Here is a 144,179-nt window from a genome sequence, read left to right as displayed (position 1 = left end):
CTTTTTCTTTGCGTGGAAATTTCAGCCTTACTTTCCACAATTTCGTTTCAACAATAAAGTTGTGTATTTGGTAAATTTCAATTTTTTTAATAATTTGCAAAACTTTTTCACTTGAAATCACATGCTTAGAAATTCTTAATATTTGCTTGATACATGTTGTGGAACGTATTAACTTTTCTTTGCTTTTGAGATTAGGTACTAAAAAGTTTTATGAAAAACAGAATGTGGAACTTATTTAATTTTATTGTTTTTGTTTTTGACTGGCCATTTTCACCGTAAAAAATTAAAATTAAAAATAATAATAATAATAATCAATTCAAAAACAATTTTGTGGATCTTAAAACTATTATTTTACAAAATTAAGAATGCAATTTCTAGGTTAAAATAAAGAAAAGCAAACGACAAATCAGAACAAAAAAAAAAAAAAAGAAATCTGATGTGGAAAAAGTGTGGAACGTACGATTTTTGTACCGAAAGTGAAAAATTAAGTGGAATGTATCATAATTTGGATTTATTTAGACATTTAAAAAAATTGTTTAAAGTTTTAATTTCGGGAATTTGTGTTCAAGAAATTTAGTGACGGATTTTTTCCTACCTTAAAAAGTGTTGGAGAATAGGAAAATGCATAGATTCTTCAACATGCTGAGAACTTAAAAAAAATTTTAGTTGTGTCGTATATAAAATTAGGGAAATATGTATTTTTAATTCAAAAAGTTTCCCGGGAAAAATAAAATATTAGTTTTTTATTTTATATTTTTAAATTTTTTAAGCTACGCACATTCTCATGAAACCATATGTGGAATTTATTTAATGATTCATGTTATAAAATTTCTAGTTCCTTTGAGAACTTGGTGTGGAACACATTTGGAACGTATTTAAATTTTATATCCACTTTATTCAGCATCTTGTGGAATGAAAATTAACAAGTTTCACAACATTTTTCAAGTAACATAATTTATTACCATTTTCTGAAAGTTAAAAAAGATATTAAGAACAAAAAATGAAATTTGTGGAATTTAAATCTAAAAATTTCACTCAAATATATCTTTTAAGCATTTGAATTCCATTCAAATTAATTTATCAAATATAAATGTCTGGAAAACGATTGTGGAACGTATATTCCTATGTGTTTATTCCTCATTTTTTTAGATCTCACGCGGAACAAGAATGTGGAACGTATTTTTAATTCCACTTTAGTTGCGCTATTTGTGCTCGAAACTTACATGATCTTAAAATATAGTGTACGTTTAATGTATCTTAAGTTGTAAGGCTTTATGGATTCAAAGTGCCATCTATAAAGAAGGTGTCCTCACCATAATACCAAACATCATCATCATCAGTAGCCTATAGTGGAAAGATGAAATAACAAACCTTGAGAATCTAGTGTAAATATTCATCCCATCATCAATTACCTACCATAACTGTCTCTATTTGAAGATTTTAATTTTACCCATGACCTAAATATTTTCCTAGAGAGTTCAAAGTAATGAAAATTCAAGTTGCAAATAAAAAAAAAAAAAAAACAAAAACAAAAACAACATTTACTTCACTTTGGATAATAAGTTTCAGAGGCTTTGCTTTCTCGTTATTTGTATATGTATGACGATTGATGATAATAAAAAGAGACAAACATATAAATCTCTAAGGGCAAAGACAAACACAAAAGTTATATAGTGTGTTCTTGAGAATGGCAAAATATTTGACAAACATTAAGCAAGAGAGGAACAAAAATTTCCTTCCTTCCTTCCGTTGTGATGTATTAGAAGCAAGAACCCATAATAAAATATATTTTCTACTTTGGTACATTTGCTTTGTGGAATGTATGTTTGTGTGTCAGTATGGTGGTTTGAGTCTTTTTCTTAATGGTGTTAAATAACCTTGAACACATAGGACCTTCTTCTTTTTTTGGCAAAGAAGAAAAAGAAGAAGGAATAGTCCTTATAATATTTTTGTCCTACTTTTTGATTTAAGCTAAACGTACAGAGAAGCAGTAGCAGCAGCAGCTAACATTAATGGAATAAAAACACTTGCTTTGGTAAAATTTTCGTAATAAATCATATTTCCAATTATACACATGAAGGCGCTAGTGTATGCTGAGAATTTTCTCACAGCAAAAGGATGTCATCATCGATCATTTTTTTTTGTCGTTTTTCTTGATTTTATTATTTTATTGATGACAAAAAGAAAAATGGAAAATTATATTTATTTTTTTTTCTTTTGCTTTTTGATGAAACGAAAAAGACAATTTTTTTCCTTGTATTTTATTTTATTGCCTGGAAACGAATCAAAGGTCCTTGTGAAAGAGGGAATAATATTTGTTTGTCTCTTTCTTTTCAATTTGATGTTCAGTTCAAAGAGAGATGAATTTGTAAATTCGATTCTTTTTTTGAGGACATTTTGTTCGAGTGTCAAAGATGCCTATTACTTTGGGGGAAGAATAGTTTTTTTTCTCTCAAAGCCTCTTAATTTTTTTTTTTATAAATGATGCTTACTTTTGAAGCCCTAGGACGATTTTTCATAAGCATGAATAAATAAATTGATTTCATATACTTAGGGCCAATTTTTCAACAGTCAGTTAAACAGTCAGTTAGTACTTATTCTCCTGATAGAGAAAAAATCATTTTTTCAACAGGCAGATATAGCTTATTCCTATGAATAAAACTATCTGCTTCTTTTAGAGACGAATAAAAATTATTCTAAGGAATAATATCAATAAAAATACTGTGTCAATTGTCAAAGCTGCTTTGAAATAATTTTGACAAAGAATACAGAGGAACACAAGAAAACAAAAACAATTATAAATAAAAAAGACGTTTAGTTTTGAATATTATTGAATTTGACAATTTTTTTTTTGTTATTCTGTAGAATAAATTATTTTTGATTGAAAAATTCAATGTTGTTATCCGATTGTTTATGAGCCTAATAAATTTATTCGTCGAACAGTTAACTGACTGTTTATTAGAAGATGGAAAAATCGGCTCTTAATAGAAAATCTTGTTTAATCGAAAATGAATCATTCATAGATATTTTCAAGTTTTTAAAATTTACATTCCACAGCCTAATTTTTTCATATTTGATTAGTATTATTCAATGTTTTATATGGTGTGAAATGAAAAAGGTTGTGTTACCTTGTGAAATCTAGTTTTCATAATTTCACGAAAGGTGCAATAAAGCTTGGCTTATCATTAATAAAAACGATATAATTTAAAATATTCGTTCCACATTGTTTGGTAGGTGAAAAATAAGTTCCAAAAGTTTTTTCATTGGAGGAAACATATATTTTACCAAGAACATTTTTCAAAAATATTTCTATGTCCTTTGTGGAACGTATCTACACATTTGTCAAGAAACGTGTCGTAGTACATTCACAAGCATTGTTTAGGATTTAAAAAAATAATTTTGGCAAGCTTTTCCACAGGCAGATTGTGACGGTTAAGATCAATAACTCACGCTGCTTCATCAAGGTCTGCAAGGACTTGAATGAAACCTTCGATGAAAAATGCCCTTTGGAAGAAATTGCCCAGTCATGGAAGGAAATAATATAATTCTATAAGATTTGACAGAATTCTTTAGTCAACAAAAGTGGCACAATATTTCAGCTAAAACGACAAAACAATTTTTCACTTTTTTCAAAAATAAAAAAAAATGCCATTAATAAAACAATTCAATGAAAGCTTACATTCTCAGCTACCCGAAAGCTGAGAAAATTCCGAGAAAATAGCGTTTGAAAGTTGGGGTAAAATTTTTGTTCAAAAAATCCCCGAATCTTTGAACGCTCCTGGAAGCTAAACCACTTGAGAGCAATTTTTGGGAGCGATGCCAAATAATAGCTTGTGTCATGGGCCTACGCTTTGCACATTGTCAGATTTTTGAAAAATCATCTTCCATGTTAAACCGCCACATCATGCCTATTTTTTCCGAATCGGGCTTAACTTTTTTTTTACCTTTAAGTTTTCCCGGTTTAAGAACGCTTGCACCTACAGGGATGGGAGTTGTACCCAAATGTAGGTAGGAGTCCCCGCTACCTTTTGGCATCAAACATTTTTTCTTTTTTCATTTTTTTTTTTTTTTAATTCTGAGATATAGCCGTTTGAAACATTGGTTTCCTGAAATATTCGAAACTGCATTGGTTGTGCTTGTCGTCCCAGCGATTCAAATCACAGTGGAAAACACATTTTCGTCTTTAGATTTTACTTTAAACGAAAAGAGATATAATTTTGGGTCTAAAGAACTTTGAGAGTCTATTTAGTTCATACATTATTTAATACATAAACTTAGAAAAAACATCCTTTTCATATTTATTTTTGCAATAGACCTTCTTGACATATTCTACATTTTCCTTTGAATTGACCATTTTTGATTTATTTTCAGCGAAAACGGTTAAAGGTTGACCTTTCCCATTTATTTTTTTTGTAAAAATCTCAACCATTGAGAGATATTTAAAGAAATAAAAAATAAATCTCAACCGATAACCTTTATTTTTGATTTTTAAAAATAAATCTCAAACCTTAACCGAAACTATTTAAAGTAATGTGGTAACTCTCAGAGAGAAACCGATTGAAAATAAAGGTTGACTGTTATTTCTGGTCTCTGCTCAATACCCATAATGTTTGATTTTCTGTCCTTAATTGAACGTATTAGTGTTATCAATAAATTAAAAAAATCAAAAAATCTTAATTTGTCGATTCAAAAAATAAAAAAAATATTTTTTTTTCAAGTTTGTGCAGCTATTTCTCAAAAACGAAAACATCTATATGCAAATAGTTTTCAACATGTGTGAGCTTATTTTATGCACTTTAAATTAATATGCATGATGATAAAAAAAAATATTTTTTCTTTTTCAAAATTACGTTAAAACGGTTTTTGAAAAAAAAAAACTTTTCTAGTGTATTCAAGTCAATTTTCGTCCTTAAAATAAAATCTCAATTTCTCCAATCGCTTAACAAAAAGGTTTGAAGTGGTTCAATGTTCAAGTTAGCTGTTTGAGCCGCAAATCGAGATGGAGATGACTTTTGCTAAAAAAACAAGTGTTTTTAGTGATTTTTACCATTTGAATAGGGTTGCCGAGTACTTGTTCTTATTAAGCTAAGGTTTGGTTTATAGTAAAGCCTTTAAGAGTACACAAATTTCTACTCTTTTGTTCAAAGGAGACTTTTTGTAATGTTTTTTTTTTTTTTATTGGAATAGGGTTGCCATATTTTTAGGCCTAAATTATTCATATTATTTTATTTTTTTCACCAATAAAGCTGCTGCTTAATATTTCAAAAATGTTCTAATTTAATCAAATTAGAATGTTATGACGGTATTCGTTGTGTGATAATTTTTCCTTTAAAAAAGGGTTGCCATATAGAAGTTCTCAGAGTGGCAAGAAAGTGGCAACCCTATTTTTTTAAATTTTCAATATCAACTATGATCTATCAACTATCATATGAAACCAATTTTAACCTATAACCTTATGAGTTAAGTAACTCGACGATGATCGCCTCTCCGACTATAAGGTTTAGCAAATTATTAATTCGTCTTCGAAGAATACTTCTCATTTCAAAGCCCCCGATTTTATCCCCAAACAGCCTTAACCATTTAAACAAATTTCACAAAAAAAGATTGACATTTTCATGAACCGTCAACTTTCTTGCGAATGATACCTTTAGCGAGTATTCCATTTCACATAAATCAAAATTCATTTCAAATCATCTACTATGACAATCTTCCTAGAAGACGCCAAACCAATAAATCCAACGAAAAAATCCGTTCACTTTGTTGACATTAACACCAATTCTAATAAATGAAATCCGAGTTGTGGTTTATAAGAACGACGCGAGACGTCAACTACGAACGACAAAGCAACGCACAGAAGAAGTTGAGGTAAGGTATAAAAGTATTATGGTTATACGAACGAAACAGGTAGGTACTTTTGCCAGAGCTGAATGATTTCATTCTCTTCTATAAATTGCTGCAGGGCGTGCTGTTCTCTGATGGCTGAGGGACTTATGGTTGAATTTGTTTTTACTATGGGATAAAAGCTGAGGTTTTATGCGTTACAGCAGCGATGACAAGTCTTGACTCATTATACCTACTCTTGTGTACAGAAACAAGTACTTATGAATATAACAAACAAAAAACAACAACGAAAATACTATGAAAGCAATTTATTCATTCTTCCTTCTGGTTTTTCTCTCCTCTGCCAGCAACGAAACGACGACAAAAACGACTTGGATGATGATGATGATGATGGTTTGCAAAATGTCAAATCACCTCTTTCGCATGCATGACAGAACAGAGTAGGTATGTTGTATGTACATTTCAAGTACCACCTACTCTGTATTCTGGAATTTTCCAGGAGACAGAACTCCCGCCAGCTATACACATGCAATCAATTTATCGGGATAAGCATAATTGAGCAAGTTATTAAGTACACGTAATTAAATGAACGATTTGGAGAAACACACCCTAGAGAATAATGACACAACGATTTGATATGAGAAGCTTACTCTGGGTACCTACTCTGGATCACACACCACACAGCAGCTGATGAATTATTATTGGGAATCAACTAGGGAAAATGTAATTGAAAATTTTCTCATGAATAATTTTTTGAGATGATTGTGTGTGTGCTGTGATGGAGAGCCCTTAGACAACATTTGACATCAGGAGTTGAGATGCTCCATTAGCAGCATCATCTACTTACTTAACTGAGAGATTGGTGTACAAATGAGAATGTTGTTTGTTGTTTTTTTTTGTTTGGATTGCTGCTGAATTTGACCTGGGAACGTGATTTGTTTCATGGAATGTTAGGTTCTAGGAGATCATTATTTACGTGCAGTCTCTGTAGAATGACTTTTTTGCATGAAAAATGATAAAAGTATTTGTCTTATAGGTGAGTTTAGGGGAGTTTTGTATTAAAATTGAAATAAAATGGGAAGAAATCACAAAAGATCTTAGTGAGATGAGTTTAAAAAAAAATATTATATTTTTGTCAAGTTTAAGCAGAGATATCTCAAAAACGACAACATCTAGAAGCAACTTGTTTTCAATTTTAGATAGCTTATTTCATGGCCTTTATTTTGATATCCATGACGATGTATAATGATTGGTTAAAGCGAAACATGTCCCAAATGTTTAAAAAGACGTTCGAATTTCTTCAAATCTGCTTATTATCAAAAATTTTTGATTTTCTTTCCTCAATTGAACGTATTGTACAATTTGTGTTATCAATAATAATTATAAATAAAAAAAAAAATTAATTTGTCGGTTCAAAATAAACAAAAATATTGTTTTTTGCAAGTTTGTGTAGCTATTTCTCAAAAACGAAAACATCTAGAAGCAACTAGTTTTCAACATTAGATGGCTTATTTCATGACCTTTATTTTGATATCCATGGCGATCTATGTATGTATATTGATAAGTTGAGGCAAAACTTGTTCCAAATTTATAAAAGGAGATTTGATTTTTTTCAAAACTGCTCAATATCGAATTAAAACTGCTCAATTGAACGTACTGTACAATTTGAGTTATCAATTATAAACAAAAATCCCAAAATAATCTTAATTTATCGATTCAAAAAACAAAAAATTATTTTTTTTTTTGCAAGTTTGCGCAGCTATTTCTCAACAACGAAAACATCTATGAGCAAATATTTTTCAACATAAGATAACTTATATTATGCACTTTATTTTGATATGCAAGATGATCTCTGTATTTCGATTAGTTAAAGCAAATTTGTTACGTTCCAGTCTTTGAATAAAAATTTCTTAATGTCTAAAATGTTTGATTTTTAGTCCTGAATTTTCGTGAAAGATACTTTCTCAAGCCTTGATACAATCATCTGAAGACCCAAATTAATATAAAATCCAGAATACATTAAGTAAACCATTCGGGATACTCTTTCAAGTTAAGTGCTTTTTCTTTCAATAAACTAACTTTTGTTTTCATCTTCTAAGTCTGCACTATAAAACAGTAAACATCCAGCTTGCTAACAATCACTAAACAAGATTAACTTGACCAAATTATGCAATAAATCATAACTATTCTAACAAATGCTTTTCCTTTCTCTCAAAACAAAAAAAAAAAAAAATAATAAGAAAAAGCCTACACACAAAGTTCAACTTTCAGAGAGAAAGAAACAAAAAAACGAAAAGTCAAGAAACCATCCACAGACTGGTCAGATGGTCGAAATCAAAAAAAAAAAGAAGAAACAGATGGCTTACTTTAAGGACTTTCTTATTTCCTTTCAATAACAGACGACAAACGAAAACCCAACAAATAGAAAATAAAATAAAAAAAAAAAACTTTAAGAAGAGATGATGACAAACGATCTTTTTAATATTCAAAACCACCACAAGCACAATTTAATTTCTCGCACAGTTAACTTAGATGAGAGAATATAAATAAAAAAACAGAAAAAATATAACGATGAAAAAGCCCTAGAAAATCACCAACTTATTTACAACAGCAGCATTTCTGTATTGCTTTTTCTCTAACATCAGAAAAAAAAAATTAAGTCTATGTAAAGAGGTCGTATCCATCTTCTTTTAGACCAAAAATTCGCAGTAAAATGTATTCCTTAGAAAAAAAAACGAAAAGAGTAAAATTTACTCTGCCAATTCGTAGACAAAAATAAATATAAATTTTAAGAAATTGTAGTTGATTATAACATTGATTTTTGATAATTATAAAGTAAAGAAAAATAAAAAAAATTTGGAAGCAAAATTTACTCGAACATCGAAAAAACAATAAGAAGAGTAAAATTTACTCTGGCAGCTCTAAGACAAAACATTGAATATTCTTTTTCAGCATTAGAAAATAAAATTTAAGCCATCTCCTTCTAGATCAAAAACTTCAGAATAAAATATATTCTTTACAAAAAAAAATAATCAGAAGAGTAAAATTTACTCTGTATAATTCTTAGACAAAACTAAGTGATTTTAAAGCAATCGTAGTGCTTGTTACATTGGTTTTTTAATAATTTATCATGCAGAGTAAAATATAAAATTTGAGAGTAAAATTTACTCAAAAATAAAAAAAATAATAAGAAGAGTAAAATTTAGTCTGGCACTTCTAAAACATTGAATGTTACATCGTTTTTTTTAATTACTAATAAAAAGAGTATAATTTACTATGATTTTTCTCAAATTATGCTTAGATTTAAATTTCAGAGTAAAATTTACTCTGGATATATTACAGGACACAGATATTTTCTTTCTCAATATTTTACTTAAAATTGGAGTTAAAAAAAATAAGAAACGGCAAATATTAGACTCAATACATGCCAATTCTTGAATTTAGTACGAAAAATTCTAAAAATTAGAATGTGCCCTAACTTCATTTTCGTTCATTTGATTAAATTTTTCTTTTTTCATGAGTTCCTTACAAGACCTCAAGAATGTCATGTAATTATATCGGATGTAAAAAAAATTGAAAAAAAAGAAGACACCTACCCCTCATTCGTATTTGCTTGCATTGCCTAAAATAATGGGGGAAGTTTCTTATTACTATTTTTGCTTATTTTTTTTCTTTTTCTTTCCTATTTTTGTTGGTATTCTTTTTTTCTTATATTTTAATTTTTTTTTTTCTTAATTCTTGAAACAATTTAAATGAATCCACAAAACCGGATAAAGCTTTTAATGGCCACAAAATTAGTCGACGCCTTTGCCTTGTTTTGCATAGCTTTTTTGTTGTTGTTTTTATTTGGCCTTCTTCTTCTTCTACTTTTATAATTTTTTTTTTTCTATTTCACATCGTCCTTCTATATGTGTGTATACAATTTTGCCTTAGCAAACTGCCTTCTAACCACAGAAAGTGAATAAAAAATTAATTAGGAGTTGTTTGAGTTTTCTTGAATCCTTGGTTTGGTGGGAAGAATATCTATTTTGTGTTTTTTTTTTTTTTTTTGTGTGTGTAGAAGATCCTTGTTGGGTTACAAAATGCAGACGGCAGATTTGGAATACTCATGGTTTTGTCTGTTTTTGTTGTTGTTGTTTTAATATCAGTTTTGTGTTGCCATTAGCATTATTACAGTTTTTTTTCTTTCTTTTTTTTGTTGTTGTTAATATCGTTACTGTGTTACTGTTGGTATTGCTGTTTTTGTTGTTTATATTTATTTTATTCTTATTTAGATTAAACATTACCATAAGTATATCTCTTGAGTATAGAAGAAGACAAAAAAAAAAAAACATTAAACAGTTTAGAAACAATGATGACATTCATTTGGCATCATTTGGTATTACTTTTTCGGGGGGAGGTTTTTACTCTATTTTTACCTTGTGGGGATCATTTTTAGTTGACTTAGGGGTTTTTATTATTTTGTTTTCATATATTTTCATAACTTTTGCCGTTTTCAAAAGAGCACAAAAAAATGAATAAATCCAATTTTATCCGTAAAAGTAAAAAAGTAAGGCCCAAGTACACTCTCATCTGTTTCACCTTTTTTCTTGCAAAAGAAACTCGCAGCACATTGGAACAATATCATATAAAAATTAAGGTCACCATTTTGAAAATTAAATTTAGTCACTTTTATAGCAAATTCACTCGTTTGCAAATCAAATTCACCCTTTACACAATTATTTAAAGATTTGTTTTCGATTCATATACAATGGAAAATTACTCATGATTCACGAAAGGTGAATTTGATTTGCAAAAGGGTGAATTTGATTTGCAAAAAGGTGAATTTTTTGTATAAGCTATACTCCGTTGAAATTAAACAAGTTCTACTTCAAAAAATCATTATATTCTAGACACTCAAAACCTTGCACCTACTTTAATTCGTTACACTTGGTCATTTTCTTCTATTCATCAACTTCTTTTAAAAAATTTATCCAAAATTTCAATTTACCTTGTCAAGAGAAAAAAAAAAACTGAAGAATACTAGCTTTACTCTCGCTCGTCCCCTTAAACTTGAAATCCATTTGACAATATTCAATCATTTTATTGAATTTTCTCAGAAAAACCCTCACACAATTTATTTGATTTTTGTTCTCTTCCCTTTCAAAATGGAAAAACAATCATATAAAATGTCATTTAATTTAGGTACGAGTATTCAACACTTTACTTTTCATTGTTTTATTCTTTTATTTGTCAACTGTTGTAATGGAATGTCTCTATGTCTGTTTTTTTATATCCTTTGATGTCAGATATAGTGCCTTTCAATTGAAATTTAATATATTTGTAGTTTTTTTTTTTTTGTCAAGGTAAGTGATTTGAGGTAGAGGAGGAAGGAGAACGAGGGATTTGAGTTCAATTTAATAAATATTTGATTTTTCTTTGAATAAAAAAAGTTTGAAAATGAAAGCAAAGCTAAAAGGGAGATTAAATAATAGCCTAAATCACTCAGCAAATAATGCAGAACTTCACATAATTTAGCAAAATCAAATCTGTCAATTAGTTTTTGAGATCAGTGAGAACAGATATACAAAGATTAACTTAAGGTGGGTAAAAAATTATGAAACTTATTTAGGTATTATAAAATTAAAATTTTAGTCGAGTTAGGCCAAAAGAATTATCAGAAACTATGAGAACTCGAATAAACAGACTTTATTTCTTTGAACACATGACAAATTCAAAAAGGCTTAGAAATAACCATAATTAAACCTTTATGGAAAAACAAAACAAGTAGTCTACGAGTATAACACCAGGAAAATATTAAATTAGATCAGAAAACTAAGCTACATAAAATTAATCGAGTAAGTTCTTTCGATAGGTAATTTGGAACAAACAGACAAAATTTTTACCCAACCCATAGTAGATAAAAGTTCATAATATCATTTGCAAGATAGGCTCTTGCATTTGTCTAATAACATCTTACACATAAAAAACTTAAACTTGAACTTTGGAAAGAAAATAATAGTTTATAACCCTTTTAGAACCCACAAGTCATAGCTTGCTAAAATCAGTCAAGTACCTAGCTCTTAAGACAAGTTGGATAAAATATACAAAATTTTCTCCAACTTAGAGAAAACCTCAATACAATTCATAATATTACAACTTAAGCTTAAAATGTTGTTAAACAGTGGGAAAGATGATCTAAACTTTGTGTACAATGCAATGTGTAATAAGATATTTTGTCACACGGAGCCTAACAAAATTTGACATAAAAACTTTTCAAAAACATCTATATTTGATCTCGAGTAAAAAAATAAGTAGTCTATATATAGTGATGGGAACTAACGAATAATAACTATCAAACTATCGATAGTTGTTAAATATTCATTCATTCGATAGTTTTAAATCATTCATTCATTCATTCATTTAGTTACTATTTTCATTTGAATAGTTTTTTTATACGATAGTTTTTTTTTCATTCCAATAGTTTTTTCATTCAAATAGTTTTCTAAACGTTGGTTTTTTCATTCAAATAATTTTCTTAAACGGTAGTTTTTTCATTTGAATAGTTATTTTATACGATTGTTTTTTCATTCAAATAGTTTTTTTAAACGATAGTTTTTTCATATACGATAGTTTTTTTTATACGATAGCTTTTATTCGATAGTTTATTCGATAGTTTGGTCCATAGTTTGTTCGATTTTTTTTATTCGAATGAATAAATGAATGAATGAATGAACTATTCAATAGTTCAAATCATTCAGTTACTAACTATCGATAGTTCAAATCATTCGATAGTTTCCATCGCTAGTCTATAACACTGGTCGGTAACGAAAATGGAGCTAGAACAAAACCATACTAAAGGATTTTTGTGTGCTGAGTCCGAATCCGAAGTCAAAATTTCACTGGCACGTCACGTTTTTGAAATACTTGAACATTAACAGGTCAAAAACGTGTTTTTTTGAGTACATATGACGTCGAATTACACCACCTTAAAATATTTTTTTTGCAAACATTCTTATGCAATCTGAAAACGCAATATTTTATCGTTCTAAATATATTTACTTTTTTTCAAAATTAATTTTGTTCTCAAAGTTATTATAAAAAGAAATTTATGGTACTCGAATCTCAAAATCTACTTAAAAAACCCGAGTTTTTTCAGACTGAGAAAAAAAAGCAATTATATTTGGCAACAAACTGTTAAAAATTCCCAAATTTGTTAAAATATCAATTTTGATTAATTTTCAAAACTCAATTTGATTCAAAAATCACCATTTTCAACTCCCTTCTAATTTTCCTTCCAAAAACTTTATTCCCACTTTTATCAAGAAATCACATATTTGTTTTAAAAATTAATTAATTTTCAAGAGTATTGTGCTCCAAAACTCCTCCATTCATTCAAACATAAAGACATCTGCAGAGAGCTAGCAAACATATTTGATATTTCCCATAAAAGTATAGAAATGTGCTGTGGGAAGGGGGTTAAAAAGGGGGGAACATTCATATAATAAATTAATGTCAACGCCACTAATAATAATTATTATGAGACGCGGGTGATGTCAAAAGCTATTGTGTCTTACTTTGACACAAATTGCTAGAAAATACTCCTTCAAAATTTATGATATATGATGGTAACCATCATTTTAGTCATGTTTTTAGTTTCATGTTCCAACGTAGGGGAGGGAGGGTCCTCATACAAAATTGTATATTCCTTCAACTTAACTACAATTTCATGTTAGAATTAATACATTACGTTACGTATATATACACAACACAACGCAGCTATAGTTTGAATTTAGAGAGTAAATTGAACATTCCCTCTGGCAGGTTTCACGAGGGGTGGTGGAAAAATATCAAAGGACATGCCACGCCACGAAATGCCACGCCATGCCGCGTAAGATTTTTGAACCATATCAACCCGGATGTATGCGCCATCATGGCACTTCAAAGATTTATGAGATTAGTGCGGTGAACATGGTGATTTGACCTCCTGTTACTTTATCTTTTTCGCGTAACTAAATATATGGTACCTCTATACAAACACACTCACGCTCCTATATGATACGCATCTCCTCATCGTCATCGTCGTTCAACTTCCAAGGACATCATTGTGGAGGATTATAAATCTCCATGGAGCCGTTTTCATTCATGTATATAAGCTTCGTCTATTTCAACAATACAACATCTCTGTTGTCGAAAATTTCACCAACCAACTGAAGCTCATTAAGTAGTGTCCCTGCAGCAACAGCAGGAGCAAGACCAAGTTTCATATCCTTATAGCGAGCTCTCTGCGCTGGCTGTTGCTTCTCATCTGTCGTTTTCATATGAGCAGAGCATGCATTTGTATATGTATGTCACGTTACATTGAAACTTCACTTAAGCCGAATGCAATGTCCTTGTCGTATGATAACATTTAGTAATTAATTACACCTCGCATTCTAAAGGACCTCAGCTCTGAACACCACCACCATCAACCATCGCCATCACCATTCACCATCGCCGCCGTTTGCCATTGCGCCATCACCATCGTCATGGCCAAAAGCGCCACATGCAACTTTGAACTGTTGGCTGTGTGGCTCTGGCTCGTGTGCATGCAACCCAACCAAATTGCGAGAAGCACATTCATATTCTATGGAGAAAGAGAGATGGGTCAGGATTTTGTTGTACCGAGAATATTTATCAAATTCCTAGTTCCAGGCTTTTCGAGACTGACTGCTGCTGCTGCTGTTGGGGGTTCTGTGTCCTAAGGCAGACAAACGAAGTTGGGTGCAATCTGCATGGCATACATATATAAGATGATGAGCGGGCTATATAAAAGGGAGAGGTAAAGTTGAAATTTATGAACTTTTATCCTGACAGTTGTGCGGTATTCATTTATCCTTTCCTCTATACTACATAGCTGCTGGGTTCTATAATAGAGAATAGGGTTTTGCATAATATTAATAAAGATTTTTGCGTCAGAAGTTTGCTTTTGCAAGAAATATTTTTGAACTCATGGAAACGATTGCGATGACGACGATGCCGACGACGACACGGTGTAAGGAGGACAGAAGAACTCTTGGATACAACAAGAAATGTGCTTAGAATGGTTAATTGGTGGAAAGTTTAATTGGAATGACTAATTACACTCATCGCTGACATAAAAAGAATCCATCAAGCCAAAAGAAGATTTTAATCATTTTCTGTTCGAAATTATATTTAAAAAATTTTTGAAATTTTTTGGAAATTTGATTGGAAATTAAGGAAAAGGAAAGGAATGTATACAAAACCAAACAGTTGAAATGAAAAATCAAAATTACATTCCACACTTTTTTGATACCAATAAACAAAATTATTTTGAAAATGTAATTTTCATAGGAAATCGTGTAAGTTTTGTATTGAAGGCCTTATAATTATTCTTTGATTTTAGTTTTCAAAGGGAAATAGATTGATATTTCGAATTTGAACTTATCCACATTTCCATGTTAACCAATGGATGATTATTTGTCGTGTTCGGTTACTTGTGGAACGTATTCACTTTTTATTAGAAATTGAATAAGCTTTTGTTTCACAAGATAACAAAGACGTGTGGATTTTGACAACTAGAGAGAAGAAAGTAAAGAAGTGAACAAAATTGTGGAACGCATTCTTATTTTTCACATCACGAAATCTCTAAATTTATAACTTGGTCAACAAAAGTTAGGACATTTTAGAAAGGTTTTTAGTGATTTTTTTTAGAAAACTTTCTCAACACACAAGAACACTCAAAATACAAATTTGGTTCTAAAGATGAAATTTTAAAGCTTCTCAATTTTTTAAAATTTGGCTTTAGTGTGAATTTCAAAACTTTATGTAAATTTGTTTAAGTTTCATTGTGAAAGGAATTCATTTTGTAAATCACTTCAGTGAAATTGTATGGAACATATGCAATTTATATTACAAGAAAATATATTTGTGTTTGAGTTTAACAAACACATTGGATTGTTGGTAAGAAATTTTTGGAGTGAATTCTTTTTTCATATCTTCACATTTATATATTTTTCAATTTAAATTATGTATGTATTCTCCAATAGTTCCACACAGTTTAAGGAAGTTTAAAGAAATACTAAGACATTTCAATAATTTAGTTCTGGTGTGAAATTTAATACGTTATTGAATTTTCCTTTTTTTAATATTGCAAAATGAATTAATTTGGAATTTTCCGCTTTCCCAAACTACCTGAGTGAAATTTTGTGGAACGCATTAAATTTATATTTTAATAGAACTATCAGAACACAACAACCATGTTAAATCATTGGCAATAAGTGGAATAAGAAACTGTGGCAGTGAAAAAAGTGGAACGTGAACACAATAATTGCGGAACGCATTTTTTATTTTTTGCATCACAAAATCTTAGAATTTATAACTTTGGCAATAAGACTTTTTTTTATAAATATAATAAGTTGAGAAAATGTTCAACGCTCCAAAAACACTTACGTTCAACTCGTTTTAATTCATAAACAAAAAACCATGTTTCATATTTTTTGATACCAATCAATGAAATTGGTCAAAGCCTAGTAAAGGATTTTTTGAAATGGAATATTTACAAAAAATGCAATAGCATGGATTTGAAGGAAAGTAGGTTTTTTCTTTTTAACTGAAATCGATTGATTTTTCGTTTATATTGCACCACCTTTCCAGTGAACCTTTTTTTGTATGCAATCAATTGTGGAATGTATTCAAATGTGTTTGGTTTAAGATTCAATATATTCCTAGTATTTAGACTTCTGTTGTGGAACGAATTGTAAAAATATATTGCTGGGTGAAAAAATGTGGAACGTTTTCATTTATCAAAATACAAAAATCTTCAACTTAATAATTTTTTTTATTAAAATTTAAATCACTATATATGTATTTTAGTTGAAATTTTAGAAAAACGTTTAAAAAAAACTTACGTTCCACACTTTTATTAAGATGAACTTATTTTCAATCTTAGAAGTTACCGGCCTCAATAACAAATTTGGTAGTTCAATCAATATATTCCTCTTTAACCCTCTGTAGACACACCTCTTTTTTGTGACGTGATAGGCACACGGGTTCGAATTTGGTTTATACTTTTTCATGTCGCTAGAACTTTTTTCTGTCACAATATTTTACAGAGAATCAAGTATGAAATTGATGTAGAATATTCCGAGGAAATCGAATATTGTATTCACAATTCCGAAAAAAAATATTTTCACCCTTATAAAGAGACTTTTTTGTGACCACTTTTTTGAAAAATCGTAATTTTTTTATTTTTGTCCTGCCAAATTCGCACCCGTTTGCCGACAGAGGGTTAAGAAATTAAAACGGCTAGCAAATGTGAGATGAATTTAGTAAAAACTTTAAAACCACCCCAGTTTAAATTGAGCAAGTAGTTCTCGAGATAATTGTGAACAAACAGGTATTATTTTAACCTTATTAAAACTAAACGAACTTAAAAAAAAAAAAAAAAAACAATTTGCAACCCATTCTTTTTTTTTTGTTTGTTTAATTTTCTAATTTTTAATCTTCTTTGAGGATCAAAAAACACTTTGTAAATGTTGAATAAGATGTTCCAAAAAGTTTTAAAGCTCTGGAAACTAATGCTTCACAATTTAACAATAGTCTTGGAAAAGGAGAGAAAGTTTGATGGGACCTGAACGTAAAACCAAGACTCACAGAAAAACTAATAAAACTTCAACAAAATAATTGTCGAAAAACTTGCAACAATGAAACAAAAAATTTTGGTCAATTTTTATAGTTCCATAAAATTTTATTTTTTTTTTGTCAAAAACGAAAAACAACTTAATAACTTAAATTTTTAATTGTATCATTTCATTCGTTACAAGTCACAAAATTTCTTCTTCCCTTAAAATCTCCCAACCATAATAATATATGTGAACTTTTTTATGATGAATAACTCACAAATTTATGAAGCTCAATTTTAACTGCAATTTCAAAGCTTACAAAGTTTTCTCTCTTCCATTTGATGTCAAGTCATGTTATTTGATGTTCCAAAAACCACATTACCGTCAAGTCATAATTTCTTAATAATATTATTTCCAAGACTTAGTGAGAGAGATGTTATTTTATGAACGTCACCTTGGAAATTAAAAACATCATCATGAAGATGCAAGAAGCCTTAATTTTTGCACGAACAAATCGAGACAGTTAAGGGAGACGCTTGTTGATTATATTACTTTCAAAAAACCACTTTCAATATAGATTCAACGAACGACGATGGAGATATATTTTAAAGCCTTTCGACAACTCGTGCATTCACACTCTTTATGCAGACAGGTAAAATGTGCCGCATTCATTCCACACACATCCTCAGCCTTTTAATCTGTCTTACATTTCTGTCGATTTCTCAAGGAGGTCCTTATTTAAAAAAGAAAAACTTCTTTTTTTTCCTGGCAGAATGAATAACTCACCAAGCGGAGCACCACACTGATTTGTTATTCAAAGCTTGAGCATTAAAATTTTATAGAATTCAACTCTATGGTTGAGAGGAGCGAGAGATGTTATAGTAGCTATACCCCGTTTCGTTCACTTTTTTAAGTACCACAACGACATCTCTGGCTTTCATTGGGCAATTTAAATGCAATAAACTTATCAAAACCACTTCAGTGTTCTGAGAGAGAGAGTGTTTCTTTGTACACAAAAGATCCATGAAATTTTATTATTATTATTTTTTTTTTTTTTTTTGTTCACCCATTTCCATATGAATATGAATGAAAATAAGTGAAATGCCAGGACATTTTGTGTGCGCTTTTTTTGTGCTCTTTAAAAAATATTATTAACTTTGTTACCTTGTGTATATGAAAGTTGATGGGCGCGAGCAAAGTATATGGTGTGTGTGGAATGAAATTATAATTTTAACCAAAAGAAAAAACATCAGTAAAAAAGCAATATGGAGGTTTTGTTGTGGGGCTTTAAATTTAACGTCTTAATTTTTTTTTTGGAGGGAAATTCAGTATTGAAGAATTTTAAGAACCAACAAATATAATTGTTAAATAAGACATTAAATTTTGTTGCTACAAAAAATAGGGTTTGTGTGCAAAAATTTGCTAGAAAATTTTGAATGTTTTGAATTTCTGAACAGCATTTTCTCAAATTTGCATAAATACGTTCCACGGTTTTTTCCACATGCTTTTTTTAGTAAAAAATGAATGCGTTCAACAGTAATTTTGTATTTTTTATTTAGATTTTATACGTTCCACAATTGTTTCCACGAATATGGTTATCAAACAAGCTGTGTCAGTGTTGCAAAATGTTTACTAGGCATTTTTGTTTTAATAGTGTGGATTGTAAGTTTTTAATATTGTTTTCTCTGAATGAGATCCACATAATTTTCTTAAATTTTATTTGAAATGATATAAGTCAAGTAAAAAAATATTATTGACGAAAAATACTACGTTCTACAATCGCTGCACACGCCAATTCACATAAAAAGAGAAATTATTAAGACCTGATGACTACTCTACGCATTTGCTAATCAACCAGGCATGGAAAAGTCGATACAATTGTATCGAATTCGATACAAATGAGTTTGCTCGAGTACAAAAATACAATTTGTCGAAATTCAATACAATTTTTTAATCTGTGTCTTAAAAATTTTCTTGCAATCTAAAGGCTTCTATACACCACTAAAGGCAATCTATACACCACTTTTTGGAAAAGTACAAAAGTGAAAATATTTTTTTTTTGGCTAGCGCAATTGTTTTGTGAAAAAGAGTATACAAATTGCTTTTTAGACCAAAAAATAAGCTTTCTGCATCATTTGTTTTAATTTTCCAGCCCGAAAAACTGTACTAAAATGCGTTTGAAAATTTTCACTTTTGTACCTTTTCACTTTTTGAGCCAATGTAGTTAAGCCTTTAAGCTTTCAAAAATCGAGAAAATCGAAAGAATTAAGATTTAAACTAATTTCAGATTTTTTAACCAAAATAAATGTTACAATTTGAGTGAAGTGGCTTGTTTTTTGAAAATATTTATAAAACTGATCAAGCTGTTTTATTTTTTCTTATTTAAGCCCAATTTATTCACTCTCCATTGTATTTAAAGTCTCCATTAAAAATTAGAAATTTGTCAAATAGCATACAAAATTTAAAATTTCCCTGTTTAAATGACGACTTTAAATTTAATGGAGTGTGAATAAATTAGGTCTAAGTATAGAAAGTTCTTAAAACTTATTTTAAGTTCAAAAGTGAGCCATTATCTACAAACCTGTCAAAATTGTACTTTTAGGTATTTTTGGGTCCTACGATTTTTGAATTAAGAAAAAAAAAATTGTTTAATACTTGTGAATATGTACTTCCTCCATTATACTGAAAATAAATAAAAATTACTTTTTTACGCAGAAAATAATGAAAGGTATATGGAAAATTTTAGAGTTTTTTCAAATAAAACATTTTGAATAAATTTTATATTAATTTCTCTCGTGAAAAATAAATTTCAATACAATTGGACCCAATTCAGTACAATCAAAATGAAATTTTCAGTACAATTAAAAAATGTCATTTTCCATCCCTGTAATCAACATTTCTTTTCTCTTTTTTACACTATTGGTTAACTGTAGAACATAAGTTTTCTGAGTCGCAAAACTTTATTGCCCATTCTGGATTGTTTCATTCTTTGACATTATTTTGAATGAAAATTAGGATTTCGAAATTTTAAATTTTCGGATTTTAGGATTTCGGGACTCTGGGTTTTGGGGTTCATGAATTTAGGTCTCAGATTTAGGGATTTTGATTGTTTGGGTTTTAACTTTTCAAAATCCCAAAATCAGGAAAAGCTTTGTGGATTTTGAGTTTTAGAAATTTGAGGTTTCGGGGTTCTGGATTTTCGGTGTTTTAGATTTTAGGGATTTCGAATGTTAGGGATTTCGTTTTTCAGAAAACCCAAAATCCTGGAAAGTCAAAATCCTTGGAACTGATAACCTGGAAATTTTTCAATTTATGCAAAATTTCGGGCTTTTAATTTCAGGATTTTGAATTTAGGTTTTCGTATTTTAGGGTTTTTGGGACTTTGGATTTTTGAGATTCTGGATTTTAGGGTGTTCTGGATTTCGGTTATCGAAAACCAAAAAATTTAGAATAGCCAAAATTCTGAAATAGGAAAATTTCGAAATGTTTCAATTTTAAATAACTTGTTGGATAATGGGTTTTTCTACCAAATTTGAGATTTTCGGGATGCTGGATTTTCTGGATTTCGGATGATAAGAATTTCGGTTTTCCAAAAATCTAAACTGTCGAAAAGCCAAAGTCCTGAAAAAACGAATGTTTCGACATTTTTGATTTTATGTAACTTTTCAAGATTTCGATTTCTGGACTTTGAATTTTGGATTTTCGTAAATTTGGCTTTTTTTTAACTCTGGATTTTTAAGATTTTGAATTTTTGGGATTCTGAATTTTGTGGTGATCGGGATATCGATTTTGGGAAAACCCGAAATCCCTAAAATCCTGATAACCGAAAATCTCAAAAATGTTAAGCTTATAGAACTATTCAGGATGTCGACATCAGGATTTTGGGGTTTCGAATTTCCGTGACGTTGGGTTTTCGGAATTTTGTATATTCGAGATCCCAACCAATCTTGTTCAATTGTGAGTGCGAAGAAGCAATATTGTTATCTTTTTCCTTTTGAACAAGTTTTTTCTTAGAAACAGCCTCGTTCTCGGTTTAAAATCGCCGATGAGTCAAAAAGTTGACGAATTTTATTTGTTGCATTTAAAATACACTGTAACCATCCAAAATTGTCTGCCATTAATTGGCATCCTTACAAACGATATAGTTTATAAAAAATGCACATCTAAAACTATAAAAATCAAAATTGAAGACAATTTTCCAATCCAAATCTAGGATAAAGTACCTAATCTTGACACAAAAAAACTAAAAAAAAAACGAAAAATCTCTCCAACAGTTACCAGTGTCTATCCCAATTAAACTCTAATCCCATGGATTAGTCAAAAGTTTCCTTTTCAAAGTAATTTTGTCTGTGGCTTAATCATCAATCCTTGTGTACAAACTCATCAATCCCTTCCCAGAAGATACAAATTTCATTAAACTCAATTTGAACAGAGTTGTAGATAACCTCCCTTCAATTAGAAGAGTTGTAGGATCTTTTATTTGAATTTCAACACAAAGCTTTACAAACCATCATCAGACAACATCCAACTGAAGTTGTTCCTCCCTCTCTGTCACTTTTATTTTTCTTTTGATTTTTTTTTTTTTTTTTTTTTTGAAAAAGATAGACATTTTGACATTATATGCCTTCATCCATTAACTGCACTTATCCTTTATGTCCTTTTCTCATCGTAGTCATCGCCATCGTCATCATCATCGTCGTCGTCGTTGTCATTGTCGTTGCTTTTAAAATTCATTTAGAACAGCCCTCAATTACAAGAGTGCCTAACATACACTCGACCAGAGTTGCTCCTCTAAGTTCACATTTATACTCTCGCCCGTTCGTGTATAGAAATAGAAAGAGGTTGATTTTCCAGCATCACAAAAACAAAACGAGTGTGTAAAGGCTAGCTGGTATACAACCCCAAAAAGTGCAAACAAAACACAAGGATCAGCTTGAAAAGAGGGTCATTCACTGAGCAAACAAAAGGACGACGACTTTTCTAACTGCTGTTAGTCCCCATTACACACATACACAACATACCTGTCCACATTCACACACACACAAACACATATTATTTGACTTTTTAATTGAAAATCGTTTCCAATTCGTCTAATTGAAGAAATACTTTAATTCAAATTGAAAACATTTCTACGTGCAAGGACATTCTACAGTTGCTCTGTCAATGTGTGTGTGTGGGTGAGTTTTGTAATTTTTTTTTGTTACACAACAGACACAGAGTCCACTTGAATTTTTCGTCCTTTGTCCAACATATTGGTAGAAATGATTGCACTTAATGAAACCAAAACGATTTCGTTGCACAGAGAAAGAGACCTACAAGATCCTTGTTCGAGGGATATTGCTCCAGATTGACCATCTCATCAAGGGGAGACTTGAACTATTTGAATTCGAATGTTTTTTTTTTTTTCTCTGTTTGTTGTCAACTTTAAATGATACACTATGGGAACTTGGTGAAGGGAAATTTTTCAAATTGGTAGAGAGCTATGTGTTCTATCTTGGGCTTAGGATTTTTTTTTGGAAAAAGGATGCTTCTGCATCCTTCCGCTGTTACTGGAAGCTCTGTGGAGAACCTGGTTTTCAAATTTGTTTTCTACTTTTTTTTTTTCTTTGTGTTCAATTTGGATGTTCCGTTCATCGTCATCTCTTGTAGAACAGTCATCATCGTTTTGGGATGGTTTGCTGCTGCCCCAGAAAAGTGAACCTTTTCTTCTTTTCTGTAATCTCTCTTCCAGTATTGGACAGAAGAGAAGGATGATTTGAATAAGTTCAACTCTCGAAAAAATAATTGGAAAAGTTTTTTTTTTTATTCTTCTGTTCTCATCTTCTTTCGTCCTGATTTTTTTTTTTTTTTGAGAGAAACTAAAGGAAGATTTGGAATGGGGTTTATTTAGTGGGTATTTTTTTTTTCCTGGTTTGTGGGGGGTGAATATGGATGAAAAGAAGGTCCTTTGAATTGTATTTAGTTGTTGTCAGAAGAGGAACATCCGATTTCAATTTTATTGTTAACATGTCAAATGTTGAAAGCTTCAGAAGATATGTACCTTCTCTAGACTTTATTTTTTTTTTTTGTGAAAAAAAAAAAATATTTTTTGGCAAAAGCAAGTTTTTGATTAGGTTTTTTGGATTAGGAGAGATTTCATTTCACTTCGAGGCTATACAAGAGGAGAACATCGACCCTTTTTTCTTTCCCTCAAGAGAGGCGAGTTATAGAAGATGTTTCAAATAATTTATAGCAATTAGTGTGGATCTTCTCAAGGTAGTTGGAGGATTTGGTGTGTGTTTGTGTCTGTGTTCTCTCATTCGTAAAGGACGATTTAGTAGTATATTTACTTTGGATTCGGTTAATGGATTCTCATAAAACTTATTTTAGTTAGTAGATCGAAAAGAAATGATAATGATTATGGGAATGTGTGATAGAAGAAGAAAAACAACAATAATGTACAACGGTTATCTTCCATAATATGACCTTATACATAATTAAGGACCTTTGAAATGTTATTTAAGTATTTAGGATTATGTAGAAATAAACAAAAATAAAATAACATTTGTTTTGATTCTGAAAATGGCTCACATGGGAGGTTTTTTTTCTTGAAATTAAAAAAAATGCTTTTCTTTAAATCATTAGTCGCACACCTTACCACTTGAACCAAGCTGTTATGGAATTTAAAATTTAAGTATCGAAACACTATGTTCTTAAATAGGGAGAAATAATCAGCTCAACTTACATCACTTTATTGAAACTTTTCACATTTGGATTTGGAGCATATTTTAAATAATTCAGCACTACTTTTAAATGAAACTCTGTGTGGTGTTATACCTTACAAAATAAAAAGGAAAAACTTCTGAGCATAAGTCAGTGCTATTCAGCAATATTCAGCGCTACTTAGCGTTTTAGACTCAACGAATCTATAAATTTAACATTAAGAAAAAACTTTTCGGTACAAATTCAGCACTGTTTTGAAATGAAATATTTACTATTTTTGTTCATGATGTTACCTTTCTAAATGAAAAGTAAAAACTTCGGAGCCCATTTAGTGCCTTTTACCACTACTTTAATTTACATCAAGAAAAAAGTTTTCGGCGCAATTCAGTACAGCTTTGAAATGAAATACTATATATCGTTTTATAGTTTTACTCTTCAAAATGTAAAATAAAAACTGTTGAACACTAATCAATTTAATATAGTGCTATTCAGCACTTATAAGCGCTATCAAACGATATAAACTGAACGATTATATTCGTTTTACATTAAAAAAAAAACTTTTCGGAGCAATTCAGAGCTGTTTTGAAATGAAATACTGTTTATCTTTTCATCGTATTACCTTTCAAATTGAAAAGTAAAAACTTTTGAGCACTATCAAGTGCTATTCAGCACTTTTCAGCGTCATATACAGAAGGATTTTATACATTTATGTTTGTTAAAAAAAAAACTTTCCGTGCAATTCAGCAGTTATTTGAATTGAAATCCTATCTATCTTTTCATAGTTTCACTCGGGATGCATAACAAAAACTTCTGACCAATATAAGTAGTGCTATTCAGCTCTTTTCAGCACTATTCACCAATATTAGGCGTTATAGACTGAACAATTCTATGAGATTAATATTCTACTTATTTTAGGACACGCAAGGCCCAATAAAAACTTAATCAAATAAAATTATTTCAATAAATGACTTTACCAAAATAGAAACGAAATTGACCTTCTGACATCGAAAAGATTTGGGATTTTTAGTGTTGAATACAAGATTTTATGTGATTTGAATTAAACAAAACAAACTTATAAATTCTTTTCATTCACTTTGTTTGATTCAGATCTTTCAGCGCTATTCAGGACGGCTAATTAAAATAATTCATTTAATTTGAAAACCAAAACCGAGACAATTAGGACAGTTCAAAAGAAAAATTCACTATTCAGCGCTATAAATTCTAAAAATTATATGCATTACGCAATTTGAACACAGAATTCAGAACTAAAAATCAAAAAATAGTTTTTTGTTCACCATTCAGCGGTTTCAAAGATAATAAAAAGTTTAAAAGTATGGTACAAATACAAATCAATTTCTCTTCCATCTGCTTTAAGTCAAACTGAACACCGTTAAGCGATATTACACTGTAATTAATTTTAATTAATTTTTTTAATTTTTTTTACATTCTATACATTTGATATGATTTAACATTATTCAGCACTGTTAATTTAAAATATTCTACGTTTATCCGAAATACTCTTTTCTGTTCAACTGTCTTGAAAACTAGCTGAAACAATTCAGTAATTACAATCAAAACATTTTTCAAAAGCATGATGAACTCGTACCTGAATAAGAAAACAATAGAGGGGCACATTAAAAGCGGGAAAGGGATATGCTGAGGACGACTTCATTAAGAGATATTTTAATAATTAAAAAAAAAAAAAAACTCGAAAACTACCTTTTTGAAAAATATCTTTTAAAATGTATATCTTTAAAGGTTTTCCTTGTAAAAAAATATTACAAACTTTAAATTTATAAAATCACATACAAATTACAGAATAAACTAACCATACATCATGTGGATAATCTCAGCAAACAAACAATAGTACTAAAAAGGATCAAAAATAACAAATCCCTTAGCATCCTTCTCATTCACAAAAGTACACATTGTGTAAGTTTTTTTTTTTTTGTATTTATTAATTCCCTTTTACCGTCTCTTATTTTTTTTTTTTTTTTTTCTATTTGTATTTTTCCTTAAATCCTGAATGAAGGATGCCAATTCGCCCACAATTTCATTCAAGAAGAGATGCCAATTTGCATGACTTTGATACAACCATTTTATGACTTGTGACTCCACTGAACCTAAATCCTTCGTCATCGTATGGACAATCTCGTCTCCATGCTGTTGCTAAAGATGACAATGTAGCTATTTTTCGTTTTGTTTTTGTCTTCTTTTTTTTATGATTTTTTTTTTTTTTTTTTGATGAAAAGGTTTTGAAGGAAGTGCACCTGGAGACAGGATTTGCACACAAAAAATTCAAAAAAAAAAAGAGAAGAAAAGAAGAACGAGTCAGATGCCTCTCTAATTATTATCCGAAGAATGATGGTTGTAAACATAGTCTGATGGGTTTGGATGGAAATGAAAAGAGAAAAAAATATTGAGTTCAAAGTCCTTTTCGTATCCTTCAATTTTGAAATCTCCTTTAAACCTTAGATACCAGTAGTTTCATTCAGATTGTTTATTAAGATTTTCTCTAAATCATCGACCAAACAATCTGATTATAACTCTATAATCTCTGTCCCTCTGTCGTTATATCTATACAATTTGCAGCTACGTGCTTCAAAAGGTAATTTTCTTATCCATAGCAACCTACTACTCAAAAATCATTCAAGTTATCTAGATGGATTGAGATTGAATGTGAAATAATCTAGGATAATCCAAAATTTTGCTTTGTGTTTGATATATAAATAAGCATTACCTCTACCTACTTAATTAAGTTCTGAGAATTAAAATTAGTTTTCATCATACTCAAATGTATTTATAAGTGAATTTTAAGTGATTGAAATATACAAAATTTTCAGAAAATTTAATTAATTTTAAGAAGCTTTTGTGCTACCTTTATGCAGCCGTAGGCATTATTTTGAAAATTGAAATAAACATTTGTGTCTGGATTTGATGATAAACGTCTTGAGGAGGTATTTTTCTTCGAATTCTATATTTATAAACACGAGTTAGTGATGAGTGATGAGTTATGCAATTAAATCATGGATTAAAGATAAAAAAAAAATCCGTCAGCTATGAATCTGCAAGGTAAAAAATAAATTTATGGTTCAACGATCCTCAGTAAAAGTATAACAATGCATTACAAAAAAATAGTTGAAGATTTTGAAGAAAAATTAAAATAAAGCACGCACACACCTCAGTGTCCCACCTATTTTCATACTATACTACCCAAAGCGAGCCATTATTTGAACATAATTATTGAAAAAAAAATTCACATTAGACGAAAAGTGTGGCATATTTAACACCAGAAAATACTTTGAGACAATAACCTAATAAAATAACAAATGTTAATTTTCGCTACTATTTAAGAGAAGCTGGATTTGGAATAATTAAAAAAACGAAACTACAAAAAATCCTTTTTTCATAAATTTTGTAAAATACAATTTAAAAATATTAGTACATAAAATCAACAAATAAAAAAAGTTGTTTTCCTCATGAAACCTGGTAAAAAGTTTGCTCTTGGGATAAGAACCAATTATCAAAAAAAGTTTAGAAAAAAAAAATGTGGTGGAAGGATATTTTTTCGCGGACAAGAGAGAGAGGATGAAGGTCAAAAATATCGATTAAAACAATAGATCTTGTTTTTATATTTCAACAGATAAAATATAAGCGAAAAACATGTGAAAAAACATGATACAATGATGAAATTCGGGATGAAGGTTTTAGACATTAAGTTTTTAAAAATGTTTTGGTAAAATTGTGTTTTTTTGAGGGGTTAAGTAATGTTTAAGAAAGGTATTATAACAGCTGACATAATTTTTTTTAATTTTTAAACTTGTTGAAAGAGTTTTGTTTGTTATAAGAACTAAGAATCTTAAGAGTAGGTATACAAAAAGGATGTTTCTTTTTTTATGAAATGATGAAATTCGAAGTTAGACCACAAAAACTAGGAAAAAAATGCCCCAATGCAAAATGGTACAAATATTTCGATTATAACAAAAAAAAAAACAAGAAAATAATTCATATAGTGGTGGTCCAAACCCTTTAAGAAATTGTTTTAGCAGAATAAAACATGTGTATATTAACTGATTACACTGGTCTGCAAGGAAATCCTCAAAGCACGTCACGTTTTTTAGATATTCCCGTTAGAAAATCTCAAAAACCCATATTTTTTTTGCTGTTTTCGAAGAAATATTTTGGCATAATGTAATCTTTATCAATTAAAATTCTTTCGGTTTATGAAAGAACTTATTTTTTTCTTTCAAATTCAGTTTCAATCTTTTCAATATCTCTTTTCTTCTCCGAGATATCTTAATTTAAGTAAGTTTAGTAAATTTGGCATATCTTAGCATAAAGAAACTGATCTCTAAAAATTAATAAATCTTTCTCCCTAAAACAAAAGTATTTCTAATGGAATTTAGTGTGTTGATTATGAATCCGAACTCAAAAAATTTCGGTCAGCTCAGGTTTTTGAGATATAGTAGTTTTTTTTTTAGATTTTCGAAAAAAAAACTTGATTTTGTGATACTTTAATGCGAATATCTTAAAATCCTGACGTGATAGAATTTTGTTTGACTTCGGATTCTAACTCAGCACATCAAAAACTATAAGAAAAGTATACTTTTGCTTCTAGGAGAAACAAATCTGAAGCTTTACAAGGCAGTTTATCGAATGGTTTATTACAAATAAGATATTTCTAAATAGAAAAATAGTATATAAAATTACAAAACACGTACAAATTTTGTTTAATGTATTTTATTATGGTTTTCTTTACATACTTTTTAAATATAATGGGCATTGATATTTTACATTTTCCTTAATAAAGGTGCTTTTGTTCATGTAGGATTTACTAAAAAGTGAAGGTTTTCGAAATGTCTGCTTTTTTTGTCAATCAGTATTTTAAAAAATGAGTAAAAATTAATGTAAAAGGACATATTTGGTGTCAATCGATAGGATATTATATGAAGAATAAGTCCTCCAAATTTGATCTAATATAATGGGCATTGTTTTAATATTATAGAAGTTCAAATGAATCTAAAAGGGTGATTTTTTAGAAACTACTCACATTTTTCAAAAATCATTTTTACAGAAATTGTACCTGATAGAATTTTTCTGAAACCAGATTTAGATTCAGGAAAGTCTAATCTTTCATAATATCAAAACATTATTTGAAAGAGAAAAAAAGTTAAATTTTGCAAACCAGTGTTATTAAAAAAAAAAAAATTGGACTTTTTTATTTCGAAGAAATTTAGGCATAGATTTACTTTTGTAAGAATTTGTCTTTGCAGCATGTGTCGATTTTAATAATTATAGCGATTATATAAATTTTAATAATAATTCAAACAATCTAAAAACATTGTTGAAAAATCTAATTGAATGAAAAATTGTAGATAGGCTAAGAATATATTTTGTTGCTAAATAAATAAATTAAGGGCATTCTATTAAAAAAACAATATGTGTCCCGTTATAAAGAAAAAAAAAAAAAACAAAAAAAAAAGAACTAAAAACTAATAATTTTTGTATTTTTTGTCCAACAGATAAAACCACTCCCTTTTTTGAGGTTCCATGTTAAGTGGGTTTAAGGTTTACCCTTTGGGTCACTGTGGTGTATGTGTTTTTTTTTTTCTTACAAAAAAATTCTCTTTAAAATCAAAAATCATAAACATATGTACAAATCAGAAAAAAAGAACAAAAAGACATTTTATTCTTAGGGCTTACACACTTATATATGCCATAAAACCACCTAGAATTTGCATTGTGCAATCTTGTGTAAATTCATATTTTATTTTATTTCATCACAAAAGAAAAATACCTCTAGACTATACCTCTACAATGTGGCCTCGACGTGCATTTATTTCTTAGAAAAAAATCATTGAATTTTTTCTTCTGTTTTTTTTTTCTTTGTTACCTGCATCAAGTGGTCACAACACAAAAAATGTTGTTGAAAATATTTTTTGGTAGTATATTGAGGGTTTTGTTGTGGATGTTTATGCATGCGGAATATTTTTGTATGGAAAATGCATTTTGTCATAAAAAAATGTTTGTTATATTTTCCAAGAAAAAACTCAATTAACCAACAAAAATGTTACAATAAAAAGTGATGGTCTTCTTGTGAGTAAGAAAGACATGGGTATATTTTAGTATAGCAAAATGCAATAATTCTAAGTTCTGAAATCGCTCATAAACTAGGTAAGCCTTCCTGGAAAACTGAATTAAAGTTAAAAAAGACAAGGCTTTAAATATTTTTCAAAAAGAAACACTGAGGGACAATATTTTAAATAATTTTCTTTTTAAATACATTAAAACGCACAAAAAGCCATCATATTTAATCCTCCTTGTAACCAAAAGGGATAAAAAAGTGGTTACATCCTTCATCTCTTCTCTGCTCCATAAAGAATGATATGTGCTTTCTTCATGAAGATCGAATAAAGTATTTCGCTTTCAATCATAATTAACGCTATAAATTTATATCCTTCAGGGATTTCATTTTCCTTTTTATTTTTGGTCTTCCTCATGGAAAAAGTTACTCCAGAAGGAAATCAGAAAGCAGCTTCCATTTTGATCATCAAATAAAAATAAAATCTTTTTCAAAAAAAAAGTGAAAAAAAAACGATAATAATGTTTGAGTAATATAACAGATTCGTGTCAGGATAATAAATCAATGTTATATGCGCGCGTTAAGCGATTCATTTTATGGAATTATGCGTGACAAGTAAGTGTACTTCTTATCTCTCTAAACGAATATGAATACGATTTTTATTGTTGAGAGCTTCAAGACACACCTCAAGCTTTGTAGTATTTTTTGTTGGTTTTTTTTTTCGGTTCGGGTATAAAAATGGGAAATAATAAATCATTTAACAATAGGACTTGTGTGCTCTCCTTTTTCTCTCTCTCAGAGGATCCTTCATCAACTCAAAAGTAGCATTAAAATTTTAAAGATGTACCATAAAAAAAACCAGAAGATACATTTTAGCTTTTTTTTCTGAAGGATATAAAATAAAAACAAAAAAAAAATCTGAAAGCGCAAGTGAAATGTTTTTTTTTTTTGAATTATACGAGTATGAAGAAAAATAAAATTTCATTAAATCCTGTCATGTGTTATATTGCTTAAGCAGTTAAGTAAATTGAGATTGATTTAGAAATCCTCCAAGGATCTTTACAAAACATATAAATGAATAAATGGAAGAGTATTTTGGGAACAAAAGCAAGCCCACTGAGCCGAGGAAATAAAAGTCATCTTCTTCAGCTTGATTTTATTCTTTTTCTTGACACATAAAATTTATTCAACTATGTTTATGGGTTTGTTGTTATAATTTTTGTTGTTTTTTTTTTTGTTTTATTCGCCAAGGATTTCCGGACTTTGCTTGGGTAAATATTGACTTTAGTAATTAAAATGAATATAAAAGATGCATTGTCATGTATGAGAATACTCTAATTGATTAATGATATATTTTTTCTCAGAAATGGTATAAACACCGAATGCCACTATACCCTTTTATGAAATTTATTTCAAACTCCTTGCAGAAAGTTTGATGATTTTTTCTACGATATTTGACTTCAATTCATTTTAAGTGCTTTTCACATTGAATTAAAAAAAAAAAACTTGTTCGTAAGACCACCTACTTTTTTTTCAAAAAAAAAAATAAGTAGGTATATATAAGTAGAACAATTTTCACAGAAAAATGTCTACTTTACAAACAATAAAAAGATTTAATTCTATTTATAGAATATTTTCTTAAAATTAAAAACAACCATAATAGGTGTATTTTTAGGTTCAATAGAACCATTTTCAATTATCAACATTCTACGAGTTCTTATTAAAAATAACATTCAAAGAATTGGCTTTAATTCCATAACTGATAAGATATTCAAAATTTAATTGAAATGTGGACTGTAGGCTGTATTGAGGCCAAATTAATACATCCAAATTATTTTCTTCAAATTATTTTTCAACCTTGGAAATAAAAAATATACGATTTTGATCTGTGTTAGCTTTTTTGCAGCTAAAATTTTGATTCCTTACAAAAGATAACATAATATATTTACATAATAGGGTTGTAAAAATTTCAATTCAAAAAATGCATTTGAAATTTATAAAAAAATTTAATTGGGGAAAAAAAATTGCATTACAAAAAAAATTGCAAAAAAAAATATTTGCATTTAAAATAAAAATTTTATTGCAAATAAAAATATTTGCCATTATAAAAATGTCTATTCAAAAAAATATTTATTGCAACTGAAAAATATTTGCATTAAAAAAATATATTTATTGGAAATCAATATATTTTGTATTAAAAAAAATTCTTGCAACAGAAAAATATTTTTCTTTGAAAATAAAATTTTTATTGCAAATACATATATTTGACATTTAAAATATCTACATTAAAAAAAAATATTTGTTCCAACTGAGAAAAAAATATACTTATTGCAAATAAAAATACTTTACTTAAAAAAAAAAAAGATTTTCTGCATTAAAAAAAAAATTGAATCCAAAATGTGTGCACTAAATATTTTTTTAAATATTCGTTGAATTTCTTATAACAATGGCTAATTATTGACCATACATTATCTATTTTAACTTTAATATTAAACCTAATGTGAGGCCATATAGTCAAAATTGTAAAAAAATTAGACGAATATTAAAAAAAAAATATTAAATGCACACATTTTACATTGGTATTTTTTAAATGCAAATATTTTTGTATTTGCAATTAATTTTTTTTGTAATGCAAAATATTTTTATTTGTAGTAAAAATTGTATTTTCATGCAGAAAATTAAAATTTTTAACAAAATTATTTTAATAATAAATTTTTCAAAGAAATCGAATCAAAACCAATAACGTAATTCCATAACGAAAACCTTTTTGATATCAATTAAGATAAATTTCTAAGTTTTATAATGTTTTGTAAAAAGAAATTCTATTTAAATGCTTATTCTGCGTCATTTTGGAGCCACCACATCAATAAATCTTCAGTGTACCGAATTCCATAACTTTTTGTTAAAAAATAACCGTGCAAATAGGTGCGGTGTTACCTCCTTATATGTACAAAAATGAAGATATAACTTATCTACCTATGTAAACTTTATTTAATTTAATTGATTTCATTACAACCAAACATGTTTTATCATAATCTCAATCTTTAATTCTTTTTTTCTCAAAGATTTATAGGTTTTATCACAGCTCAAAAAAAAAAAAAAATAATAATAAAACACACTCACACTTGACTTGACATATCTTTCAAAGTTAAGTTACCGCAAACAATGTCCTTTCGTCAACCGAATAACTAATGTTTCATTCTTTTTTTAAATCTCACATCAGATCAAGAACAAAATGAAAAACCTCAAACAAAAGGAAATATTTTTTTTTTTATAAACGTAATTCCCCTCAAGCCCCAAAAGATGGCGACGTGTGTGAGTGTAGATTTGGTATTTTTTTCTTGCTATACAGGGTGTCCCAAAAGTTAAAGTCGAAACGAAAACGGTAGATAGGGTTGGTGGTAACAGTTATCAGAAAAATAATTAAAAAAATCGCAGCCATATATTTTGGGAGTTATGGGCATTTGAAAAAAATTCGAAAATATGGTCACCCTGTGACGGTTTTTCATGTGCCGTGACTACAAATCTTAATTTTTCTCATTTTTTTCTTTTGTTACGGAACCTGGAATAACCCTGCTATCAAATGCATTCAAAAATTTTAACTCAGCTGCATCAGTTTTAAAGAAAATATTACTTTTTTACCCAACTTAGTACTAAAAAATTTTACATGACTCTAATTCAATGAGCCGTAGTGTAAAAAAATGCACTTCGATGTTTCGGCAAGTTGCCTCAAAAGTTGGTGTGTTCAATTCTCTTTTCAAAATGGTACAACATTGTTGGGAATATTTCATAAATAACCGAGATAAATTTTTTTTTTCTTAAGAAATCCGACTTTTTTATGAGGTAATTTTTCCATATTATTCAAGTTTTGTACCCTTTCAGAACCTTTCAGAATACAAAAACTTAAAAGGATTTCTTAAAAAAAAAAAAATTATATCTTGGTTATTTATGAAATATTCCCAACAATGTTGTACCATTTTGAAAAGAGAATTGAACACACCAACTTTTAAGGCAACTTGCCGAAACATCGTAGTGCATTTTTTTTTACACTACGGCTCATTGAATTAGAGTCATGTAAATTTTTTTAGTACTAATTTGGGTAAAAAAGTAATATTTTCTTTAAAACTCATATAGCTGAGTTAAAATTTTTGAATGCATTTGATAGCAGGGTTATTCAAGGTTCCGTAACAAAAGAAAAAAATGAGAAAAATTAAGATTTGTAGTCACGGTACATGAAAAACCATTTTTTCGAATTTTTTTTAAATGCCCATAACTCGCAAAATATATGGCTGCGATTTTTTTAATTATTTTTCTGATAACTGTAACCACTTACGCTATCTACCGTTTTCGTTTCGACGTTAACTTTTGGGACACCCTGTATAACTGGACATGCTTGGCACAAAAAAAAAACAATGATGATAAAGATGATAGGTTGTTATGTGTGTGTGTGTGTGTGTGGAAATTTAGGAACAAAAAAAAAGGATTTTCCGATATTTTGAACAATAGTACCATGATGAAGGGTTGATTTACTTGGTTTGGTTGTGGTTTATGAAAAAAAAAAAAAATAATAAAAACTTTTGAACCTTTTGTTTTTTTTTCTTGTTCGTGTCTGGCCCTGAAACCTTAACTCTTAGATATGAAAACAATATACTCTTCCGCAGAAATAAAAAAGGATTTCGGATTAAGAAGTAACAATGAACTAATTTTTTTTTTTTTTTTTGTGACGATGATGAAGGTGTGAGTTCATTCATGTTAAATTGAGTTGGGACTTATAGATAACGTCGATATTAGATCGAATAATAAGTAGGCTCATACGAGGATGAAAATCTATACTATAATGGTTTAAACTTTGCGATCGTGAACCTAGGGTTTTAACTTCGCAATAAAGTGTTAACTTTTGTCTCTAGAGGGCGCCACACTCAATATTAACAATATATCTTATAACCATCAGACAAGTAAGACGCTTTCAATAATATCTCTTTTGTCATATTATGGTAAGGAATTCAGAAGTTATGATGGAACAAGTGAAAATAAATAACGATCAAACACACAGCCTCCGTTTGGTTTGCCTATCAGGTTTTAATTGGAAAAATTTCGTGCAGTCCAAGCTAAATAAAAAAAAAAAACAATTAAGCTCTTCCAGAATTTTTTTTCTAATTTTATCTCAATTTTCTATCTTATTCTCCTTCTTCTTCATCTATAAACAATCACTTAACAATTTATTCTCATTTCAATCTCTCAAAAAATGATGCTCCAGTTGGACCATCTTTTCTGTTTGCCGATTTTCTTCAAGTTCGTTTTTTTTTCTCCATTTTTATATAGCTCAGCTCGTAAATTAAGTACACGTGTAGAGCAAAAAAAAAAAAAATAAACTATAAAAAAAAGATACGTTCATCCTATAAGATTCCATTAACAGAAGCAGAAGTAGAGAACAGAAAGGATAGGAAAAAAAAATATATATCTCAAGTGGTGCAATTGATTTCGAACTTGAAGCATCCTTAAGCGTGAACAACTATAATTTTTAATTTTCTCCTTCTTCTTAGATATTTTTTTTTTTTTATTTTTCACTTTCATATCTTTTTTTTTAACAACTTATCCTTAGGGTAGATTGTTGGAAAAACGAATTTATAGCAAACTCTCGTATAAGACACGGTAGCGGTCGGTGAAAACGAATTGGTAAAGTTTTTCACCTCTCTTCTGACTACGACACTTAAAGTGTTTTGGCTATTAAGTGCCGGAAACGTAATAATAATGGCGGTGGACGGTTAAAAGCTATAGAATAACATGGACCATGAAATTCCATAAATTATCCTTTTTTTTTTGTGCTACCTTCTCTTTTTTTTTCTTTTACAAAATGCGTTTGCTGTTGCTGGATGATGATCATCTTACTTAGTTGGAGAGAATTTTGTTTTGAAATGTTTTAGTTTTTTTTTTTAAATTTTTTATGTCTGTAGGTGAAAAAGATACTTGAAGTAAAATGAATTAGGTTAAAAATGTTTTTAATAGGTTACAGCGGTTTCTTGGGTTAAATATAATTGTTTTATGAACTTTGTTTCTTTAATAATAATAAGAATAACGTATTTTAAAACGAGTTTCAACTCTACAAAGTGGGACAAATCATCATAGATAGCTCATCAAAGAAAAAATTCATCACATTCACATGTTACATTCTATCAAGACAAACAATTGACATAAAAGTGTCCTTTCCGAAATAATTCAAATTCAAATAAATTTAACCAAAAAGTAGGAATGTCAGAAATTCCAAATGAAAACAAAGTAAGTCTTGCTACACAATATTTTCAAAAATTGAATAAAATTGAAATAAAACACAAATCTTGATAAGTTTTTGAGATTATTTGATATAAATTGTAGTTGATAATGCAATTTTCCAGGAAGGTTAACTTTGTTATATGAGCAATTTCAGACTTTAGAATTGAGTTTTGCTATTCCAATAAAAATATACTCATGTCTTTTTTACTCACAAGAATACCATCACTTTTTATTGTTACATTTTTTTATAGGTTAATTGAGTTGTTTCTAGGAAAATATAACAAAAGTATTTCAAGACAAAATGCATTTTACATACAAAAAAATTTCCGCATACATAAACATCCAAAAAAAAAAAATATTTTCCATCAAGATTGCTCTGTTGTTGTGACCAGTTGATGCAAGTAACAAACCAAAACAACAAACCCACCTACAATGTGCAATCTTGTGTAATATATTATATTAGTGTATGAACCTAAACTAGAAAATCTTCCTTCTCTCTGATTTTTATTTAATTTTAGATTTTAAAGAGAATTTTTTATAAGAAAAAAAAAAAAAACAGAAAAAAAGTTACGTATACACCACAGTGACCCAAAAGGGTAAACCTTAAAACCACTTAATGAGAAACCGCAAAATGGGAGTATTCCTATCTGTTGGACACAAAGTAAAAATATTGACAATTTTCGTAGATTGCATTTTCGTAAATATATGCTAGTGAGAATTTTTACAGCAATTGCTATATTGCTATAAATACAAACTTATGATTGTTCTTTAGCAAACTAGGAAATAATTACAATTACTCATTTGAAGACAGTTTTTTTTCATACAAACTAATGTTATTTTTTGAGGAATCATGTTACAAAAAATTAAAGAGAAAGGATAAGAAAAATATCACAATCATTTTTATAATACTCTTAGAATGTATTAAAAAAAAAGAATTAAAAAAAGGAAATAAAAGGATATTTGTCTTTTATTTGTATTCCTTATGTCTTTCTATCATTTTGGGTTTGAAAGTGATGTTGGAGCATTTGTTGTGAAAAATTGTCAAAGATTAAAGAGTTTTTTTTTTTATTTGCTTTGTTTTTTTTTTTTCAATGACGTACACATGAAATGAAAAAAAAAATGGAAGAGCACTACAGCTTCTGTTTTTATTTTTGTGTCTCTTCTATTTGTGCACACACAATCAGAAAATGGATATTGTTGCAAAGTTGCAACGTCAAGGATTTCCAAGAATGTGCAAGTGCACTTTGTTTCTATTTTTCGATGTCAAACAGTGGGATGAAAGGTGACTTTGGAACTTAGTTTGAAAAAAAAAATATTTGTATTTAAAAAAAAAAAAAATATATTTTTATTTGAAAAAAAAAAATATTTTTATTTAAAAAAAAAGAAGTATTTTTAGAAAAAAAAAACACTTTTATTTAAAAAAAAAAATCTTTCAAAAATTTTTAATACTTTTTTTTTAACAGAAGTACTGATGTTCTTTCTCTTTATCGAAAATTTGAAAGCTAAATTTTTTTTCATTCCTCACTACTAAAATCATGAACTAGATGAAAAAATCATGAACTAAAAATTGTGTTTTTAGTTGTTTAGCTCTGGAAATATTTTATCAGTTTCTAACCAGAATATTATTTAAATAAAAATTTAAGTAGATAATAAATTAAAATCCGTTTGTCTCTATAGGACGAAACATAATCTTTATCCGGCGGGCAGGCAAGATGCTCCAAACGATACCTTATTTGTCATATTATGATAAATGGTTTAGAAGTTATGAGGGAAAATATTGAGCTATATTCTCAAAAAAACAAATAAATGAGTGTAATATGAAGCGAACAGTCAATAAAATATCCTTCCGTTATACCTACAAAAAAAATCTTAGAGCCATTTTTTACCAGATAAAAAAAGTTATCTATCAATTTTTACATTATTCTGTAATTTTTTTTTTCTTGCTGAAATTGAGTGTTAACTCAATCAATGTAGCCAAGAGTAATTTTCTATGAATATTAATTTCATTATGTTATTTTAAGAGCAATTCAGATGCATTGGGACACCTCGAAAAGTTGTCTTTTCTTATCCTAGATTTTTTAAAATGTTTAAAACAATTTTTGTCTACTTTTCTTACTCTACCCCACTGTACGTTAAGTTTAAAGAAGAATCTTGACATTTGTTTGGAAGTTTTATAAATTTTAGTTCTTTTTTGTCGAAATTTGTTGTTCTCAATCTTGCTTTGACTTTACTTGACTTGACGAATGACGCATTTTGCTTAGTGTTTTTGTATCTTTTCTGTCTATTTTTTTTCTAGTAAAGGTGGAGAACAAGTGACAAATACAAAACAACAAAAAAAAAGTTTTTCTTTCAGTTACTCTCTGTCAATTTGTAAAGGATTTTCGTTTAGTGACTTGTCGCATTTTTTTTGTATTCTATTGCAAAGTTTTCGAAATGCATTTGACTTCAAAAGCATTCTAATGATGAAAAATGATTTTAAATAAAAAACAAAATGAAAAATTGAAAAGATAAAATTTTAACCAAAAAAGTTTGCAAAAAAAAAAACAAGAAGAAGAAGAGATAAATCAATTGCTTTACAACTGTCATAAACAACTTTCTACACATAAAATCTCATTCGCTCGTTCCCGAAGCAATAAACCCAATAAAAGTAATATCCAATATTGTGTTCAAAAAAGTATAACAAAATAATAATTCCGCTGGCTGTTTTCGACTTTCCATTTCACACATCATTTAAAATATTCCTTCTTTTCTTTTTTTTTTTTGCTCTCCTTTTATAATATAACCATACATTAAGCTATATATAGAAGATAGCAAATGTATTGTGATATACAAGAGAATATTATGAATGTCTCTATTTTGTTTCCTATATATTATCCTTCCTTCCTCATATTGAAAAAAAATATAAGGACCCTATTTCTATGGGAATCCATCCTTTTTTGTGCTCATATTATTTTTCTTTCTTGTTGGCCACATATCTGTCTACATGCAAAAAGGAGAAGGAAGTGAGAATAGAACAGAATATCTCACTTCGTTCTTAGAATAAAAACAAAACAAAAAAGAAAAGGGATTCAATATTTTATGCTTCCGTGGAGAATTTTGTTTATTGCAAGTAAAAGAATAAAATCAATACTTTTATATCTTTTTCATTTTTATTGTGTTTACTTCTATCGAATTGGGGAGATTTGTGTTGAAGTTTGAAGTAGAGAATATAGTACATGGTGAGAAAAATGGATTTGGATGTACCTACCTACACCTATAATTTTATAAACCTATTTTAAGTATATTTTTGATTTTACGTTGGGCGCCATTTTAGGAAAATACGAATAAAATCTTAAAGAAGAGATTTTTCAACTATTCGATCTGATCATTTCTTCAAATTATAAAAAGTAACTTACTTTAATGGTTCCGTAATACTTAAAAATTTAGCAAAAAATGTACTATGAACTTTTCATAAGCTTTAACCGAAAAATGTTTTCATTTTGATGGCCTTATCATAAAGAATTATTTTAAAAGAGTTACGTTGGGCGCCATTAAAAAAAAAAAACTATTTATAAAAAAAAATAAGGAAATTGCTCATTAGTTATACACAATAATTTCAAATAAAGACACATTGTTGGCCTAAATCAAAAAAGTTCAATGAAATACAGAAAATGTTCTACATTGGGCGCCAGCTTGTAAGTAAGTTCCTGTCTTATTAAATAAAACAAGTAAGCTATTGAATAATTTCAAAGGTCAAATTCGTTAAAACCAGAAAAAGGTACTAACTTGTATGGTTTATATAATTAAAAAAAAGTAGCTCGCATTGGGCGCCATTTAATAACATAAAATAAGACATAACAATAAGTATGTATTCATAAAAAAAAGTTTACTATTTTTACTCGTTTAAAAATTTTATCTTTTAGAATAAATAAAAAGTCCAAAGTTTGGAGCCAATTTGTAAGAATGTACTTTATGAAAAAAGGGAAAAGTGATTTGATTATTTAACGTTGTCATTCGTTCAAAATAAACGGTGATCACTTTTAAGATAAACCTTATACAATTTTGTTGGGCGCCATTTCAAAAAATTAAATGATTGAGAAATGTAAGAAATAAGCCATTTTTAGAGTTCCTTATTTTAAATTTAATAAAAATCCAAATTAGTTTAGTAATTTGTTCACCTGGAAAAAAAAGTCATCCATTGGGCTTTGAAAAAATAAAAGATGTGAAATGAAAGTGATTCTCTATTAATGTTCTAATAATGTCAAACCAGATTTTGTATTATTTATCTTAAAAATTTGTGAATTTGTTTTTCGTTGGGAGCCATTTAACAAAGCAATAATAAAAGCTTTGAGGTGTAAGAGTGAATCCATATTGAATGGATTTAAACTGTTTACTGGTTCAAATCAGATAAATAAATTGTATTGAAGTTAAATATTCAGAAATTAGGTACATAAAATAAATATATAATAGACGTTGGAGATCATTTATTTATTTAAGCTTAGTACAAGCTATGACTTAAAACTAATTAAAAACTAACTTAAACTACCTTAGACTAATTTTACATTTTTTTTTTTTTTTTTTTTTTTTTTTTTTGGTTCTTCTTTTGTGTTGTTTTTATTGTATTAAGACCGGGCCCTAAGGCCCGCGAGTGGGCGCCATTTACAAAAAAATACTGGCAATTTATTAACTGTAACTTTAGATTATAAATTTAGTTCAAATCAGAAAAAAATCAATTACTTGGAAATTGGGCGCTATTTGGAAAAAATATTTTTATTACAACCAACTTCAACTACATTTTTTATTCATAGACGAATGCTATCAACTTTACCTCGAATTTCTGTGTGTTACTAATTTTTTTCGTTCAGTGTATCAAATCAGAATATAAAGAGTCCTTGAATCCTTCCTAAGGGTATGTCGTATGCCGCCTTTGAAAGTGAGAGAAAACAATACTTGGTTATCAGGATTAAAACTTCTACAATACATAACTTCACTCGTTTTGCGATTTTGTTCTCCTTCTCCGTTTTTTCCTTCCCACCTCTTCTATCCCTAGTTTCCTTATCCTTTTGTATATCGAAATATATCAAGCATTGCATTGGCATTATTTGTCTCAATGTAATAAAAAATTTATGACACAAGCACAAGCACAACTTGGTAGATAGAGATGATTATTATTGGATTTAGGGGGACAATAAGTGTGAGATTTTCTAGTTATTGTGCAGATTGTGTTAGCCAATTTTACTATTTAGAAACGACACAGATGAGTTTTTAATCTGTGAAAATCCATGCATGCATAAGGATTTTTTTTTTGAAGAATTATAACAGTATTAGTTTTGTATTTAATTCTCTTTTTGGATCTCTTGATTTGCATCCTTTAGATTTTTTGTATTGGTTTTTTTCTTTTTTTTTTTTAAGAGGATTAAATAGAATATATCACAAGGAATACACAAATTAGTCGATATAATGGTTTTTGGTAAGAAGTTTGTCATAAGGATTTTTTTTAGATTAGATTTGGATTCAAAAGTTTGAAAACATTGATCAACAACATGTCTCTTCTTTGAATGTCAAATTACTTCATAAAGGGAATATTCAAAAAGGGTATAAAGGATTTTCAAATCCTTTGAGAGATTCGAAGCAGGAGTTTAGGATGAAAGAGATTCTGGTCGATGGGTATCTCAAAAAGATAACCTTTTGAAACTGATGAGAACTGGTTAGAGGCTCAAAAGGTTATGGACAATTTTCAAGTATGGATGCTGCCTAAGTGCCTACACATGTTACTTTCATTCAATGCAATAAAAACATTTAATTTTAATAAAAAACTAAATAAAAAAGAAATGATTAAAAATAAGACTTGTATAAGCCCACGCGTTGGGCGCCATTTAAGGGGTGAAATCCCTCTGGACGGACAGTTTTTTCAATATTTTTTTTATGGAAAAATGAAAGCATGAAACTACATTTGGAAAACTACATCATATTATTGACATTGCGAAGTATTCATACAATTTTTTTGAAGTAAGAAAATAACAAAATGGCGGCTCTATAGCCCTTCAAAGTTAACTCCTTGAGTTTGCGTCGTGCAACGCCTAACTCCAGGAAATTATTTATAATCAAAAGGGAAATTTTTCCCATTAAAAAATGTTAGTGCGCATTGCATGAAAAAAAACATATCATCCACGAAATTAGTAACTTTAAGTTGATTAAGCTTTAAACAAATAGACTCTCTTTTTCAGTTTGATCACATTTCAAAAGTGATGGTTCTTTACTAATTTTAAGCAATCTAAAATTTGTTTAACTTAACTTTTTGCTATTAAAACACATAATTTAAGCCATTTTTTCCATTTCATAAATTAATATAATTCCCATCTTAAATTCAAAAAAATGTTCAAAGTTAATATTTTAGAACGAAAAGTACAAATAAGAGAAATTTAATTAATTTAAATACGAAAAGAAAAATTCAAAGAATTTTCCAAAAAAAATTATGAAACCCAAAGATAACTTTCTTTTTTATTTCAAACCAATTGACACTTAGCTTGTCCTTATTTCAGTTTTCTTTGAATTCTTTTATTTATTTTTTCTCAATTTTTTGTTGTATTTTTTGACCCAAGAAAGGACATCCAATTGCCATTTGTGCCAAACTCTCTCTATCTCTCTCTTTCTATCTCATTCTATCTATATTAAGAAGGACAAATTTCACAGACAGCTTTTTGCTCTATTGAATTATATTTATCTAAAGAGCCCCATCAGGCATATATAGACGAGTGAGAGAGATTTCGGTTTCATTGGAATACAATTCAGGAAGCTAGATGTCAATTGATTTTAATTCAGATGTCAGTTTCTTGGGCGTCATATGGGCGTATAATATTCCCTAGAGTCTTCTTTTTTTTAGAGAGAGAGGGGTTTGGCATAAAGTCAAAAGTAAATTCGTTTTTTTTTTTCTTTTTTTATTATTTTACTTTGTATTTGAATCTTTTGAACTTCTCATATGTTTGGCAAATGAGTATTAATGTAGTTTCAAAAATTTCGTAATTTATTCGGGCTATCGAAAGTCTGGTATTGAAGGGAACACAAAATGGATGAGAATTACTTTGAATGGGTATCGATGTTTGAGAGATCCGGAAAACAGAATCCTTAAGTTTTAATGGTTTCCTTTTGGAATACAGATTGAGTTGCACATGATGGGTGCTATAAAATGAGAAAAAAGTTATTTGATTTTTCAAGTAGGCAGTAGATATATTATAAGCTTCAAAACAATAAGCATAATTTTTAAAAGGGAACTGAAAAGAAAAATTAATTTTGAAAGTGGCGCCCAACGTGTGGCATTGTGTTTGTAGAAAGTTGTCTTTTGATCCAAAAGACCCAAATTACATGGATTTTTTTTCTTAGAACTTCAAAAATTGAGTTTTTATGAAATGGCGCCCAACGTGTGACTATCAAAAATTGAGCTTAAATAAGTGTTTTTTAATTGGAAATCCTTTGTTCTATATGAACTTTTGTGGTCACAGAATTAAATGAATGTTTTCAAATAGAAATTCCATAAAAATCCACCATCAAAAACCGGCTTAAAGTTTAATTCTTTAAAAACTCAATAATAATTACTGGGTTTTCAATACAAATCACCATGAAAATATTCAATTAAACGTATTTTATTTTTTTCATTTTATTTATTTTTATATTTAATCATAAATTCCACCATTGTGTGTATAGTTATTTTTTTTTATTGAATATTTCCATTGAACATACAATATACCATTAATTTTATAGTCCATACAAAAAAAAACACCACTTTTCAACAAATACACAAGCATTCGTATGTACACAAATAATTTATAATGATTAATAAAAATTATCCTCAACGTCAATCTAAGTGCAAAATCACATCCCATGAATTGGAATTTTTTTTTTTTTTATATAATTTTTATTGAAACTCATCAGGGATTTTGTTTTCACTCTCAATTATCTGAAACCCATAAGTGCTTTTGTGCGTATATGTTTTTTTTTTGTACAAGCAAATAATTATAAAAATAAAACTAACAAGGGCTTTTAAGCTGAAAAAAAAAAAAAATTTAAATGAGATTAATTTCATATTAAAATACTCTTGTGTGTTATGATAACCCAACGATTACCGGAATTTTTCTTTTTAACACTTCCGCTGTAAGGCAAACATAACATTGACCACTTTAAAAAATAAAAACCACATACACGTACGAATACTTATATAATATGTAAAGAAATTCAATATTCCATGTGGACAGAATTAAAATTTAATACATAAAATATTTAAAGGTTCCCATGAAATTTGAACATAAAACCAAGAGGCCTGTATCCATTTCAGTATCAAGAGAATGTGTTTACGAAGTCATTGCTTTAATTTTTTTTGAAATCAGTTAAAGGATATACTTAAACTCAGTTAATAACACCTCAATTCTAAATGGTGCCCAACGTTGGGTATTTAATTTTAAACAGTGAAAAAAACAAATATAAAAACAGTATAATTCATTAAAACATTTTTTTTGTTAACTGGCGCCCAACGCGGGGCATTTATTTTTAAATAAATAAGGATAAATATTGAAGATCTGAATCTAATTTTTAAAATTGATAAATTATAAACTCACTTCAAGTAAATAATATAAATTACTTACAGTTCATTCCAGAAAAGCTTTATATTTTAATGGCGCCCAACGTGAAGTATTATTATCTTATTTTGTTGGATCAAAAAAAAAAAGCTTTAATAAGCACCCTAAAATTCAAATAAGCATCCTAAATAGTTTATCACTTTAATTTTATAATTTTTAGTTCATTCAAGAAAGGTTCTATTTTTAAATGATGCCTATCGTGAAATATTTACACTAAAAGAATAAGTCTATATTATCAATTGTTATGTCAAATCAGCACTTTAAATATATCATAATATCATAAATAAATACTTTTTTTTTTAACTGGCGCCCAAAATGGGACTATTAGTTTTATTGTCTGCAATAAGTAGTGAAGATGTAAATCCGAGAATAAATCAAAACTGCATTTTAAGTAGCAGATTTCTTACATATATCATGCCTGAAAAGCTATAAAATAAATTGGCGCCCAACGTGAATTACTAACTTTGTATTTCGTGTACATAGTGAAGAAGTGAGTCTACTGAATGGAAAAACCAATTTGTCATTCCAAATAATGTATCACTCTCATTTTAACAGTGATGACAATTCATGCAGTAAGAACTTTTAAATTGGCGCCCAACGTGAAGCATTGTTTTTTTTTAGTTTTTCATACAAACAATAGTGAAGAAGATTATCTATTTGACTAAACAGAGAAATCAAATTGATATCCCAAATAACCTTGTCGTAAATATTTTTCAAAACTGCAGAAAAACCCAAAGGTTAAAAAAGTTGAATCTGTTTTATGAATTTATAAATCAAACTTTTTCCAATACTTATAATTTTTTTGTTAATTTTATTGTACCTAAAGCTTTTTAACTTTTTAAATATCAATTTTTCATCAAAGATATAAGACCTCGTTTATCTCTGTTGGACGACACTTATAATGAGCCTGCATTGATTATATTTCTGAGGTGTAATATTTGTACGAACTAGATACAAAAATCTTCTATAGCTTATTTGAAAGATAATAACCTAAATCTTAATCCCAATGAAGGATTTTTAAAAATTCCGTCATTTAATAGGGTAAACAGGGGTAAAACGGAAAGATGAAATTTGGGCTAAAATCTAAACGCGAAGTAGTAGAGAATTGCTTTTGTTTGCTATAGATAGATGAGATTAATTTAAGAATAACTGCATATAAGAAAAAATTCTAAAAAATTTTGAAACTAATCTATAACGTTTTGTTTGAACGTTGAACACGTGTTGGCGCTATGACAAAATGATGATTTTGGGTAAAGGAAATTTTTTTGACAATTCTAAAGATGCCAGGTGAAAGATGAGGGAAACAAAAATTAGGCGTCTAATACGAATTTTTTTCCAACACTCTGCGTTTAGAAATATGAATTTTTGAAAAACACCTTGTTTTTTAGGGGTATTTTTTGATAGTTTTTAATTTTTAGCTTTTTTTTGGAGCATTCAAAAATCTCAAACTTATACATGTGCAAAAACTTGACTCGTTTAGTGAGTTTTGACTAAATAACGGAAGAAAAAATTAAAAAAAACACGTTTTTTGACCGTTTTTAACCGCTTTTCATCGTTTTTTATTTTTATCTTTTTTTCTTTAATAGATACAGGAATAAAGTATATCGTCGGTGAAACCAGAAAAGTGTGTAACTCCATTTTAGCAAATTTTATAGGAGAGCAAAAAAACAAAATCGTTTTGAAGGCATTTGTATGAGTTTTCATTTTCTAATTTGCTTATAAAATAAAAACTATGAACTTTAAGGGGATTCTGAGTTTAAGGAACGGTAGATATTAGGTTTGTCTAATAGATGGCATTCAAATCTAATTTTCAGAAAATTTGGAGTTACACACTTTTCTGGTTTCACCGACGATATGGAGTAATGATAGACCATGACTACGACTATATGTGTGCGAAGTTTCAATCATTTTCGTGTAAACACAATTTTGAGATAACGGTAAAATAAAATTTTAGAATTCAACAGGTTATAACTTTTGACCAAGAGCAGATAGAAATTTTGTTAAACATTTATGACCATCCTGATACAATTACCTTTCATTTGGTATATCACACATAACGGTAGACTAACTACAAGCTACACAATGTTAAATCAAGAAACTTGCGAAAAACCTCAAAACACGAGTGGAGATCTGTTGCACCCCGAACAGCCACCAGTGGGGAAGTACCGTAATCTCAGTCTGGAGATTCGACATGGTTGACTTTAAAAAATTCTAACTTCTCTTGCAGGCATCTTTGAAATAAGATTGATACGTCATATGAAAGGTGAAATAATAAGGTTTCATATGGTGTATATTTTTTTAAGGTTGTCAAACAAAAAAATTGATTCCATAGCCTGAGAACATAAAAATAAATGTTTTTTTTTGCTTTTTTTAATGAAATTTGATCGAGTTCAAAAAATTCTAGCTCTTTTTGGAGATGCCTAATAGACATGATCGAGATATGTATATATTTTGAGCTGAAGCAATAAGCTTTAATTTATTATAGGTGGTTATATCAAAAAAATGAATTTTTGGGTGATGGAAATGATTTTTTTTACTTTTTTCAAAAGAAATGATTGTTTTTAATAATTTATTTTAATACTTTTTGCTCATTTTAAAAATTTAAAAATGGTTTTATTATTTAGAAGAAACATTTGGCTTTTTAATGGTATAATTTTTTTTGTAAGCTTTTAAAATAAAAAATTAACATAATGAGAAAAGAAAAAAGGTAATTTTTGTTAGCTTTTTCTTGTAAATTATGAAATAAATAAACGCTTCAATTGACTCATTTTAAAAGCACACAACCTGTTTTCTTATGACGTTATCACGTAAAATCATCGTCCGTAAACCGGCTTTACAGACAACCTTTTTTAAAATATAAAATAGATATCCAACATTGGGCGCCATTTTCAATACATTTTCAGTATCTACATTTTTTTTATATTAAGGAATTCATTAATAAATTTAGTGGTACAAATAATCATATGCTCAATTCAAAGTAATTGTTCAATTTAAAGGGTAATTCCATGAAAAAGTGGACACGAATTTTGAACAAATTATGCAGTCTTTTTTACTTTTTTTATTAGCAAATTCCTATTTACAAACGGCAACTCTTTATGCAAGTTGCAAGAAAAGATTCTTTGTTGTATTCCCTTATGGATAGACACAAAATTCAGGGAGTTTAATAATCTTAAAGCATTTTTATAGCAAAAGCTTGCCAACAACAGAAGAATTTCACATGAAAATGACGGAAAAACAAGCAAACTGAAAATATGACGAGTCTAATAGTGACGATGACAATATCCCCTCGTGAGTGCTAAAATAAGTTAACATTTAAGCAAGCTTCGTTACACACTATTCGATTAAAAAAAAAACTTGAGTGAAAATGCATCTTTTCTTTACTTTTGGAACCACAAATCGCAGGTAACATGAGTTACCAAAATATTTTAAAATTTTTCCTCGAAATATTGAAAAAATGTTTGGTTTTGTCACTCACATTAAAAGCTTGTAATTTTTTATGTATGGAATCTTCATTGAAAACAAATTAAGATTCTTAATTTCAGATAAAAACTTCATACTGTCGGACTCTTAAAATTCGTGTCCGATTTTTGCAACGTGAGTTACCATCAAACTTTTATTTTTCCCAAGCAAATGTTAAAAATAAAGACAATTTTTTTAATTAATTATGAAAGTAATAGTTATGCTCCATTTATGGATAGTAATTTCTTATCAATTTACATTAAAATTGAAAAAAAAAAAAATTATTTATGTGTTGGAAATTTTTGTGAATGTAATGTGAGTTACCATGGAATTGCCCTAAAGATTGTTGTCTCTAATTAAGTGCTATTTTAAATTAACACTAGCATTTTAAACGAGAAAATAAATCATAAAATTGCAAATTCTGCACTATGAACAGTTTTTTCAAAAAACTCAGGACATACAAAAGTAAAACTCAACAATTTCGATTGTAAACTTGCCAACAATAGGGCTTGATATCACACGTTGGGCGCCATTTAAATTTTTTTTTTTTCATATATTTCTAAATTTTTCATGAAAATCACGAAATATATCACTCAAAAAAATTGAATAAAAGACATTTCACTGACACATTTTACAGACAAATCTCTTCCTGCACCCTTATCCAAATCCCAACCATCCAACCAAACTTGTAACTTGACATCAAATACTTCCTGAATCTTTCAATAAATCCTTTAGAATTCAACTCACCGCAAATCTACTTAAAACAAACACATATAAATGTTCATATATATATGTGTAATACTTGGTACAAAATGCAATTTGAAACAATTCATTTTATCGACAGGTAAGGACATAACAAATCCTTTCAGTTGGTTCGCTTTCTCAAATCTCTTAAGTTAATTTTGAAACTTCTGCTTGGATTCACATGTCACATTCTTCCTATAAATATATCAAAACACATACAAAGACACAGACAAACGACAAAAATACCTTATTCTCTCTCAGAAGCAGTTCTCTGTTCTTTTCCATTCTATCTAGAGAATTACACTTGTGAACATTTACTAGCGAATCCTTTAAAGAAAAATGCATTTTCTTGAGAAAATAGATTTCTTTTTCTACAAAAGTTTATTTATTTGACAAGAGAAAGAACGTGCATCTGTCGAATTTGATTTAAAATCAATAAAAAGTTAAGCTAGTTGAAATAAAACAAAAAAAAAAAAAAATTGTTCAAAATTTGATGCGTAAATTCAATTTAAACAAAAAAAGATTCACATCACACACACACGTGTTCTGTCAAAAATGTTTCTTTCTATAAGTTTTACCTTCCTTGAAAAATAATACAGACGTCTCATCCCATTTTTCTTTCGAGACTAAAAATGACTTACAATTCATTAAATTACGATAAAATATCATCAACATTATCAAATCAGGACATCAGGACATTAATTGAACCATCAGTCTTAGTGACTTAGTTTGAAATACTTAACCAATATTGTCAATGTCATTATACAAACAATGAGGGATGAGTTATCCTCTTAACTCATCGGTTATAATACTTTGATGATGATGACGATGATGCTGATAGATACATCAGCATCAAGCGACCATCAAGAGAATATAAAGGGTGCTATAATAGTGATGGTCTTGATGTAATTTATACCAACACAAACACAATCTATTGTAATTTTCATCCATTATCCATTTGTAATCCTTTAGGGATTCCTTAATAGCACAGAGATGAGTTAATATTGTAATTAATTGAAATCGAAGGAATCAAACAACAAATAACCAAAAACAAATCGAATATAATCTCAATATTGGGCTTGTTTGTGTGTGGCGCGCTCGCTTTTAGAGAGAGAGTGTAGGAATTTCTGTCAGGTGCGGACGACAGATGGCGATTGGATCAATCCTTTGGGGTGATTTTGTATATAATAAGGGTTTGCAAAAAGGTAATTTAGAATATTAAGTGGTTTATTTTATTTATTTATTTTTTGTTTCTGTCAAAGTCCTTGAATGAGTTTTGCACTTTCTCTTATGTGATGGGTCACTACTCACAAGACTGTCTGGACATTCAAATACATGTGCAGATTGAGACGTTCAATAATATACATAATTGGTATAACTCAAGGTTAAATGGGTTCAAAACACTTTTCCCAGACAGACCGAGAGAGAGAGAGAGAAGAACGAAAAGGCAACAAAAATTCTATTTATGACCTATTAAGCCAAATAAAATTGATGCAACAGAGTGTAAGATGAGCTAGGACCTTTTTGCGTAGGCAGAATGTTACATTTCGAAATTCTCTGTGACTTTGGGTAATCACTCCGAAGACAGTATAAAGTCCTTCAGGGATATAAAAAAATATCTCGGGGGGAGTTTGTTGTGTTTTTTTTGTTTTCATATCTCAGGATGCAACAGTAAATTGCTTTGAATATGATTGCCTTGGAATGGATATGGGCAAAAATATATAATACTGTTATGGGGAGCAAAATTGTCAATTTAAACATTTTATAAGTATTGTCCTTGAAGAGACGAGACGACACGACGACGCGGCAACAAGTTGTTGTAGGTGTTGCGTGAGTATTATGATGATGATTTTTGATGAATTCGACGGTGGCAGAATATATACTTATATTTTGATTGAGAACTGATAACCATAGAGATGACAGGTGAATGAAATGCGATTTCAAGGATCATTCAAAGGAGCAAAATGGCACTTTTTCTTTCCAATTGAATTGGAATTATTATTAATTTATTGTATTTTTGTTTTTTTTTTTTTATTGTTGGGAGGTTCTAGACATCATTAAAGGATGTGAATTACTGCCATTTGAATTTTTTGGGAGAATTGGACTTTTGGATGTCGGAGAATGTACAAATTTAATGCTTATAAAATTTAATGTTGCAAAAATAAATTGAATTGAATTTTAAATTAAATTTAATAATAATTAAATTTAATAAATAAAATTTAATAATAATTTTTTTCAAATTGACATTTTTCAAGAGTTTTGATCAATTCAATTTGGAATTTTTAGATTTAGTTTTGGAAAAATGCGTATTTGCATTTTTACTTGCTCTATAGGTCAAGTATTGGTTTCGTGTAGAAAAAAAAATCGAGGTTTTAATCAAAACCAACATTACGGTCTGTGCGTCTGTGCGTCTGTACGTCCATCTGTACATCGAGCTAGGGCCTAAACGGATGGATGGATTTGCTTGAAACTTGGTACAGATGATTTTTACATAATTCCCTAGACTCATTTTTTTATTTTTTTAATATCTCCATTTTAACGCATATCTCCCATATAACGTTTTCGAGGTATTGCAAATTTCTCGAAAACGGCTCTAACGATTTTGATTAAATTTGGTGTAGGTAATACTCCCATTGATTCTTACAAAACTGCGTTTTTAGTTTTTCTCAAAAAATGGGGAGAACGGAAATATGGCGTTGCCGTTTTTCAAAAATTGACATTTTTTTTAAGTTCATATACCTATTTCATCAAAGCATAAGTTAATTTTATTCAAAATTTACAGACATAATTTTGAAGTGTCAAAAAAAAAAAAAATTAAAAAAGTTTTTGAAAAAAATTTTTTTTTAAAGTTTTTGAAAAAAAAATTTAATTTTAATTTTTGTAACTTGCAATTTTTTTTATTTTTTTTTTCTCGACACTAAACAAAATCTTAAATTTCCAATAACTATTTAAGATAACGATACTTTGAACTACAAGAGCAAGTACGTGCGACCCCAGTCGTGCATTTTATTTAAGTTAGTTTTTAGCTTCAACAATCCATTGGCTGTAATTTTTCCAAAACAATTTTTTTCTAAATGGCGCCCAATGTGAGTCAATAATAATTTTTTGTGCTGTTAAATCTAAAGAGTTTTTATCAAATTAACTCGGAATTTTAGGTTAGGTTTTTGAAAAATGCGTATTTGCATTTTCTTAACTAGTTTTGATCTTTAACAATCGAATGATTATTTAATTAAGCTGAGTTCTAAGTGGCACCCAACGTGGAATACACTGAGGGAAAAAACAACTAAAAAACAACGAAAACCACATTGATTCAACTATTTTTCAGAATGATTTTGCGTTGAAGACGAAAAAACAAAGTAGAACATCGTTAGTTCAAAGTGGTTTTCGGTTATAGTCCAGTAATTTTAGGTTTTATCTGCGGAAAAATTCCTACTGGGCTCGATTTTGGTATAGACCTTCGTTACGGCGTTGTTATGAAGATGTGAAGACTTCCGGAATTAATTTTGACCCTCAGGTCCAAATTACCTACCCTGAGACGTTTTGGTCTCAGGGTAAAAACATTTGAGGGTCAAAACACCCCATATCAATCTTAGACTACTTCTAAGAGTCATATCGAAACTTTGAACAAATTTATGTAGTTTGAATGACTACGTTATAAGATAGTCCGAAATCGGTTGGATTTACAGAAAAATGCATAAGGCAATATTTGTCGATAATTTTATGACGAACAGATTTTCCGTAGACCCCTATTGACCTCCGAGCAACAGGTTACGAGATATATGCGAAAAACTGATTTGCGTGACCTTTTGACCTCTATAACTTCTAACGCGGACGCGATATCAATGTCGATTTTTCACATCTTCATAACAACGCCGTAACGAAGGTCTATACCAAAATCAATCAAAGTAGGAATTTTGGAATTGGGGTACAAAATGCCTAAAATTACTGGGCTATTATAAAACATCTTTAAATCAAAGTTGTTTGAAAAAAAAAACAACAATTTTGGCAGCCACTGAGGATCGAACCTAGAACTCTTGGGTCCCTAGGCGAATGCTTTACTAACGTGCTAACTCACTGTTGGAAATAAGGGTGATAAAATGCAACAAAAGCTGAAGTCCGACAAAAATAAAAAAAAAATTTAAGTTGTTTCAATTTTATTTTAAAGATGTTTTATGTTAGTTTTTTCCACATTAAATCAACGGTTTTACTTTTTTTTGTATATATTGGAAGATTTTTATGTTTAAAATAATATTCCAAAGTATTTTTGAAAAATTTCAATTTTGTTAAAAGTTATAAACAAATGAAATTTTTCAGGTCTTTTTGTTAAAATGGCTATATCTCAGTAATGAAATGATGAAAATAAATAAAACTTGGTACACATATTACCAATTGTACACACAACAATTTACTTAAAAACAATTTTTCAAAAAAAAAAAAATTTATAAATAATTGATTTTGTTATAGTTGCATTTTTTACTAACTTCTGGAGTATGTAGGAAAACCATTTTTCTTATATTCGATTTGAAATCATTATCTGAAAGAAAATTTTAGTGCAATTCATAAGAAAATAAATTGCACGACTGGGGGTCAAACGTACTTGCTCTTTTGGTAAAAGTTACTCTAATGTTAAAGTTTTTCATTGAACAAAATAAGGGAAGATTTAAAATTTGATATTTTCACGGAATTTCGTTAGTGGTGCAAAAAAAATAAAATCTGTTTTTATAAATAATTAAATGCCGTTTTAAATGATCTTTTACAAAAAACTAAGTAGTGCCATTTTATTTCTAGTATAAAAAGGAATTTTTAGAAAAAAATTTTCGAAAATCGTTAGAGCCGTTTTTTAAAAAAATAATTTTTTCTATATAAAAATTTTCTAACATTTTTCAAAAAAAAAGTTGATATGCAATTTTGCATAAATAATTAATTTACACATAAAAACAAAATTTCAAAATTTTTCACCAACTCGTTTCCAAAAAATTGATTTTTCAAAAAAAAATTTTGAAATATTTTTTAAAAATCCAAAAATGTGTTTTTTGAAAAATTAAAAAATTTTTTAAATAATTTCAAGAACGGAGGCTCATAGAATTTTTTGGACCTCGGATTCAAATTCAGCACCCCAAAAATCTCTAGAAAAGTATATTCTTAGTTTTTGTGGCAAAAAACAAAAGATAAATTTTGTTCACCAGTGCTGTTTTTGAGCCAAAGACTTACTTAATTAAAAATATCTCGGCCAATAAAAGAGATATCGAAAAGATTTAAACAGCTTTTGAAAGAATAAAATATGTTTTCATAGACACCGTTACAAATAATTTGTTTATAATGAATTATCCCACATAAAAACATAACCTCGAAAACAGCCAAAATTAAGCTTTTTTGCTTTTTATAACGGTAATACAGTAGTCCCTCGATAATGCGAACTAATTAAAACAAGGCGTTTTCGGATTTTAGAGGGATTCACATTACTGGAACTTTTTCCAATTGTCAATTTAACTGATTAAAACATTCTTAAAACCAATGAATATTACAGTTATTTTTAGCTCAGTTTAAGCCTTTACTGAATAAAGAAAAAAATCAATAAAATACAAGTAATAAGAGGTAAACTCCATTTCAAAAACTGAAAAAAAAAAAAATCATAAGAATCCTTAAAATCAATTCTTCATAAAAAAAACGTTAAAAAACTTCGTATAAAAAGATGTAAAATGTTAGCACGAAAATCTCCAGCCTGCAGCTGCATTCAATATCTTAAGAAATGTCAAGACAAATAACAGTTAGGGTAAATTAGGGCATTATGGCATACCTAAGCACAAATTCAAATAACTTTACTACGGACAACAATTTTTACTTCAATCATTTTTTTTAATTAATTTTCATCAAAACGTAACATAAATAAATTATTTAAGAATAAAAACTCAAGCTTTTTAACAAAAAATAAATTAAGCTAAAAATAGTCCAAAAAAAACCATATTGCCCTATGTACGGGCAATATGGCGAACCCCATTTACTTCGGAGCCCTTTACTTTTTTTACGTATATTCGGCATTTCTGAAATATAATTGTAAATACGTTTCATAAAATTAACGATAAATTGAGGTTATTTTAAAATTTTAAAAAATGCAAAGACATAATGTAAGCTACTTTTGAAATAAGTTTTACATAAGGGCATTATGGCGCAGTCGGGTATAATGTAGCGCCATAATGCCCTTATTGAATCTGCGCCATATTGCAAAATATACACATATTCAGAAAACTCCAAAAACTAAACACAATTCTTACTTCATTTAAAATATAACAAGTGATATAACCAAACCAAAACTGTACTCTTCATTTCACTCTTTACAACAAACACGTGCGCTGTATACTTTCCGAGATACACACAAACAAAAACAAAGCGATATTATATTGGAACCCAGAACCGGTATATTTTTTTTGTTTTCTTTTTTGTTTGGCACAAAAATAATAGCACTGAACTGCGATCGTCACAAGGCTAGTGTTCGACGAGGAACAAAGTTTCTGCATTGGTTTTATTTAAATACGAGTATTGGAAGTATGGTAGTTGAGAGGTGCGCCATAATGCCCGGTGCGCCATAATGCCCGAAGTTACCCTATCCACTTTTCAGACCTATACAAAGATTGCGTGCACGAACGAGAAAAACATGCTAGCTTTTGCAAAGGAAATTCACATTATAGAGTCTAAAAATTTTCGAAATTCACATTACAGAGATGACAATGAAAATTTTTGGCGATTCACATTTTAGAGAAATTCGCATTATCGGTAATTCACATTATCGAGGGACTACTGTATTTCAAAAACGGAGGCCAATCAAATTTTTCTGACTTCGGATTCGAGTTCAGCACCCCAAAAACCTCTAGAAAAGTATATTTTGGTTCTTGTGACAAAAAAAAGTTCAATGCTATTAAAAATAAATATTCGGCAAAGTTTAAACATGCATAACTTTTTTTCTTATGAATTGCACTAAAATTTTCTTTCAGATAATGAAAGCTTATAAAATTTCAAATCGAATATAAGAAAAATGGTTTTCCTACATACTCCAGAAGTTAGTAAAAAATGCAATTGTTTATAACAAAATCAATTACTTATAAATAATTTTTTTTTTGAAAAATTGTTTTTAAGTAAATTGTTGTGTGTACAATTGGTAATATGTGTACCAAGTTTTATTTATTTTTATCATTTCATTACTGAGATATAGCCATTTTAACAAAAAGACCTGAAAAATTTCATTTGTTTATAACTTTTAACAAAATTGAAATTTTTCAAAAATACTTTGGAATATTATTTTTAACATAGAAATCTTCCAATATATACAAAAAAAGTATCAAATTCGAGAAGTCGGTTTTAGGTGGCCCACTTGAGAAAATTTGACTCATTACATTTAACGTTGCGTTTTTTCCCTCAGTGTCCCCCAAATGTCTTTATAGTTTATCGTAAAACTTTAATTTTGATCCTTATCAAAAAACAGTTCAATAGAAAAAAATTTTTGAATGGTTTCACTCATAATAGTACCGAGCTTTAGACAAAGATTTTTTTTTTAACTGGCGCCCAACGCGAGACATTTTCTTTACATTCTTAAAAATGTAGTTTAAACCTGCAAACGACGACCACCACACAATACTCTGTTTACTACCTGTATTTAGATAAAGGTGGCGCCCAACGTTGGACACTTTTTAGAGTAGTATTGCATGGCGTAATGGTCAGAGTGGTAAATTGTCACACTAGGAAATCCATTCAATACCACCTCAAATTTGTTCATTGTAACTTCTTCTGAATGGCGCCCAAACGTGAGAAATGTATGTTTCTTCATTCGAATAAAGTAGATTTAAAGTGAGGGTCCTTGGAAATGGTATTTTCAATAGCTTTTGCTATCAAAATAAATAAAATATCAAAATATCGACACAAAACTCCAATGATCATCTCAAAACCCCAGGTGCCTCCTCCTCTTTCCAGCACTTAATTTAGTTCTTAATTTCCATTCAGAAATTACAACCTTTTATGTTAACTTTGATTGAAAGTTAAGATCTGTTTGGCAGCCATATTCCCTCTAGAACTTCTTTCACAATTTTGCTAGCACCAGCAAACCTAATTAGTACTAAAGAAAATGAACGAACAAAAAAAAAGATATTCATGGTTTATTCGAAAGTTTCGTTCACAATTATAATAATTTTTTTTTGCTATTTGCCACCAACTCAACAGCGTTGTCGCTATCAAATCCTTACACACAGCATCACTCGCAAGAAGAAACTTCAGTTAAATTTTACGACATAATTGCGAAACTATTAAAATAAACATTCTCTCATAGAGATGCAAAAAGCCGACCAGGGTGAAATCATTAGGACCAAATTACATCTTATGTTTAGTATAATGATATTTTTCGAAGAGTGAGAGTGTAAAAGAGAAAGAGAGAGAGAAATAAAAAAACTCGTTAGCGAGAAGCATCATCACAATAAGAAGAAGAGAAGAGAAGCCTCATAACCCTACATTTCTATCCTTAAAGTTTGACGTAAAAATTCCCCAAACCAACATTTTTTATGGTTAAGAATTGATTTTGCTGTCGGAAAAGTTGAAACGCAACTTTTATGTCTTGACTTTATAAATTAACCCCCTTTTCGTTTTTCCGAATGAGAACGATGGGGTTGTAAAAGTTAATATTTACCCAAGACCTATAAACAAAAAAAAAAAAAAAAAAAAAAACCTCGTTCGGTCAAAAAGCTGCTCCTTCTTCGTTAAGATAGTTGATTTTCATTTCAAAATTTTTCGGCATACTAAAACCACCTATTGGCTCTTCGAAATGGAACAAGTTAGCCGATGGAGGGTTTATTGCGAATTTATTGCGGGAAATTAAATTTTCTTATTATTGTCCTCGATGAACTACCGACACTGGGCCAAGGACCAAACTCATCGGTAAACGTAATTACACCTCTCCTCTCTATAGACTTTCATCTCTCAAGCGAATGATTTCATATTTTATGGGATTTCTACCTCTATTTACTACAACTGGAAGCTGGAAATTCCATTAAAATTGTGGTTGTTTTTTCTTTTGTTCCTTTTTGAAATGTAATAAAACACATTACAAATCAATGGAATAAGAGAGATTCAGAAAAAAAAAAAAATAAAAAAAAGGGGGTTAGAGCAATAAGTGAAGTTAGGCATTTTTATGTCTTGACACTTTAGTCGTCAGCGGTTGTTTATTGGTCCATTTGGTATTATAGCTAAGTAGTATTTCTTTGTGTGTCTGAACAAATAAAGCTTAACATCTTTAAGAAAAGGGGAAAACTGGTCATTTTTCTTTTAATGCCTATAAGAATCTTATGGAAGAGTTTTTGTAGAAGAAAATAAACGTCAGTTAGAGTAATTACTGTTCACATTCGTTAGTTGGAATGGCAACAGCAAAAATGTTATCATATGAGCCAGAGTTAATTGAAGATTGAAATTCATTTGTTGGAGATGCCTATCTAATGTTTTTTTTTTATTTGGAGAGGGGGAAAGGCTTTGATTCTTTAATTCAAATAAACGGGTGAGATATGCACAGAGAGAAAATGATGCAGGAATAACTTTAACATCTGGTATATATTACTTTATTTCTGGTATATTAAGTTGGTAATGAGAGGGTGATAAAAGTTAGGTTTTGATAAAACAAAGCGATTGCCGTTCATTTTATGAAAATCGATCCATTATTACAGTGTTGACGAAAGTAGAAAGTTTTTTAAGTTAATATTTTTGTATTTTTTTGCGTTTTTTTAACATAACTTTTTTGTCAAATAAATAAAAACTAAAAAATATCGAACTAGTTTTGCATTTCTAGTAGCTGCCTAACCTCAGAAGACAGATGGTCTGCAATATTCAAATAAATTGAGGTGGAGGTGATACGCCAATTTGTAGTTTTATACTTAAACTTAAGGTAACAATATTATGCAAAGAACGTCTATGCTTGCTCGTTTAAATCCTAATCTATCAAAAAACTTTGAAAAAATTACGTATACGCCCCATGTACCCATCTTTTATTTTTTTTGTTTCTTATTGCGTCAATTTTACTTTTTTTTCAAAATCCGTTGAATTATTTGCAAGAAATTAAAAAAATCAAAAACAAAAAGCTTATAGGTACGTATCCTAGGTACAGTTGATAATGGTTTCGAAAGTTTTATTTTAGAGGTACGATTTTATATTTTTTAGTACCTACACGTACAAAACAATGCACGGTGGTCTTGAAAACGCGGCAGGTTTTAAAAAATGGACCCCAAAAGTAATGATACAGATTTGTTCGAAATGATCTCAGGATTCCAAATTTGTAAATTCCAAAATCGTACCTGATCCCTTTTTTGAGTTACAGGCATTTTATATATATACAGGGTGTCCCACAGTCACCGCCCCAAATGAAAACCATGTATTCCTGAGGTCATTTTAAGTCGAAAAACTTAAGAGGTAATTTTCTCGTTTTCGTCCCGTTTTCGAGTTACCACGGTTTTTATGATATTTGCTCTCTTGTCCTTTAACTGGCCTTATCTTTGCCAAACTACGTTTGATTTGAAAGATTTTTTTTACAACGAATCAAGAATTTATTACAGTTTAAGTTTGTCTCAAAACTTTTATTTCTGCGGACAACCGTTTCTCCACAATTTTGCATCAAACACAATTTTATTCGTTTTTTAAGTTGTTTTTTACACTTTCATATCATTTAAGTCAAAAAAATACGTTAATGAGTATTAATTTTTTGTGCTTTTTATTAAAGCCCAGTTTATTTTCATAAAAAAATAAGTTTTATTTCATAAAAAAGACTACTGAAAGTAATTAAAAAAAAAATAAACAAACTGAGTGAGTTAAAAAAAAATTATTTTTAAATAAAAAATTAATTGAAATAAATTAAAAACTTTTTGTGAGCTATTGTGGCTAAGAAGAGAACAAATAGACAAAGCTCAGAAAAAGTTTTAATTCATTTAAATTAATTTTGTATTTAAAAATTATTTTTTTTTTTAATTCACTCAGTTTGTTTATTTTTTTTAATTACTTTCAGTAGTCTTTTTTATGAAATAAAACTTATTTTTTTTATGAAAATAAACTGGGCTTTAATAAAAAGCACAAAAAATTAATACTCATTAACGTATTTTTTTGACTTAAATGATATGAAAGTGTAAAAAACAACTTAAAAAACGAATAAAATTGTGTTTGATGCAAAATTGTGGAGAAACGGTTGTCCGCAGAAATAAAAGTTTTGAGACAAACTTAAACTGTAATAAATTCTTGATTCGTTGTAAAAAAAATCTTTCAAATCAAACGTAGTTTGGCAAAGATAAAGCCAGATAAGGCAAAAGAGAACAAAAATCATAAAAACCGTGGTAACTCGAAAACGAGACGAAAACGAGAAAATTACCTCTTAAGTTTTTCGACGTAAAATGACCTCAGGAATCCATGGTTTTTCTTTGGGGCGGTGACTGTGGGACACCCTGTATACACGTGGGAGGGAATTTGGAAAAAAAATTTAAACAAAAAACAAAACTACATTATAATGTCCTATACCTTTTTGGAAAGACAAAATATACTCCTTGAATTTGATGATTATTTGAGGTTGATTGAGCAAATAGTTTTTGAGAAATTTAATTTCAAAGTCAAAATTTAAAAAAAATTATTTTTTGTATTTAAGTTATTTTTTTTAATACAAGTACAAGGTACAATTTTTATTCAAAATTGAATGTTCTATTTAGTTCTTAGTCAAATCCTTAAAAATAGATGCAAAAAACTATTTTAGTTTTTCAAAAATGGGAAAATAGATAGGCACTTTTATATTTGTTTTATTTGTTCCTAAGGAAAAATTTGTATAATGGTTATTTAATGAACAGATTTGTAAGTTCTAATCACACTTAGTGTAACTCAGAATCAACCCCAAGAACGAAGTGGTATTTTGGCTCATTTTTTGAGGTTTTTTGTTCATTTTTACTGTTTTTTTAAATGTTTTTTTTTGCCATTTTTAGAGATTTTAATTTTTTTTTTTCATTTTTATATTTTTTTTAAGTTATTTTTATTACGTTCTGAGTATTACAGGACTTTTTTTGAAAGGTAAGAGTTATAATTGTATGTATAACCGAAAAATATCCCACATTACATAGATTTCAGGACAGCTAAGGTCCTCAGGGACCACAAACCTTTTCTCGATTTTCATCGTGAGAGCAATTTTTCATGAATCCATCTTGACTTTTCGCTTTGATTTAAAAAAAGAAGACGTCCTGATCAGTATCATGTTACAGTGACCTTTTTTACATTTTATTTGAGGCTAATTTTTTTTCTCTCTTCTTAATGCCCTATAGTTCCTGCGTTATATCGCAAGTAGGATTCATGTTGTCGTCTATTAGTTTTAAACTGAAGTTTCAAAAATTAGAACAAAATAATTACTTGCAGTTACTTCTCATGTCTATGTCCAGTCCATGTACAGTCACTCCTTTTAAGTTTATAGCTTCTCCTAAAAGTTTCAACCGTTTTACCATATAAAAATTGCATATACCACACACCTTCACCTTTCTATACACAAGACGTATTCAACGTTTCCTTCTTTAAATGTTTTAATTTTTTTAAGTGCACCATGCACACAGTTTTACAGTCCATTAAAAAAGAAAAGTACATAGCAATAAAATTTTGCAATTGTAATTAAAAAAAAAAAAAAAAAAAAAAAGAATTCATTAAGTTAAAAGTTAAAAAGAAAAGCTACAACTTTGTATGAAGTAATTTTTTTTCTTCTTTTATTTTTTTTTTTTTTTTTTATTTGACTATATAATTTGTATATTTAATTTTCACATAGAGATACATGTAATCTCCTTGAAGTATGCAATACAAATTAACAATTTTTATCCCTGAACTACTACGCCACCAAAAATGAAAAAAAAAAATAATAATAATAATTTACAGAGAAAACAACATCCTGGAGTGCGATTATTTTTATTATTTTGTTTCCAGTTTTTTTTTGTATTTTTTTTTTCGTTTTCATTACATAATTGCTTCCGTTCGCCATTACTATGCTAATTAGTGGCAAACACACAAAATATAAAAGAAAAAAAATGTAACATTGAATGTAAAATTATTATCAAGAGAAGATATAAATTTATACACAAAAAAAAAAATATCAACAATTATTATTTCCGGCTACCATTTTGAATTTATATATAAAAAAATATAAAACAGGATAAAAATTATACCATAAAGTGCCGGGAACAAGTCCCAAATCCCTACTTGAACTCAACCACAGTGAATGTGGAATAAATAAAAAAAAAAAAAACAGGGAATAATCCCTCTGAGGGAACTTCAAAGTGGTGATGACGACGTGATTTTGATCGCGTAAACGCGCGCTTGGACTCGTGAAATTAAATTTAATTTATATAAAATGCATTCGAATTGTATTGAATGTATAATATTTGTTGATTGTATTCGATTGGACAGACCAATGAGAATGATTTCATCATCATTTTATTGAATTGATTAAATAGTTTCCATATGTGAGTTGTCAAGATTTTATTCAGTGGAAGTCTTGTGTGTTTTGAATTGATGCTCTAGAGGTTTGTAGTTTTATTTAGGATTTAAGTGATTAGACTAATAACAAGGCACTTGGAGAGTCAAGGACTTGAATTTCAGTCACAATTCACTCCTAAATACATGCTGTGGAACGTATGTATGTTTCTAATTAAACAAATATCGCAAAACAAAACATAGGGGTTATAAAGTTTTCCATGAAAATCATAGAAAATACTCTACATTTTTTCACAAACAAAAACAAATTTGTCAGGTTCAAATTTAATTTAAAAAGGAAAAAAATCAAATATTAAGTTCTTGTGGAATTCCATCACAACATGTTATGTTATTGGACGTAACACAAACATTTTTTGAGGGAATATTGGAAAATTTTTCATTTGATCGACACAAAAAAAAAATACATGCTGTGGAATGTTTTGTTTAAAACTCCTTTAAAATTAAAAAAAATTTTATTTTTACTCGACCCAAATAATGTAAGTTCCTACTAAGATAAAGAAATTCAATATAAGTTCAAGTGACCTCAACAATAATTAAAGGGAAAAAGTATAAGCTAATATGGAATTAAGTCTTCAACTCATTATCAAACAAATTCATTTGAAAAAAAGGGCTATGTACTGTAAATTAAAAAAAAAAAACACATTTTTCATACATCTATTTTTAAGCTTTGTCAACAAAAATTTTTTTTTACTTTACTACATGAAAAAAAATTGAGTTAATTATTCTCTAAAAAACTCCATTTTTTAAATAAGAGAAGCCCTTTTTTTTCAACATATCTAAACAACTACTTCCTAAAAGGATCAGAACTTCTACCTACTTCAAAAAACTCTATATACAATCAGGATATTTAGACTTTAAGTTGACACCAATTGTGACATCCTTCTGATTTGCTTTTTTTGTTATGACTGCAAAAAAAAAAGAAAAAAGGGAGTTTTGTTGGTCCTCTTTGTTCAAGTCAAGTGAAGCATGATTCGTTCTGTTTTCTTAATTTTTTAAGCACGTTTTGCGTTGAAATTATTATTGTTAAAAACTTTTTCATTCTTTTATCATTTCACTCAGCACCAAAAAGCCGAAATCCTCTAAGAATCTGTGTTTGAAAAATGAGTAACGTCGCACATAGGAGTATTTGCAGTAAAAACCTGGTCATAAGTCGATTTTCTGAATTTTTTTTCTTTGGTGTTGATTTGTGGATTTTTATTCAATATTTTTTTTTATTTTTTGCCCAACTTATTACTTTGTTTGTTTCTTCAGATGGACATGTAATTAGTTTTGTGTTTTTAATTTTAATTAAAGAATCAATCAATAAAGCTTCTTAAGCTTTTTTTTTTGACCTGATAAATAACTGAAATAAATTGAGGCATTCCACATAATTTGATCATTTCTTCGACCAAAGCAGCAAACTAATGCTCTCGGAATTGTCTCCTTTAGTTCCATGCTTTTTTTTTAAGGTTTTCTTACATATATTTTATTTTTGTCTACTATTTTAAGTTATCCAGTTGCAATATCATTTGCTTTTTGTTGGATTAAGGAAGTAAATAATTTAATATTTTTAACAGAATATTTTGAAAGAACAACACGAACATTTTGGCTTCAAAATATCTGTTCCCCATAAAAAATATGATAGAAATACTTCGGGGGAGAAACTTCATTCCCGATAGGTATTTTTGTGTGGGAATTTTTTCCTAGGAAATTTTTCCATTCAAAAAGTATTGCCGATACCGATTTTTCGGAATAGAGAAATTTTTCCAGGGAAATTGTATTTCCGATAGGGCTGATTGTATTTTTTTGTAGGAATACTCATTTTAAACAGAAATAATAACAAAAACCACGAAAAATAATTATGGCCAGGTTTTTGATGACAATACTCCTATGTGCGTCGGTAAGGAAGTTGATAAAAATTAGCCGATTAAGAAATCTTAAAATATTTCAGCTGAGTGAGAAACTCGAACATTTGGGTACCTACCTAAAAAAAACTAGTTTCGTTAAACACCTAATTTTTTTTTCAATTTTTAACACATTTTTATGAATAATACTGCATTTAACTTAGAAATAAATAGATTAATATAATTATTTTAAAATTAACCCATTTCCGGCGGCTACCAGTTCCAGTTGACTTAGAAACTTGAAATTTTGAACACTATCTATTTTTGGTCTAATTAGATGAAATCTGAAAAAAAATTTTTAGTGATGCTCCTAGTTTTCCGGAAAATTCACGTTGCGTTTTCGCAACGTTAGCCGAAAGGGGTATCAAAATTAAAAAAAAAAAAAATATTTACATGGAGAATTTTATGAATTTTATTTGAATTAAATTTATATACATTGCGTAGAGAGAGGTTGTTGAAAATCAAAAAACAAAATTCGTAATAACTTAAACATTATACTTAGATATATTATGTTTACAAAGAAAGGGCTTTGGTGTGGTATTCTTCGAAGCATTTAGGGTGGAGGGGGATATTGCATTTCCTGCAGGAAAAAATGGTTTGGCTGGAACACTTGCGACATCGGAGACGTTTTTCTGTTTTGATGACAGTATGTTTCATACTGTCGAAACGGACCACTACATTGGGGCTTCCTTCCGTTTGACACACAGGTTCAGAGTTTGTTTCCGATCGCAACAGTGCATCTACAACAAATGTCCTAAACTCTAGTTGCGACATTGATGTTTCCTTGGCAAATTTTTTGCAAATGCAATGCATTTTCCATGCATTTACCAGCGCTGCGTCCAGGGCATTTGTTAAAAGTGGCCAGTACCACTTTTTTCCTCGAATTCGTATCCTATAGTTGCTTGTAGCGTTATCGAATAAATCAACTCCACCCATCGTTACGTTGTATTGACGAATTGCATTTGGCATTGGAATGTTGATATGTTTCCTCTGCTTTCGATCAAACCGCTTCGCCTGATTAATTGGTTGGTCCATCAAATGATTCGATAAAACTGTTACAATTGAATTGTCGTTCCAACGAACAGCTGCTATTTCATTTTCCTTATCAAATGCGAAATCCATGGAACCACGACTTTTTTTCTTCATTTGTTTGGGATCGGTCAACACTGCTTTTCCAGTTCTATTTTCACGAACTGTGCCTGTAAATACAAAAACAGTAAGTTTTTCGCTACACAAAATTGAGATTGAATAAAATTACCTGTTGCGAAATAGCCCAATTTAGAAAGCCGATATATTAGTTTGTGTGACGTGAAAAAATTGTCGAAAGTTACCGTGTGCTGACTTGGTTTATCGATTTTTGAAAGTAATCTGAGTACAACATTTTCTCCCAACCCGAATTCAGAGGAGTTTTCACTACTTGCGCCACCATAAGGAATGAATTGGAACAAGTAACCATCATGTGAGCACAAATTCCAATACTTATATCCAAAACGTATTGGTTTTCCTCTGATGAACATTTTTGCAGAATGGCGTCCGTAGTATGGTATCATCTGTTCGTCAATTGAAAGATGATGGCAAAATACTCCAAACTGCATAAATCTTTCATTTAGCATATTGTTGAGCAATGAAACTTTAGCAAACTTATCTCTGGGGTCGATTTTACTGTTGTCACAAACGTGTAAATAGCACTTTATTTTCCGGAACCGATCTCGACTCATTGTATTTTTTATTAGGTCGCATCCAAATACTTGTTGATTAGACCAATACAAATCCAATTGGGGCACTGTATGTAATCCAGAGAAATACATTATGCCGATGAATTTGCGTATTTCATTGCCATCCGTTTTGAATGTTGGATTATTTTTGTCTATATTAGCATAGGCGTTTGTGTGGTCAACAATAAAATTGATAATGTCACTGTCTAGAAATAGTTCTAGCATTTCCAGAGGATTGAAATTACCTGTAAGAAAAATAAAAAGAGTCATCTCTCTTCTGAATAATATATATATTATAAACTTACCGATTTTGTCATAAATTGCTCGTATATTTTCACTTGATACGTCTGTTGGTTTTTTTGAAAATTCAACACGATGGCTTTTTGACCACTTCGGTAACTTATAAGGAAGACATGCCAATTCCTTTTTAGAAGTTGAAGCAACGTTTTGGGATGTAGATGCACTGTTTGGTTTATTTGGTGAAACATGGACTTCCGGTTCATTGATTTCAGGATTTTGAGAATTTAAATCATCAAACATGCATTCTAGCTCAACTTCGCCAGCCAATTCATTTGGGAACTCATTTCTATCCTCCAAAAGCTGCTCATTATCATCGATGTCCTCATTATCACTAACAGCATCATTTTTTGGAGGTAAAATAATAATGTTTGTATGAAGTGCAGCATCCAAATTCAAATTTAATTCCTCGTCTTCATCAGAACTGGGATTCATCAATAACTCTTCGAGTTCTTTAGCAGATAAAAACTTTTTGCGATACATAATATTGATTTTTTTTTTTTTTGTAAAACACAGATATAATTTTCAAAACACTTCTTGATAGCACAACTCACAGCTTATAAGTAAAAAATAAGCTCAATGCGAAGAGCTTATATTCGCGATCCATTTTTCCAATACAGGGCCCCATTATTAGGTACTTGTGTTTTTTTTTTCTTGGAATAAGAATATGCACTCCATTCATATAGTACCTGAACATAGTACAGTTGCCTTATAGGGACCACGCTGATAAGAAAAGTGACCTGAGCCTTGATGTTTCCTATATACAAAAAGTTATTGCCTAATTATTTCTAAGAATAAAGGCAAGTGAATGGTAAAGGGTTTTCCCAATATAACACTAATGAATGATTTTTATTTTTTTGTTCTCAGAACTAAAATATGCATAAATGGGTTTTCCAATATAACCCTTATGAATGATATTTTATTTTTTTGTTCTCAGAACTAAAATATGCATCCTTTTGTAGAACAATAAAAAATTATGATATATTTTTAAAATGTCAGCATTATAAATAAAAACACATAATATTCCAAGAAAAAAAACCGTTCAATTTCATTTCAAGCAGCAAACAAAAAAATATTGTGTTTTTAGCTACTGCTTTCGGCTAACGTTGCGAAAACGCAACGTCATGCTTTCATCTTAGCTGACAAGCAGACAACTCATGTAAATTACGTCAGAATTATTTTAGATCATTATTTGAACTCTTATTTATCTGCAGTTGACATTATTTTGTAAAATTATAATTTTGACGATATTTCGCGAAAGTTCAAAAATCCTACCTCAAAATTTTCAAAAACTCGAATTTTGAAAGTCTTTAAAAAGCACGAAAAAAAATTTTCACAAAAAAATCCAAAAACAGGTCGATTAGATAATTGTACTATATTTCAAAATCACTTTTTACTTCATTTCAATTTATAATCAGCTACGTTCCAGAGATCTTCAAAGTTGACGTTGCGAAAACGCAACGTTAGCCGGAAATGGGTTAATTGAAAATAACTTGTTAGATGTCAAATTAAACAAAAAATTATTAAAACCGAAAAGAGAAGAAAAAATATAAAATAAATAAAAAACATTTTCAACTTTTGCCATTAGTAGCGAAATTTTATAGTAAAATACATACATAAATTCAATAAGCCAAAAAATTATTCAAGTTACATGGGGCGTATGCGTAATTTTTTATATATATATTTTTTTTTTTAAATAATTCAAATGTACTAGAGCCTCTCAGTACATTGATTTCTAAATAATAAATATCCTATATAAAACTGAAACAAAGTTAAATTTAACAGCTAAAAATATATCCTGACTGCTTAATAAATTCTTTCAAGTTTTGGGTTAGGAAAAAAATAAATAAATAAAATAAATAATTCGACACCTTTTCTTAAAATAAGTCATTATATTCCTAAATGTGCAAGTAATTTTACCAAACAAAACTTGGTTACATTTAAATTCCAAGGCATAGCAACAAAATGTTGGAAACTAGCTATAAAAAATTATCCTTAAGAAAATTAAAAATGTATGGAAATATTTAAAATTCATTCAATAAAAAGTGCTAAAAATTTGAATTACAGAACCATTTTAAGAAGGGAATTTGCTGTCATATCGCGAACATTATTTCATTTTAAAAAAATAAAAAAGATGCACCTTAACTCATAATTAAGCATTTTTGTCTAATAAAAAAAAAACATTGCGTGTATAGTAATGATTTGGTAGCTTTTAAGTCTTCTCTTTAATATTATAAAAACAAACACTTCAGACCATTATAACTTAAAGTTGAATCAATTAACCTAACTGTTTAATGGCTCATTGAATAGATAATTGTATTATCTAAAAATTTCAAACTGCTAACTGAATTGAACCAACTAATTTAAAAAATGGATGAAAAAAAAAAAAACAAATTAACAGACTCATCGCTCCCTCGAGAAGCATCTTCTTCGCAACGAATTCACTATCCAAATAAGGTAACATTTTGAAAAATGTATGCACTTTGCAAAAAGAAATATTATTAAAAAAAGACTATTATACAAATTTAATTAAGGTTACATGGGGTGTATACGTACTTTTTTTTACAAAACTATATCTATTGAAAGTTTCTCAGTAGGTTACAGTCTAAGTAGAAAATAGTTTATTAATAATTTTTGCAATTAATACATAAATAAAAGATAAGAAAATTAAAGTACTTAAAAATAAATAAAATTGATAGCGTTTCAGAAACAATTTTTCCTTAAAAAAAAAATACCCAAATTTTTCAAGTCTCTTTAATTTCGTTTCTAAATATTCAAGCTTTAAAAGAAATCCACTAACAAAGCGATTTATTTCCATATCCACACCCATTCTCAAACCACTTAAAGGATAAAACCTTCAAATCAAACAAAAAAAAATTGTGTACCACAAAAAAATGAAAAAAAAAAAAAAATTGATATTTATCTGAACCAATTTGAATGACAAACGAAAATTTCTAAAAAAAAAATGAATAAAATCCCATTTCCATAAGCTTTAATAGTATTAAAGGACCAAAATCGGTTAGGTACCTGTAAATCCACCCTGAACATCAGAGAGGAACCAAACAACAAAAGAAAAAAAAAAAAATAAGAAAAAGAAAGGACACGAAACAACTTATCTGTCAGCATATACAAATTTTATTTATCTTCTAGACCATTTTTCTTCTATTTTTGTAATTTTTTTTTTCTTTGAATTAAAGAAACAGATCAGATTGGATTTTATGCTTCGTTTAATATAACATAAAAAAATTGTATTTTTTAGAGAAAAGAAATAGATGAACAAAATCAGAAGAAAAAAAAAAGTAGGCAGAAAGAAATATCAAAAGAAAGTTATAGAGAAAACTAAGTTAATCCTTCAAGTTTAACTTTCTTTTTTTTTTAGGAGAGGGTGCAAAGTAATACCCTTAGTTATAAAACATTCTTTTCTGTTATCCTTATTGGTTTAGATTTGTCCTTGATATACTTTACCCATTTTATTCGAATTAACAAAAGAAAACAGATTTTCCTACACAAAACATAAATCAAAGAAAAAAAAAAAAAATAGAAATAATCTGCCAATAACTCTATAACACATCCAAATTACCTTGTAACCTTAAATCAATAAAATAGTAAAAAAAAGGACAAAAAAGATGAAAATAAAAAAAAAAAAAAAACAGAAAAATGAAAAAAAAAAACTATTCAAAGGACATTTATGATTTCTAACCAAAAAAAAGCGCAGCAACAACAAAATTACACAGGGAGTTGTCTCTAACGATGGATATACAAAACCTCAACCAATTTCAAAACAAGAATCTTTCATCTAAAAAAAAAAAAAAAAAAATTACCAATATTCCCGCATTTCCAATAATTCTCTTGGAAATCCTTTCCATTCCATAAGTAGGTACCGTCAATTTTGGAGACTTTCCCATGATTTCTCTGGAAATGTGTGACATTCTGACATTTAAAGACCAAAACTTCAACTAAAAATTCAGAGAGAGTGAGTAAATGAGAACAGAGAGTAAAATTCAGAGGAAAAAAATTATTATATTCAAAGGACCTTCTTGCCAAGCCTTACCTACTTTGGCACCAGTATCCATATTTTCAGTTGGTTTTTGTATCACGTAAGGACAACACTTGTCTAACGGATTCTGTACCCATCTTGTTTTGTTTTTTTGTTCTGCCTAAAATCGAACAGACATACAAAACAGAATTTTTTTTTGTTGTAAATTTCCCTTCGACCTGAGTGGAACTGAGCTGCGAGTAACGGCGCGGCGTGCGGTTGTTGTGCTGTGTCATGAAGGATATTAATTCCTGTCAATAAGGAATATAGTTAACCCGCACAAGGATATACCGGGGATATAAATGAAAACGATTAAAAAAGAGAAATTATAATTTTTTTTATATTCTCTGTCATACTTCCGGTGTGTGTGTAATCGAAGAAGACGAAAAAAATAAAATAAAAATGGTGCGTGTAAGGATGTGGTTAATATAATGGCTTTCTGGGAAAACGTTTAAACCAATTATTGAGTAGTGTTGGTTTCAATTTGTTTCATCCTACCGTCTGTCTGTAAAGGATCGAATTACTTCGGGAAAACCCCTAATAGAAACAAAAAAAAAATATATATAAAATAACAATTTTGATAAAATAATTTAGGTATTCTGTTCTATTTCCGGTTTGAATATTTAATATAACCCCAATTTGTCCTTCTGTCTTATTTTTGCTAATGTTATTTTTTTTTTTGTGTAATTTTTTTTTCGTCCTGTAAAAAGTTCATAACCGCAACAACTTGCTCAAGCCATTGAATGAGAGTGAGTCTCAAAACCAAAACCCAAAACCAAAGAAAATATATAAAAAAAAAGGATATACGAGACAACAATCTTATGAATAGTTCATACATGGAATACTTTGTGTGAGTGTGCATTAAGGATATGAAGGAAAAATTGTAAAAAAGAAAAACGAAAATGCCCGCGTGTGCGTGAGTATAGAGCAGAGTTTTGGTTGAAACACAACGTTCGTGATGTGCAATAAAGATTATTGTTAAGTGGAAACTTCTTCCTTGGTAGATGGCTGCTAAAGACGTTAGAGAGGTGGAATGTTGTAGAGTATAGAGAGCAAAAGGATACGCATATTATTTTATGTATGTGAATGTGATTGTGTTAATAAAATATTAATGAAAAAGAAAAAAAATTCCCATACAATATCGTTGTCGTATGAAAGAATCACAATCATAAGATTTGGTTTTTACGAGAAAAAGTTTTCTCTGTTGTTCGGTGAGAGAGAGAGAAAGTGAGTGCGAGGGAAGGAAGGATTGACACAGAGGAAGCCCTAAAGGAGAGGAAAAAAGGTAATAATTACTCTAACAAATATATTTTATAGATATTCATGTTCTTGTTTCCATTTGATCCTTACACAAAAAAAAAAATATCCTTTTTCCCTGAGAGAAAAAAAAAAGAAATAAAAAAGGATATATGGAAAAATTGGGTTAACAAATCTGTTTCACGTGTTTAGGTGTTGGCGTGTATTTTTTTTGTTTCTTTTTGTTATTTTTCACTGATTGTATGCTTTCTCAGAAGGCGGGTATTTAATCAAAACTCGGTGAAAATTTCACATGAAAAATGTATTTCACCTAAGGGGATTTTTTTGTTGTAGGTATTTTTTTTTTGTATTCTTTTTTCTGTTCCTGAGTGGATATAATTCAAATGGGATTATATACATAAATTTGATTGAAAGGATGGCAATATATACGGCACGTTATCAGGCACAGGTTGTATATGGATGAGTATTAAAAGCCTTTTTCACTTTCAAGGTATAATTATAATTTGGTATGCTTATGATGGATGGATTTTCCCACGCTAACAAAATTAGTCAAAAACATTTGTCGGTAATTAATTTTGACGGAAAAAAAAGAAAAGAAAAAAAAATTGTATCTAATTTAGGAATATGCCGGTGTGTAAGGCAGTATCAAATGAATTTTTAATAAGATTGTCAGTTGATATATGGAAGGGTTTTGAATACTGAAAAGGATATTATTTTTTAAATTTAAGCTTCACACACTTTGATAGAAATGTGTGTGAAGTTCAAGAAACTCAGAAGAATGTTTGAGTAGGTAGGTGTGTTTCATAGATCTATAACCTTATTGTGGGGAGGATAAATATGTGCTAAAAATAGATAGTGTTACCCTTAAAATGTAATATTTTAAATCAGTCAAGAAAAGAATACTATACGATTTAAAAATTTATATGCGACGTAACTTAGATGTTTTATTCATTAACAGCCATTTTAACGACCAAGTTAAAAATGAGTTTAATAACAAATTGAGCTTATTTATATTTATTTTTAACAAATGGCTGTAAATTATAGAACTAAAATTGTTTTAATGGAATCATTTTGTTTTAATATGAAATCTGGTTGATTTAATCAGATTGGTTAATAACAAATTGAACTCCGTAGAAGTAAGAGTTGCGAATTTTCAAAAAGTGATACGTAAAACAACGAAAACTTAGTCAAAGACTTGTAGTTTAAAGTATCGAAATTCTAGAAAAAAAGGTCAAAAACGTGTAATTTTGGAAATGTCTATAAATGTCCTTTTTCTAGAACATTTAAAAAATTAAAATCGTTTGCAAATTGAACTTATAATGGCCATAAAGTCTAAAATTATTTTTTTTTCCTAAATTCAGTTTTACTTTTTTTCCAAACATGAATTTTTCAATAATAATTATTTATTTGAAGAAAATTGTCGACATAGGCATCTTACCGGTGATAAAACATAATAGACCATAAACGGGTCAAGTTTTCGAAGGTTTACACTGTTTGATATATTTTGGGAATCCAGGCTTACATATTTAAAATTGCATAAAGCATATTCTGTGTATTAAATTTGTGAGTGACTTTGGATTTATTTTAATCTCTTCCTTTTTTCTGATTTTCTTTTAACGTTGAAGACAAATTTGTGGATTAGTTCATAATGAACAAAGAAAAAAACTGAACCAAGTTCCACTTAAAAAATTCGGTATGAGCTAGTTCCCTTTGGTCCAAATGTATTCATTCAATATCTCCACATAATTATATGGAAGGTTTTTGTTCTAATGGAGATATTGAAAAATTATATGTACCAAATTTCAAGCAAATCTATCCATCATTTAAGGCTCCAGCTCGAAGTACATATGGGCAAACACACGAAACCATGCGCAGACCTAAGGACAAAATGACTTAAACTACTTTTAGACCATCTACAACATCGTAGTATTAGGGCCGTATTATTGGTTGATAAATTTGTTGAGAAAAATTCCACCCAATTTTGGCAACTCATATTCAATTCACATTCTATAAGAATTCAGACCACGGAATAAAAAATATCTGTTTAGCGGTGTTTAAAATGTAGTAGCTATTCTAATAAAATTTAAAGACTGAAATAGTAGTATGAAGATCTGTTTATGAAAGTCATGTTCAAAGATAACTTTTTTATACTTATGAAACTAAAGAGTTATTATAAGCAGCAATGTCACAAAGAACAACGCAGTTGGGTCCCAATCGAATTTTTCCGTGGTCATTTGACAAAATATTTTACATAAAAATACTTTCAAACAAAAGAAAATATTTTATTTACAAAATAGACAAAAATCCAAATCATTATTTTTGAAGTGAAAACTTCTTTTGATTTGAAACAAGATGAAACGAAAACGCGACACGAACATTCAACTTGTTATAACTTAAAAACTTAATTTAATAAACTATAAATGTAAAAAATTTCAATTAATTTCATATGTAAAATTCTGAGATAACGGTAAAAATATGTTCTTTTTCTACACACGTTATATCTTTTGATCTAGTGCACATACAAATTTGATTTAACTTTAATACGCATGCTGATAATATCACCTTTCATTTGATATATCACAATTAACTTTACGAGTTACTCAATCTTAAATTGAAAAACTTTTAAAATACCTCAAAACACCTGTGGAGATCTGTTGACGATGACCAGTGTAGGAAGTACTGTAATCTCAGCTTGAAATTTCGACATAGTTGGCTTTAAAAAATTCTTATTTTTTTCTAGGCATGGTAGAAATATGATTCATACGTCATATAAAAGGTGAAATTACCTTTCAGATGATATAAAATTTACTATAGGTTGTCATTTAAAAAAATATATTTTAATGGTGTTAAAAGAGAAAAAAGATTGATTTTTTTGCTTTTTTGGTGAAAAGTGATTTGGTTCGACAAAAATAAGTTCTTTTTGTAGATGTTTTATAGACATGGACAATATAAATATTTTAAGCTGAAACAATAAGCTTTCAGATGATATAAAATTAATATAGGTTGTTATATAAAAAACATGTATTTAAAGGAGATAGAATAAAAAATAGGTAGATTTTTTCTTTTTTTTTTAGCAAGAACATTTTTTTTAAGGTTTCACTTCTATACCACGTGTGAATTGCACACATGTTTTTTTTTTTAATCTTGTTTAATTTTTTATCTGAATCTAAAAGGAAAATCTGCGGTTTCATTTTTAATGAGAGAAAATTCCATATTTTTTTCATTTCTACACAAAAAATGATCACAATACTTTTAAAAATAAAATGCACGACTGGGTAGCACGAACTTGCTCTTAGAGTTAAAGTTGCTTAAATTTTTAAGACTTTTTATATAGAAATTTGGAAAAAAAAAATAAAATTCGTTTTAAAAAAAAAATTAAATAAAATCTGAAATTAAATTGCCCTCCAAAACAAATATGCAGTTTTGATTGATATATTAAGATGCATTTTTAGAAAAAAAATTTCAAAATCGTTAGAGCCGTTTTTTAAAAAACTAATTTTTTATAAATAATTTTTTGTAGAAAAAGTTTTAAAATAAAATTGGTATGCCATTCTTTAGAAATCACTAATCAACATCTAAAAACAAAATTTCAAAAAAATTCAATGTCCCGTTTTCGAAAATTTGATTTAAAAAAAAAAAAAATTTTCAAATTTTTTAAAAAATCCAAAAATAATTTTTTTCAAAATCTTAGCAGTTTCAAAGATAATCGGATTTGAAAAAAACGGTTCTATGGCAGGTACCGTTAATAATGATTCTCAAAAAAAATTTTTTTCATTGAAAGGTAGACCTTAGCTTAAAACTAACATTTTAATTTTTTTAAACAAAATCGTTAGAGCCGTTTTCGAGATATTTCAATTTTACTAAAATCGGTATATGACAAGTACCGTTATTTTTGGTCCAAAAAATTAATTCCAAAAATCCCTCTGGAGAGTCGCCAAATAACGCTACATACCAAGTTTGACATTAATCGGTCCATCCGTTTAGGCTGTAGCTCCTTATACAGACAGACAGACAGACAGACAGACAGACAGACTGACAGACAGACTGACAGACAGACAGACAGACAGACAGACAGACAGACAGAAAGACAGACAGACAGACAGACAGACAGACAGACAGACGGACTTCCGGGACCCACTTTTTTGGCATTGTCTACCATCGTAATTTCATGGAAAAATGTTATCTCAACTTTTTTTTTTTGTACGAATGCATAACTTGATGTATAGTACCTATATCGCAAGTAAAAATGTCTAGTTTTTTTCTAGGTACCTACTTGATTTCAAATGTTGGGCAGTTTTTAAATGACGACAAATATTGCGTAGAAAATCATCACCGTTTTTACTATCCAACCATTAGTTTTGCTTGTATAAGGTCGTTAAGGTCCTGTTTAGCTTTTACGGAGCTGAACTGTTGGTTGATTTTATTCTCAACAAATACCCTAAACTTGGATTCGACATATTAAAAGAAAAATTCAGTAAGCTAATACAAACAAATATCTGTCGTTCTATTTGAAAAAGTGAATTGTTTAAAAATATATTAATTTTCAAATAAAATCAGAGATGGTTTTTAATGCTCAAATATTTTTTTTAAAGAAACACTTTTTAAAATAAGTTGAAAAAATTATAATTGTTTTTTCTACGAATCAGAAATTGCAATTCCTTATAAAAAGTTTTCAAATATAATATTTTTGTTTTCTGCATACCTACTAACAACCGAAATACAATTGAAGTGAAGAGATGGTTTTTCTATAAGTACTTTATCTTTGTTTTTAGAATGCAAAATATTGTTTAACTTATTTTGAAAAGAACAAACTTTATTTATATGGAATTAAACTCAAGTAAATGCTCTAAGGGTGAGGCACTTACCCACTTAGCAAGAAAATAACGAAAAAACTAAATTATTGTTACTTTTAATTTCGAGAGAAATATTTTGTAGAATTTAAAAACCTAATTTTAAATTGTTTTATTTTATTTTTGAAGATCTTACGTGGAATCAATTTATTTCTATATGAAAATTTATTGATTTAAAAAGTTTCATATAATATTAAAAAAAAAAAATAAAGAATTATTAAATTTTAAGAAGTTTAAATATTTTCTTAAATAATATTCAATAAATATAAAGTTTTAATAGATATTAGTTTTTGGTACTCACCCAGAGAAGATATTTTTCGTTCGATATCTGAAAAATAAAGAAAATAGTTTTTTTTTAGCAGAAGATTGATTGAAATAAAAAATAATATTTGTTAACAATAGATTTTTTAGTTATAAGGTGACGAAATAGAATGAAACTTTTTGAGAAGATTCAATTATAACCCAAGTTTAATACATAACAAAATTTAATATCTACTTGAATATTTAAGTTATAAGATAATGTGAATTATAACTTCACAGACAAAATATAGGTAAAAGAATTTACTCTTTTTTATGGCGGTAAATGGTGTTGAGTCTTATTTGAGCTCTCGAAGCTAAGTTGGTCGCGTCAAAATAATCAAACTGAAATATATGAAAAATCTTTAGGATACCAGAATTATGTAAGTTTTGTAAAAGATAATAAGATTTGCTTCAGGACTAAAAGATTAACCCTGTGACAAAATGGAAAATTATCCCTAATTGGGATAATTTTCCAGGAAAACTTTCAAAAAATAAACTTACCTTCTTATTATTACTAAATGTTTGTTTCATAATCCTCCGATAATTATTTTCTTTTTTAAGTTCAAACAAGTTTCAAGTTTATAAAAGTCTACCTTTTGTAAATATATCCGTAAAATTCATTCAAAATTTCTCTCTAATTCGGCATTAACTGTAAAATTGGTCCCTTTTCATTCTGACATAAACACAAGAAAGGAATAATTCCCAGAAAAAAAGTAAAAAAACCTTTCAAAAAGTCATTTGGAAGCAATTTAAAGGATTGCTAAAGAACCCTTTTCACAAAAGTAAAACAATTCAATTTGAGTATTGTTTAAGTCAATTAGGGAAAAATCGATTTTTATTTTTCTTTTTTTTTTCATTTTATAAAGCTTTTGTTTTTAGCTTTTTCTGGGTTTTTTACTTCTTTTATTTCTCAATGACCCTTACTCAAAAGTGGAAATCAATAATAAAACTTTAAAAAAAGATATCCACAAAGAAAAAAAAAATTTGAATCCATCCTGTGAAAGTGAATTCATTAAATTATTTTGGTATCCGGTATCTTTTTTATTCACTTTAAGGACGAGCATAAGGAATTTTGTATCGATTGATATTTTTTTTTTCTGTTTGTGGAATTTGAGAAATACCAAAATGACAAAACCACCATTATTACTCCCCACTTTTTTTTTGAAAGAGAAAAAAATGTCTTCTTTTATTAAAGTTTCATTCAAAAAATATTAAAAATATTTAAAAAAAATTCTTCAAAAATTTATTCAGAAAAATAAAAATCGAGAAAAAAAGCTTGTTAAGTATAAAACAGTGTTATCACGTCTCAACCGAATTCAATTTGAAATAAGGTTACCTTTCCCCCTCTATCAAAACTAATGCCATAGGTATGTAAATGATATTCCTTCAAAAACCAAGAAAAAAATAAAAAGAGAGAAAAAAAAGATGACAAAAATATCAAACGACAAGCACCCCACAGTGCAAATAAAACTTTTCTTCTTATTAATTTTTTGGCCCTCTTCTTCCAAAAAACACAGATTACGAATTGTTCAACATCACAAAAAAAAAAAAAAACACACCAACACACACAAACATACACCACGTGAAAAAACTACAAGAGAAAAGACAAGGATTTCAAAATAATAAAAAAAAAATATAAAATTGAAGGAACGAAAAATCCATAGAAAATGGAACGAGAAGAAGAAAAAAATGAATAAACCTACCACACAATGAATGAATTTTGCATATTTAACATTTTTTTTTATGTAGAACTTCCTTCATCTTCATTTCCTTGACTTTTTTTATATTTTTTTGTCTTCGTCCTTTTTTATATTTTATTCGTGAGTGTGTATTCGGCCATACGATGTTTGTATTAGTTAAAAAAACAAGACACTAACAACTTCCATCCACCATTCTCACGACTTTTTATCTAGAGGTAGGTCATTGAATTTTAAAGAATTTTGACATTTTTGTTTGTCAGTTTGATGAGGTTTCTTTCTAAAACATTGAAGTTTAACTTCCTGAAAGCCAGAGATACATATACTTTTTTAAACGATTTTGAGTATAGCCATGGAAAATGGAAAAATTATTCTGACAAAAATATAGCCGTTTTTAATGGATTTTGTAACCAAATAGTTAAAAAGTTAAAATAAAAAAATAATATTAAGAAACATTTATTTTTTTGATTTTAGAATTATACATACATACATACCTCAGTTTTTTTTCAACAAAAAAAAAAAAACACACTAAATTTGGTCGATTTGAATTGCTCCAATCGTACTTCGAGTCCTTTTTTCTTCAATAAAATTTAATGTTAAATTTGCCTAGAAGACTTCAGCTCTAGGAAGCTTAAAGCTAGATGATGTCTCCCCGTCACGAATAAGTACCAATTTATAAATTAAAAATAATAGAATTTAATAGAAAAATCTATTTGATATTTTTTTTTAAATAAATTGAAACAAACTATTTTTATTCAAAAATTGACTTATAAAGCATAGAAAGCAAAAAAAACAAATTTTAAATAATAAACGATTACTTGATTTTAAAATTCCTTCAAGTGTTTCCAATTTCTATTGTAGTGAAAATAAACTGATTGCAAGTACTACCTACATATAAAATTAAGCTTGAACGCTAGTGTTAAGTTTTCGATTGCGAGTGTGATGGAAGGGAAAAAAGTTATTTTTATTTATTTTTTTTTTTAATTGATTGTATTAAAAGAATTCCAGCTCTTTTTGTAAATTTAGTACAGACATGATTAAGGTGAATATTTTTAGCTAATAAAATAAACTTTCAGATAGTCAATATAATTTGTAGTGGGTTGTCACGTAAAAATACTAACCAAATGTAGTGCGAAGAAAAAAAACTTAATTTTTTCTTTGCTTTTTCCATGAAAAATTAGTGATTTGAAAAAAATCATTATTTTACTTTTTACAGAACATAATATGTATATATTATAGACTTGAATATAGTTTATTTCTTTTGAAATAATATATGTACATAATTTTTTAAGATGATATTATTTTTTTGCAATCTTTTCATAAGACAAAATTCACAATGATAAAAGGAAAAAAAAAACTTAGATAATTTTGTTTTAGCTTTTTTGAATGTATGAATGGCTTCAAAATACCACGAATCTGCAAATTTGTAGTTTTGAAAAAAAAAAACGACTTCAAAGTTTTGGAAACTAATGCAATCTTTTGGAACTCGTGCATCGGAAAATGATAAATTTAGGCTTTTAGTCAAAAGATGGAGGATTGGGATCGATGCAAGTAAAATGACGCATTAAAGTGAAAATGTCCAAAAATACAGATTTGCTGTTTTGACGTTAAGCCGACGATATGTAAAGTCTTAATCTTTTGTTTAAGTACTGTACTATGAGATGGTATTATTATTTTATAAATAATATAATTTTTATATCATTTCTTTTTTTTTATTATTTCTTATTTTCTTTTGACGTTATCACGTAAAATTATCGTATGTAAACTTGCTTTCCGGACAACCACTTTTTTGTCATGAAGTTTTCCTTAAACGCTCTTTCCTAGAATGTCATTTTCACAATTGAATCGCTTATTTAAAAAAAAAAGAGGTTGTCTGTAAAAGTGTAAAGTCGGTTTACGGACGATGATTTTACGTGATAACGTCGTCAGAAAACAGGTTATGTGCTTTTGTTTAAAATGAGTCAATTGAAGCGTTTACTTATTTCAAACAATTATAATTTACAAGAAAAAGTTAAAAAAAAATACCTTTTTATTTTCTCATTATATTAATTTTTTTATTTTAAAAGCTTACAAAAAAATTATGGAATTTAAAAGCCAAGTATTTTTTCTTAAGAATAAAACCATTTTTAAATTTTTACAATGCACAAAAAGTATAAAAATAATTTATTTGAAAACAATCATTTTCATCATTAATTCCATTTTTTTTTTCCTAACAACCTATTAAAAATTTTATACCTTCTGAAAACTTATTATTTCACCTTTCATATGACGTATCAATCTCATTTCAAAGATGCCTACAAGAGAAGTTTGAGTTTTTTCGCAAGTTTCTTGATTTAACATTGTGTAGCTTGTAGTTAGTCTACCGTAATGTGTGATATACCAAATGAAAGGTAATTGTATCAGGATGCTCATCAAAGTTTATTAAAATTTCTATCTACTCTTGGTCAAAAGTTATAACCTGTTGAATTCTAAAATTCTATTTTACCGTTATCTCAAAATTGTGCTTACGAAAATTAATGAAACTTCGCACACATTTAGTAGTGGTCATGGTCTTTCATTACTCCAGATTTTTTATTCCTGTATTTATTAAAGAAAAAAAGATACAAATAAAAACCATGAAAATCGGTTAAAAACGATAAAAAAAACGTGTTTTTTAAAAACTTGTTTCTTCCGTTATTCAGTCAAAACTTACTAAACAATTTTTTGCACATGTATGCATAAGGCCAAAACCTACATGTGCTACAAGTTTGAGATTTTTTGAATGCTCCAAAAAAAGCTAAAAATCAAAAAATATCCCTTAAAAACAAGGTGTTTTTCAAAAATTCATACTTCGAAACGCATAGTGTTATAAAAAAATCCGTATCACACACCTAATTTTTTTGTTCTCTCATCTTTCACCTGGCACCTTTAGAATTGTCAAAAAAAAATTTCCCTACCCAAAATCATCATTTTGCAGTTATTCTTAAATTAGTCTCATTTATCTAAAGCAGAAAAAAACAACTCTCTACAACTTTGCGTTTAGATTTTATTCCAAATTTTATCTTTCCGTTTTACCCCTGTTTACCCTATTAAATGACGGAATTTTTAAAAATCCTTCATTTAGATTTAGCCTTAGGTAGGTTATTATCTTTCAAATAAGCTATAGAAGATTTTTGTATCTCTAATAGTTTATTTTTAATTTTGAATTGAAATTTTTGCCGCACTGCAAAAGTGCGAGAGTGGAACGGGAGAAAATGGCGTCACTTTTTTGTGGTGGCTGCCATGGTTCATCGATTTTTAAGACGTTATCACGTCAAAAATTATTACTTAAAATGCAAATATTATCTTAATAAAAGTATCTATGTATTTACTAAAATTTGAATTCATAAGAATAAATAAAATTATCCTTATTTTTTGTTAAACAAAAAATGATTAAAATGGACTTATCATAAATATTTTGAAAATAAAGGATTCAATTGGAACAAATTACAGATAAAAAACAGGGCTAGTCAATAAATTATTCAATACAGTGCTTTGAATAAAATTCTAAAAAGGTTTTTTTTAAACCAAAGGTTTATTTTAATTAAAATGATTAGAAATAAAAATATGATAATAGATTTCGTTTAATTTTGCGCATTGAAGAAATTTAGAAGTTTTGTCCGCTTAATTTACGACGGAAGTCGTCTTGCCAAAAACCATGCAGAAATCCGCTGAATTTAATGTGGAATCCGCTTGTTTGGTGGCAACCATATTGACTAACCCTTAAAATCAATTTGTATGCTCATCGATGAGATATGATGCAAAAATATTTATTTGAACAGAAAACAAAAAAAGACATAAAAATTAACTTCTGTTTCTTCGTTTCTTTCAATTTTTAGAAATTATGAGCCAATAACTGAAAAAAGTTCGGGCTTTTTTTCGGATTCTTTTTGTGTGTTGGTGACTTGGTGGCTTTTCTGTTACTGAAATAGAAAATTGTGCTATATTTATTTAAGCTTCTTTTAGTCGATTTGCATCACTTGAAACGAGGAAATTTTCCAGTAATCTTCCATAAAATTTCATTAAATTTACTTCTCGCACTGAAACAATTTCACATCTGTACCTAGGTATTTGAAAGTCTTTTTACTTTCAAAATACTTCCTTAAATTACTTACCAAAGAACTTAAAACTCTCCGAAACAAAAGAAATAAAGCATGGAAAAATTATTTGAAAAATATGTCCCCGGAAAATCATGATTTATACATCTCTCTTTTTGATGAGTTTAAGACTCTCTCTAATAGTATTTATGCAGAATATCTTGAGTCGATGGAGATTTCTATCAAACAAGACCCTAAAAGTTTTTGGAAATTCGTCAATTCAAAAAAAAAGTCTGACGGCTATCCAGTCAACTTTAATTATAACAATAATATCTTAAAAAGTACTATTGAGATCTCTGACGCGTTTGCAAATAACTTTAGTCAATCTTTTATTGATACCCCCATCGATATAGATATAGATTACTTCCATTATTTACGTGATTACCCCCAAGTTACATTTAACAGTATTCCAGTTGAGCTCGATAAGATCTCACACTGTCTTTCACTTCTTCATGATGATTGCTCTCTGGGACCTGATGGAATTCCTCCGATAGTTTTGAAAAACTGTAGATCCGTTTTAGCTCTCCCTCTTCAACACATTTTCGTATTATCTCTTAAATCGGGTATATTTCCAAACATATGGAAAAGCGCATATATTACTCCTGTTTTTAAAAAGGGAGATAAAGCCCACATAACTAACTATAGGCCAATATCTAAACTTTCATGTATTCCAAAGCTTTTTGAGCAAGTTATTTGTGATAGTTTAACGTTCTACTGTAAAAATATTATTTGTAATCAACAACATGGTTTCATGCAAAAAAGATCAACGGTTACGAATCTACTTTCATTTTTGCAAAATTGCTCCTTCGCTTTAGAAAGTGGACAGGAACTCGACTGCATTTATACAGACTATTCTAAGGCTTTTGATCAACTTTCTCATGACATCATAAAGTTTAAATTAAAAATGTTTGGTTTTCCTATAAGTTTTATCACTTGGATTTCTTCTTACCTTAAAAATAGATCATATCAGGTGAAATTCAGAGGGACCTTCTCAAAATCGTTCATTGCCAAATCGGGCGTCCCGCAAGGTAGTCACCTGGGACCTCTTCTTTTTATTTTAGCTATTAATGACGTACCGTTATGTTTACGTAAGAGTGAAATTCTTATTTTCGCAGATGATATGAAAATTTACAAAAGCATTAGCTCTGTGAATGACCGCATATCCTTGCAAGATGATCTTGATAGATTTGCTATTTGGTGTACAAGGAACGGTTTAAATCTCAACCCGACTAAGTGTCAGACGATGACCTTTTCAAAGAAAAAAACTCCTAGTCTGTACGATTATAAGATATCGCATCACACTTTACTCCGTGTGCATAGCTTTAAAGACCTTGGTGTTAACTTTAACTCCAACCTCGATTTCTCAGAGCACATAAACCTGATTGTAAACAAGGCCAATTCTATGTTAGGTTTTGTCAAGCGTTGGTCGAAAGAGTTTAGGGACCCTTACGTTACATTAGCTCTTTACAACTGCTTAGTTCGCCCCCACTTAGAATACGCATCTCAAGTTTGGACACCTTTTTACAGCATCCATATAGAAAGAATAGAATCAGTCCAACGTAATTTTATTCGTTTTGCCTTAAAAGGCTTACCATGGACGGACCCTTTTAACCTTCCTTCCTATGAGCATCGAATCAACCTACTGCAGATCCAAACCTTGTCTCAAAGGAGAGTAAATAACGACCTTGTATTTATTCATCAACTTATAACGGGTGTAATTGATGGCCCGGATCTGCTTAATTCTATTAATTTTAACTACCGGAGAGGTGCTTATAACTTTCGTAGCTTAGATTTAATAAAATTACCCCAACACCGTACTAATTATGGTATGCATGTGCCCTTAACTCGCATGTGTAAGCTTGTAAATTTGAATACTAATCTGTTTGATTTTAATATTAATAAAACTAGTCTGAAAAAAATACTAAAAACCAGTGTACCACGCTCATAAACTTTTTTTTTTGTATTTATGTTCAATGTTTACTGATTCTTTTCTCATTTAATGTCTTTATACCTAATTGTATGTACATATGTATATTGAATTATTTTTTTATCAACACTCTTGACTATTAAAACATTTTTGTTTTAAAATTTTGACACTTTCTGAAAATTAAACATGAAATATTAAATTTATTTTTTTGTTCATTTTAAATTTTTTTTATTTTGCACAGATATAATAAATGCTTGTCCCAATCTTTGACCTTCCTTTGATATTCGTATCACCATTCTCTTTACTTATTTAGTTCTTTTTAATTTGTTTTTACCTTAAAAAAACACTAAAAAGTGCCGATACGATAATCATCCGCAAATGACTTCGTACTCGGTGAAAATGGACCCCAGCGCGTGCGGTATCTGGGGGGGAAAGAGGCGTGGGAATAAAAAAAAAAAAAAAAAAAAAAAAAAAAAAAAATAAATTGGACGATGCATTTAAAACTTGATAATAAGACCAAAAGTCAGAAGACTGCTGCCGCAACTTGCTGTGACTAAGCTCTCAGAACTTAAATTTAATATAACCTCACTAAATCTTCAAAAATGTGTCAAATTTTGATAATAACATTTACAAATCCTTAATTCTCAAAAATCTATCAAAAAACAACCAACCACATAAATATTTTATGTCTCAAAATAATTGGTTAATAATGTAATTTTATAGGATTACCCGCCCGCAGTAAAACACAGAGTATACCTAAAATTGAGTCATTAAAATACAAAATGAAACCCTTTAGATTGATTTTGTTGTATACCAAAAACTTACAAGAGTATAATGATAAAAGAGAAAAGTTGCTTGTTTTGCAATTAATCTTGACTCTTTTATGAACACATTAACACAGTATCAAAAAACTGAACACACTGAACTAGCTTATGGCAATAAAATGTTTTTCCCTTGATAATTTTCCCTCTTTTTCCCAATACCTCTCTTTCTGTCTTAACAAATCTCACCCTTCAAAAGACATAAATCACATTCAGCTGAGAGTAAAAAGAAGAATTACATATTCTGGTTTTTGGTTGTTACATAATAATGTGAGCCCTGAAGGCAACCTAACTACCATCGCTTTGTAGCAGTAGCACAACTGCCAAAACATACACTTGCGCCCATAATAATGGAGGATGTTAATCATTCCGTTTTCCAAAGATACAACCATATATATGCTCTATTCGTATATACATTTATATAAAAGATACAGAGAATTCCATGAACTCTGAAACCATCATCAAGATGAGAGAGAGAGAGAGATAGAGAACATGAATTTTTCATACAAAAATAGAAACCGTCAAACTTGATCCTCGGTAATAGAGTTCTATAAATCCTGAAGACAGGATAACTGACCCCCATCCCGTCACCGTCGTCGTTTTTCGAATGTTTTCCTATACAAAAGCACACGAATTGAGTGGGTATTCAGAGGGAATTATACCTCGACAGGGGAGTTAACAAATTACATAGTTTTCTGTGAAAATATTTTTGTGCTTATGGGTCCTTGAAGCAATTTCAGATATATCTGAAGGATGCCATGCCTGCTTGCTATGGCCAAACTACATGAAAGGACGAAAAGTAGGAATTTTCAGTTTATGTAGTTTCTGTGTCAGTTGGTGCTAAGGTGCTGCTGTTTCTGCTGCTGCCTTGTAGTTGAGTTGAATTCTATCTTTATGATGGGGACTCGCAACTTCAACTATCACTGCTCTTTAACTAGGTTTCGGATTTGTGAAAGGAGAAGGTCGTCTTGGTGATAAATTTACGCAAAGCAATTTGCTGCTGAGAATATGTGCCACGCACATATTCAGAATCTAATGTATGATGGTTTGGGCCAAAAACGAAAAACGACCAAAAAGGACTCTAAGGATTCTCCATACTATTTTCTTAATGGCACATTCCTTATAAATCATATTGGTGTCAGATGTGGCAATGGGCAAAGGCAAGAAACATACCATCGTAAGTTAATAACATGAAATAGTTAATGTGGTATGGTTTTTTTTTTTTTTGTGGAATTCCTAAAATGCAATTTTCTTATACAAATCAGTTAGTTTGTGTTCTTCAAATAAAATGCGAGAATGTGCGTAACTCAATAATTTAGGCAAGTCCTTGAACAAAAAACAAAAATGTTTCATGTTTCTGGATGGTAGCTCTATTCACTTATTTGAGATAAATTAGGGTATTTTCTTTTTTTTTTGGGAAAAAAAGAGGATTTTCAATGAAACATTTTTTTGTAGAATGGGGTTAAGTCGTCCTTAGTCTCTATCATTTTTATCTTGTAAATCTAATTTGAAAGTTGAAGATGAAGAAAATTGATTTAACCAATCAATTTTAAAAGGGAAATGTGATTTACCTTTTTTATATTTACTCGTATTTTAGAAAAAAAAAGATACACTTGTGTAAAATGGAAGCTTTTGCAAGAAATTTTATATGAGTTCTAAGAATTTTAAATTAGGTTTATATGCAACATTGAAAGGAATATGGAATCAACAAAAAGCAAAAGGGCAAAATGATGATGATTTAAGATGCAGAATGGGAAAAATTTCTTAAATTTATTAATTTTATTGAAAATAATTCTTTCTATAAGACTTGTAAAACGCTTACATAAGAGTTCTTGCATCGTGTTAACTTTTTTGTTGTCTTAAAAAAAAAACATACTTCTTTAAAAATTGGATCAATTTTTAAGTCAGATTCATTCTTATTGATGATTTCTTTAAAAAAAAATTTTAGGGAAGTTTTATACAGAATTGAGTTGATATCCCTCTTGTTCTTTACCCTTTCCCCCAAACTGCTAGCGCATTTTAACTGAATGTAAAGGCATATGAGAAAGTCGAAACTTTTAAGAGTTTTCGAAATCAAAAAAAGAAATACAAAAAAGTTTTTTTTCGCGATACAAATATCGTGAATTAAATAAATTTTTAATAGTTGCCGAAAAAAGTTTAAAAAATTTTTGAAGTGAAAACTTCTTTAGTATCGTAGTGATTTGAAACAAGATGAAACGAAAACGCGACACGACTTCAACTTGTTGTAACTTTTTTGTTTCAATAGATAGATGAATGAAATTTGTACTGTAGATAGGTAATTAAATAAATTATAATTAATTTCATATTCAAAATTCGGAGATAACGGTAAAAAGATGTTCTTTTCCAACACACGTTATATCTTTTGATCTAGTGCACATATAAATTTGATTTAACTTTAATACGCATGCTGATAACATAACCTTTTATTTGATATATCACACATAACGGTTCGTGCTCTACAAGTTACACAATCTTAAATTGAAAAAATTGAAACATACCTCAAAACACTTGTGGAGATCTGTTGGCGATGACCAGCTACCAGTGTAGGAAGTACCGTAATCTCAGTCTGGAAATTCGACATGGTTGACTTTAAAAAATTCTAACTTCTCTTGTAGACATCTTTGAAATAAGATTTATACATCATTATACAAGGTGAAACAATAAGCTTTCACATGGTATAAAATTTTGTATAGGTTGTCAAACAAAAAAATTGAATTAATAGCATGAGAACATAAAAATAAATGTTTTTTTTTGCTTTTTTTATGAAATTTCATCGAGTTTAAAAAATTCTAGCTCTTTTTGTAGATGTCTCATAGACCTGATCGATATATATATTTTGAGCTTGGACAATAAGCTTTCAGATGGTATAAAATTTTGTATAAGTTGTTAGGGAAAAAATGCATTTAATAGCGTGAGAAGACAAAAATACGTGTTTTTTTCGCTTTTTTTGATTGATCGAGTTAAAATTCTAGCTCTTTTTGTAGATGTCTCATTGACCTGATCGATATATATATTTTGAGCTTAAACAATAAGCTTTCAGATGATATAAAATTTATATAGGTTGTCATATAAAAAACATGGATTTGAAGGTGATAGAATAAAAATAGGTAGATTTTTTCTATTTTTTTTTTTTTTTTTTGCAAGAAAAATGATTTTTTAAGGTTTTACTTCTACCACGTGTGAATTGCACACATGATTTTTTTTTTTTCGGAGTAGGCAATAAAGTAGCGGGAATCGATTGAGCCAGAAAGATTGATACGAAATACGACAAATAATATCAATTCCAAATTAATGAAAAAGTGTATATTTTATTTTTTTGAAGAGCTGGCTTGACAATATTTTCGTCTCTCAATGAGTGTGAATGAATGAAGTTTTAATACAGGCATTGGGGAATCATCTAAAATTTTCGGAAAGGATTTGTAGCTGATATTTGGTATAATTGCACATTGAGAAAAACATACAAAAATATTTTTTTTTGTCCCAAAAACGGCATTTTTAGTCGCCATTTTGAAAAATGCGTTTTAATGATTTTCTCGGCTAATGTATATCATTGAATGGATTTTTTTTTTTGTCTTGTTTTATAGAAAAACGTTTTCATTAATTGCTTAATATTAATTTTCTGTATAAAAATTTATTGAGGAAAAAATGTAAAATTTTTGGAGATGGTTGTTAAAATTACATTTTTTTTCGGTTCATGGAACTGAAAAAAATCTGAAATAACATTTGTAAAAATATAAATTTCTTTAATTTTGATGAATTTGATATCTTTTGTACGTCGAAGACTGCTTTAGCTTTAAACTGACGAATTCATTATGGTGCTTGGTTGCAATGATTTCTTGGCCAAAACTTTTTTTACTCACAAGAACAGAAATTTATATTTTGATATTCATTTCTGAAGGTTTTAAGGATGGTAAACTCAAATCCGAAGTCAGAATATTCTCGTCATTAAAAAAAAGTTTTTTTTTGCATTTACAAAATTTTTACAAAAAAAAAAAAAAACAAATACGAATACAATTTTCAATAAAACAAGACAAAAAAAAAATTCCATTTTTCGATCCATTCTGCTCAATCATTTTATCATGAACAATTTCATCCCAGAATCATCACGGTTTTCTGGAAATTTCTTCCGAAAATTAACCTGTATTCAAAGAATGACAAATTGATAAGGTTCTTTTCGAATGAAATATCCATTAAAAATTCTAACTTTTAGCAAATGCAGGATTCAATTTGTGTTAATTGATTTTAACATTTTTTTTATGTCAGCCAAATCAATGAAAATGAAAATTCACACGAAATTGTTAAAAGTGCATTTTTATTTTCAAATGAATTCGACTGAATTGATATTAAATCTTTACTCTTAACGTTCCATTTGAAATTACTATCCTGGAATTTCAGGAAATTCTAAAATTTTCTTTGAAAAATCGTGGATAAAAGCTTTGAATGAAAAATTACAAAGATTTTTGAAATAGATAAGATTGCAGCAGATTTAATCAGAACAGTCCTCCAATTTACTTGAAATCCTTCCTTATCAATAAGGACATAAATTATTACTGACAATTTTAAAAAAGAAAAAAAAAATAATTCCCAGAATTTTCATCTCTTCATAGTTGTATCAATTTGAATGGAAAATTGTAAGTAAAAAGGACATTTTCTTCGCTGTTGTTTTCTAAAAGGTATCGGGATTGGTTGCAAACTCAAGCAGTTGCTCATGGCACAAGTACACACACACTATTATGTATATTATAATCAACGCTTAAAAGTTTTCCTTGCAAATAGGGACAGGCACAGGATGAGAAGGAGTATGCTGGTATTTTATGTGCAACATCAACAGCAGTAGTAGCAGCAGTATAGGTACCAACCAAACCAAAATAGCAACGAGGATACGCGTTCGTTGGTAAAATTTTTGTTGAAAAGGCCATATTCTAAAGGATATAAATATAAAACTGTAGCGTAATGAGATGCTCTTTTCAAATTTTAAATTAATTTTAATGGGCGGTTCTTAGAACTTTTTTTTCACTTCGTTTTTCTCTGTTCAATGTTAGTGTATGTTTGTGTATGTTTTTTGATAATATGATGTATGCTATGCTACTACACACTTTACAATCTCTTTTGAATAAAAGTGTGATATATAGGTACATGTAATATGCCTGATGCCTGCCACATTTCTAACACACCACAGAACACAGACAACATGCAACTAATTTGACATGAGATGATTTCAATGGAGAGTATCCTTCAAGTATGCTACGTTGCAATTAATTCCTAAAAAGGGATAGTAATAGAGTAAAAGAGTAGTAGTGAAATGATGGTGTGTATAAGGATAATTTAGTATTCGACTAAGCATGTAAAAGAAGTGTTTTCATGTCCTTTTTTTTAGGGATTTTTTTTTCATTTTTCTTTTTTTCTTCAAAAATGAAGAAGAATATTTTGTAAAATAAGGACTTTTGAGAAACACATAAATGTTTATAAATGAATGAAGGCTTTTTATAGATGGAAAATTAAACATTGGTAGTAGTGCTATTATGAAATTGTAAAGAATCTGGTGCAGGTAATGGGGCTTTCTAGTGTTTTTTGTTTGTGTATATTTGAGGGTTGGTGTTTATATTACGCTAACGAGAAATTATTTTGAGACTTTTTTTAGAAATTTTTTTAACTAAGAAAAGTTGAATTTACTGTAATGCTCATTTAAGCTTTGAAAGTTTGTTTTCTGACTTGAATTTCACTAATTTGAGATACCTACAATTTCATATATGTATATATACAAATATAACGAACGAAAATTAAAAAAAAAAACTTCCAAAAACATCCGGATAATAAGGGTAATAAGGCCTAGCTAAGGGAGACTTGAAAAAAAAAAAAAAAATAAAAATATTGTACATCTGAAGACAAAAATTGAAGGTCAATTTTTATTGAAAAATAACAAATATGTATACCAAAATCAAACATTTAATGAAACCTTGTCGGTAGGCCGGAATGTGCTATGGATGGGTAATAAGGCCTATGCTTTAATTATCAAAAGGATCCGGGTAACCAAGATATTTTATTACTTCAAATGCAAAAAGTAAATTGATAGGATGCTTTATGTGTAAGACACGACAGCAAAATTAATGAGTGGACAAAAATTTTAATTTTCAATTTTAACCCTTGCGGGATGCACCGCATATATGTGTTCAATTAAATGTTCAAAAAAGCCAACAATCTCTTAAAATGTATGTAGGTACTTAAGAAATTCTAATATTAAAAAATTCATTGACTTCATCAATGATCTATGGGTACAGATTCAAAAGTCTGGCATGTTTTTTGTACGCAATTACGTAGTGGAGTAACTAAAGCTCAAAAATTGGCAATATTAGGGAAGCCGGCCGAACAGCTTAGATTTTGATAATCTTTTTTTTTAAACGTCGGTAATTAAAAATACTTTAAAGTCTATAGATTGAAAATTGCCGGTGTTGCCATTTTTATTTTTTAAATTTAATTGAAGATTTTTGTGAAGAAAACATTTTTTTCTTCAAAATTTTTTCTTAAATTTCATAAATTAATTGATGCCAAAAGATTGTCTAAGAAATTCAAGGAAAAAAAAATATTTGAAAGTGAGGGACAGTCTTCCATCGTTCAAGCGATAGAAGCAATTTTCTTATTAATAATTGAATTAATTGAAAAAATTTTAACATGTCGTTTTTAAAACATTTTCGTAATATAAAATGCATTTATTTTCAAATTTTTTAGGCCACATTTATGATGATTTGAAATTATAAAAGAAAATGTCAATATGTATTTCAGTTTATGAAAAAAAAAAAAAAAAAATAAAAAAGTATTTCATTTTCGAAGAACTTTTTTAAATAGAAGCTTTGAAAAAAATTTAACTTATTTTTTATTTTCCACATTTGAATATAAAATTATTTTTATTTATTCAATAGCCCTTATTGTTGAAAGTTAAATAGCAAAAATTGAAAGTTCTTATTTACCAAAGTCTTTGAGAAAATTAATTATTTCAATGGAAAAATTCAGTTTTTATCGAAAAACCCATTGAAATTGAAATAAATTTTAATTTTGTTTTCAAAAGTTTGATATATATTAACTTTTCTGCTTCGAAATTCAACTTATAATATTTATGGCCAAAAATTTTTTTAAAATAAATTCATATTTTATTAGAAAAAGTTTGGAAAAAAGTCATTTTAAAATTTTTTTAATAACATTTTTTTTTTAATTCTGAGTTTGAGGACCATTTTTTCAAGAACCCTTAAATAAATTTAGTGAATTTAAATTTAAGAGATAAGAATGAGCTTCTAGCTTTATAAAAATGTATTTAAAAATATTTTAGGTGTAGTCGTTGTTTTCAAAATATTTTTTTTTGTGTTTGAAGTCAGATTTTGAAAAAATTGCATTTATCGCTTAAACTATGGAAGATTGTCCCTTACTCCCTTTTATTTTTTTTTCCTTAAATTACCTAAAGAATCTTTTGCTATCATTTGTTTTATGAAATTTAAACAAAATAATGGTTTTGTTTAAAAAAAAATTAATTTTAATTTTAAAAAACAATACGGCAACATCGGCAATTTTTAATATATAGACTTTAAAGTGATTTTAATTACCTACGTTTGAAAAAAAAATTGTCAAAATCAGAGCTGTTCGGCTGGGTTCCCAATTTGCTTTGCTTTAGTTACTCTACTATACGGTGGAGTAAAATAAGTAGTACTTATTTTCAACTTTTTCTAATAATAATGTTTATTTTTTACTAGACTCACTTTCTGTCTGAAGTTAAAAACGGTTTCTTTATTTTTGGGTGTTGTTTTCTGTTATTTCTTCGCAAACCAGAACTGCTTTTTTGTTTTATATACACAAGAATTAATAACCATTTAAATTTGTTCCAAAACTTTCAGTTTCCTTAACGTTTGAAATTTTTTTCCTGGAATTTTTTGATCAACCTTAGAATTTTATAGATCTTGTTTAGAATTTTCGTTTAAAAGATTTTGGCTCTTTCAAAATCAAGCGAAAAAAACGTCGTTTCGATATAAATAAAAACAGATATCGAAGTTATTTAATTTGAAAATCCTGGAGTCTATATTCAGTTTTGTTGAAGTTTTTAATTTTGTATTATTTCATGTACCTACATTACATTACATGTACCCACATAATCACAGTTGGCAACAATACAACGCCAAAATAGTAAATTTTTTTAATATTGATAGGAAAGTTGTCAAATTAAATTTGTTCTCAACTGATTTTTCAACTAAGCCAGATTTCTAACTTATATTTTGTTTTAAAAAATATTAAAAAATGCTTTTGTAATATCTAAAAGTCAATTTTATGTATTTATTAATTTCCGTACTTTCATAACCATGTTTGAGCATTATCATCAGATAAATCAATGTAGTCAAAAGCTTTTAACAGTTCATACTTCAATATTTTTTAAAACTAAATTAATGCATTTGGAAATTAAATTCAGCCTTTTGCAAATCAAATTCACCTTTTTTTACCAAAGTATTTTTTTAAACATTTGATGTCTTATTTAAATTGTGATTGTAAGTTCATGTTTTACAAAATGATTTGATTTTAAAAGCTTCAAATTCCATTTACAAATGCATTTATATGTTTTGAAAAATGTTGAACTTAATGAAAAAAAAAACTGTATTTTAAAGATCTTTATTCAATAAACTTTCAAAATCTCTTTTTTTTTAAAAAGATCTTCAGTGACCAACAAACTATAAAACCATTATTTTTTACTTATTTTTTAATACTCTATTCAAATTTTCTACTAAAATGATTTAAAAAATTCAAATTCACAATTGAATTTAACAGAAAACTTTTTATGATTTAAATTATAAAGCAAACAATGGAAAAAAAATAAACCAAAATATTATGCATGCGAATTTAGAACAAACATTTCAATAACAAATTCTAAATCTGAAAAAAAAAACTACCAACCTAGTTTACATTTTAGTTTTGCTTTTTTTTTTCATTTTGCTAAACATTCTAATATTTGTTTCCCTTTCTTCTTTAGTTTTTGTTCATTTAAAAAATATTTCCTCTTTTTCTATTTGAATTTTTGATGTCACATTCAACATTCCACAAAAAAAAAAGGAACAAACACGAACAAAAACAAAAAAAAAAAATGAGAAAATATTTCCAAGAATTAATCATTGAAAGTGTGAACTACTTTCATCAACACTCGCTGTTTTAAAAATTTCAAAAAAAAAATTACCCACAATTCTAAAAAAACTGACATAAATGAAAAAGTCTCTTCCATACTTACATTTAACCACAACCAACTCCTGCCACGTATAGAGTCGTCAAGACTCTCTCTCTCTTACTTCTATTTTAGAGAAAAAAAAAAAGTGCGTGCTTTCTAATTTATAAAAAAAAGTAAAATTTCATGCAACACTGCAACTGGCATAGTTTCTTGTCAGCATGAATAACTTGCCCTATATTATATCTCTCTGCCATCCATACGTAAGTTAACCTCAGTGCATATAGGCAGGTATAACCTATACCTAAATTCAAGATACTCCCGACCAACGACGACGACGTCAAGTGTACAACGACGACGAAGTCAGCGTGTCCTAGTTCGCGTCCAACAAAAGAAATTCTCCTTCATAACATGTAACATGACGAGTAGAGGTATGTTTGGAAGCAAAAAACTACAAAAAAAAAAGCCCAACAAGTCTTCAAGAACCCTTACATATAGAGCTTGTGTGTTCGACGATAACTGCAGAATATTTATGATGCATACTTTTCTTCTTTCCACAGCTAAAAACCCAACTCGTATACTTGCTGCCATGATGTATGAATTTTTTACTTATGACTTACATTTTACTGCTCTTCTGCTTGCTCCTGGGTTCATTTTTTTTTTTTAAATTGTGTTTCATTTTTTTTTGTGTTGAGATTTAAGGACTCTTGAAGAGACAATCATTATTATTATTCCAAATACACAAACCACATGTGGAATGAGAACAAAAAAAAAAAAAAATGAAAAAAATTAGGCCAAGTTGATGAAAATTATTGACTTTTAGTAAAAAAAAAAAAATGTTACTCATACACCATAGTGAACATAAATATTTCCTTTTTTTACAGAGGGAAGAGAATATCCATCAACAACTCGATTTACAAGGTAAAATCAAGTCAGAGAGAGAGGAATCTTCATCAAACACACACACACTTCCACAAATAACAGAGGTACCCCCCTGAGTGATTCTAAATGAAAAAAAGACCGGATATTTGTTATCCCACTTCTGATATATTGAATCCATTATCAGAATTTAAGGAAAACTAATAAAAAATCAAAAAAAAAAGAAAAGAACGAAGGGACACAAAATTCATTGTGGACATAATTTATCCACCCAAAAGAAGGAAACAATAAAGAACGAGAGAGGGAGAGATAAAAAAAGAGAGAGAAAAAAAATATATATGAAAATGAAAAAGAAAGAAAATAGCATCATGAATTTACAGGACTGTCACTTGGTACATTTGTTCCTTGCAGCTGCAATTTTATCCTTCAGCATGGGTAAGTGAAATCAATATTTTATTATGTAAACCTCAACATACCTACACACAATTATACGTACAGCGAGCGAGAGTAGATGATGTACCTGAAAATGTATTCTCTCATTTTATTTTTGTGTTGTTCTTTTTGCTTGGGAGATTATTATTATTATTTTGTATGATAATGAGTTTATTGTTTAATCCTTATTTTTAAAATTAAAATAATTAAATGAGCGATTAAATCTTGTTGTGTGTGTGGAGTTAATGAGTTTTTATGTTTTTATTTTTAGTCCTTGGAAGGATTTAATAATTTTTTTAATGAAATTTAAATTTTTTTACAAAAACAGAATCAGTTTATTAGAAACCCAGATTTTGCAATCAAAAAGGATTCTCCTCGTCAGTCATGCATATTATTTGTTTGTCTATTTTTTTTTTCTTTTTTTCTGGATCAAACTTATGAGATGACATTTTGATACCACACTCACACACACATGAAGACAAACAAACAAGACAAATAATAGAAAAAACTAAATCTGCAACCGCATTCATAAAATATGCAAATATATTCATGTCAAATAGTCTTAAATTGAGCGCAAGGCCAAATATCCTTTTTAGTTTGATGTAAAGAGAGAGAGCGGGTGAAACCAAAGAAAGAAAAAAAAAGGACACAAAAAAAAAGAACATAAATGTAGTAACTTTTTATCGTTGCTTTCAGTATGCATTGCCTTGATGGTTTGCAGAAGTTACACATATCAAATAGAGAGAGAGGAAGAGAAAAAGCTTTTTACACAAAAATTTTTCAAAATTCGTCCTTCGGGGACCACTAGAGCACCATCACTACCACAAATATTTGATCAGTTCTTCTTTTTCTATCCATCTCCCATCCGGATATGTGGAAATCCAGAATCAACTCTGGTAGGATAAATTGTATGAATGAATGGATATATAGGAAGTAAATTGAAAGAAGGACACGAACTCAAACATATATAGATTCTTGATCATCACAGACAGAGACAACAAACTATATTGATAGAACAGAAAAGCAGAGGTTAGAGCATCATATCTTTCAGTGTAATCTGCTGCATCATCATTGTTCAATTTGCATGTCAGCAGGATGTGGTGTGGCGGTCATGGTCATTGCAGGATGAGCAAACAAATTTTCTCGAAATTGTGCAAATGTCACGACTTTCGATGCCATGTCGATGTTCACTTCTATGTTTTTTTTTTTTTTTGAGTTTTTTTTGCTTCTACCAATGGCATCAACGAGTTCTATTTTTTTTAACGTTCTTCCAGGAATTTTTTTTTTCTAAATTTTTCTTTCCGATGATGAGATTGTTGTTTGAGGCAATTTTTCATTTTTTGTTTGGTATTTTCATATCCGTAGTCCATCATTATTTTTTATTTCGATGCAAACAAAAATGGGTATGGAATTTAATGGTATTTAGATGCATTTTGGCTTTAATGAAGAAAGTGTCTATATATTTAAAATTCAACTTAATTTGTAGCTTCAAACCGAAAACCTTGCTCAACTTTGCGTTACGAATTGACGTAACACAAGCATTGGTATCCATTTAACTGCTTTTAAAACTCAAATAACCCTGAAAAGCTAAAACTTTTAAGTTCCATAACTTCCTTAATTTGAATTCTTAGAGAATAAAAATAATGCTTGTTTCATTTTCTCCCACTTAATTTCTCAATATTTAAGAACGGTCAGTAAAAAACTAAATTTTATAAGTTACTATCGACATGGGTCACCGTGGTGTATGTGGAATATATTTTTTTTTTAGTTCATGCACAGAGAAAAATATGACCCGCTAAAAACTAACAGATTGCCATATTGTTTTACCTTCCATACATTTCATAAGGAAATCTTATTAAAATCAACGATTAATAAGGTTTTTTTAAGGAGATTTCTTATTATTTTTATTAAGAAAATCTTATTAAAATTTGACTGAAAAGTTGATTTTTTTTGCAACTTAGCAGTAGAACAAAAATCGCGATCAATATTTTCATGGCAGGTTGGTTCAGGTGGTAAGGTGGGCGACTAATGATTTGAAGTCCCCAGTTCGATTCCCAGCCTGGTCATCGTTTTTTTTATTTTTTGCAGATTTTAAAACAATAAGGAAAACCCGATTGTTTTAATAAGGTTTCCTTCTTATATGAAAACCATAGAGAAATCTTATTGTTTTTGTTCTATTTTATGTGGTCTATTTTTCTCTGTGTGGCCTTAAAGTTTGAAGAACAAAAAAATGAAAATATTTCGCTCATCAACAAATAATTAAATTGGTTATTGCTAATTATACATAAAGTGTCCAAACAGACTCGGAAAACAATTTCACTTTATTTATTAATTAATATGAATTTATTTGTAAACTATTCGATAAAAATGATTGAGTTTTTGAATTTTTCGTTTCTACGAAATTCATTTTTTATTTGAAAAGTTAATTGACTGAATTCAAATATCAAAATTAAAATTTATAAAATTAAATTACTTTGACGGACCGTTGTCAGTGATGAGTCAATTTTACTCATGGTTTCGATGAAAAATTATTCATTTTTGCAAAAATAAATTTGAAAAACGAAGATTTAAGTTAAGTGAATACAAAAAACGTTTCTCAGTATTTTTAACTGAAACTTATTGAACTTTTGTCAAAAACATTGTTTGCTCCTATAAAAACGGACACCTTGGGATAAAATGTTTCGTTTAATTTTACATTCGCATTTTTTTTATTAATTATTCCAGAAATTTTTAAATAAAAGTACAGAATCCTTTGTTAATATTTTTATATTATGTCAGTTAAAGGCTTTGTGGATCATTTTTAATTTCATCCAAATTTTTAGAGTAACTTTCGCTTTTAAGACTTTCTTCGGTCATATGTTGATAAAACTGAATTGTATTCTATTAAATTTTCTACTAGAAAAAAAGATACGTATACGCCAGAGGTATCTTTTTTTGATAAATGTCTAAACAATGTGAATTATGTAATGGGATAAGAGTGGAGAGAAAGTTTCCTGAAAATGTTATATACTTATATTAGTTCTGTATCGATTTTATAAGTCGCTGTCGAAGTGGGTCACTGTGGTGTATGCGCAATATTTTTTCTAAGTTAATCACTGTTTTCAAAAAAAAAGTTTAGGTTGTGGAACGTAAATTCATTACTGAAAAACACATAACATTGTATAACTTAATCCCCGTTGTCATAATTTTGATCGAAAGTTGGCCATCAAATATGAACAATGAACATGAATGATCAAATTTCATCCTGAGTTAATTTTGAAAATATTTGGCATGAGGTGTGTATGACATAAATAATTGTTCAATTTTGTTTTTTAATATTTGAAAAAAAAAAACTCTATTTTGTGTCCTTTTCAACGATACTCTGTCAACTTAAATCCTAATATTTAAGCCAAATTTTCCCATTGTCCATTAAAAATTTCAAACTTAATTAATGAGCTTAAAAATGATAAACGAATAGTAATTATAGTAACTAAAATTTAATTCCTCCTTTCTCTATAAAACCAAAATCAAAAACCTTCAAAAATTTGTAAATATTTATTCTAAGCATTAAATTCCTAAACAATGTGATTAAACTAATTTTACATTTCACACATAATTACACACAATTTTATATTATGCAAAATACAAACATAAATAAATCCTCTAGCTAAAAAAAAAATAATAATAAAGGACTAACACATAAATTAACCAATAAAATCTTTCTAAACATTCCCTCGTTCTAAAAATTCCAAAAATTTATTTTACATATAAAATAAATCATTGTGGTTTTTTAATAAAATATTGATACTTCTATAATAGTCGATGTTGATACAAAAAAAAAACCTTTTTAGCTTGCAAAACTAAACTATCAATTAATTCATCCGATTATAATAATTAATCTTAACTGAACTGCAAAATCGACTCATTAATTTCCATTCAATATCCATAAGCCAATTATTATTATTATTAGCCAACAAAAAAAACAACAACAACAACAAAGTGGCCAATAACTCTCCATCTCTATGTCTCTATTTCATATTGATGATGACCAACATAAAAATGCCTAAAAAATAATTGAGGATTTTCCAAAAAACAGGCCATCAATTGACATAAATTTATCGCTAATTTGACATAAAATATTTAAAAGCTTTTCAAAATGAATTTTTGAGGTTAAAGTAGAATTTATAAAAAAAAATGGTGTTCTTATAGGAAAAAAAGATACATTAATTAAAAGCAATTTGTATAGCTAATATTTTTAAAATTAAAAAAAAAATAATATTATTAAATAATTGAGACCACTTCAAACGAGTGCAGAATTCATTCAATATTTCATTAAACCCTTCACTTAGGGGTGGTATAAATAACCTTATACACAAGTTGCTATCTACCGCACTTTGTGGATAGAAAAGCTTTAAAAAACAAAAAACTCTTTGAGGCATAATTTTTCCTCTTTTAATAAATTTTCAATTGAAAATTTGTACAACGACGTCGAAAAGACGGTTGAATAATATTTCATAAGCTATTAGTCTCGTTTGTGTAAAGTCAAAGATAATAATTAAGAGTTGGAAATCTTATTACACATTTCCCTGAGAAGCAATTAGTTTTTTTTTTTCACTGATTTTTTTTTTTTTTATTTCATCTCATCAGGACTCCCGAAGACGTCATGGGGAGAACAAACGACGTGTTCTTCAATGTTCCATCCTTCCGATTTCCATCCCACCGATGACGACGACGACAAAAATTGATGTCGTGGTTGGTGGAACAAGGGAAAATAGTTTTTCCTTATATTTCATGAGTTTTTTTTTTTTCATCTTGCTAATATCCTTTGGCAATTTATGAACTTGTCAACTAATAAGGAGTTTTCATTATCTACATAGTTGTCTTTTCTTTTTCTTTAGTTTTTTTTTTTCTTGTATCCTGTGACGTGGAAAATTATTTCCAAGAAAACTAACTAACATCAAAGTCAACATCAGGGAAATGAAAACGTAAAGAATTTAATTAAATTGCGCTCTTTCATTTAATATTTTGCAGAAAATATATGTATTCTTGAATGGAGAGAATTTGTATGAATATTTTTGATGTTTTATGGATTATCATCTCAATTAAATTTAAATTGAATTATAATACTTTTTTCGGAGAAAAAATATGTTTATTTATTAAAAATCGTTTACTGTGGAATTAAATTTTTTACATTCCACAGATTCTATTTCAAATTAAAATACAAATATTTGACAGATTTAGGTTTTTTGTTTTTACTGATTTTAGATTTTCAAATTTCGGTTTTATATTTTTATTTTAAGAAAAACTTTCATGAGAGCTTGATTTAAGTGTACATAGAAAAACTTAGAAGTAAAAAGCCCTAAATTACAATATTTTCTATTCTTCGTAATATTTCAACTTGAATATCTAAAACTATTCAAAAAATCCATTTCTTTGAAACATTTAACTCTAAATTCAAAAACTTTAATTCTGAGAATTGAAGATGTTTCCTTCGCAAGTTTGTAAACTATGTATCTTAGGTGCATTATAAGTAGGTACTCAGAAATGGTTTACAATAGTTTGTGGAAGGTATTCCTTTTTATTATTTCTCGACTTTGAACTAATAAAAATGAAAATTAAATATTCATAGAAAATCGGGTTTGTAAAAATTAAGTTGTTTGTTTGGCAAATTTCACGTTTTGATTAGTGATTATGAAATATTTTCTCCCAGCTGCATTCATAAAATTTCTTAAATACAAAAATCACTTTTTTAACCCCTAAGACCTTAGAGAACCATCAGACCTATGCGACAAAGTGTCGTTTACAATTCAATAACAATGAATATAACTATGTATTAATCATTTTCGTTAAACCTAAAGTCACGAAACATTCTTTGCACTCCTACCCCAATAAATATTGCTCGTTGTTTAAATATTTATCAAACAAGGTCCCTCTGGCGTATACGTATCTTTTTTTCTAGTAAAAAACTAATTAATTAAAAATTTGGAAAATAGAATTGTTATCCTTACTGACGAGGAATATAGCGGAATCATTATATAACCGAAGAAAATCTAAAAAGTTTCTCAAAAAAAAAAACATTACACATACGCCATAGTGACCTGGCAAAGGTTCAAAAATTGACTGTACCTCTGGCATATCTTTATAGATACTAATAAATGAAGGAACAATTGACTAAAACCAAAGCTAAATAGATCAATGTGGAGTATACGCTTATTTTTTAGTGTGTTTCTATTGAAACGAATGAATGAAATGGTGCTGCTCTTTTTCCATAATTAGAAAAGGACTAAGCAGCACCGTGCTATAAAAAAATGTTTTGATAGTGTAAATATTTTATTTACAAACTTAAATGATTTTAAAAATGTTGCTAACATTATTCTAAAATGTTGCTTGTTGAATTCCTAATAAATAAGGAATGGGTTAGGGTGGCGTATACGTACTTTTTTTCTATTCACAAATTTAAAATATTAATATAACAAATTCTTTTGTTGGCAAAATTTCTTTTATATGAGACAGAACCACGTGGATATATCCGAAAAATGTTTAAAATATTATGTTATGACTCAAAAATAAGTGTTTTCTTTTCGGATTTTTAGTGCACACTTTTTTCGTAAAATAAAAAATATTTTATGTAAAATTTTTTTTTTTTTTTTGTTTCTCGGCAGTTATTTAACAGTTTCAGCGCAATTCAATAGTTTATTTGCACTTATTTAGGCTCAATAAAAGAGGATTAAAAAATCTTCGAAAATGCTAATAGAAAATTTTCGAGAATTTAAATAATATTTTTCACCAAATAGTTTTTTTTATTTATTTAAAAAAAAATTCATTTGCCACTCTATTTCTATATAGACTAATTAAATATTTTTTTAAACATTCTTACTATACTCTATACAAATTTTCAAATATCCCCATACATATAGCAGTTTTTGTTTTATTTTTTAATATTTTATATAAAAAAAAAAACTATAAGTCTTTTGCAACCTTTATAATTTCAGACCGTACCTATGCTGACATGTTCTCCACCCTTGATCTATCTAAGCACTATCCACGCCCAATTTCGTCAACATCGTCATCATCAACTCATACAACAGGTTCAAATATACAAGAACCATTGAGTATCAATGTCACATCACAATTGGGTACGCATGCTTACCTACCCTGCAAAGTAAGTTCATTTTTATTTATTTATGTTTTTTTTTTTTGTGAAATTTATTATCCTTGTAATTGGGTAGATAGTAGGTTCTTTTTAACATTCTTAAAGATAAAGATATCACACCATAATAATTTTATCTATATTTTACCCTCTACAACTCAGTTAATATACTTTTTGCCTAACTATAATAATAATAATACACAGCATCTGTTGAGCTCTTATTAAATTTATGTTCTGTTTTATCCTTTTTTTGTTTTTTTTTTTCTCTTTTTGTATAAACACACAGGTGCAACAGCTCGGAAATAAACCAGTTTCCTGGATTCGTGTACGAGATGGCCATATCCTTACGGTTGACAGGTAATTAAGGAACTTGATGGCTTGTTTATGTTGGATGTGTAATTAGATTGTGGTAAACGGTATAACGGTGTTACTTCTCAGAGAGAGAGATATGTTGTGTATATGTAGACCACATCATAGTCTAAATATACTGAAAACATTCCATGTGTATTTTGTGTGATGTATTTTTGTGTGTGTGTGTGTGTGTGTCAGTAACAGTATTTTGCACAAATTATTATCCTCCCAGGATTTTATATAATTTGATTTATTGTCTAGATAAATTTATAAAAGCAGTCTTTTATGGTTTGTAGGCTACAATGTTGATGAGAATGTTTCGAAATTTTGTTGTTTTTTTTTCAAATTAGTTTAATAAGACTTAAGAAAATGTGTTTGTTTAAAGATGTTGCTAAAATTATTTCAAGAAAATTTTAATATTCGTTAATTTCCAAAGTAATACGAAAACGCGTTTCAAATGTTGCTCAAATAAATCTAAAATGTTGCAAAAATCAGATTCGTTTGGTATTTTTGGCAACATTGATACTTGAAATTTTTTTCATATAATATTTAATTCAAAACGTTTCCAAAATGATTTTAAAATATTTCTGATACTTTAAAAAAGTATCTGAAATATTTATATTCATCGCAACAACATCAAAAAATGTTGCAGAATATTTATTAGATATTGTTTCTTTTAATGGCAAAAAATGTTACGATTTTGCAATGTAAGAAAAAACCAATAAATTGAAAAAGTCATGAAACGTTTATGTGTTTTGGAATCCAAATTGTTTGAGTTTTTTGCAACAATGTTGCTTAAAAATTTTTTAAACAGAATTTCATTAATTTTTTTTATGTTCCTGCGACTTTAAAAATGCACCTATCGGAAAAATTTGTATTCTTCTAACCAACTTTAAAAAAAATGTTGCTGAAACATTGTAATGTTTCTTTTATTTTTGTAATAGTTCTTTAAGATATTTCTTTTGAATATTCTGTTCTTTAAATAATTAAAAACTAATAATTGAAATTACCCCAAATCCTGTTTAAAGTTCCTTAAATATTGTAAAACGTTTCGAAACATTTTTTGTATAAAACATTTTAGTAACAAAAATATTCCAATAAATCGGATTTCTTCTCGAATTATTATGTTCTCCACCCAAAAAAAATATTTATGGCACAACAATTTGTTAAAGAAGAAAAGGAGGATATTCTATACAATTTTTGAAACTTAAAGAAAACATATTGGTCTTCTTTTAGAGACAATAATATTATAAATACAAAACTTAAAGTTAAGCTATCTCATATTTTTTAAAGACTTTTCATTTTTTTTATGGGGAACCCTTTTCAAAGCAGACTCATGCAAACTTTCATTTCTCATTCCTTAGAAGTAAGTATAGCTCCAGCAAAAAATACCAAAAACTATACAGAAAAAAAGTAGGAAGAGATAAAGTACAGCTAGCAGTAGCAATTTTTTTCTTCTTCTTCTTCTTTTTATTTTTAAATAGAAAGGAGAAACTATTACAAAAGACGTTGAGTTGAGAGTACGAAGAAGGGCTAAAGAATCTTCGTGTTGAGGGAAAAATATTTAAAGCTTCTTTTCTTTATATACAACATTTTTTGTTGCCCTTAAAACTCTTAGTACCTAGAGAAAAATATTGTACTGCTGTTGTGTGTTCTGTTCTCTCTCTCTGTTGGGCTGAAAAATGAAAATCTACCATAACTAAAGACCCAAAGTGCTTAGGAAGTAACAAAAAAAATTACTATATAGATATACAATAAGAGAGAAGAAGAAGAAGCTGAAAAAAGTAGGAATTTGTTTATGTTTTGAGGGAATAAAAGAACACTAAAGTATATAGAGAGGGTACTTTCCACTGATGAATTGTGATTGTTTTTCCTTAAAATTGTTTTTCCACACAACAAAAGTTCTTCACTTTTTTTTTTATTTTCTATTTTGTGTTTTTTGTTCTTGGTTAGATGAGGTGTTGGTAGAGAGAAAAAAAAAATTCATAGTAAAGTTATTGATAATAGATTCTATTGTTTTAGGGTGATAAATTATATTTTCACTTTATGAAGTGATGTTAGAGAAAAAAAAAAAGTTGGTAAGAATATTAAATATACAATTTTAATAACTTTTACTTTGTGTTTAGTGCACAAAGTTTCTTTTGAACTAATGCAACCTCAATCAGTTCTTTTGCCTCCTTTTCACTCCTTTTCTACTATTTTTCTATAATGGGATGATTTACTATTCATGTTAATGACGAAAAAAAAAATAAATTTTAATGCCACGTTATATTCTCAATAAATTAAGGAACACAAACCCTTTTTCACAAACCTTGCTAAATATTTTTTTAGTTTATTTCAAATTATTAGAAATTAAAAAAAAAGTTTCGCAACATTGTTGAGAAAGAACACAATTACTTCAAGAACAGCAGCTGAATATTTATTTTATTTTATAGATTTGTCAGAACCTTTTAAAATTCGAATAAAAACATCAAAATTGTTCAAAATCTTCCAGAACTATTACGCAATACATACGGTAGAATATTCATCAACTTTGTTGCATACGAAACAAACAAACAAATTTGTAGAACTATTTTAACAAAATCCTTTTTTTTAAATAGAAAATTCAGAATATTTCTTAAAACTCAATTAGTATGCTTCTGTAAATTGAAAGATTTTTAAAAAATATACAAACAACCGAGAATATGTTGCAGAAACATTTTTGAGAAGAAGAGAAAAACAAAAAAAAAGTAAAAAAATTATTAAAAATTCATTAAAAAAAAATCAGACGTAAGGAAATATTTTAAAGGAATTTTTAAAAAATATATACCCGAGAACATTTGCAGAAACATTATTGAGAGAAAAACAAAAAAAAAAGATTAAGATATGTGACTGTTATGATTTCAAAACATAAACAAAATGTTTCAGAAATAAATCAGAAATGTTTGATAAACATAAAAAAAAAACAGATGTAACGAAATGTTGCAAAGCTGCTTCAATAAAATGAGGAAATAAGCAAAACAAAATATTTTTGAATATTTAAATTAAATTTTGAGAGTATCTAAAAAACTAAAATGTACTTGCATCCGAAACACTTAAAAGTCTTTGAAAAAAAATTTAAGAATTATTTTTAAACCTTCTCAAAAAAAAATCTAATAAAAAAATAGAAAATATAAGCCGTTCCTGAAAAAAAATTTTAAGACACATTTCTGTCAAAATTCAGAAAAACTAATGTAGAGAAATATTTCTGAAATACCAAGAAATTGATTCAGCAAAAATTTACACAAAAATTTTACAATTATACTTAGGTGAAATCCTTAGGAAATTCAGACAATAATAAGGTAAACATAAACAAGATTTTCTTAAACCATGTTGCTGAAACATGTCTGAAAAATATTATAGAAAAGGATTATTTTTTCACAGAAAAGTCGAATAAAAGTTTAGCCAACTATAAACAGCTACTCTAAAAAATATAAAAATAAGCTTGAGAAATTTAACTCATCTAAGAAAAATAAAATTTGAGCATTGAAATGATGCTAATAAAGTTGAACAAACAGAAAAAATTGCACGACTGGGGTCGCACGTACTTGCTCTTATGTTAAAAGTTACTCTAATGTTAAAGTTTTTTATTGAACAAAATTAGGGAAAATTTGACATTTTCACGGAATTTCGTTAGTGGTACAAAAAAAATAAAATCCGTTTTTATAAATAATAAAATACCGTTTTAAATGATCTTTTACAAAAAACAAAGTATGCCATTTTATTTCTAGTGTAAAAAGGAATTTTTAGAAAAAAATTTTCGAAAATCGTTAGAGCCGTTTTTTAAAAAAATAATTTTTTATATATAAAAATTTTCTAACATTTTTCAAAAAAAAAGTTGATATGCAATTTTGAATAAATAATTAATTTACACATAAAAACAAAATTTCAAATTTTTTCACCAACTCGATTCCAAAAAATTGATTTTTCAAAAAAAAATTTTGAAATATTTTTTAAAAATCCAAAAATGTGGTTTTTGAAAAATTTTAAATTTTTTTAAATAATGATTGATTAAACGTTTCTGTATTAAAAATTTGGTCGAAATCTGTTATGTCGTTTATGAGAAATTCATAAATCAAAAAAACCGTTCTATGGCAGGTACCGTTGATAACGGTACAAAAAATATTTTTTTTATTGTCAAAGAAGGCTCTTATCTGTAACAGTAAGCAGAAAAATTTTAATCAAAATCGTTAGAGCCGTTTTTGAAATAAATCAACTTTTCTGTTTCCGTTATATGACAGGTACCGTTAGTTTTGGTCCTAAAAAAAAAACTTCAATTTCTCCTCTAGGGAATCACTCAAAACTGTTAACTACCAAGTTTAAAGAAAATCCCTTCAGTAGTTTAGGATGTAGCTCGAGGTTCTTACAGACAGACAGACGGACAGACAGACAGACAGACAGACAGACAGACAGAATTGCCGGACCCACTTTTTTGGCATTCTCCATCATCGTAATGTCATGTAAAATTGTTATCTCGAGTTCGATTTTTTTTACGAATCCTAAACTTGCCCTATAGTACCTATATCGCAAGTAAAAATTGAATTTCAGCAAAATTCTTGAGAGCATTTTTAACAAACACTATTAGAAAAAAATGAAAATTAATTTTTCAGAAAAATCTCTTACAATAAAACAGAAAAATCACTGAAATCTAAAAAAAAAATATTTTTTTATTTATCTTATTTGGAAACAAAAAACAAACATTAGAAAGTAAAATATTCACAAATATTACAAAAACATCAATTTTTAAACAAACAAACCGTTATTACTATTTCTCTTTTGTACAATCCAAAAAAAAAAAAAACGCTCTCTCAATTACAACCTCGTTAGCATAGTATTCATCTAAAAAAGAAACAATTTTAATTTTCCAACCATTGACACATAATTTCATCCATTTTACCCAAAACTACACACCAAGGGCTAAAATTTAATTATTTCCTTTTTTGAATGCAAAAAAAAAAAAATAAATAAAATTCCTTTTACTGTAAGTAAAAAAAAAAAACACTCTCATACGAAATTTAATGACAACGACAATAATTATACTCACAAGAGTAATGAAAAGCATACAAAACAAGATTGCTATGTGGGCATGAGCTGAGCATGGACACCATTCCCAGCCTTCTACCAGCTTTTTCCTTCCAACAATTCCTTTTCCTTTTTCAACTTGGCCCTGAAAGAAAACTTACTAGTACCTACTTGACTTTCTTCCCTTATTTTTGTTTATACAAAAAAAAAATTAAAATGAAAAAAAAAAAAAAAATTAAAATGAACCAAGATAGTTCGTTTTGCGGTGAAGGTCCTTTGCCATCCTCATTGCCTGCTTAAAAAATAGGACAGAAAAACAAAATATAGCAAAAAAAAAAAAAACTTTCAAGGCATTTTTGTTTGGTTCGTTGAGTTACTTTTCATTACGAACGAGTGCAGCAGCAGCAGTAGAGAAAGATCCTTCCTCAAGGATATTTTTCATTTCGTTTCGTTTTATTTAGATTTTATTTTTTTGCCTTCTTTCCTTTTTTCTAAACTGAAAAACTGTTTGCTCTTATTTAAGAACTTAAATGTGCATACCATTTCTATTTTCCAATGTCTTATTCTGTCTCTCTTCACCACCGCCAACGATGAGAGAAAGAGTTTATGTGCTCTCCCAAGAAAAACCAAAACCAAACCGAACAACTAAATACAAAAGTCTTATCCCAGATTAAAAATTCATCGTTTCTGATAGAGAAACAACACACATAAAGTTTTGACAAAGGGAAAAGAGAGGGGGTTAAAACAAATTGCTGATGTGGGGGGTTTTTAGAGATTTTCGAGAATGACATCCCACTTCTGAGCCTTTTGTAACGCTCTCTCTCTCTAATATTCTCATATAAACTATATCCGCACGTATAGAACTATCCCCTGTGTGACTTTTCAAGTGAAAAATGTTAAAGTGCATGGCAAAAAGGTCAGAGATGGGGCGCTAAAGGGCCAGAAAGATGTATAACGAAAGGGCAGGAAGTTCCAAGTTCCAAGAGTCCCAAAGTCATAAAATTCAGAGACATTTTATGGCCAAACACTTTATTGTCGGGAAGAACAAGAAGAAGATTCAGAATTCAGAATCTGATATTACCCCCTCGCTCCCCCTCCCCTTTCTTTCTATATAAACCCCAAAAATGCAATTGTCATATATTTTTGTTGACTGTTATTGTTCTACATATTATTTTCTTGTTGTTTTTTTTTTGTTATATTTTCGTTTTCTCATGACTTTTTGTCTCTTATAAATATCCTTACAGAGCTGTCTTCATTGCTGACCAGAGATTTGTTGTCCTAAATCAACCGAATAAATTTTGGACATTGCAGATTAAGTACGTTCAAGCAAGGGATGCTGGTGCATATGAGTGTCAAGTGTCGACAGAACCAAAAGTTAGTGCAAAAGTTTATCTCGATGTTGTGGGTAAGTAAATCCAACACAATTTTTTTTTTCTTCTCTTTTATAGAAATATATATAACTCTGAGTGTGTGTGTTAACTTTTGGTATGATTGTGAATGATTATTATATGGGTGATGTTGTTGATTTAAGGAAGGATAAAATAATTGAGTCAACAATTTCCGGGAAATATTTTGCTTTTGTTTTTGAGAAAATAGACTTTAAATGATCTTTAATTGAAATTCTTGACATAGACAGAAGAATTGAAGATGAAATTTTGTGTGCGTGTGTGTGTTGTCAATAGAAGAGGAAAAAGGGATGATGAACAATTATTAAAGTTGAAAAGGAAAAGATTTTTTTTTGTTGTTGGTAAAGAGTGTTGGGGAATAAAATTAATTAATTTGAGTTTTGTTTGAATAAGGATGTCAATGGGGTGGGAGGACAGAGAAAAAGAGGTCGATGAAGGAAAGTAATTTCAATTTAATTATATTTGAAGATGAAAATGATAAAAGTGGTTATGTGTTCGTTTTTCTTTTGGGAAATTTTATTTCAGTTAGGTATACAAAATTTTTGAAATATGAGAAATTCTTTCGAGTTAATTTGACTAAATTTAAATATTTTTGAAGAAGATATTAATGATAAAAAATAGAAAGTTTTAATTCAGAAATTAAATTTAAAAATAAAATTAAATAAAATAGCTACTTAATATAATCATTTTTTTTTTTTTTTTGAGAAAATGAATTGATTTTGGTATATTAATTTGTTTGCTTAGAGGTTTTTGGGGTCGGTGAGTCTGGTTACAAGAGGTGTAGCAACAAGGAGAAAAAAGACAAACAAAAACAAGCGGATTCCACATAAATTTAAGTGGATTTCTGATGATTTTTTGAAAAGATGAAAAATCTTCATAATTTTATGAATGCGCAAATTAAAAAGAAATCCACCTAATTTAAACTTAAAATCATCTTACTTTTATGTGGAAACATTTAAATTAAAAAATAAATTGACAACCACTGGGGATTGAACCTACAACTGTTGGGTCATTACACGGAGAAAAAAGACCACCTAAAAACAAGCGGGTTTCACATTAAATTAAGTGGATTAGTAAATGGATTTTTGCCAAGATGTCTTCCATCTTAAATTACCTAAGTGGAAAATTCATCTTAATTTCTTGAATGCGCAAATTTAAAAGAATTCCACCTAATTTGAGCGGAAAATCATCTTATATGGCAGACACTAGGGATCGAGGATACAACTGCTGGGTCACTGCACGGAAAAAAATGAACACCTAAAAAACAAGCGGGTTCAACATTAAATTAAGCGGATCTCTGCAATTTTTTTTGTCAAGAATATTTCCCTCTAAAATTAAGCGGACAAATCTTCTTAATTTCTTGAATTTGCGAATTGAAAAGAAATTCACTTAATTTAAGCGGAAAATATTTTTTTTATGTGGAACATAAGACTGTTGGGTTACTAGGCAAGTGCCTCATCATTACAAAATACAACTAAAGCTGAATTCTGACTATAAAATTTTTAATTTTCTGTTGGTTTTTTAAGATGAAAATTACCATTAAAATAACATGAAGTTCACTTTAAATTTAACAAGTGGAAATCGTATTGTTTAAAGAGCATTTTATTTATGTTTTTTTTTCGTTTTTTTTAGGATGAAAATTCTCATTAAAATGAACAGAAGTTCAACTTAAAATTAACAGAATGTAATTCCAATTATTTTAAGCGGAAATCGTTTTGTTTTAAGAAGTTAGGATTTAAGGTTTTTTCTGTCGTCGGTTGTTTTAGGAAAAAAAAAAAAACTCACATTAAAACAAAATAAAGTATCAGAATTTAAACGAATTCCACTTATTTTAAGCGGAAATCGTATTGCTTTAAGAAGGTGGGATTTATGGTGGGCATCATCTTATTAAGGTGCCCTTTTTTCTCCGTGTAAAAATTAATACATTTTGTGACACGATTATGTCATACATTCGACACCCCATAAATGAGGAAGGCCAAATGGAAGAACCTAAAATTTACCGCCGAGTGCGAACGGCGAACAATACCTCACAGAAATCATACATTTTCCATGCCCAATTGTTACCAATTGGACTTTAAATTCAAACCTTATTAATTGAGCTAAAATAAAATTGGATTCAAAAATTACCTTTGTCCCTTTTGGGGACAAGGATTTCTTATACATAAATCCTGAAATGAACGAACTTTTAATGGAAAATCTTTACTTAAAAGTCTCAATAATTTCTTATAAGACACGACCCCATTAGTAAAACAATTTTTCGTTTCATCCCCTTAAAGTCGATAACTCCCTTTTAACCATAAACCTGGAGAACGAATAAACGAACAACCGAACAAGAAAAAGAAAAAAAAAATAAAACAGAAAAAACAACAAAAACTCCTTTGTCATAAAACGTGCAGAAGAGCAGTCGAGTTTTACGCAATAACCATGCAGTTTATGATCGAACGTGCAAAAAGACACTTAGGCGCGTCATTTAAAGTCCAATCCGCATATAAAACCCTAAGCGATCATCCATAAAAGCGCTCACTCCTTTTATCCCCCAAGGATTTGGCCTCTCTATGATGTCGTCGTCGATGTCGTTGTCGACGTCTTGTTGAGTGTGTTTGAGTGTGTGTTCGGTTTCATCAGCAGGATTCTGTGCTGGCTGTGTCTATGGGTGGCGTAAAGAGATATCAAAGATAAAAAATAAAACTCACTAAGGAATCCAATAAAAATACAATTTGCAGCAGGAATACTGGGAATCCTTTTAAGTTTCTTGTGTGGGGATTTTTGTGGTCGTTATCGGAGTCCTTTTTTCTCGTGTTTTTTTTTTTTATCTCATCTGAAATACACAGGTGTTATTTGTGGGTGGAGGTTGAGTGTGATGTAAGGATTGGCAAATTAGGATTTGGTTTTGACAGGAGGATTTTCTAGTGATTCGTATGTTTTTTTTTTTTTTTTTTTTTCATTTTCTTTTTTCGATTTTATATTGAGAAACAGAGAAATTGCACGCCACACAAACTCTTACTCTAGGAGGCAATTGACATTTAAGCAATTTGACGATGGCAAGGATGACAACGACTATACGACTACGACGACAACTATGTATTCCAAGGCAAGAAGATTTCATCTCAATTTAGAATACACTTCTCGAGAGTTCACATATACCTACTCTACACAGATCAGATATGGCAGGTCCTTATGAGAGGACAAACACAAAAATACAAAAACAAAAGCATAGCATTCATATGTGGACATTAGAAAATAAACTAGGACAAGAGGAAGGAAGGAAGGACAAATGGAATCTCTATTTGCCTAATGGAACAATATATAGCTATATCGATTTAAGAAGGGATATTAAGAGAAAACTGAATATGTTTGAACCCAAGTAGGCGTAACGATTTGCAATTTAGAGATTTCTATTTAGTCCGAAAAGTATCCTATCAAAAACACACACATAAATACAAATAGGATATACCACAACGAACAAAAGGTTCGATTTTGAATAAAAACAAAACAAAACCAACCAAAAGCAAAAAAAAAAAAGGAAATCAAAAAGGAAATGAAGTGGAAAATTTCTTAGTAGATTTTATTTACCTATATAGATGAATGAATATTTTTATTTTTTTCTTGGGGTTAATAGTTGGACCTACACAAATATAAAATACTCCAAGTTACGATTATTTAATAATATAAATTGGGGGATACCAAAAAAAGGACATGAAATAGATTTTGTCTAGACTTTGAGTAATTTAAGCTTATTCCGAAAGCAGTAATTTTGATATTTATTTTCCATTGTTCCAATTTTATTGCTTAGGATTTTTATTTTAGGGACTTTTTTTTTAGGGAAATTCATTCAGGGTTAACGTCTTGAAAAATATTTCTTAATTTTATTTAGATCCTTGCAAGGATATAGATGAAATTGTTTCATACTTTTTAGAGCGAAATTTTTTTAAGTAGCTGGGTTTTAGTTTTTGAACTTCTTTTTGTATGAAGCGTTTCCATTTAAAAAAATATTTTTTTTTTTTTACTCTAGAGGGCGCCATTCTTAATTTTTTAGAAGTCGTATAAACTTTTAGCAATTTTCAATAATTTGCGAAAGTAGGTAAGCGTTGATTTGCATAAATAATATTTTGCATTACCTATTTATAAATAATTTCAGAAAGCCTGAAATTGTCTTTCTGTTTATTTTCATTTTTTGATTCTTAATAACAGTTTTTTTGCTTTCTAAAATTTGTTAGAATAAGAAGTTGTTTAATTGAATTTACTTACATATATCAAATTGAAATACGAAGTTTTACAAAGAAAGTAAACATTTAGTTATTTTTTTTAGTTTTGATAATTTGATGTACCTACAATATTTCGCAAAAAATTTGCGAAAATTTAGTGTTTCTTAAATGAACTGCATAAAACAAATAAGTCCTTGCAAATATTTTGCAGAAATATCATTAGAATTTTTTTACACAGTTTATGATGGTTGTCAAATATATTTTGTAAAAGATTGCGAAAATTTCTTCGCAAAACTTTTCAAGTTTTTCTTACAAAAATATGTAATATTTATTACTTAACCTTGTCCACAGATAGAAAATAATAAATTACAATTTTTCGCATTGTTTTGATAAAATTTGCATTGGTCTGTACTTATTTTTACTTATACAAGATATTACTTGCGAAATTATTGTAAAGTTTGCCAAAGTCTTTTCACAATTTTCGCAGTAATTTAACTGCAAATAGTAAAAAAAACACAGAAATGTTTTAATGAATTAAAGATAGTTTTCAATAGTTTGCGAAAGTCTGCGATTATTGGGATAAGCAATCTTTTTTAATTTTTTTTTTTAATTTCGAAGCTTGTTTGTGCAAATAGATGTATTGCAAATTAAAGTGAAAACCAAACAAAATTCTCACTTGCAAAAGTACTTTGCGATAGATTAGTTGAATAAATTGAAAGAAATAGTAAAATGTTTGCAAGTAAGAATTTCGTACAGTTTATAATCACGAGCAAAACATTTTCGCTAGTTAATATTTTTTGCGAAATTAGTTGATGTGAAGCGAAAGTCTTTGTGGAGTTGTTTTTAATGTTAGCAAAAATATTTCCTAGGTTATGTTGATTTCAATCAGTTTTGATGGCAATAATTTTCGAAATATTTTTAAGAAGTTTGCGAAGTAGTGGCGAAATTACAATAAAGGATGGAAAAAATATTAAAACACTAAGGTTCGTTTGGTGCAAATACGCGCAGCGTCTTTTAGGTCACTTTTATATTTTTGCAAAGGTTTGCGAAATTTAACAATATTTGCGAAATACATTTTTTTACAAAAAATATAAATTTCAATGAAATTTCTGTCCTACAATTATCACAACTTCATACTCTATGAGATTTTGCGAAATAACCAATCACATTTTTTTACAGTTCCCCGTACTGAAATCTCTGGAGAGCCAGATCGTTATGTCAAGGCTGGCAGCATTGTTGTCCTACGCTGCATTATTCGGGGTGCTCTAGAACCGCCAACATTTATCATGTGGTATCATGGATCGGAGCAATTAATGGGCGATTCTAACCGACATCGAATGCAAATCGATAGAAATTTTCCAGAAGTTGAAGGTTCATTGAGTACGGTAAGTATTGTCTATGTGTGTGTAAAGCCCTTAACTCGATTCCATTCATCACAACATTCAAATATTACAACTAATGTTTTCTGATTTTATACAACAACAAAAAAAAAATCCATTTCAAATCCTCAACATAAAACAGTTGTTGTCCGCATATCGCGTTTGTTGCTGAATCACACAATCAAACAAAACTAATGTCTCCCTAATGTCCGCTTTTCTATTTTTCTATTTTTATTCCTTTCTATATTATTTATATGCGCTGGTATGTCCTGTCCAACCAGATGGGTTCATTAATCATTGAAGTGACGAAAAAACGGGATTCTGGAAATTACACATGTAGTCCGTCGAACAGTCCCAGCGCCACCGTGACGCTCAACGTGATAAATGGTAAGTCCAAATTGCGATTTGTAATGTTATATACCCGCCATACAGATGCTTCTTTATTTTTTTTTTTTTGCTGAAATAACATTTGTTATACTTTCGTGTATATCCGTATCCGTTTGTGTATACATAGACCAATAGTTTATGTGAATAACGGGTGAATGTCGACAAAATGGAAGTCATTGTTGGCACCATTTTCTATTCTTTATATTTTATTTATTGATGCACAACCAGTAGCATTAGTTTGACTTGTATTTTGTTTTATTTTCAGGTGAACATGCTGCATCCGCCATTATGTCATCGGCAAGTGTTCTCAACAGAAATGTCATTTATATCGTTTTAATGCTGTCACTTTTGACGTTAGCTAAATCGTGACACGTATCACGACTGATTCTTAGTGGAATTTAAATAAATTTATTTAATTTTTTTTTACAAAATTTAGTTTCTTTATAATTTTTTTAATATTAATCTATTGATTTTTTAAACGATTAGGTATAAAATTATATTTTAATTTAATTTTTTTTTAATTGTAAATAAAAAAAAACTAAGAATAACTAATATTAATAAATTAAATAAAGAAAAGAATGAAAAATCTTATAAAAAAATAAAATAAAAAATATTATTATACCTACTTATAGAAAATGTACATTATACTTTAAAATTAGTTTTTAAATTGTTAACATTAAATAAAAAAAAAACGACAAAAAGAAATTGAATATACTATAAATAAAGTAAAAGAAAAAAATAAAATAAATAAAAAAAGAAATACAAATGATAATTCAAGTTTTATCAAAAAAAAAAAAAAAAGTTAGTTTTAATTATAAAATAAAAATTATTAAAAAAATTTGATAAATAAAAACTTTTAAAAACCCAAAATTGTAAATGTAATAAACAATGTAATGTGATGCTAGGCATAAGATGTAAATAATATAATAAAAATTCTTCAAATATTTTTTCTTTTGCTCTATATATTATTTTTGTTGGCTGTTCGTGGGTGTTTTTTTTTTTTTAATACATGAATCTTAAGACATCTGAAATTTTTAAACAATTTAAAAAAAGGTTAGTATTTAACTAAATAATCAAGGTCCCAATGGTTTTTTTTGTAGTCACAGGATAAGTATTAAGTATTACACCGCATGAATATGGCAGTAGATAAAAAATCTTTATCATACCTTCAATGAATAATTTGCATAATAATTTAGAAATGACTATGAATTTAAAAGGAAAAGGTGAAAAAATCATAGGAAAGGGAACAAAACCAAGGTGATTCGGGGTATTATAGCAAATGTATTCTGAAATAAATACTTATAGTTGCTTTTGCATTTGCTTTCACACAAATCATTGCTTCAGAGACTGATTGTCATTCAAAATAACGAAAACTTGACAATTGGCAACCTCGCTTATGAGTGAAGCTTAAACAACATCATAAGACAAACTGAAAAAAGTTCATAAAAGTTTGATATAATTTTAATTTTTAACTTTATACGAATAGTGAAAATCTGTTTTAGAAAAGTACATATTTCCTAATTTTTTTTTCGATATTATTCGGGTTTAAAGCTACTCATGAGAGTAAGCGATGATCGATTTGAAATACACACATTATTTCCTTTGTTGTGGCTTCGATTGAATCGATTTTTACTCGACCAAGTAAGTGACGAAAGGTGACGATTTTCATCGACCTTGAAACATTTTTAAATTTTAAAATTAATTCATAACACACGTGACACTGAAAATACACCCGATGAATTACATAGTGTAGGCTGTTCGTATGGTCGAATAATGCATACAAATATTTTTGTTATATTTTTGGAACCCTCCATTTTGTTTTTATTTACAAAAAACCATTATTACAGACCTTACGATGTAATCTATCAATATTTCAGTCATTTTTCTAACAACTCTCAATGTGTTATGTTTTTGGAAAGAAGGTTTCCAGACCTTTTGAATGATGTACATAAGTCTATTGTTTAAACAAATTAAGTGTAGGTTTTTATCCCATAAATCTTGAAAAAGTGATTTTTTTCTCTTTTTTTTTCAACTTTACCTTATTTTTTTTTTGCAAAATAAAACAAACAAAAAAATAAAGTAAGGTTATATTCTGAAAGAATATACATTTAGGCACAAATTGGCGTATTTTTTTTATTGAATTTGACCAAAACTGCGGAATCTATGCTACTTTTTCGTAAATAGAAAATGTGGCTTTTCATGATGTGAATTGCAAGGTGCACAATAGGGTGTTCGTTATTTTAAAATAATTAGAATTTCTATGCTCCTAGGATCTTATATGATTGAAAATAAACTAAAATATATATTCCCCAAGTTTCAAGTCTCTAGCGATCTCTTTTTCAAAAATAGCTTTTTACACGTTTAATGACAAAAAATTAAAAAAAACATACATTTTTATTCACAAATAAGCGTGGTATGTATATTTAAAATTTATATTTAATTCAAAGTTATATAATTAATTAGGGTTTTTTTTATAGTTGCTTACACACTAGTTGGTGAATTTTGTTCTATTTTAAAGGTCTCGTTACTCGTGTTAAAATATTGTTGATTGTGTTTGCTTTCATTCTGTTTTATCACCCATTTAAACTGTTTTTGAAATGAGTCACTGTGGTGTATGAGTAATATTTTTGTATACATTCATTTTTTTTAACTGAAGCCATCTTTTCGTAAGACTTTGAAGCTCAAGAGTACAACAACAGAAACTTTTTTTTCTTCCAGATAATTTTTTATGAACGCTTTGGATTAATTTAGGTACCTAAACATTTGACTTTGGGGCGTTTATGTCAAAAATGTTTGATTTACTTTTTGCACAATTCTAACGAAAACACGATTCAAATAATTTTCCTTCAATCCCCGCCTGTAGACGAAATCAATGCTTTTCCGCTCTTAAAAGCAAACAAACTTATCGGAATCACTTTTAATAAATTTTTTGTTTTAATTTTAAAAGTATCAATAGGAAACTCATGCAAACTCGTACAACGGACATTAATAGTTTAGGCTGCTAGGTAACAGATGGAAGATTGGGGTTGACTCCAGTTTCATGTTTTAAAATGGGATGCAAAATTCACATACGCCACAGTGAGTTGCTTCGATAATGGTTTGTATGCGATGAAATACTTTTTGTTGTACTTGGTTTCATTTTATTCATTTTACATAAACAATGATTCAATACGAAGTAAGAAAAAATGTAGGCCTTAAAAAACCCTGACACACCAGCATTTAGCTGGCCTCAGAAATGACTTGCCGCTGATTTCTGAGGTGAACGTGGCAAAGCCAAAAGGCGGATCACTACTGTGAAGCAAATACGTAAGGGAGGTATGATCCCCTCGACACATCGAGATCATAACAGCACCGAGAAAAAGGAAGATGAAAATTCATTTTACACATTAGTATAAAAAATACATATAAGTAGAGTAGGGTCCTGTTTCATAATCATAGACTAGTGCGAAGGCTGACAGGTGACAATTTGTATAAATGACAAATTCACAGAAAAATATACATATGCGAATAACTTGTCAGCATGTCTTTGATAATTGAAGCGTTAAGAATGAGAAGGGGTTAGTTAGTTTTCGTACACCCTCAAAATATCAAATTATCGTCATAAAACAGTTTTTCAATGTTTTCAGATTTCAACGATTTTTTACTCAGCCATTTTTCGGTCAATTTCAGATTATTTACAGTTCTAAACAGAGGAGTATCTGCTATTTTTGAAAATATTTTTTTATTATGGTCAAGCACCTAAATGGGTGTAGATTTTATGGGCTGAATCTAAAAGTACAACATTTTTTCACAGTTTCTTAGAGTTCGGAGACCGTTTTAAGCTACATTTTGTGTTTTGGAAATTATTTTTTACAAACAGTTTTATTGTTCTATACTGTATCAAGAAAGCTTTTACTCATTAAAAACAGTTAGAATTTGTGGAAGTAATGGTTTTGTTACTCGAGAAAGAAATTTCAATTATTGCAAAAAACCCCAATTTTCATGATTTTTTGAAATTTTATCAAAATTTTGAGGGTATTTGGGCAAAATTGACTTCAGATTCGGATTCAGCAGGTCCGGTCAAAAGTATTGACACTTTTTATTGGCTTGTGTTATCATGGGCAAGAAAAAATGAACAGTATTTAAAATATATATCAGAGCAACCAAAATCGATATCAAAATTTTTTAAACGTAGTTACAAAGAATAACATTTTTTCTAAAAATTAAGACCATACAAAATTTTCTACCATTATTGTGAACAGAGAAATAAGTTCATTGTCCCAAAAATTGAAATTTCTTTCTCGAGTAAAAAAATCACAACTTCCACAATGTCTAACTAAATTTGATGAATTAAAACTTTTTTTATTCAGCATAAATAGAACAATAAAACTGTTTATAAAAAAAAAAAACGGTCTCCGAACTCTAAAAAACGGTGAAAAAATGTTGTACTTTGAGATTCAGCCCATAAAATCCCAATTTGGTGTTTGAGCATAATAAAAAATATTTTGAAAGAGAACAAGTACTTCTCTGTTTAGAACTGTAAATAAATCTGAAATTGACCGTAAAAAATTGTTGAAATCTGAAAACATTGAAAAACGATTTTTTGACGATAACTTGAAATTTTGAGGGTCTACGAAAAATTTCAAATGCCGAAATATGATGTACTCAGCAACATCTGCTAGGTCATTTCCAAAGTAATTGACATGATTTTTATTTTGTAACACAGTGATAAGTACGTAACTACCTAATTTAGTTTCGTGATATAAGTTCGGTTAAATATTTTAAATATTTACTTTTATTTGATGAAAATTCTAAAATTGAATTGCTTATACAAAGCATTAGCAATAGTTTTTCTGTCTTAGCAGAATTTAAATAATTATATTTGGCGTCTGTAAAAGTTCATCAAAAATAATTTTATTAAAAAAAATAAAGCATGGCTTTGATGCCAAGATCCATGTATTAAGGCTTGGAAGACAACTACAGTGTTGAATAAATTGTCATGAGAAGAGGACATTTTCAATGTTAAATTTGTGTAAATATGACAATGATAAAATTGCCATAATATAATTTTCGTTGTGTTTAACTGACAATTATTTTACCGATGTTTTCAAATATTTTATTATATTTTTGAAGAAAATTTGTGAGAAAGTTGAATCAAAATATAAGTCAAGCCTGTTGTTAATAAACTGAATTGCCAATAATATCTTTCACATTATATGAAAATATATTTAATACAAAAAATCAGCAATTAAAATAAAAGAAAATTTAAATTATTTGATATAATTAACTTACCAATTTTTAAGAGGTTTTAAATTTTTGTTATGACACAAGGAGAAATTATATCTGCTTACCTGAAAAGAAAATAAATTAATCATATAAAAATAGATCTAAAAAAGATGGAAAATATGAATATGTTGTTAAATTCCAAAGATAAATTCTTTGGTTAACCAAATTTAGTGGGAAGACATCAATATCAATAAAATAAAATTAAATTAAAAAATTGTGGGAGTAGGTATTCAAAAAGTTAAAATTAAAAAAAAAATACAAATTATAACATAAGTCATAAAATAAATTGTTGTATGTATGGAATTTTTTATGAGCGTCAAAGATATGAAGGACCAAACCAGAGACATAAATACCAAAGCTATAAAACGTGGTTTTTGGGTTGACAATAATTGAGCCGAACGATATACAAGGCGATTCAGGAGTAACTCAAGTAGCACAAAAGTCTAAGATACACCAAAATATTTGGTGTATTTTTTGCACTTTCGTGATATGCATTTTGAATATAAAAAATACACCATTTTCTCGTATAAAATAAACTCCGGTGGTTAAAAAAATATACCGATTTTGGTGTATAAATGGCACTAGTGGTATATTAAATGATCTGTTTTTGGTGAAAATTATCCCTTTGAAATTGAAAAATACACAATAAATCTATGGATAAAATACACCATTTAAATTATTCTGATTTAAAATTTGAACCAAAGTTTATTTTTTATCTCAAACAGTTTGATGAATTCTAATTCACACCATTTCTTATGAAATAAATGAAAATGAATTTTTATTCACTTTCATAATATTGCCATAAGAAACCAATGGTTAAATATGATTTTGTTTGCCAAATTTTAAAACGAAACACATTCTATCTACTAATTTTAGATGCTACCCCCTCTAAAAATCGAGCGCCTCAAAAATGTAAGTGAATTAATGATTTTTTTTTCGATTTTAAGAATCCATTTTTCAAAAATTATAATTTTTGTGTTGTTTTACATTTTTTTAAGAAAAGTTACTTTATAATGAATCGAAAAAACTAAGAATGCGGGACTATTAGGTCGATAAATATACTATTTTAATAAAATAATTAATCGCTGTCTTCTATTTTTAAATGGCGTCCATTGAAAAATATGGCGTCTCTCACATATGCATTTTGGTGAATTTTATGTCCACAGGGTGTGCTTCCTACACCAAACAGAGTGTACAAAATAAACCGTTTTGGTTGATTTCAGAATCAAATAATTTTATGCACCATTAATGGTATATTATAAAAACAACTGAATATCGGTGTATTTTTTGCACGGAATCTTAAAAAAATGTTGAAATTTTGTACAGAAAAGACAGTGGTATAATTTTTATACCACTAATTTTGAGAAATACACCATATTTTTTCAATTTTCTCAATTTTACACCAAAATTAATGAATTTACACCAATTTATACACAAGTGTGCTACTTGAGAATGTACTAAAAAGCAAGAGCGTGTAGGTTGGTTCAAGACAAGAAAAAAATCGTATAGAACGGGGCACGTTGAGCTCAATATGAAAAAAAAAAATTATATATATATATTAGGGTGGGTAAAAAAAAATGGAAATTCGTTTTTTTTATTTGGTACTTCGAAAACTCGATTGCTAGACACCTCTAGAATATACTCACCAAATATGAGCTCTTTATTTTAATGGGAAGGTCCTCCGCTTTTCAATTTTCCATTTTTACATCAAGCTTCTACTAAATAAAAATATTTTTTTTATTAATTGAATTTTTAGCCAATTTTTTTACATATTCTTGTAGAAAATTGAACGCTCTACAAAAAAGGTCAAATACACTTTTTTGAATTATCTAATCTTTGAGGTCAAAAAATCGAGAAAATCTTTAAAAATACGTTTTTTGTTCTTAATTTTGTAACAAATTGAAAAATTATAATGATCAAACGCGCATGACATATTCTTGTAGGTAACAGATTGCCCCACAAATAAGGTCTTATTAACTTTTTTTATTAATCTAACCATTTGAAAGATATTCGAGGTCAAAGTTAAACAAAAATATAAAAACTTTTTTTACTTTTCAAATATCTTCTAAACGATTAAAGCAACCAATTTGATGCCAAGGACTTTTTTTGTAGAACATTTAAGCCCCTACAATAATCCATCTTACTTATTTAATAATAATGGCTTTTCAGTGAATTAGAAAATTTTGAAAAGTAAAAAAAGTTTTTATATTTTTGTTTAACTTTGACCTCGAATATCTTTCAAATGGTTAGATTAATAAAAAAAAGTTAATAAAACCTTATTTGTGGAGCAGTCTGTTTCCTACAAGAAGATGTCATGCGCGTTTGATTATTAGAATTTTTCAATTTCTTACAAAATTAAGAACAAAAAACGAATTTTTAAAGATTTTCCCGATTTTTGGACCTCAAATATCTACTAAACGGTTAGATAATTCAAAAAAGTGTATTTGACCTTTTTTGTAGAGCGTTCAATTTTCTACAAGAACATGTAAAAAAAATTGGCTAAAAATTCAATTAATACAAAAAATATTTTTTTTTTTAGTAGAAGCTTGATGTAAAAATGGAAAATTGAAAAGCGGAGGACCTTCCCATTAAGATAAAGAGCTCATATTTGGTGAGTATATTCTAGAGGTGTCTAGCAATCGAGTTTTCGAAGTACTAAATCAAAAAAAACAATTTCCATTTTTTTGACCCACCCTAATATATATCAAAGGTTACAGCAACAATGACGTGCTGTACCTACGTTTTCCGTGGATCCAAAAAATTTTTCTATAATCTTGTTTTTAAATCAGCTTTATCTAGAAAACAAGATTTAATGGAATAGTTTTTGAAAAACTAGTTTTCAAAATCAAAATTTTGAAAAAAAAAAAAAGAAAAAAAAAGTAAACTTATTTTTTCAAAATTTAATGTAATTAAGTAATAATTTAATTTTTATAATACAATGCTTTCATTAAAAAAAACTAGATCCAAAAATGTCACGTCGTTTTCCATAGCAAAAAAAAAAAACAGATCAAAACTATTTTTATGATGCGACTAAATTTGTTGGTAAATTATTAATTCATTTTTTTTGTAAATTAGATCGAAAAAATAGATTTTTGGGAATCTTTGCAAATAGTTTTAAGATGATTGAAGCATCGAAATAGTTTTGATTTCTGTGCAATGAAATTGTTAATTTTAACTGGACTATTCAAAAGAATTTTGAAAAAATGTTCACGAAAATTGCTTCGGTAAAAAAAATTTTTTTTTAATTTAATTTTTGAAACTTTAACCCATTGTCTCCTTAATATTCAATATTTGATTCTAATAAAATCATTTTCTCAGTATCGATATCCATTAAACTTAAACTGCATCCTAAAAACCCCAAAATAAAAACAAATTAAATACTTTAAAGTCCACAAAATGAAAACATTCTCATCAGGCTTCCCTTTCCCTCTCCTTAACTTTGGGGGTATATGTAAGATATCATCAAACTTTCTTAAGTATCAATCTATTAAGAAACTTTCTTGAATATAAATATCTATTTGTATGTGTGTGTGTGTGTGTTTGTTATCCTTGCAAACGATTACCTTCACCCATAACATGACATATTTTGTGCATAAAAAAAAAAAACAACTAAGGAAAATTTTGAACAAAAAAAATATGAATTGATTATGTCTTCGACATGAAGACGAAGAGATGTTGTCTTGTCTTGAATGTCTTTCCTCGCTGCTTCACTTTCTATAAGATAACCAAAATATCTCTTACCAACATCATTCATAACTTTTATCCGCAAACATCTGCATTAACTTAAACTCGTCCAAGTTTTCCCAAAACAACCAACCAACCAAAGAGGCGATATTCGAAGGACGACCGACGACTAGGACAACAAAACCAAACCAAGAAAATGAAGACGATGATGATGATGAGGATGATTATTATGATGCAGGATAAAGCGAAGCATCTGCATGAAACGATTATTATCCCATCATATCTTTTCCTAAAATCCATCGAACTTTTCTGGACGAGATGAGATAAGATAGAATGAGAATAGAGATAGACATACCGTGTTGGTCGTATAGCGGTGGTTAAAACCTAACTCTGGAGGAGTGGTGGCGCAGCATAAAAACATCCTAAAATACAAAACCTGACGATGATGAAAGTTTCCTCTTTAGGATTTTTTTTTTTTTTTTTTTTGTATATCCTGGTGCTCGGCCCCACCTCTACTTATTGTATCTCATTGAATGCCAAGAGATAATAACAAAATGCATGGATGGATTTTACGACTTTTATTAAAAGTTTTAATTAATTTGAATTTTTCGCCGTCATGGATCTTATGTTAGGAAAAGTAAAAAAAAAAAAAAAACACAACAACAACAAAAGCATCACAAAAATACGAAAAATGACTGCTGCTGAAGGACATATAGAAAGGTGTCATCATCAGATACAAGTTTTATAAATTCATATACACGACGACGAAAAAGTTGCACAAACTGGATTTTGATTGAATTTTTGACAAAACGAAAAACGATAAAAATTCAATGGAAATTTTGTGGCAACTTTTTCGTGCAGAAAAGAAGGACTCATGTCAAATTGATTTTGCATTAAATTGTTAGAGGTTTTGTAGTTTAATAAAAAAAAGTACCTACTTCAATTTTATTTAAGTACCTTCGACTTTTTTGGACTTACCTATTGGATTTAATAAACATGCAAATTAACACAAGAAGCTATAAATTAACAAAGCTTTGAAAGCGTATAGTTACTTAACCAAACAGCAAACTCTCTATATATTTCATTTATTTATTTTTTTTTTTTTTCAGTGAATAGCTATTGTGGGTTAAACCCTTTTAACAATAAATTCTTATCGCGCGCCGTGTCCCTTGTCGCTTTGGGCGTTAACGCTTCGTTGGCTTGATAAAATGTGAATTGGGTTTATTTTACGGGAGCACACAATGTGTTTGTTTCTTTGCTTCGTTGCACAAACTATACAACAATGAAAGTATTTCTCCTCTCTTTCGTTTATACCTATAAAATTTGCAGGACTAAAAAAAAAAAAACAAATACAAAATATTGTATTTTATTTTTGTGGCCCTGCATTTTTTGTTTCGTTTTCACTAAAAAAAAGCAATTCATGTAATATTCATTCGATAAAAATGTAGGTTATGTTTTGTAATTTTTCTCACATTTTTATTCAAGACTTCGGTTGTGGTCCTTGGTTATCCTACCTATTGGTACGAATAAAAAAAATTGAAAATCTTTTAGAAACCAACATTTATTATTGATGATGAGTTGTCCATGATGAGTTGTCTTAACGTAATATGGGGTATGATATTTTTTGAATATAGGGATATTTCGATATATTCTACGATTACACTGGTCTGCAAGAAAATCCTCCTTTAAATAAAACTATACTTTTCTAAAGGATTTTTGTATGCTGATCTGAAGTCAGAATTGACCTAGCATGTCACGTTTTTTAGATATTCCCGTTAGAAAATCTCAAAAACCCATTTGTTTGCTGTTTTCGAAGAAATATTTTGGCACAATGTAATCTTTTTCAATTAAAATTGAAACGGTTTATGAAAGAACTTATTTTTTTCTTAGTATATAAAATTACAAAACACGTAAAAATTTTGTTTATTGTATTTTATTTTGGTTTTCTTTACATATTTGACTTTTTAAATATAATGGGCATTGATATTTGACATTTTCCTTAATTAAGGTTCTTTTTTTCATGTAGGATTTACTAAAAAGTGAAGGATTTCGAAATGTCTGTTTTTTTTCAATCAGTATTTTAAAAAACGAGTAAACATGAATGTAAAAGAACATATTTGGTGTCAATCGATAGGTCATATTATGAAGAATAAGTCCTCCAAATTTAAGCTCAATGCAACAAATAGTTTTAATTTTATACAAGTTCAAATGAATCTAAAAGGGTGATTTTTTAGAAACAACTCACATTTTTCAAAAATCATTTTTACAAAAATGGTACCTGATAGAATTTTTCTGAAATTAGATTTAGATTCAGGAAAGTCTAATCTTTTATAATATCAAAAAATTATTTGAAGGAGAAAAAAAAAGTTAAATTTTGCAGACCAGTGTTATTATAATTATCGTGGAAACCGTATAAAAGGATTTTTTTTAACAACAAGAAATTATTCATATCGAAACACCCATATCAACCAAATATATCTCAATACATATCACCATAGGAAAACTCATCATAGACAGCTTATCATGATCGGAAATTCAATAAAATGGGTTTAGCATTTTATTTTTTTAATAATTCAATTAGAGTTAAAAAATGACTTCCAAAACCCAATGAATTTTTTCACATTTTTACTTGCGATAGGAACTATATATCAAGTTATGCATTCGTACAAAAAAAAAAGTTGAGATAACATTTTTCCATGACATTACGATGGTAGACAATGCCAAAAAAGTGGGTCCCGGAAGTCCGTCTGTCTGTCTGTCTGTCTGTCAGTCTGTCAGTCTGTCTGTCTGTCTGTCTGTATAAGGAGCTACAGCCTAAACGGATTAACCGATTAATGTCAAACTTGGTATGTAGCGTTATTTGGCGACTCTCCAGAGGGGTTTTTGGAATTAATTTTTTTGGACAAAAAATAACGGTACTTGTCATATACCGATTTTAGTAAAATTGAAATATCTCGAAAACGGCTCCAACGATTTTGTTTAAAAAATTCAAATGTTAGTTTTAAGCTAAGGTCTATCTTCCAATGAAAAAAATTTTTTTTGAAAATCATTATTAACGGTACCTGCCATAGAACCGTTTTTTTTTTCAAATCCGATTATTTCGGAAACTTCTTATTCGATTTCAACGAAACTTTTTGTGGAGAAGCATTTATATAATTTTAATATAAGCCAAAAATAAAATTTTGAAAAAACTAATTTTTGGATTTTTAAAAAAAATTGAAAATTTTTTTTTGAAAAATCAAATTTTCGAAAACGGGACATTGAATTTTTTTGAAATTTTGTTTTTAGATGTTGATTAGTGATTTCTACAAAATGGCATGCCAATTTTATTTTAAAACTTTTTTTCCAAACAATTATTTATAAAAAATTAGTTTTTTAAAAAACGGCTCTAACGATTTTGAAAATTTTTTGTCTAAAAATGCATGTTAATATATCAATCAAAACTGCATACTTGTTTTGGAGGGCAATTTAATTTCAGATTTTATTTTATTTTTTTTTAAAAACGAATTTTTTTTTTTGCTTTCTATACATATAAAAAGTCTTAAAAATTTAAGCAACTTTAACTCTAAGAGCAAGTACGTGCGACCCCAGTCGTGCAATTTATTTATAATGAATTATGTCGTGGGCACAACGCCAAAACCACGAATCTGCAAAATGTGGTTTTGAGAAAAACGGCTTCAAAGCTTTGGAAACTCTTGCAATCTTATGGAAACTCTTTCAACGGAGATTTAAAGTTTAGTCTTTTAGAGAGCAGATGGAGGATGGGGGTCGACGCAGTGAATACAAGGACCGATAACAAAGTAGATGACGCATTAAAGTGAAAATGCCAAAAAATGCAGATTCGCGGTTTTGGCTTTGTGTCGACGATATATTTTATGAAAAAAAAAGTGTAAGATATTTTCAGAGATGTAAAATATATTTCCAGAATGTTCAATATTCAAAAAACGATCAATGATCATTGATAAAAAAAAAATCCATCTTATTTGCAACATTCAAATCAGAAATTTCAATGTAAAATAATTGAGGTAGTTTTTGAAAAAATGTTCTATTTTCGTTATATGACAGGTTTTGGTCCTGAAAAAAAAAATCATTTTTCGTTTGCATTTGTTAAATTTCTTCATGGTACTAGCAATAGAAAAGTGTGCATAAATGTTTGAAATTTAAAACTCAAGCGGTCACTGTGGTGTATGAGTAACCTTTTTTTGTCTATTAATATAATTTAATGGATAAATCAATATGTTTTTGATATTAAATTATATAAATAAATAATCGCTTAAATCTCCTCAGGACATATTTAAATTACAAAATATCAAATTTACAGAAATAGATTTAAAAACTTCAAATATATCACAGGTACCTATTTAAGATCTAAAGTTCAACTTTTTTTAAAATCGAAAATTGACCCTTCTCTTAGGAGGCTACTAGCTACTCACCTGGCTGAATAATAAATTCACAACTACCCTGCGTAGGTTTATTTTCTAGATAACAAAATCTTATCAAAAATTTCGTGGGAGTGAAAATAATTATTAAACGGTTTCGCACAAAGAGACAGACAATTTTAATCAATTTGGAGAATCCTTTGATAGGTAGAATAAAAGGATATAAATATGCAATCTTTTGGATCAATCATTTCTTTAAAATTTTCTATTCTATTTGACATCCCACACAGTTCAATTTATTTCTATATAAAATCAAAGAAAATATCTTTTTATACTTAATTTTGTTCAAGTCCTAAAGGATCTAAATTTAAATGTCATTTTATTGAGTATTGAGTATTTCCAACATGAGTACTACCCTCATTTTCATGTTCATTTAGCCGATTATTATATTAACTTAAAATCAAAATGACATAAACATGAAATTATTATTGTCTTTTTGTCCCAATGGACCAGCTTTTTAGTTGGTAATCACCACTTCCGGTGGCAAAAAGAGCGTAAATCGTACATAAATTGAAAATTCAATTATGAAATTTTCTAATACTCGTTGCAGCCGCCATAACTATGCCTTCAATATTCGATTACACAATTTCTACCTACCCTCAACCACTTTTTGTTTCTGGTTGATTGTTTAGAAGAGGGTTTTGAAAACTCGGTGAGCCATAAATTACATCTCCATAGGAGAAACACCTTTAACCCTTAATCGTTCATTCTTCGTCTCTCTTTCTCTCTCATTATGCTGCCTTTCTGATATCGCTGCTCCATATCATATCCACCCAACAATCTGCTTTGGCCAACAACACAACCAACGTCAATGGGAAAAGTCTCAAGTCTTCACTTTTCAGACAGAGGCAAAAAGCCTTATTTCCTTGTTCCTGTCGTTGATATGCGTGCTTGTAATCCTTGTTTTATCCTTTGGCTGTTTCGATGTCGATGATTGTGTTATGGTGAATGGTGGTGGCGATGGCGATGGTGGCAGCAAAAAAGGACAACAACCAAGTAGAACAGAGCCTACTGCGAAAAAGACGGTTTAATGAAAACGATTCCCAGAGTTCCCCGCCATCATACAACCAAAAGACCAAATGTGACTTTGGCAGCAAAAACTACCATATATAAAGTGAAAGAAACGCCATTGGCATCAGCTAGGCACTATGATGTGGAGAGGCACGCTTGGATACCAATCCTGTGCCACGTATGGCCATCAGCTGGAACCTGCAAACTTTCGGTCGTCCTGTACAACGATGATTTATTGTAAACCAAACGCATATGACAGTCCTTTCCTCCTGGCCTTCTCACTCAGTGATGATGATGATATGGGACCATGCGAGAGGGGGGTGTATATTGGTGATGTGCGGTTATATGCAGGATCCTCTCTCTCTAGTGTCCTAGATATACTCGTAGTCATGGTCTAATGTACCAATGCAAAGGATATGTGCGGGCATATTTTAAGTCTCATGTGGTTTTTTGGCGATTACGTGCTAGGCCGGTTCTGAGAACACACACCATTCCCAATAATCATCATGTGTGCGGTTCGATGTGAACAATTTTATTAGGCCACGTCACCACTGCCGTTACGTTACATATCAATTCAAATTATCCTCATTCTAAATTATCCATATCAAGGCAGTTAGAGTAGCGAATATCTGATGTGAGATATGCGGTTTTTATGATAGGTTTTATTTTGAAGGTCTATGGAATGAATCAAGGTTTAAAGTAATATTTTTTTTTCGAAAAATTTTAATTTAAAACGTGGCAAGGACATTTCAAGGATTCTAATTTATTTCAACTTGCCTGTGGAGTTGGTATTTGTTTTTTTTTTTTTTTTAATAATTTTTTGGAAAAGTGTAGGGCGAGCCTCTGGTGAACTTTGAAGTTGGTTTGCTTGTTGTTGATTTAAGGCTTCAGTGAGTTATTTTCACTTTGAAAGTTAAATATTTATTTGTGGGATTTATCGTTTTTGGTGGATTTGTTTTTATTTTTCTGTAGAAACACCACCGCAACTACACTCTTTGGTTTAATTTGTTGTTTTTATTTAATCAATATAATAAATCACACCCAACTAATAGAGTGAGTTGGTAGTGGAACTGGAATTAGAAGCTCGTGTCTGCTGAAACAAAATTAATATTTTGTAAGTTCTCAAACAGAAGATAACACTGGAAAAAGATTTGGAGAGAAAATTTAACCTTGAAAAGATTTCATACAAAAATTTACAATCCACAGCTTCTTTTTTGAGATGATTTTAGTGTAGTGGGGAGAATCTTTGAAAAATTTAAATTTTTGCCATTTATTGCTCTGAATTTCAAAAAAGGAATCTTTATTAGAAGCAGCGAGTAAGAGTTTGGCGGTGATTTTTAACTTATAGTTCAGCCAAATATTAAAAACGAACCTTTTAAACACTTGCTAATGTTTGCTTTGCCAATTTAGAAAAAAACAATTTGAATAAATGGTTTGCCATTTTAAAGAAATTAAATTAAATTAATACACAGGTTTGAATATTATACAAAGACCTGTTTTCGAAAAATTACGTTACAAAAAAATATATATTTTCTTTTAGTGGAATAACTAAAGCTCAAAAATTGGCAATATTAGGGAACCCGGCCGAACAGCTTAGACTTTGATGATCTTTTTTTTCAAACGTAGGTAATTAAAAATACTTTAAATTCTATAGATTAAAAATTGCCGGCGTTGCCGTTTTGATTTTTTAAATTTAATTGAAGTTTTTTGCGAACAAAAACAAATTTTTTTCAAAAATTTTTCTTAAATTTCATAAATTAATTGATGCCAAAAGATTGTCTAGGAAATTCAAGGAAAAAAAATATATGGGAGTGAGGGACAATCTTCCATAGTTCAAGCGATGGATGCAATTTTCTTATTAATTGACTTCAAACACAAAAAAAAATATTTGAACACAACGGCAACACTTACAATATTCAAATATACATTTTTTAAAAGCTAGAAGCTTAGTCATATATGTAAAATTAAAATAAAGTTAATTGAATGAATGGCTTTTGAAAGAATGGTAATTGAACTCAGATTTTGAAAAAAAAAAATTATTGAAAAAATTTTAACATGTCGTTTTTAAACTTGGTCGTAATATAAAATGCATTTATTTTCAAATTTTTTTGGCCGCATTTATTATGATTTCAAATTATAAAAGGAAATGTCAATATGTATTACGGTTTATGAAAAAAATTAAAAAGTATTTCATTTTCGAAGAACTTTTTTTAATAAAAGTTTTGAAAAAAAATGTAACTTATTTTTTTTTTAAGTTCAACATCTAAACATAAAATTATTTTTTATTCATTTAATAACCCTTACTGTTGAAAGTTAAATAGCAAAAATTTAAAGTTCCTATTTACCACAGTCTTTGAGAAAATTAATTATTTCAATGCAAAAATTCAGTTTTAATAAAAAAAACCATTGAAATTGAAGTAATTTTTCATTTTTTTTCAAAAGTGTGATATATTTTACCTTTTTTGCTTCGAAATTCAACTGATAATATTTATGGCCAAACATTTTTTTTTTTTAAATTCATATTTTATTAGAAAAAGTTTGGAAAAAAGTCATTTTAAATTTTTCTAATAATATTTTTTTTTTTAATTCTGAGTTTGAGGACCATTTTTTCAAAAAGTCTTGATTAAATTTAGTGGATTTAAATATAAGAGATAAGAATGAGCTTCTGGCTTTTTAAAAATGTATTTTAAAATATTGTAGGTGTTGCCGTTGTTTTCAAAATATTTTTTTTTGTGTTTGAGGTCAGAATGTTAGAAAATTGCATTTATCGCTTAAACGATGGAAGATTGTCCCTTACTGCCTTTTATATATTTTCCTTAAATTACCTAGAGAATCTTTTGCTATCATTTGTTTTATGAAATTTAAGCAAAAAAAATAGTTTTGTTCAAAAAAAATTTAATTTTAATTTTAAAAAACAATACGGCAACACCGGCAATTTTTAATCTATAGACTTTAAAGTATTTTTAATTACCTACGTTTGAAAAAAAAAATATCTTCAAAATCAGAGCTGTTCGGCCGGGTTCCCTAATAATTTGCTTTAGTTACTCTACTATTTATAAAATTATAAATGTAGGAATTTGGTGGAAGATGGTAATTCACCATGCCAATATTTAAGATAGTCAAAAAACTTTTTTATACAAATTTTTGTCGAAATCAGTCAAGTTGTTTTCGAGTTAAACAGAAACCCATTTTTAATAACTCCTGTCTTAGAACCTTCTTTCTCCTATATAAGAAACAACAGATTTCAACGAATTATTTTTACAAAAGCATTTTAGTAGCTGTCATATTAAAAAAAAAATGTTTGGATGTTTTTAAAAATAATTCAACAACTTTTTTTTATGAATTATCATATTTTTGAAAATAGTCTTCGATTATTATCTTCCCAAATCTGTTTATGATTGTAAAATAATATTTTTTTTAAATGTTTTTTTTTTAATTTTTATTAATGAAAAACTATTTTTTGAAAAAACAAAACTCCCCAACGAATTATAAAAAAAAGAAACATTTGGGACTCAAATCAGTTCAAAATTATTTTTTTTTTTAATTTTGTTTAAAAAAATAAAATGCACGACTGGGTCGCACGTACTTGCTCTTGTAGTTCAAAGTGTCTTTATCTTAAATATCTATTGTAAATTTAAGATTTTGTTAAGTTTAGAAAAAAAAATTTTTTTTAATCGAATGTTAAGAAAATTAAATTTTTCAATTTTTTAAAACTTTAAAAAAAATTTTTATTTTACATTTCAAAATGAAAAGAATTAGTTGTCTGTAAATTTTGAATAAAATTAGCTTATGCTTCCATTGAATATATGAACCTAAAAAATATGTCAATTTTGCAAAATGGCAACGCCATATTTCCGTTCTCCGAATTTTTTGAGAAAAACTAAAAACGCAGTTCTGTTAGGATCTATAAGACCATTACGTATATAAAATTTTATCGAAATCGTTAGAGCCGTTTTCGAGAAAAGTGCAATACCTCGAAAACGGTATATATGGGAGGTATGCGTTAAAAAGGAGATATAAAAAAAATTAAAAAAAAAAGGAACTAGGAAATTACGCAAAAATCATCTGTACCAAGTTTCAAGCAAATCCATCCACCCGTTTAGGCCCTAGCTCGATGTACAGATGGACGCACAGACGCACAGACCGACGGACGGCATGACGAAAACCACTTTTTTGATCTTTTCCATCATCGTAATGTTGGTTTTGATTAAAACCTCGAATTTTTTTTCTGCACGAAACCAATACTTGCCCTATAGAGCAAGTAAAAATTTTGTTTTTGAAAAAAAAACCGCGAATAAAAAAAAAATACAATAGGTACTTCAATTGGAGGTCGAACTGATCATTTTTTTTTTATTCCTTCATTCAATTCAAGTTATTCTATTTTTGAAAAAAAACGCCAAATGAATTAAAAAAAAAATTTGTAGGTAAGAACTATGCAAAAAGTTTTTTTATTATTATTTTTTTTTTTTTCAATATTTTTCAAATGCAATTTAATTTTTTTTTTTAATTTATAAATATAAAGCTTAAACAACTTTTACTATGAATGCGGTTTTACGAATGCTTAACTTGTTTTTAAATATACAGGGAGTCCCACAGTCACCGCCCCAAATGAAAACCATGGATTCCTGACGTCATTTTAAGTCGAAAAACTTAAGTGGCAATTTTCTCGTTTTTGCCCCGTTTTCGAGTTATGACGGTTTTAATAATTTTTGCTCTTTTTTCCTTTAACTGGCTTTATCTTTGCCAAACTAAGTCCGATTCCAAAGATTTGTTTAATAACCAATCAAGAATTTATAACAGTAAAAGTTTGCATCAAAAATTTATTTTCTGCACACAACCGTTTCTCCGCAATTTTGCATCAAACCCAATTTTCTTCGTTTTTTAAGGTGTTTTTTTTCACTTTCATATCATTTTATTTTAAAAAAACACGTAAATGAGTATTAATTTTGTTTATCTATTATTAAAGCCCAGTTTATTTCCTTAACCCTTTCGGACCCAGCGTTACTCTCATGTAACATTTTTTTTAAAATTCGTAAAAATATTAAATTATAAACAATTTTTTAGGTTTCCTAGGTTTCCATGGCTTAATTGAAAGATAATAATGCCTAGTTACTGGATTATTACAAAAAGTTAGTCAAATATCAACCCTTTAATTTTTTTTTTATCGAAAAAGGAACTGAAATTCACATTTTTTTGTTTTTTTTTTTGGAAATTTTTTTTTTTATATATGGTCATAATTTTGAAAAAAAGATATAAAAAATGTTAATGCAGAAAGTGTTTTGTTTTTTTGCAAGTAGCATACATTATAGATTCATAAAAAGTTATTTTCTCAGTTTTCCGACTTTTTTTGGTGGTCATAGGCAGTGGTTCGAAAGGGTTAAAAAAAATAACTTTTTTTTATAAAAAAGACTACTAAAAGAAATTAAAAAAATAAACTAACTGAGTGAATTTAAAAAAAAAAAATAATTTTTTAATACAAAATTAACTTAAATGAATTAAAACTTTTTCTGAGCTTTATCTATTTGTTCTTTTCTTAACCGCAATAGCTCAGAAAAACTTTTTATCTCAATTAAGTTAATTTTGTATTAAAAAAATTATTTTTTTAAATTCACTCAGTTTGTTTATTTTTTTAAATTTCTTTCAGTAGTCTTTTTTCTGAAAAAAAAGTTATTTTTTTTAAGGAAATAAACTGGGCTTTTATAATATATAAACAAAATTAATACTTATTTACGTATTTTTTGAATAAAATGATATGGAAGTGAAAAAAAAAACACCTTAAAAACCAAGAAAATAGGGTTTGATGCGAAATTGCGGAGAAACGGTTGTCCCTAGAAAAAAAGTTTTGGAACAAACTTAAACTGTAACAAATTCTTGATTGGTTGTAAAAAAACAGACGTGTTTTGTCAAAGATAAAGCTATTTTAAAGAATGGAGAGCAAAAATTATAAAAACCGTCATAACTCGAAAACGGGACAAAAACGAGAAAATTACCTCTTAAGTTTTTCGACTAAAAAATGACTTCAGGAATCCATGGTTTTCGTTTGGGGCGGTGACTGTGGGACACCCTGTATACTAGTACAACGCTTGTAAAAAATATCACACTGAGTTAAAAAATAAATTGAAGTTGAAACGTTTTTGTTTCAAAGATGAACTACTTTGATTTATGTGACAAAGTCATAAAAAAATTAACCCTTTTTCCACGTTGATTTTAAAATGTTCATCTTCAACGCAAATTCATTCCCAATAATAGTTATTGTGGTATTTATTGGTTTTACGTTGTTTTATGGTGGCTTTTCCCTCAGTGCACTTTAAAAAAATCTTTGTCTTCTATAATCCCTTCAAAAGGAGTAGAAATTAAATGTAATATCAAGGAAACCTTCTATAGTTTTCACAATCAGTTTCATTATTATATGGGTTTTCATCCCAAAATTATGGTTTAATTGACTAGCCAGAAGGTGAAGGCAAATCACTTTTTTTTTAAAGAACCAAGCAGCCACATGCCTCCTTAACCATTTAAAAGGCCTGTAATATGTTTTTTGTCACATTAATATTATAGCAAAAGTAGAAAATGTTCTTTTAAATACCTCAAGCAAAATGTTTAAATTACCACAATAATGCTCTCTCACATACACAAACACACACAGTAACAATGGCACCTTTAAAAACCCTTAATGATAAATGTGTTTAGAGCGAGTAAGAGAAAACAACGAAATTGTAAATGTTTTTTTTTTTTTTGCAATTCCCAGGCTCATAGTCCCTTGTTTAGAAAAGAAAAAAAAACATTTTTAATTTTTTTTATTTCATTCGAAAAACACATTACAACATTTGCCATTCGACCACACTTTAAATCAAAAGATTTGCCATTGCTCCATTAAGTTTTGGGACACACACATATAGACCCAATAACTGTCGTTTTAATGGCTTCTCCACTTCGTCCTTGTGTGATGAATTATATCCCCAAACCTTTCTTTTGTTTTTTATTTTTTTTTTGTAATTTTTTGTTGTTGTTATCGTTGAAATTGTAAAAAAAATAATATGAAAGGATGGGAATTGATGGCTTTGTAAATTAAAAAATAATCTGTTTTTTGTATTAGTGTTTTTGGGATATTTTAAGATTATTAAGAAAACCAATATTTTTTACGACCCTTACAACGAACAAAATTTTAAAAATTTATCTTCACAGGGACGTTAACTTATATTTAAAATAAAAATTCCACAAAATCAATTCGAAAAGTAAAAAATTAATTCCTTTACAAAATTTTTATTTTTTTAAGCTGAGTTTGAAGAAATTTAAAATCAATTATCCTGACCTCAAATAAAAATTTCCAATACCATCAACTTCTGTACGAAATGGAAATTTTAAAAACCAACTACAGACAGAAAACTGTATAGTTTAAATCCCCAAGCTAAATATTTTGCTATGGAATTTGTGTAAAAGGAATAAACTTGATGATTAATTTGTATTCGGATTAATGAAGTTGATAAATTACATTTTACACACATCACAGAATTATGTTGTTTTTGATGAAAATATATACAGACACTACACATGATTCGAATATTATGTAACCTTTTCCCTTTTAATTCCTTCCTTTACACACTGTATATATTTATAGCTATAGATGTGATAGAAAATTGAGGGGTTTAAAACATTAATTTGTTTGGGGTCGAGTGAACCCTTAACCCTAATTTAATTGCATGTGACATTTTTCACTCTCGGTTAATTTACATGATGGTTCACAAGAGGATATAGTTACAAAGGTCATTAGGATAAATATACTCGTGCCTACTACTCTCTACATGCACATATGTATTTATTCTTGCGTGTGTATGTATGTTTTCTTTGATTAATGACATATAAATGAATGAAGTTTGTCATTTTTAAATTTTATTGACTTGAACATGTGACAAGCAGATTTGATAGCAAAATTTTAAATTGTTAAAATTTAAAAATTTTTTTCGCTGGATTTAGATAAAGTTTATTTGGTTACTCCATTTGAAGGTACATATTACTTGGAAAAACCAAATAAATATTTCACTGGGCTGGGCACTAATATCTTGAAAAACGGTTTCTTGAAGCACTTTCAAATAAAAAGTTTTTTAAATGTGTTAAATAAATGCAATATAGGCTCTAAAAGATGAGTTTATTATTCGTAATAATAAATTGAACTTGAGGCAGAATATTAGGTACGATTTAAGAGAATGGCAAAAAGTGGGTCCCAAAATTCTGTCCTCAAAATTGGTATGTATGTAGTTGAGATTTTGGTTGACAATAAATTTGAATTTTATTTTTAGCATCAAATCTAACGTTTACCTGCTGTAAACTCTAAATGAAAAATACTACTTTTCACAAAAACAGGTACCTATTACGATTTAAAAAAAGATTTCTCTAATTGAAACCTTTTCTTACTTATGTGTTGATAAAAACTGTGTAAAACGCATCACTGACCACCATAAAAATTCATTATTTTCTTCAATACAACAAAAAAAAAGACATTTCTAGAGGTAATTAAAAAAGAAAATGGGTTGAAAATAATGTTTAAATGGAGGCCTTAAAAAAGCATTAATAAAAATTGAAAAAAAATCAATTTTTCTGACCGATTTTTTTTTCCAAAAATAGATGTGTTCAAAAAAAGTTAACGTGCCTAAATGGTCATCAAAAAATCAAAAAAATTGGACAATTCTTAGAGCAATTTTAAAAAGTTGTTCTTTAAAATTTAGTACCATTTTTTAAATTTTGTCTTCGAAATTCTTATAAGTGTAAGGAATTATTTTTTGTTCTAACTGTTTTCAAGACTTTTCATCACCTGCACGATATAGATACTATATTTTGGAATTAAAAAACATTGACTATGGGTCTTCTAGTCACTTTAAGCTCAAACCACTGAAGAGATTTGGTTCAAATTTGGTATTAATGAGTTTTTAAAGCGGATATAGAAATTTTATTTCAATAGAGTCTTTATGCGTTAAAAAAAAAATATTTTTTGTGCAATCACTTATGGTATGTAGGTAGGTACATGTCACGGAACCGTTTTCTTTACTTCTGAATTTTTCCTAAATGATTTACTGATTTCAACAATTTTTTTTGCATCATCATTATTAGGTGTAATGTTAAAAAACAACTGTTAAAAAAAAGAGATTTTTTGGATATCTTAAAAATATTTAAATTTTTTATTTTTTTTCAAAAATCAATTTTTTGAAAAAGGTCCAAAGAATTTTTTAGAAAAATTAACTTCTGAATGAATAAATTCTAATTATATTTTTTTTTTTTTAGGTGTATATACAGGGTGTCCCAAAAGTAATGGATCAAACGAAATATGCTGATAGGCCAACTTAAGGGCTCTCAGAATTTGGTAACTTGTTCATCCCAAATCCTTACGGTTTTCGAATTAATGCATTTTTTGTGAAATTTCAAAAAATTCCTACTTTGCAACAGTATTTTGCTTCCTCCGTCCCCAATTGGTTTTTGTTTTTTATTATTCTTTCACTAAAACAATGTCCAATAATAAGAAACAATTAATTAATCAAAACATTTTTTATTTCATAAGCCATTTTGCTGCAAGTTAATTAACAGTTCCAAGTTTTCTCAAAATTCAATTTCTTACATTTATTTCAAAGCAACAAATCGAAAAAAATTTGTATGGTGTGACACTGGTTTATTACTTTAAAAAACTTGTCCCGTTATTGCAGTTTTCAAAAAGGTATACAAGTTTCCAAAGTTGTAGTTATATCGAAAAATATTACAATTTTAATTCAACAAAATAGGGTTTTTCAGACCAAAAATACAAACAAAAATAGAGGCTTTTGTTCAAAGAGAAATAAACAAACAACAGTTCGAGAAAATGTGTTTATTTTTGTTTGTATTTTTGGTCTGAAAAACCCTGTTTTGTTGAATTAAAATTGTAATATTTTTCGATCTAACTACAACTTTGGAAACTTGTATACCTTTTTGAAAACTGCAATAACGGGACAAGTTTTTTAAAGTAATAAACCAGTGTCACACCATACAAATTTTTTTCGATTTGTTGCTTTGAAATAAATGTAAGAAATTGAATTTTGAGAAAACTTGGAACTGTTAATTAACTTGCAGCAAAATGGCTTATGAAATAAAAAATGTTTTGATTAATTAATTGTTTCTTATTATTGGACATTGTTTTAGTGAAAGAATAATAAAAAACAAAAACCAATTGGGGACGGAGGAAGCAAAATACTGTTGCAAAGTAGGAATTTTTTGAAATTTCACAAAAAATGCATTAATTCGAAAACCGTAAGGATTTGGGATGAACAAGTTACCAAATTCTGAGAGCCCTTAAGTTGGCATATCAGCATATTTCGTTTGATCCATTACTTTTGGGACACCCTGTATATTGGAAAATTTTTCTTAATAAAAAAATGGCTCTAGAGCTTTAAGATTAAAAAAAAAAAACTTTAAAAATTCTTTGAAATAAAATTGAATGGAATACTGCAAATTTTGAGCAAGTGCAGGCGATCCAGTCGTGGATTTTATATTTTAATCTTTGACATTCTGGAACCTTGGTTAGTTGAGATTTATCCCTTCTTAATGACGGAATTGAGGTACTGCCATGGATTTTTTCGAAAGCATTGTCTATTTCTGTCCTCATTATTTTTTGTGTTCAAAAATTACCTAAGAACTTTTCATATGAAAAAAATATCTGTTTCTCAAAAAAATGCTATTTTTTTATGGAATTTTCAAAATAAAAGTGAAACCCAAAGTCGTGCAGGACGTGAGTGAGGTTTAAAAAAAATATGATATGTTTCTTGTTAAAGCAAATAACAAAAATTAAAACAAATTGGTTGACTATGTTGGTCTTGGTTATTGAGAAATTGTGTTGAAAAAAAGTAAGCTACCAAAAACAATTACACTAGAACTCCACTAACCCTGAGTACATATGTATATGTCTGGATTTCTCTTTGTGTTTTTTTTTTTTTCAAGACTCAGAATCAAGGGTTTCTACAAGGTTCGTAGCTTTATCTAGAAAACTCTGTCCCAGATCTACTTTAGAAATTTTGTTTTCATTTAATTCCTAACAAAAATGAATGTAAAATAATTTCTTGAATAGGTTTTAATAAAAATGTCTGCTTTGGGTGGCTGAAGGCTGTAGCTATCATTTTTTTGTAAATAAAAGAATCAGATAATAAAAAAACATATAAAGCAATCAAATCTAAAAAAATCAGACACATTCAAGAAGATTTTTTTTTACTCTTTTTATTTCTTTTATTTTTTCTAGGTCAAAAGGAAGTTTTATCCCAAACACACACACATACGAAAGTTGTCACCTTTTCGAATTAACACAAACTTAAGCAATCAAAGAGTTGCACACTATCATGCACGCCTAGATAAGGTGTTGTATAAAGTATCTACCATAAAATATAGCTTAAAGTGTGATAATATCCCCGTATCCTGGAATGGATGATGAGATTCTTATTTTTTTTTTTTTTTTTTTTTTTTTTTGTAGAAGGATAAGATTGAAATTAGATACATTATAAATGAAGCTTGTCAGCTTGGTTTGCATTCGTGTGTCTGTGTGTGACCTAAAGTTTTCACTCTTTTGGGTTGACATTATGTGTGTTTCCTCTGGGCGAGGACATTCAACCTGTACTTTTCTGAAAAAAATGATGATGAAAATAAAGAAAAACATAAAGTTGAAAGGAGAATGAGTTTTCCAGACGAAATGAGTACGGAAATAGACTGGAAAACTAAAAATGAAAATATTTTCAAAGAAAAAAAAAAAAAAAATAAATTCTAAGAAAAAATCAATAAGACAAGGTGTTATTATTGAAATAGTTTCTGACATTTTTTAAAGTAACTGAAAACATTAACGTGTGCCTGAGGTAAGAGCAAAAATCCTTCAAAATTTACTTACAGTTAATATTTTTCATTAAATAAACATATCCATCTCTATTATCCTGACTTTTTCCCAACAAATTTGTTTTGTTTTTTTTTATATTTTTCTTTTTCCCAAACATATTATCCTGCCAGACATGTATGATTATCCCCTTAAGTAAGGATTTAATCCATCTTTTCCTGACAACACACACTCCAAGTTGATTCATTTTTGTGTTGCTCGTTTTTTTTTTTTCTCGTTTTGAAATTATTATTATTATTATTATACTCCGCGCGTTTCATTTTAAACATCCTGTCTACGAAAATGAATTTGTTTCGCGCGTTCTGCCACTTAATATAGACTGACATCGTCGACTATACATGAACGACGACGACAATGACGACGATGACTATACGACGTGCTAAATTATTATAAAAATGTTATACTGAATGAGAAAATCTGCTGCGCCAAATGCGATGAGAGGAAAAAAAAAATTACACAGAAAAAAAAACAAGATATGTGGATATTAAAAAATAATTTAAAAAATAAAGAAAAAAATTAACTTAGCACACAAGAAATGGAGCAACCAGCTAAGTACAGTATTGTGACAAAAATTTTAACAGATGAAGATTTTTAATTAGTTCCTCCTTTTGTGACCTTTTTGATTACAAAAAATTGTAATTTTTTCGCGGGCTATAGGTCACGAAAAAAGTATAATTTTTTAATGAAGATTTTTTTTAACAAAGTTTTTCCATCTTAAAATGAAAATAAAAAATATACTTAATTTCCAAAATATCCACAAGAATTATTCAGAATTAATGTGAACTTTAGGATTAAATTGACTTGGATTGAAAAACCTTATATCTTGAGTTCTATTGATTACATCGTCAAGATTAAGAATTTTAGTTCCAGTATCTCCACTCGCAAAATTTGTTTTAGGTTCTCGGTGTAGTATCTTTTTTTTTCAATTTTTATTTCATTCAAAATGTACCTACTAATAAAATGGGAGGAAGAAAATTATAAAACGGACTTATAACCTTTTCAAAATAACCGATTAACCGAACACAATTTGACTAGACTATTCGTTTACAATTTAATTTTTGAAAAATAAAACAAAAAAAGCCTTTCAAATTACGTACCTAATAGTTATCTATTCAAAATTTCAAGAAATTCCATCAATGTATTTAGGGTCTACCTTGATGAGGAGGTGGACGCACAGTCGGAGGTATACATCAAACTTGGTATGTAGCATTTTTTGGAGGCTCTCCAGAGGGGTTTTTGGAATTAATTTTTTTGGTCCAAAAATAAGGGTACCTGTCATACAAAAATTACGGAAAAGTTTAATTTCAGGAAAACGGCTCCAACGATTTTGTTAAAAAAAATTCAAATGTTAGTTTTTAAACAAGGTCTATCTTTTGAAGAAAAAAAATTTTATTGAAAATCAATATTAACGGTACCTGCCATAGGACCGCTTTTTTCAAACCGGATTTTCTGCAAAACTGCTTATTGTATTTCAACGAAATTTTTTATACAAAAGCATTTATATACTTTAAATATAAACCAAAAATAAAATTTTGAAAAAAATAATTTTTGGATTTTTTTTAAAAATCAAATTTTCGAAAACGGGACATTGAATTTTTTTGAAATTTTGTGTTTAGATGTTGATTAGTTATTTCTACAAAATGGCATACCAATTTTATTTTAAAACTTTTTTTTTTAATTATTTATAAAAAAATAGTTTTTTAAAGAACGGCTCTAACGATTTTGAAAACTTTTTTTCTAAAAATGCA

General features: G+C 28.6%; 3 protein-coding genes across 3 annotated transcripts in view; 2 read left to right on the top strand and 1 right to left on the bottom strand.

Annotated features, from left to right (window-relative positions):
* Positions 1 to 14,564, top strand: part of LOC129918186 (uncharacterized) — a 16,266-nt gene extending 1,702 nt beyond the window's left edge. The window contains exon 2 of the mRNA XM_055998574.1: positions 14,262 to 14,564. Coding sequence (XP_055854549.1) covers positions 14,262 to 14,564 — 303 coding nt within the window. The remainder of the gene's footprint in view (positions 1 to 14,261) is intronic.
* Positions 14,565 to 65,227: 50,663 nt separating this feature from the next.
* On the bottom strand, positions 65,228 to 67,209 carry LOC129918185 (piggyBac transposable element-derived protein 3-like). Its single transcript, XM_055998573.1, has 3 exons — positions 66,735 to 67,209; positions 65,973 to 66,674; positions 65,228 to 65,913 (listed from the first exon to the last, which is right to left on the bottom strand). Exons 1-3 carry the CDS (start codon positions 67,207 to 67,209, stop codon positions 65,228 to 65,230), a joined length of 1,863 nt encoding a protein of 620 aa, XP_055854548.1.
* A 3,588-nt stretch (positions 67,210 to 70,797) lies between these two features.
* LOC129918348 (zwei Ig domain protein zig-8-like) lies at positions 70,798 to 116,616 on the top strand. Its single transcript, XM_055998821.1, has 8 exons — positions 70,798 to 72,047; positions 95,822 to 96,251; positions 103,220 to 103,389; positions 103,664 to 103,734; positions 110,013 to 110,173; positions 115,559 to 115,764; positions 116,040 to 116,145; positions 116,411 to 116,616. The coding sequence occupies exons 2-8, from the start codon at positions 96,155 to 96,157 to the stop codon at positions 116,512 to 116,514; spliced, it is 915 nt and encodes a 304-aa protein (XP_055854796.1). The 5' UTR covers positions 70,798 to 72,047; positions 95,822 to 96,154; the 3' UTR covers positions 116,515 to 116,616.
* The last annotated feature ends 27,563 nt before the right edge of the window (positions 116,617 to 144,179 follow it).

This window comes from Episyrphus balteatus, chromosome 4 (genome assembly GCF_945859705.1).
Source record: "Episyrphus balteatus chromosome 4, idEpiBalt1.1, whole genome shotgun sequence".
NCBI classification, from domain to species: Eukaryota; Metazoa; Arthropoda; class Insecta; order Diptera; family Syrphidae; genus Episyrphus; species Episyrphus balteatus.
The sequence above is the reverse complement of the archived record's forward strand: the minus strand, read 5'-3'. Positions and strand labels throughout refer to the sequence as shown.

Coding starts and splice junctions, on each gene's coding strand:
- LOC129918185 (XM_055998573.1), bottom strand. CDS start 67,209: ATGTATCGCAAAAAGTTTTTATCTGCTAAAGAACTCGAAGAGTTATTG. Junction 66,675..66,734: donor AGCAATTTATGACAAAATCG/GTAAGTTTATAA, acceptor TTTTTCTTACAG/GTAATTTCAATCCTCTGGAA. Junction 65,914..65,972: donor ATTGGGCTATTTCGCAACAG/GTAATTTTATTC, acceptor TTGTATTTACAG/GCACAGTTCGTGAAAATAGA.
- LOC129918348 (XM_055998821.1), top strand. CDS start 96,155: ATGAAAATGAAAAAGAAAGAAAATAGCATCATGAATTTACAGGACTGT. Junction 96,252..103,219: donor AATTTTATCCTTCAGCATGG/GTAAGTGAAATC, acceptor TTATAATTTCAG/ACCGTACCTATGCTGACATG. Junction 115,765..116,039: donor TTGAAGGTTCATTGAGTACG/GTAAGTATTGTC, acceptor CTGTCCAACCAG/ATGGGTTCATTAATCATTGA.